The sequence below is a fragment of the Choloepus didactylus genome, chromosome 2, assembly GCF_015220235.1.
Source record: "Choloepus didactylus isolate mChoDid1 chromosome 2, mChoDid1.pri, whole genome shotgun sequence".
NCBI lineage: Eukaryota > Metazoa > Chordata > Mammalia > Pilosa > Megalonychidae > Choloepus > Choloepus didactylus.
In genome coordinates, this window is record NC_051308.1 from 35,311,172 (window position 1) to 35,455,350 (window position 144,179).

At 37.4% G+C, this 144,179-nt stretch overlaps 2 protein-coding genes and 2 pseudogenes across 7 annotated transcripts in view; 2 read left to right on the forward strand and 2 right to left on the reverse strand.

Moving 5' to 3' along the window:
* Positions 1-19,299: 19,299 nt before the first annotated feature.
* Positions 19,300-71,383, reverse strand: LOC119524361 (annotated as a pseudogene).
* On the forward strand, positions 28,438-29,340 carry LOC119511376 (annotated as a pseudogene).
* Positions 71,384-71,719: 336 nt separating the features above from the next.
* Positions 71,720-108,155, forward strand: WDR26 (WD repeat domain 26). Of its 3 annotated transcripts, none has more exons than XM_037822932.1 (14): positions 71,720-72,580; positions 74,411-74,510; positions 74,611-74,715; positions 80,214-80,350; positions 83,683-83,780; positions 84,820-84,976; positions 90,192-90,327; positions 95,086-95,226; positions 97,369-97,488; positions 99,235-99,380; positions 99,692-99,770; positions 100,002-100,131; positions 103,281-103,466; positions 106,111-108,155. In XM_037822932.1, the coding sequence occupies exons 1-14, from the start codon at positions 72,159-72,161 to the stop codon at positions 106,134-106,136; spliced, it is 1,983 nt and encodes a 660-aa protein (XP_037678860.1). In that variant the 5' UTR covers positions 71,720-72,158; the 3' UTR covers positions 106,137-108,155. The 3 variants fall into 3 exon arrangements, with proteins under 3 accessions (XP_037678860.1, XP_037678858.1, XP_037678863.1); XM_037822930.1 differs by having other exon boundaries at positions 71,725-72,580; positions 90,189-90,327; XM_037822935.1 differs by having other exon boundaries at positions 71,727-72,580; positions 74,611-74,667; positions 90,189-90,327.
* Positions 108,156-122,315: 14,160 nt separating this feature from the next.
* The window catches only part of CNIH4 (cornichon family AMPA receptor auxiliary protein 4), a 25,133-nt gene continuing 3,269 nt past the window's right edge, over positions 122,316-144,179 (reverse strand). Inside the window, exons 2-6 of one of the 4 annotated variants that reach the window (XM_037823020.1) lie at positions 144,147-144,179; positions 138,135-138,188; positions 137,011-137,123; positions 132,488-132,628; positions 126,380-126,572 (exon numbers count right to left, since the gene is read on the reverse strand). The exon at positions 144,147-144,179 is cut by the window's right edge and continues 36 nt beyond it. In XM_037823020.1, the coding sequence (XP_037678948.1) occupies positions 126,545-126,572; positions 132,488-132,628; positions 137,011-137,078 (237 nt within the window). In that variant the 5' untranslated portion in view covers positions 137,079-137,123; positions 138,135-138,188; positions 144,147-144,179 and the 3' untranslated portion in view covers positions 126,380-126,544. Of the gene's footprint in view, positions 123,842-126,379; positions 126,573-132,487; positions 132,629-137,010; positions 137,124-138,134; positions 138,820-144,146 lie in introns of those variants that run through there. The other 3 variants (XM_037823016.1, XM_037823012.1, XM_037823024.1) reach the window with 3 other exon arrangements.

Genomic DNA, 144,179 nt, shown 5'->3' on the forward strand with positions numbered 1-144,179 from the left:
GACAAAAATGTTGTGTGTAGTCTGCGTTTAAGCATCCTGGTTTATGAGATAGCTAAGCCAAATAGCCAAATAGACTCCCAGTCTGGCAGTTTTGCAAGCTCCATGGGCTAATGCCCTCAATCCAAGTTCCCTCTGGAAGGTCTGCTCAGCACCACTCTGTATGATTGAAATAAACACAAAGGAGCAAGAAAGAGTTTGAGAAAAACACATAAAACAAACATGACCTGTAGCCAGGACAATCATACCTGCCCATCACAATAAGCAAGATGCCCCATCTCCAGGATCCAGGTGAAATTCTAGCCCCCTCCACTCTCACTCTCCTAAAAATAGCTCTTCACTCCCCTGTCATTGAAACAGAAGCAGGGCTGGGAGTGGGTGCAGCCATCTGCCTTTATACCTAGGTCGCCTAAAACACCCTGATGGGGCCCGGAAAGGCCTCACACAGAAAGAGCAGGTCAGTGTCACCCCAGTGCTGCCTAGAAACAGATCATCTGGTAGGGATGATGTGATGACGGCAGAGGGTAGGAAAATGTGCTGCAAAGTTTGCAATCTGCCCCATCTGTTCAGTGCTGTTCTTCTGTCTGTGGCAGGTGCCAAACAGCTCATCAGCTCTCGCTGTGAGTTTCATGTTGGCCAGGCTGTCTGGAGAAATCTGTAGAGACAAGAAGGGCCAGTCCCGCCTTCTCACGTGTGCAGGGGGTTTTCACAGGCCCATCCCAAAATGCAGAATGTCCACAGCTCTATACATAAGAACTTCTGGTTCCAGGTCTAAGAACTTGCCATGTCTCTGGCACTGAGTGAGGCTTTGAAAATTCAAGGATGAACAAAGTGCCGTGGCTGACTTCTGAAGTTTGTGGTCTCGTGGAAAAATCACAGATGTGACCAAATGGTAGGGTCTGTGATTGAATATGAAGTTAGAAAGGTAAACCAAGGCTGGGACCATGAAGGGCTTTATATGACAAAGCCTAAGTGTCGGATTTTATCTCTACCTTCATAATCTCTAAATTTGTGGACTACAAAACATGATCCATAGGGTGTAGAAAGAAAATTTTTAATTTCCATATACTGAATTTTATATAAGTAAACACGAAGTAAATTAAGCTTTATTAATATTCACTATAAGCAATGACCTTAGTACCTTCACTTGGCCCATTCATCAACAATCACAAGTCAAGAGTCTTAATGGATGTCTGAGGGAAGAAAAGAAGTTTCACACCATGGAGGAGATGACAGTGATGATTTTACTTCTTGGTTCTCTTTTAGCTCAGTGTGACCTATTGAAGATGAGTCTGGTTAAGTGGAATTACAGATAGGATCTAATTTTTAACCAAACTATCCATCCCAAAAATGGACAAAAGGCTTAAATTTTTTTCTAAAAAGAAACTGTGAATTGAAGTAATAATGCAAAACAAAGTAAACAACAAGAAAAAGCACAACTGAAAAGTTCTTGGTCAGCCACATTACAAGGGATAAATAATGACAATATAATCAAAACTGACAAGTCAGTCAAAAATGTTTTAAAGTACCAAGGAGACTACTAAAGTACAACCTCACGTATTCTGTTGATAATGAGGAATGCAATCCTAAGTGTAAATTGTGCTTGAGATAGTGGCTGAAACCATCCCAAAGAATAAGACATTTAAAAATACTGTTTATATTTTCTTTACCATGCCTTTTTTGAATTCTAATTTTATGCATGTATTATAATAAGCATAATATACTGGTACTATAAAACATGTATGTAATTAAGAATAAATGAGTATACATATGCTGGGAGTGTATATTCAACACTTTACTGTCTGCAGTGAGCAATCAAAAATGTTTGGAAGCCACTTCTAAAGTAAAGAATTTTGCTGGCCTTTGTTCCCTGTTCCTGGGGAGTATATCTCTAAACCTTTGGAATTTCCTGAATGATTGGAGTGTTTTTGTTATTCGCAGTGGGCTCCTTGGGCCATACCAGATAGTTTATGCTAATGAGATGAATCCTGGTGCACCCCTAGATACTTCATGCTAAGGAGATGACTTAGGATGGGGGCTGGCCATGCCACAAAGACCAACCATGGGATTAGAAGGTTGGGGGCTTTGAGCCAAGTGATATAAGCTACACTTCTGGGTTGATGAGAGGGGCTAGAAATTGAGCCATTGGGCTCAATGGGCATTGATTCACTCAATCACACCTACATAAGGAAATCCCAATAAAAACTCTGGATACTGAAGCTCAGACAAGCTTCCCTGGCTGACAATACTCTTTGAATATTGTCACAATCCGTGTGCTGAGAGGATAATATCCTAATGGTGACAGAAGCTTCTTGTGTTTGGGATCCTCCCAGAACTCACCCTGTGCATCCCTATCTTTGGCTGGTTTTGATTTGTATCCTTTGGTATAATAAAACTGTAATCATAAGTACAGCATTTTCCTGAGTTCTATGAGCCTGTCTAGCCCCTGAATTTGTAACCATCTAGTCAGAAGTGAAGATGGCCCAGGGACCCCTGAATGTGCAGCCAGTGTCTTAAGGGAGGATAATCTTGTGGGGTCTATTCCCTCAGACTTTGTAGTTGGCTGCCAATTCTGGGTACCACTTCTCTAAACAGTGCAACTCATAGATAACCTAAGACCCCCAACTAGACTTTCCTACTTGTCCCAAGGACTTCTCGGCTTACAGCCTCAACAACAGTAGGAGAAACATTAAAAATGAGGCTGGTACTGCCTACTTCACAACTTTGGCAAAAGTCATCTGAAAGCATAAGATCTACTGGTTTAACCAAACTGCTTCTTCCTGGCCATGGCCATGTGCTGGAGTGGAACACACACAGAGCTAAATCTTAGCTCTGCAACTCATTGGCTGAGAGGTGTGGGGCAAGTCCGTGTCAATCTATGGCCTTGGTTCCTACACATGCAAAATAAAGGAGCTGTACTTAGAGGTAGGGGAATTTTCATTTTCATGTTAATTCTTTATCTCAAGATGTTTTTGAAAAATACTAATTTTCCATTTATGGTAGTGGTTTCCTTTTTAAATCAATTTACTTAAGTTTTTACAAGAGGGGATTTTTAAACATTAAGAAAATAAAATAATATACTAATAAGGGGGAACTTCTGGGGAAGATGGTTGAGTAGGGAGCTCCAGGACTCAGCCTTCCACCAAAATACCTATTAAACAGGCAGGAACTGTCTGATTCAACTGTTCTGGGGCTCCAGAGGCCAGAAGAACACTGTAGAGCAACGAAGAAGAGTGGGAGGAAGAGGCTAATAGACTGTGGTAAAGAACAGTGAATTGCTCCATGTTGCAGCTGCTGTTGCCCATCCCCCACTCTTGCAGCAGGCCACCTTGAGGTCCAGTCCCTGCCTAGCTCACTGAGGGACAAAAAAATCCTCTTCCACAAGAAAAGGGGTGGACACAGTGGATCACTGATCATGGAATTTGATTAGCAAGTTTGAGTTGGTGGATCCCAGTTCTGAGCTAGTGTTTCAACCTGCCCCAGATAAAGGCAACAGCAGCCATTGTTTCAATCCAACCCTGGAAAGGGGCAGAGTCAGTGAAGATTTAAAGATGTGGTGTTTCCTCAGGGCTCTAAGGGATGGTTAGCTGAAGGACTGCATTTGCTGGGCAGGCCAAGAAAATACAGATTTGGGGAGCCATCAAAGAGGCCTTTGATGCCCTTCTTGATCCCCTCCTCAAAGCACTTTGGAGCTGGTCTGTGCCACCTTTGTGGATCTCTAACCTTGTTTTGGCTGGGATATACTGACTTGGGAAAGTCCTCTCCAGTGTGACTCTCCTCCCAGAATTTGCTCTCTAGGCAAAAGCAGCTAGAGACAATGAAAGGAGTGTAAAATACTATAGAAGCAAACCAAAAACAAACAGAAAAGACCAAGATTCCTGGAGAAGGAACAGAGGAAAGGAAGCTTTCTCCTGGGGGTAAAACAACTGCACAAATAGCGCAATCTTAAAAATTATACTGCATATCCAGGGAAAGAACCAGATGAAGAAGAACAGAAAAAAAAAAATCTGATCAGTTAAATGCAGGCAATTCTAAAGGTCTAGAATAAGTTGAACCAAGTGTCAAAGAAGAGCCTTAACACAAAAGTGATCAACAATACAACAGTAGACAAGAAAGAGAAGCTGGACTTCAGAGTAAACTCATAAAGATAATCAGATGCCTAGACATCAGCAAAAAATATATAAATAAATAAATAACAAGCCATACTAAGAAACAGGAAGACATGGCCCAGTCAAGGGAACAAATTAAAACTTCAGAGAAGACACAGAGTTTTGAACAACTAATCAAAGATATGCAAACAATCTCCTAAATCAATTCAAGGAGATTACGAAAAATATGCATAAAGAGATAAAGGATATTAAGAATACACGAGCATAAAGAAGAATTTGAAAGTATAAAAAGAAACATAACAGTAATTATGAGGATCAAAGGCACAAGACAAGAGATTTAAAATACACTGGAGGCATATAACAGCAGATATGAACAGGCAGAAGAAAGAATCAGTGAACCAGAAGGTGGGACAAACAAAATCTTACAGACAGAAGAACTGATAAAGAAAAGAATGGGAAAAAAATGAACTGTGTCTCAGAGATTTGAATGACAGCATGAGTGCACAAACATATATGCATAATGGTATCCCAGAAGAAGAGAAGAGAAAGGGGTCAGAAAGAATATTTAAGGAAATAATGGCCAAAAATTTCCTCTCTTATAAAACACATAAAAATACTTGTGAAAGAAGTACAACATACTCCAAACAATAAATCCTAACAGACCTACTCTGAGACACATACTAATCAGATTATTAAAGGTCAAAGACAGAGAATTCTGAAAGCAGCAAGAGAAAAGTGATTTGGTATATACAAGGGATTCACAGTAAGACTAAATGCCGATTTCTCATCAGAAACCATGGAGAAGAGAAAGCAGTGGTATGATATGTTTAAGGTACTGAAAAAGAAAAACTGCCAGCCCCCAATTTTCTACCCAGAAAAACTGTCCTTCAAAAATGAGGGATGCTGCAAAGGAGAGGCTAGGCCTCCCTATGGTTGTGCCTAAGAGCCTCCTCCCGAATGCCTCTTTGTTGCTTAGATGTGGCCCTGTCTCTCTAGCTAAGCCAACTTGAAAGGTGAAATCACTGCCCTCCCCCCTACGTGGGATCAGACACCCAGGGGAGTGAATCTCCCTGGCAACATGGAATATGACTCCCGGGGAGGAATGTAGACCCGGCATCGTGGGACGGAGAACATCTTCTTGACCAAAAGGGGGATGTGAAAGGAAATGAAATAAGCTTCAGAGGCAGAGAGATTCCAAAAGGAGCCGAGAGGTCACTCTGGTGGGCACTCTTATGCACACTTTAGACAACCCTTTTTAGGTTCTAAAGAATTGGGGTAGCTGGTGGTGGATACCTGAAACTATCAAACTACAACCCAGAACCCATGAATCTCGAAGACAGTTGTATAAAAATGTAGCTTATGAGGGGTGACAGTGGGATTGGGAAAGCCATAAGGACCACACTCCACTTTGTCTAGTTTATGGATGGATGAGTAGAAAAATAGGGGAAGGTAACGAACAGACAAAGGTACCCAGTGTTCTTTTTTACTTCAATTGCTCTTTTTCACTCTAATTATTATTCTTGTTATTTTTGTGTGTGTGCTAATGAAGGTGTCAGGGATTGATTTGGGTGATGAATGTACCACTATGTAATGGTACTGTAAACAATCAAAAGTACGATTTGTTTTGTATGACTGCGTGGTATGTGAATATATCTCAATAAAATGAAGATTAAAAAAAAAAGTACTCCTGAAATACCTAGGTCCCTATCTGAGATTCTATAAAAGTTTCATGCACTAAGTTTACTTTTCAGAAACTTAAATCCTCCAGAGTGTTCCTGTACCATGTAAGTCCCAAAACCCAGAGGTAACAGCCTTCTCAAGAGCATCAACCAGATGCAGCCCTCTTCCCCATAAGTCGATATCTCTTTTCAATATGAACAAGTTAGGGTGGTCACTGCCTAGACATCCCTGAAGAGCAAGAAAGTGATTAAACAAGAGGAAGGGTAGCAATAGACAAGACAGATTTAACAAAGTATTATGAATACTGAATCTTTATATTTATTTTTTTTAGAATAGCTAGAAGGAAATAACTGAAATGGTGGCACTGTAATCCATAACATTCTTTGAAATTTGCTCTATAGCTACTTGTTAAATTGTACTTGGAAATTTATCACCTTTTTGTATATATATTTCACAATAAGAAAATACTGAAATTATGGAACTGTAACCCATAACATTCTTTGAAATTTGCTTTCTAACTACTTGTTAAATTGTACTTTGAAAGTTATCACTTTTCTGTATATATGCTATATTTCACAATAAAAACATTAAAAAAAATGAGGGAGAATTTAAAATATTCACAGATAAACAGAAGCAGAGAGAGTTTGTCAATAAAAGACCTGCCCTACAAGAAATATTAAAAGGAGTCCTGCAGGCTAAAAGGAAAAGACAGGAGACAGTGGCTTGTAGTAGTGTGAAGAAATGAAGATTATCAGTAAGGGTAACTAAAAGGTTAAAAAGAGAGAGAAAAAAAGATGACATATAAAAACCAAAGGATAATATGACTGAAGCAAGTACTGTCTTTATAGTAATAGCACTGAATGTTAATAGATTAAATTCCTCAATCAAAAGACACAGATTGGAAGAATGGATAAAAAAAACATGATCCAACTATATGTTGTTTACAAGAGACTCACCTTAGACCCAAAGACACAAATAGGTTGAAAACAAAAGGCTGGAAAAAGATATTTCAAGCAAATAGTAACCAAAAAAGAGCTGGAGAAGCTGTACTAATATCGGACAAAATAGACTTTAAATGCAAAAACATTAAAAGAGACAAAGAAGGGCACTATATATTAATAAAAGGGTCAATCCACCAAAAAGAAATAATCATAAATATCTATGAGTCTAATCATGGTGCCCCAAAATATATGTGGCAAACTCTGGCAAAAAGGGAGGAAGAAATAGACAGCTCTACAATTATAGTTGGAGACCTCAATATACAACTCTCATCAATAGATAAAACATCTAGACAGAGGATCAATAAGAAAACAGAGATCTTGAATAGTATGATAAATGAACTAGACCTAACAGACATATAGAGAATATTATACCCCAAAACATCAGGATATACATTCATTTTCTCAAGTGTGCATGGATCATTCTCCAGGATAGAGCACATATTGTGTCACAAAACAAGTCTCAATAAATTTAAAAAGATTGAAATCATACAAAGAACTTTCTCTGATCATAATGGAATGAAGCTGGAAATCAACAACAGGTGGAGAACTGGAAAATTCACAAATATATGGAAGTTAAACAACACACTCACAAACAATCAGTGGGTCAAAGAAGAGCTTTCAAGGGAAATAGTAAATATTTAGAGACAAATGAAAATGAGAACACAACATGTCAAAACTTACGAGATGCAGTGAAGGCAGTGCTGAGAGGAAAATTTATAGCCCTAAATACTTGCATTTAGAAAGAATAAAGAGCTAAAATCAAAGTGCACACCTGGAGGAACTACAAAAAGAATAGCAAACTAATCCCAAAGCAAGCAGAAGGAAAGAAATAGCAAAGACTAGAGCAGAAATAAATGAAATTGAAAATAAAAAGCAATAGAGAGAATTAAAAAAAACAAAAGTTAGTTCTCTGAGAAGATCAATAAAATTGGCAAACCCTTAGCGAGACTGACAACAAAAAAAGAGAGAAGACACAAATAAATAAAATCAGAAATGAGAAGGGGGGCATTACTACTGACTCAAAAATAAAAAGGATCATAAGAGGATCTTATGAACAACTGTATGGCAAAAAAATTAGACAACCTAGATGAAATGGACAAATTCCTAGAAATATGTGAACAACCTACATTGACTCAAGAAGAAACTGAACACCTCAACAGACCAGTTATAAGTAAAGAGATTGAATCAGTCATCAAAAACCTCTCAGCAAAGAAAAGCCCAGAACCAGATGGCTCACTGTTGAATTCTACCAATAATTCCAAGAAGAATTAGTACCAATCCTGCTCAAACTCTTCCAAAAAACTGAAGAGGAGGGAACACTACCCTAACTCATTCTATGAAGCCAACATCACCCTAATACCAAAGCCTAAAAAAGATACTACAAGAAAAGAAAATTACAGACCAATTTCTCTAATGAATATAAATGCAAAAATCCTCAACAAAACACTTGCAAATCCAATCCTACAGCACAATAAAAGAATTACACACCATGACCAAGTGGATTTTACCCCATGTGCGCAAGGGTGGTTCAACACAAGAAAATCAATTAATGTAATACATCCATTAACAAATCAAAGGGGAAAAATCACATGGTCATCTTGATTGACACAGAAAAGACATTTGACAAAATCCAGCATCCTCTCTTGATAAAAATATTTTGAAAGATAGGAATAGAAGGAAACTTCCTCAACATGATAAAGAGCATATAGGAAAAACCCATAGCTAACATTGTACTCAATGGTGAAAGACTGAAAGCTTTCCCTCTAAGATCAGGAACAAAACGGGGATGCCCACTGTCTAATTCAACATTGTACTGGACGTTCATACCAGAACAACTGGGCAATAAAAAGCAATCAAAGGCATCCAAATTGGAAAGAAAGAAGCAAAACTCTCCCTGTTTGCAGATGATGTGCTCCTATATAAAGGAAATCCTGAAAAAAATCCACAACAAAGCTCCTGGGGCTAATATATGAATGCAGCAAATGGTGGGGTATAAGATCAACACCCAAAAATCCATAGTGTTTTTATACTCAAGCAATGAACAATCAGAAGAAGAAATCAAGAAAAAAATCCTTTCACAATAGCAAATAAATGAATCAAATATCTAGAAATAAATCTAACCAAGGATGTAAAGAACTTGTGTACTGAAAAGTATAAAACAGTGTTAAAAGAAATCAAAGAAGAGCTAAATAAATGGAAGGACATTCTGTGTTCATGGATTGGAAGACTGAATATTGTTAAGATGTCAATACTATCCAAAGCAATTTATAGATTAAATGCAATCCCAATCAAGATTCCAACAGCTTTTTTTTCCAGAAATAGAAAAGCCAATAATCAAATTTATATGGAAGGGTAAGGGGCCATGACTAGCTAAAGCCATCTTTTCAAAGAATGAAGTTTGAGGACTTACACTTCTTGATCTTAAAACTTATTACAAAGCCAAGGTAATCAAAACAGCATGGTACTGGCACAAGGACAGACATATAGACCAATGGAATTGAATTGAGAGTTCAGAAATCAATCCTCACATTTATAGCTAACTGATAATTGGCAAGTGGCAAAGACCACTCAATTGGTAAGGAATAATCTCTTCAACAAATGGTGGTGGGAAAACTGTATCTCTATTTGCAAAAAAAAAAAAAAAGCTAAGTATAGAATTACCATATGACCAAGCAATCTCACTACTAGGACTGTACCCAAAACAACTGAAAGAATGAACTTAAAACAGATTTTGTACACCAATGTTCATAGCGGCACTGTTCACAATTGCCATAAGATGGAAGTAACCCAAGTGTCCATCAACCAATGAGTGGTTAAATAAAATGGATATATAAAAACAATGGAATATTATTCAGCTGTACAAAGGAATGAAGTCTTGATACATGTGACAACATGGATGAACCCTGATGATATCATGTTGAGTGAAATAAGCCAGTCACAAAAGGATAAATATTGTATGATCTCACTTCTATGAAATAATTAGAATAAGCAAATTCATAGAGTCAGAATCTAGAATTTAGGTTACCAGGGGATGGGGTGGGGATAGGGAATGGGAAGTCAAGGCTTAAAATGTACAGGATTCCTATTTGGAATTATTGAAATGTTTTGATAATGGATGGTGATGATGGTAGCACAATATTGTAAACATAATTAACAGCACTGCAATATATATCTGAATGTTTTTAAAAAGGAAAATGATAGGCTGTATATATGGTAACAGAACAAAAATTTTTTTTAAATCCACAGAACTGCACTTTTTGTGAACCCTAAGTTAAACCGTAGACTATAGTTAACAGTACAATTATAAAAATTCTTTCATCGATTTTAGCAGATGCTTTCACACCAATGCAAGGCATTAATAATAAGTCGGTATATGAGAATCATGTATTATTTGCATGATTATTCTGTAAACCCACAACTCCTCTAATAAAGAAAAAAACATAAAACACAACAAAAACAGTGTTTGCCAGAAGGCATACATTTAAAAAGAAGAAGAAAAGTAAAGATGGTATGCAGATTTGTGCATCACAATTGGGGAGGTAGAATACAAATAACTGCAGGTTAGCAAAGACTGGATTAAATGATCTTTATGGAGGTGACGTCTGGAACTATGATTCTTAGCTCATAGGCATATGAACCAATGTTGTAAAGTTCTTGCAGTAAATAACAGGACTCAGGCATGTTTGCATTCAGGTAAATCATTTTGCCCCATCTGGCTCCTGATCTAAGACAAATAAAAACAAATCAAAGGAAAAGGAATGAGGTGGCTCTTTGCGGTGACAGCTTCTCTCCTGTGGAGGACCAAGACCCTCATAGGTTCCTCCTGGGAATTTCTACAATCTCTAGGCAGCAGGGTGTCCGTTTGTTTGTTGGGGGTGGTGGCGACGGATGGAGGCTGTTTTGTTTGTTACTTTAATAAAGAACATTCCTTGCTGTGCCACTGTGAAAATTTAAAAAATACTGTAGAAAAAACTGAGCAAATCCTGGAAAAAAGACACGCGGCGAGCAAACTAATAACCACGTGTGAGCTTGAAGCACTGTCGCTCACGCAAGCGCCAGCTCCCAGCAGAATCGTGCGGGTTTAGCGCCCCCTGCTGTCCCTTTCCTACCTACGCGTGTTCTGTCAAACAGGAACAACCAGACCAAAGCGCCACGGAGGGTCCACTGCAAAATGAAACTTGTAACAGCTGGGTAAGGGTAGAATCTTACAAAAATGCACCTGAAACATCAACAATGTATAATTCATGAGTGAAGAAAATAAAGCCCAATGAAGTAGCTCTGTGTCTCCCCCCCGCCCCCCATACCACTACATTCAATTAATGTGCAATTTTTTTTTAGACAGCAGAACTGGGAGAGAAACTCAAAAGGCCACCTCTTATCACTGTTACTGTCCTCAGCTAGACAGCCCCCAGGGTTATTTCGGTGTACAGAGAACATAATTGGCTTTTGCACCAGACCTTATGTGCATCAAGATTGAGAGGCTGGGGAGCCAGGACTGGAATATTTCAATCATTTCTTCAAGAAAATGAATAAGCCTCTACTATGTGCAAAGCGCCAAGTGAGAGAGACTGTAAATAATACAAAGGGAATCACACTAGGGGCAGGGTACCTGCTCTCAAGGGGCTTACCATCTAAAAGAATAAATAAAAGCTTAAATAGCTGATAACATTAGTTACCACATGTTGAGCCAGCCACTTTGCCATTGTCTCTAATGTTAACATCACTGTGAGCTAATAATTGCCAGATTACAGATGAGGAAACCCAGGCTCAAAGAGGCCAAAGGACTCAGTCCAAAAGTGGGAGAGGCAGGACTCAAGCCCTGGCCTGCTTGATTCTGAATGCCACCATCTTTTCACTTGCATCACGCCACATCTTGGTTCTGTTTCTTACAGGGGGGACGAACAAAACCCACCACACACCTACCCAACATGTACAACACACACGAACGGGGAGGGCACATACCTCTGAGGATGGTCACCTCAAGGGTTAGAGGAAGGTGAGTGGGCCTGCAGGGTGGCAGGGTGGCGGTGGGGTGGGGTAAGGGTTGGGGGAACACACAAATGGTTTATTTATTTTATTTTAAAAACAAAAATATTTAAAGTTCACATGTAACATGTCATGTTAGGTAAAAGTTAACAAATGTTAGTGAAAATTGTTAATTGTAAAAAATGTTAATATTTGTTCATTCTAGCTGATGGCTACATGAGTGTTCATTATATTATTCTCTACACAAGTCCATATTTTTTAATTTTCCTAAACAAAATTTTTAAAGAAGAAAAGAAGCAAGAAAAGGGAAGGAAATAAGTATCCTCTAAGGATCTTAAAATGAAATAATAAAAACTAGCCTACCCACTTGGTGATCACATATGAGCTTGTCTACAAAACCACAGGTTCAATCCATGTGGAGAATCCTTGGCTATTTACACAGCAGTTTTCATCTGGGGACCTCTGAGCACTTCACAAACACAAATTAATTGCACCTCCTGTCACCTCTTCGGAGATGGAGGAGTATTCTACAGATTGTTAAATAGAGTCTGGGGAAAATGAAGTGTCTTGCCTAACATCACGCCATGAGTTACAGACTGAATTGGGAATAGTAATTCAGAAACTTGACAAGCAGCCCTCTGGTCTAACCACAACTGTGATGGTGTCAGTGGCAAAGATGAAACTTTTTTGGTATATTGTACTGCACCATGCCTTTAAGCAACAGCCTCCCTTCCCTCACACTGAGCCTTTACTGAAAATATCCTTCCATACCTAAATAGGGATCTTTTTCAGGCACAACCCAAACCACATCCTCTGACTTTTATTTTACATATCCAGCCAGGCTTTTTTAAGCACTGGGCCTATAGTGAAATGAAATGGCTCACCTTTTCCTTTCCCCTTTTCCCCTTCTCCCAGCAGCCAAGGCCAGGAAGAGGGAGGAGGTCTGTCAGCTTCAGGGGTCTCCACAGCCAGGTGAAGACTCAGTCCCTGCAGGGCCAATACAGAAACCACTTGCTCCAGAATCCCCTTTGGACTGTCAGTAAACTCCTGTTCTACAATCCTGGAGCCCGTCTCCTTTTACAGTAAAGTTCCTCTTACCTGCTTACCTGATACCATGGCATCAAGGTGAAGGGATTGGTCAGGATATAGTGATCGGATTCTGGTTCCCATCATCTCTCATCTCAATTCTTTGTCTCCTAACTGGCCCCTGTGACTCTTCGCTGCTGACAGCAATCTCTAAACACAAACTCTAAAACACAAATCTGACCTTGTTACACCCCCACTGAAAATTCTGTGCTTCCCCACTGTCTGAGGATGAATTCTAAACTTCTTTGCACAGGGTACGAGGCTTTCTGCAACCTGGCTCCTGCTGCCCCCTCCAACCTCTCCTTCTTCTGCTCCCCCTTCCAGAAGCAGAGCCCCTTGAGGGGGCAATTCTTAATGGGATATCCACAGACTTTCCAAGTCAGTCAATAGGGAGGAGTCCAGAGTTCAGTTACCAAGTTTAAATGAGGCAGGATAATAAGGGGAGGCAAACAGCAAAGCCAAGAGAGTTCCAAACTGCAAAGTGCCCACAGGAAGCAGGCTTAGAAAAGCAAGCCCTGAATCCCAGAATTTTGCTGCTGAATTGGCTTCTCTGGGCTCCCAAAGGCAGCCAGAAGCTGGAAAGCATTCAGGCGGAGACACACCCCTTCCCCCTTTCTCCATTCCCAGGGAGGTGGGCAGGGGCTGCCCGGGGCCTGCTGGTGGAAGGCACTGGCACAGTCCATTGAAGTTCTGAGGCTGGAAGGAGTTTTCAGGACTGGTCCGCGGACCCTGCTGCCGGCAGACCAAGCACAGGCACTGGATCATCACTCAGCGATCCTCAGGCGGGGGAAGACAGAGGCCCTCAGAGCCTGAGTGTGGACCGCATCATGACAGACCTGGCATCTCACACTGAAGAGTCTGGATTCATCGTGTGGTCAAGAAGAAGCCAAGGAGGATCTCCCATGGGGAATAATGCAATTGGATTGGTGTGTTCAGGAAGACCATTCTGGCTGCTGTCTGGAGGCAGAGAGACACCGCTGGAGCTATTACAAGAGTCCAGAAGAAAGACGGCAAGAGCTTGAACTGTAGCAGGGGAGGATGAGCCAGGGAGAAAGGTGTATGCAATCTGGTCCTGGGTCTCTGGTGAGGGTGATATGCCGGGAAATATGGAGCCAAAACAGATGGGAAAAGCCAAGAGGAATATTCAGTCAGTAAACACCCAGCAATCTTGGCTTTTACTTAACATGAGGCTGGCCCCAGAGTAGACAGTATGGACCACCCCCTCTATTAATACCTAACACTTTTCACCTCCAGTTTTTGCTCAAATTCCTAGCTCCACTATGAGACTGTAAGTTACTTCATAATAAAAATCTTATTTTATTTATCTTTGAGCCCCCAGGGTCTAACACTGTGCCTTACAAGTAACAGGAATTCAATAAATGTTTGTTAAATGAATGGATTGTATAAGGTCTTATCAACTAGAATATGATATATATATATATATATATATATATATATATGCATATGTATGTATATGTGGGTGTATAGGTGGGTAGATAGACAGATAGATAGATAGATAGATAGATAGATAGATAGATAGATAGATAGATAGAGTTCTGGTTTGCTAGTGCTACCATTGTGCAAAACACCAGAAATGGCTTAGCTTTTATAAAGGGGATTTATTAGGTTACAAAGTTATAGTTCTAAGGCGACAGAAGTGTCGAGACTAAGGCATCAACAAGATACCTTCACTGAAGAATGGCCAACGGTGTCCAGAACACCTCTGTCAGCTGGGAAGGCATGTGGCTAGCGTATGCTGGTCCTTTGCTCCCTGGTTGTGTTTCAAACTGGCTTTCTCCAAAATGTCTCTAGGCTTCTGTCTTTGCTCCTCTCTCTCAGCTCCTGTGTATCCTTGCTTCTGTCTCCCAGGGCATTTCTCTCTAAGCATCTGGGGGTCCTCTCTTAGCTTCTCTGGGGCAAACTCTGGGCTTTATCTCTTAGCTTAGCATCTCCAGACGTCCTTCTGTCTGCATCTCCAAGCATCAACAAGCATCTGTGTCAGCTCCTGAGCTCTCTTAAGTGGTCCAGTGAACTAATCAAGACCCACCCTGAATGGGTGGGGCCACACCTCCTTGGAAATAATCAAATCAGAGTTGTCACCCACAGTTGGGTGGGTCACATCTCCATGGAAACACTCAATCAAAATGTTCCACCACAAACATTGGGTTAAAAGATCCTGGCTCTTCTGGGGCCCATAATATATCCAAACTGACATAGATAAATGGATAGATAGAGAGAGAGATAGAGATAGAGATAGAGAGAGAGAGAGAGAGAGGATTATTGGGAGAATCTGGATGGTAGAGTTAAACCATATTTTGAAAGATGTTGAATTAAATGCTTATTTGTATACTTGATACTGCAAATAATGAGGAGTCATTGAAGTTTTATGAGAAAGAGTAATTTGATCAGAGCTATGCTTAGGAAAACTAAACTGGCCAAGATGTGCTAAGTGAACTAAAGCAGGGAGGAACTGGAAGTGAGATCAGTTAGAAAGCCATAGCAATATTTTTTCATACAGCGTTTCTGCATAGTGCAACTAATGGTCCATGGCCCCATTCTACAGAACACAAGATAAGTCACTGACCGTTAAAGTGCAAATCACATTTCAGGAATTCCGATTAAGACAGATACAAACACAGTATGAAATCCAACTGTGCTAGTTCAAATGTTTCTGTCTTTACTGGGAAAGCCTGCCCCTTCAAATGCCAAAAGCATTTACAACTTTCCAAAGCCTGAGCCTGTGCCATGTTGTAAGTTTAAAGAGGCCCACATCTGGCTTTAATGACCATTGTTTAAAAGGGAACATATTTGCAAAACTGGAAGGGAAAGAAAAGTTTGTGTTTGGGGGCAATGGAGGGAAGGATATGTTTTTATCTCAAACCATCTAGCTTCTATTTTACAACTCTCCATCACCAAATGAATTTCAGGCCCGGATTCTTGCCAAGATTACATGCAACAGAAAATAGAGGCCTGAAGTGGAAATGCCCCATCTGTTACCCTGGTGCAGATAAGGGTCCTCTGCTGACATTGATGGGAATGGGCTTTGCTTTCAGAGAGAAAAGCCTATAAAACACTGAGAAGTCGCCCAGGATATGAGAACAGCTACACCCCTCACCCACAGGCATCAAACATGTATATAGATTATAAACAGCATTCCTGAGCAAGAACCCTGTCTTGTTCATCTTCACATCACCAGCAGTGCCCTGCACACAGTGAATGCCTTTAAATGTGAATGTATATATAACCAGCTTAATGAGAAGTCTCAACTCTTGAGGTATAAATATAAATTGGTCCCTGCATTGGTAAGCCCATGGGGTTTCTGCAGTTCAGCAAGAATCTAACCAGGAAACAAGATGCCAAGTACCCCCTTCTCACAGACACCCTTAATAACAGACCAGGGGTGGGGGGAGGTTTAGACTGTGGTATACTTAAAGCTTTTGATTTAGCTGTGGGCCCTAGTTGACAACTCAGGCTTCAGCTTCTAATATCACAGGGATATATTTGACAAACATTTATATAGCACTTACTAAGTGCCAGGCACTGTTTTAACCACTTCAAAATATTAACTGATTTAATTTAATGCTCATAACAAATTCCAGAAGATAGGCCTATTATCATCCTCATTTATGAATGAGGAAACTGAGGCATAGAGAGGCTACTTAACTTGCCCCGGGTCACACTGCTATTAAGTGACAGAGTCTAGGTTTGAACTCAGTCTGTCTGCCTCCAGATTCTACATCTTAACAGCAACACCTGACCTCATACATATCTCTTTTCTGGGTTGCTACAGTTCTCTATGTGATTTATTCTGTCTGGAGTGATATACTATTGATATGTTTTAAGAATTGGTGTTCTCTGGTTTTATGAGTAAGAGTCTTCTTCTCATAGACATTGAGCTTATTGAGAATTAAAATGTGATCATTTTCTCCTTAGTGCAATGCTGGGCATAGTCTGAATGCTTAATACATGCAAAATTCCATTATAGAAAAGGGTCTAACATAAAAACAACTAATTCCGTTTTCCAAGGGTGGCTGCTAGACATGGAGCCTTGTAGGCTCTGCTTCAGATCTCACATTGTTACCCTAAAAGGGCTAAATCAGGTTTAACTTTGGGGGAAGGCCTTGGAAGTAGGGACAATGCAAGCTCCAAGCTCATCCATCCTACCCCCTTGCAAAGTCCCATGGAGTAACTCAGGGACTAAAACTCCGTCCTCAGACCCTTGTATTGTCTGCAGCAGATCCTCTGCCATTAATGGCTGGGATGAGGCTCTAACAGACCTGAGCCCTGATGCCTGGCAGAGCAAGGCCAAGCCTGAAAGCAGAAGGAGAAAAGACAATAAAGATGGAATGGCTGGCTTCATAATTTTGCCTGAGGTCTATTACATTCCACTGTTGTTGGACAAAGAGAAGGGACTGCGTATGGAGGAAATGCATCTGCGAGCAACGAAAGGGAAGGTGGCCACTGTCCTGGTGACTCACACCAACACCATTTCACCACTGACTCTTGGGTCACTTTTAACACCCAGAGGCCTTCGTTATAAAGGAATTTCATTCCCAAGAGATTCATTAGTCCCCAAAGATTCATTCCCAAAAGGTCATTAGAGTTTAAAAGTCTATAAACCGGGATTCCTCAAATAAAGAAACTGCCCATGGACCTTGGGCATCAAAATCTTTCCGACTGGGGGCGGGAGAGGGAGTGTACTTTCCAAGTGGCAAACAAGACTAAGCCAAAAGTTTCAAGACAAATAACCAAACTTTCAGTGCAAGAGGTCACAGAGCTCAGCGTGCTGCTTTCAAATAAAGCTCTGGCCTGTTATAAGTACTTTGCACATCCAGATTCTTTAGTAATCAGTCTGCAGTTTACCAATTTTATTGAACACCACAGGTACATATGGTGTCAGTATGAACCATAAATAAAATTAAAGTTTAGACTCTGCCTGCAAAGACAGTGATGGAAAGACATGAGCAATATAAATAAATCAAGACCTTGGAGTCAAACAGACCTGAGGTTGAATTCCAATCCTGGCAGCCGTGTAATCACGGTCAACTTATTCAATGTCTTTGAGCCCTAGTTTTCTCATTGGTAAAATGGGGATGGTTACACCTGCCCCCTGGGATTTGAATTTCTTATGCAAGTTAAATGAAATAATGTTTAAAATGCCCAGCACAAATGCCTTATACATAATATGTATTCAATAAATATGAGTTCTCTTCTCTATAAAAATGTAGAAAAGTAATATGGCATCATTGTGAAGTAGCATCATTCTGCAAATTTGCAGACTAGTTAACCAAAATGGGAAGAAAATGTATTCAAGATATTTATTAAGTATTCAATGCATGTACACTATGAGTCATGATATGGTGAGAAAACAGAAGATTTAACCTGCTTCTAAAGAGCTTACACTCAAGATAGGGAGGCAAAAATATTCATATGTAAACAAACAGCCAGCCACATAAAAATCATAATGAAACTCGACTGAGCACTTACAATGTACCAAGCATCATGCTGACCACTTCAGGAATACAGTCTCATCAGCTCCTCATAACCCAATGAGGTAGTTACCATTATTCTGCATTTTGCAACTTACCCGTGGCAACAGGGCTCACATGTGGGCTTTGAACTCTAATAGTCTGAATCTATAAACACTGGCATGGTAGGACTAGTTACTACTAAGTAGTGGGAGAACTCAGAGGAAGATCAAGGTGGAGTTGGATTGGTAACAAAAGATCTCTTGGAGAACTTGAGCTGGGTTGTAAAGGAAAAATGGGATTTGGACTGACAGAAAGGAGGGGAGAGGAAGCAGAGTGAGTGTCTCACCATAAGAGGAATCTCCTGCTGAAGCCTCCAAAGGACCACAGGAGGAAAGGGGGAACTTTCTCAGGGGGAAAGGAAATTGGAAGGGGCATTCCTTTACAAAATGTTGCTTCAACCAGTCTACATAATAATAATGTCTGTTCCGGTTTGCTAATGCTACCGTTATGCAAAATACCAGAAATGGATTGGCTTTTATAAAGGCTGTTTATTTGATTACAAAGTTACAGTCTTAAAGCTATTAAAGTATCCAAGCTAAGGCATCAGCAATAGGGTACCTTCACTGAAGAATGGCCATTGGTGTCTGGAACACCTCTATTGTCTGGGGAGGCATGTAGCTAGCGTCTTCTTCCTTTGCTCCCAGGTTGTTTCAAAATGGCGTTCTCCAAAATGTCAGTGTCAGCTTTCAACCGCCATCTTCAAAATTTCTCTCTAAGCTGCTCTGGGCCTGTGTGGCTCTTTTTAAAGTACTCAAGTAACCAATCAAGACCCATGCTGAATGGGTAGAGCTACACCTCCACGGAAATAATCCAATCAAAGATATTCACCACAGTTCGGTGGGTCACATCTCCATGGAAACAACCCAACCCAAAGATTCCAACTCAGTCAACAATAATACATCTGCCCACAGAAGATTGCATCAAAGAACATGGCATTTTGGGGGACATTATACAACCAAACCAGCACAATGTCCTACATTATTTTTTTTAGCAGATGAATTCTATTGCATTTTTAAAATCACAAATAGGTCTGGCATCTTGTTTCCATTGCTGCACAACTCTTAGATCTTATTCATCAGCCTGCTGAACTGTTCCTTTTTCAGAGACATAGATAGCATCCAAAAATTTTCTTATATCCTTGTTTTTAACTGTTTTTGCTGGCTGAATCAAAGCAGCTGAATTTGATACAAGTTCAATGTCATTTCTTTCAAGAATTAACTCATCTTTCTGGGCCTGAGATACTGAACAGGCAACACCTGGCCTCATCCGAACCCTGCAGATATATTTTTCACCCAAGAAATTTCGGATTTCAATCAGGGACCCACTCTCCTGAATAACAAAGTTGATAGGAAGTGAGCGTACACAGACCTTATCTTGTAAGGGAAGCCTAGTGTGACAACCTTGATCGTGTTCTGTGAATGACTACAGATAGTGTGAACTGTAGCCGGCTCTTTTCTGTTTACCCACCATTTGACCCGAAGCCTCTCCTTCTTTTTCCCAAGTAGACTGAGGTCGACATTGATGTGATTGAAGTCCCTCCACAGGGTTCCTTGGGGGCCCTTCAGCATGATGTTGACATTTTCTGGAATGTCGACAGTCTGGTTGCTGAGAATGGTCTTCATTCTCACAGTAGATGCGGTAAAGCTGTCCTACATTTTTAAAGAACACACTATAGTTTGCAAAATGCTTCCAAAAAATTGTCCCATTTGATAATGACAAAAAGTAACATAAACCAGACACTGCACTAAGCTCACTCCAGCATCAACATGTCCCTAAGAGGTAAATACTGTTATTATTCCTCTTAGATGAAAAAACAGAAGCCAAGGTAGGCTAATGTGGCAATAGCAGGGTTTGAACCCAGATTCTAACTAAAGGAGGCATCACATTTAACTGCATAATCCTCAAAATAAACTATTTAGTAAGCAGAGCAAGTACTATTTCTATTTTTCAGATGGAGAAACCGAGTCTAGAAGAGAGCAAGTAATTTAAATAAGTTCATACCACTCATAATTAAACCAGGTTTTGTGACATCTAGTCTTCAACCCCCCCACTACAACAGGCCACCTTGGTACTCTTCCCCCTTCTTGTAAAAGGGGACTCCTGCTGGATAAGAGAGTGCTTGTTTGCCTCCCCAGGACTGACAAGGGCTCCTGGGCTCCCTGTGCCCCACCCTCCTGGAGCTGGCAGCCACGGGAGGCCTTAGCGCCTAATGGTTGCTGTGGCGGCAGCCAGGGCCCAGGCAGGCGTGTTTGTGCCTGCTGGGCTGGGTCTTTATTTCAGAGTCATTGGCACTCCTGCGGGGCAGCCTCTGCCAGAGGGCGGAGCTGGGTTTTCCTGTCTATCTCCTCTGCAACAGCTGTGTTTTCAATAGGGGAGAGTCTCCTGCTCTCCTCTCCTTGTGGGAGGACCGCACTCCAACTCCCCTTATTAAATGCCATGCTCCCGTGTGCGGTTGTGTCAGGGTTGTGTGAGGATAAGATTAGGAGGGTGGACCCAGCCCTGTGCAGGGGTGGACACGGAGGAGCCTAGCCAGGGCCGCTAGGCTGTAAACAGCCGCTCAGCTGCTGCAGTCTTCCACACAGGCTTCCCCTGACAGCCCAGCATGTGCCCTTTTGGGAGCTGGGAGGTCCAGCCTCTAACCTCAGCATTAGGAGACCCTGTGGGGCTCCCAACCCAGCTGTGGGGCTCTGGGGCAGCTAAGCTTTGTCAGGGTTGGAGCCAGAGACTTTGGACGCCAAGTCCAAGCTGCCCTTTCTGTCAAAATGAAAGGAGGAAGGAAAGAAAAGGAGGGGAGAGAGACAAAGGGACTGCAGAAAGAAACAAAGGAGAAAATGACAAAGGAATTAAGAGCCAAAAGATAAACCAGGGAGAAAGAAGCTAAATGTGCTGTGATCCTGGCTTTCAAACAAGTCTGAGGTTTATTTCTCAGCCTCTGCTTAACAAATGTTAAAGTGTCTAGATTTTAGCAAAAAATAAAGGCCATCTTTTTTGCATCTTTCTCCCCAAAGTGTAGTGACTTCATCCTTGCAGAAGTCTCCCAGATTTCCTCCGCCCCAGAATCTGTCTCCCCAGGGGAGCTGTTTGCCTTAGAAAGATGTGTTTCTCCTGCTCTTCTAAGGTTGGCACCCAGCTGTTTCTTCCTCCTCACCCTTCATCCTCTGCAGTTCCTGTCCCATCATCTCATCCCTTGAGCTACCCCCTGTCAATTCACATACTTCCATCATCCATTTTATCTTTCCCTCCACTTTTTATGTCTCTGTGGCTCTGTTCCTCACCATTCATATGGTTTTTAAATCCACCCTTTCCTTTTAGTGGTTGGAGAAGGGATAAAAGCTTTCCCTTTAGGAATGCCAATGTTTAAATTGCTCCTGAAAACACCCAGCGGTAAAGACTCTGAAAAAGAGACAGTGTTTTTCAACTAATTGTTTATGTAGAACTTAGCAGGGAATATAAGCAAGGGGTTCCTCAGCAATTACTGGAAGCCATTCACCCAGCTCACGCCCGCCCCTCCCCTGACTATCTCCTTCCCGGAATTGGGCAGGGTAGGCTAGTACAAAATCACCTAGACCAGGAGAAAGCCTTTTCCTTCTGTCCACTCAAGCCAGGAGTCTCTGAAAGCAGGTAAAGTGGTATGTAGCTATGAAGAAATAGACAAGCCTCCAAGTAAGAGATTCCCAACTACTGCTGCAGTGCAGCTGCCTTTCAGGAGATCTGGACTTTCTGCTCCAAAGGCTGCCTTTCTTCACATAGAGCTTCCATGGGGAGAGACTCTCCATGGGTCAGCTACATTCTCATAGGTAATTTCTGGGTTCCAGTCTCACACCATTCATGTTATCTAGCAGAGGCTTGTTTGGGCCCCTAATTTCCATCTCCTCAGGCCGATAAAATGGCTTGATGCCCTCAGTTTCTGAGGGCTACAAGGAAGCAGGGGCCTCAGTGTCTGGCCACGAAGCGGCACCACTGGGTTCTACCTGAAAGTGGTATCTTGAAGGCTGAAGATCCTTCCTTGGCAAACTGTCCTGAACAAGTCCCAGAGGTTTCTCTGCTCAGCTGCCCTCCACCAGTTTCCTCCACACAACCCTCTGGTTTCTTTTAAATCCCCAAGCTCATGTGTGCCTCTCCCTTACCTTCCTCCAATCTTCCCTTCAGAGAGTCCACCTTTGCCAGGGACTCACCTTCCAGGAAAGTATCTCGTCACAAATTTCTGTATAAAGCACTGTAACCTAATGCTTAAGAACACGAACACTGGAGTAGCAAAAAACTAGGTTCAACCCCTATGCCACCATCTGCTATATGACCTGGAGCAATTCACCCATTTCCTCATTGTAAATTGGGAATGATTATAATAGTATCTATCTCATCATGTTGTTGCCAAGATTAAATGAATTAAATAAATTATGTGAAAAGAGTCTGTAAATGCCTTTCACACAGTAAACTTTCAGCAATGATATCTATTGTTATTAACTATGACCATTTACTCAACACTCTTAAGCCCCTACAATGAGCAAAGTATGAATTCCCCTTCCTCTAGGTCCTTGTGTTCAATGGAGGCATCACTTATAAACAATTAGATGTCATGTAAAGCAGACTTAATAAATGTAGTCACACAAGAGACAAAAGCAGTGTTCTCTGAGGAGTAGAAGAATGAAAGAAGCATCAGTCTCACTAGACCTAGAAAAGGCGTGGCAGTAGAGGTGGCACTTGAGCAAGGCTTTGAAACATCAGTCGGACTGTGATCAGTGGAAGCAGGTGGTATATTCCAGAAAGAAGCAGGAGGGAAGACCAAGATGTAAAGGTGTAGGTGGTGTGGAGTAAATAAATGCTGGATACTTCCTCATGTTCCAGCCCTCCTTCCTCCTTCCTGATACCCCAATGCCCATTTAGAAGATCCATACAGTTCTGGGGAACCCCTTTTGTAAGGGGGAAAAACCTTGCAGCAGGCAAACCAGTCAGTACATTCCATCCCACTGACCACAGGCATTGACTGATTCAGGGATAGACATCTGACATAAACACGTCTAATCAGATTGAAGGTCAGCTACAAATGCTGGGACAAAGATGTTCTCTCTTTCTTTGGAGACAGGAACAAAGAAAAACAAAGCCCAAGAGCTGCTGTCAACCATCTCAAGACCATGAGAATCAGACAGAAAGAAACTAGGTCATTAGGGTTGAGCTGCTGGATCAAGCCTTACCTGAAACACCCTGACACTTGACTTTTTTTTTTATCCAGGAGCTAATAAATCCCTATACTGTATAAGCCCATTTAAGCTAAGCTTTTCTATTTCTTGACATTCAAGAAATGACCCAAAGTCAGGTATAGCAGCAATTATGAGTACATGGAAGGTTGTAAAAGATGTTGAAACTGGAAAGGTAGCACAGGGTTAAGTCATGAAAGGTCTTCCATGCCCCATGCTAAGATGTTGGACTTGATGTAAGTAGTGGGGAGCCCCTGAAAATTGTTGAGGAAGGGAGGTGATATCATCAAATCTGTTTTAGGAATTTAACTCGACGGCAGAATGAAATGACAGACTCTAGAGGAAATAGATTAGAAGTAAAAACTCTATTTTGATTAGTAATGAGTCTGGGAAAAGAACATTTTATCAAACATCACCAGAAGTAGACATTTCCTAGAGTGCGGAAGAGTAAGCAAGCAAAGATACTCCTATGGCAACTCCTTCTTCTTATCAGTCCAAAGCCTTCCCTTCACCCTTAAGAGCTTACGGTAAATAGCAGAGAGAGTCCCAGTCCTAATATTGCAATACCTCAGAAGACTATCCTTCTTAGAAGTTTCAAAAACCAGGAAATTTTTAATTTGAACATTTAAGACAAAGTCATTTTTTAAAGCTAACAGCACTTTTAAAGGATAGGGAAAAGAATACACCTCAGAACAACAAGCTGTGACAAAGTGGCTCCACTCCCAAAAGTTTGTGAATCACTGATCTAAATCAGGGTGCTCCCATCACCCCTTCCTGGAGGGGACACGGGTCACAGCGTGGGTTCCCAGCCCCCTCAGCAGCTGGCAGTGTGCTCAAGCCTTCTAGCCTCTCTGGACTGTAAGGGAGCTCCAGAGCTCAGGCTGCTCCATCCCTTATAGCCACAAGAACATGTAAATCTGTCCTGGAGCAAAGCAAGCATCTTAATGCTCTCTGATTGTATCCAGAGAGAGCCTTTCTTCCCCTCTGCCCTTGCTGCTTGCTGTTCCTTAGTACCCTCTTAGGTGGAGAGAGCCAGGGTAGCGATGGCATCACACCCACCATGCCCCACCGCCTGTCTCCTACCTTCTTCCCCTGTGCAGTACCAGGGCCTCGTAACCTGGCTGCTCCTTTTCTGACTCATTCTCCAGTCTTTCCCACAGGCAGACTCCCACCTGCATTCCAAACGGACTGCTTAATTTGCATAATTCCAATTGCTCTCGTTGCCAGCTTCCTGTTTTTGTAAACTCCTGTACAATTTTTCAATTTCATAAGAAACAAGAGCCCTAGCTCACAATTCCCCTCGGCATGCAGCTAGCTCATCCCTCTGCATCCAAGAAGACCGAGAAGCTTGTCGAATGGTTTCACTTCTTGTTTTACAGATAAAAGCTCAAAAAACACTCATATAAGCTTTGACTTCACTGGTTACTGGTTCCTGTTCACAAAAAGGAGTTTCAGGCTGAGTCAGAGAGAGAACCAGGCCCAGCAGTGATTCATTAGTGTCCTGATGGCACCCCTGCTGCCATCAGCGCTGCTTCTGCTTGTGCTGCTGTGGCCTCCATTTTAACCTAATCCTGTGAGGGCAAGACACTGAAACCAGTTTCCTCATTTCCTCTTCCAGATGGTGTGGCAGGGGCAGCAGTGAGCACAGGCCAAGCAGCGCTGATCTTGGGATAAGGAGAAAAGCTGGGCCCGCACGGGGCTGGTTTCAGGGATGCCCAGGAAGGCGCCGCTGCTTCAAAATAACTTCTCCCCACCCTCCCTTTCCATGGGGTCCGAAGGTTCTGCCCTCTGGGCTGCTTTGGTCTTCTTTTAGGATACAAATACAGTTAAAAAGGGTCACTCCCCACCAACATGGTTAAGGTGATGAACTCCTTCTCTTCCCTGACAGGATGTGCAGCAGGAAAACAGGGATCACTTGGGAGGAGAGGCAGATGGAAGAGATACTGAAATTATAGCCCAAAAGACGACAGGCCAGAAAACGGAGGCAGGAAGGACATATTTCTGGGTTTTGCCCAGGACCAGGCTTGGCTCCAGGATCAGGTGGAGGGGAAATCCCTCAGCCTTTTGCCAGGACTGCGGGATCCTCCTGGAGGGCCTCAACAGACAGCAACATGCACAAAAGCTGCTTGGTAAAAGCACTGACAACCATATCATAACCATAATAATAGAAAAGCTTGTGTCTTCTTAGTTAGGTCTACCAATACATATTCTTAGTCAATCTTCACAGCAACCTAAGGAAACATAGCATCTCCAGATTCTAGAGATAGAGGGTAAACAGGACTCAGCAAATGCATATGACCCAGGTTTTCTGCCTCAAGGTAACTTATTACATCACAACATAATTGATTAATACCTGGAGTTGTTTTAAACTGTGATATAATTCACATAACACAAAATTCACCATTTAGAAGTAGTTTTTATTATATTCACTGTGTTGTACAACCATCACTACTAATTCCAGAACATTTCCAGCACCCCAAAACAGAAACCCCATACCTATTAGCACTCGGTCTCAATTCCTCCCTCCCCCATCCCCTGGCAACCACTAATCTACCTTCTCTGTATATAGATTTATCTAGTCCAGACATTTCATATAAATGGAATCATACATGTGGCCTTTTTATCTGGCTTCTTTCACAAGGTTCATCCACATTGTAGCATTTGCCAATACTTCGTTCCCTTTTTATTATTATTTTTATTAGAGCAGCTGTAGGTTTCCAGAAAAATCATGCAGCACATACTGAGTTCAAATGTCGGTCCTCACCTCATGTTGGGACCCAAGTCCCCCCCACCCCAATAGTGAAAGTGAGTTATTGTGCATAGCTGCCTACTTGACCAGGACTGACATTAAATGTCATCAGACCTCCTCACAGTGGGAAAGAATGTACCAATGGTATCCTAAACAAAGCATTGAAACTCCCCTCCCCTGATCACCGTTGATAAAAAATCTCCACACCCCTGCATCACAAGACCCTGCTGAAACTCTGTTCTCAAACCCTATGGAATGTCTTTGTCCTAAACTCTTATAAATCACCCCCTGGAACCCCCAGCTCTTTGCAGAGCATTAACATCCATCTTTCCCTGCCGGCTGCCACCATGGAACCAACTCTCCTGTCTGTAAGTCCCATTAAACTCTTGTCTAACTCCATGCTTGGTGTGTTCTTCAATCTTGGGGCTGAACCGAGTTGGAACACCTCATACACAGTTTTCCCTATTCTTAATGTTTTGCATTAGTGTGGTACATTTGTCACAATTAATGAACAAATATTACTATATTAACAGTAGTCCATAGTTTACATTAGGGTTCATTCTTTGTACTGTACAGTTTTATGGTTTTTTACATTTTTATTCTGGTAATATATATACAACCTAAAATTTCTCATTTTAACCACTTTCAAGAACAGTCATACCTCAGAGATACTGCAAGTTTGGTTCCAGACCCCTACAGTAAAGTGAATATTGCAATAAAGTGAGTCACACAAATATTTTAGTTTGTTTCCCAGTGCATATAAAAATTATCTTTACACTACAGTGCAGTCTATTAAGTGTGTAATAGCATTACGTTTAAAAAATAATGCACATACCTTAATTTAAAAATACTTTATTGCTAAAAAATGCTAACCATCATGTGAGCATTCAGTAAGTCATAATCTCTTTTCTGGTGGAGGGTCTTGCCTCCTTGTTGATGGCTGCTGACTGATCAGGGTGGTGGTTGCTGAAGGCAGGAATGGCTGTGGCAATTTCTTAAAATAAGTCAACAATGAAGTTGCCACATCGATTGACTCTTCCTTTCACAAAAAATTTCTTACCCACAGAACTTCTTTCAAAATTGGAGTCAACCCTCTCAAACCTTGCTGCTGCTTTATCAACTAAGTTCATGTAATATTCTAAATCCTTTGTTGTCATTTCAACAATGTTCATAGCCGCTTCACCAGGAGTACATTCTGTCTCAAGAAGCCACTTTCTTTGCTCATCCATAAAAAGCAACTCCTCATCCTTTCAAGTTTGATTGTCACATCTTCAGGCTCCACTTCCAATTCGGTCACATCTTCAGGCTCCACTTCTAATTCTAGTTCTCTTGCTATTTCTACCACATCCGAGGTTACTTTCTCCACTGAAATCTTGAATCCCTCAAAGATTCCAAGAAGATTGAAATCAACTTCTTCCAAACTCCTGTTAAGGTTGATATTTTGACCTCCTCCCATAAATCATGAATGTTTTTAATGGCATCTGGAATGGCGAATCTGTTCCAGAAGGCTCTCAATTTACTTTGCCAAGATCCATCAGAGGAATCATTATCTATGGCAGCAATAGCCTTACAAAATGTAGTCTTAAATAATAAGACTTGAAAGTCAAAATTACTCCTTGATCCACAGGCTGCAGAACGGATATTGTGTTAGCAGTATGAAAGAAACATTCCTCTAGTTATACATCTCCATCAAAGCTCTTGGGTGACCAGGTGCATTATCAATGAGCAATAGTAATTTGAATCTTTTTTTTCTGAGCAGTAGGTCTCAACAGTGGGCTTAAAATATTCAGTAAACTGGCTGGGATGTATACAGTCCTAACAGTAGTAGCTAATGGAGGAGGAAGAGGAGCCATGGGAGGGTGGGCTGCCACTAGGCCCGCACTCAGGCCACACCTCGCTATGTACAGAGTGGGTGCCTGGGAATGCAGCATCTGCGAGGGTGGCATGGCAGGAGGTGGCCTATTGGATCTGGGCCTCACAGCAACAGCCCCTGGCCCAGTGGGCCTCTCCACAGCAGCATCTGCCTGCCCCACATCCCTCAGCAGGCAGGAGAACAGAATACTCCCAACTTCCTGAGTTCTGCAGTTCCTGTTGCTTCTGACAATGGATGAGCAATCACAAGGAATGCAAGGGCCACCTGTTCCTCAGTTCCAACAACAGAAGGCCTTACAACTAGATATGGGCTATAAAACCTTAGCCAACTCTCAGATAGAAAAGAAAATTGGTTGTGGACAATTTAGTAAAGTTTATGGTGCAGCCCGTCTCTTGGATGGAATACCAGTAGCTTTGTAGAAAGTACAGATATTTGATTTAATGGATGCCAAAGAAAGTTCTGATTGCATCAAAGAAATAGAGCTCTTTAAGCAACTCAATCATTCCAAATGTAATTAAATATTGCGAGTCATTCATTGAAGATAATGAACTAAACAAATTTTTGGAACCAGCAGAAGCTGGTGATCTATCCTGAATGATAAAGCATTTTAAGAAACAAAAGAGGTTAATTCCTGAAAGAACAGTTTGGAAGTACTTTCTTCAGCCCTGCAGTGCACTGAAACATATGCATTCTCGATGAGTCGTGCACAGAGATACAAAACCAGCTAATGTGTTCATTATAGCCAGTGGGGTGGTAAAACTTGGAGATCTTGGACTAGGCCAGTTTTTCAGCTTCAGAACCACAGCTGAACATTCTTTAGTGGGTATATCTTAATACATGTCTCCAGAGAGAATACCTGAAAATGGATACAACTTCAAATCTGGCATCTGGTCTCTTGGCTGTCTACTGTATGTGATGGCTGCATTAGAGTCCTTTCTGTGATGATAAAATGAATTCATACTCTCTGGGTAAGAAGACAGAACAGTGTGACTACCACCTTTTCCTTCAGATCACTATTCAGAGAAACTACTGCTGTTAATACATGCATCAACCTGAATCCAGAGAAGTGACCAGACATCACCTATGTTTATGACGTAGCAAAGAGGATGCACGCGTGCACTGCAAGCAGGTAAACACATGGAAGATCATGAAGAACATAACCGATATAATTTAAAGTATTTTTGTGTAAATCATATTCTCATTTTTGTCTGGGTGTTAAAATTAATATTTCAGAGCTAATGTGCTTTGAATCCTTTACCAGTTTTCATATAAGCTTCATTTTGTACCAATTAAAGTCACCTTCTTGCAAACCACAAATGACTTTGGAAGAATCAAAGCATCTTAGGAGAGTAAATGAAACATGATGGTTTTTATGACTAAAGTTTTTTATGATTATTTGGATTTTGGGATAAAATGGTGTTCAGATAGACTCTCAGTGCCAAATGTGGAGCATTTGGCTTGGTACACAGCAGCAGAGTCTCACAACCTGAGGAAGAGTATCAGAACATGTGACTCATTTGCTTTTATATCATTAATGGACATTTGAGATGAACACTATTGTGACCTTTTGTGATTATTTTATTTTTTAAAGTTTGAAATATGTGATTTAGTTCTTAGCATTGTAGTTTTCAAATATAATAATTAAGATAAATGTAGACATAAACTATTTGAGAAACATTCAAAATTCTTAGCTTATACCTTCAAAGTGCAACTGTTAAATGTGAAAAAGTTTGGGGGCAAAATGTGAGTCAGACACCAAAGAGTTTTTGTTTTGTTTTGTTTTAATATTTCTGATATTCTCTTTGCATTAAAATGGTATAAATTAATCCATTTAAAAAGTGTTTAAAAATTTGTTTGACTGGTGTGACAGTAATTTTTAAAGTTACACAAATCCAAGCCTTTTTTGTGTGTTTTTATTATTATTTATACATTTGAAAAAATATTCTTTAAATAATTTTGCAGTACTACATTTTGATTTCTGTATAAACCTACATGTATTCTCACTCACAACTGTCCACTATAGTGTAAGCACATGTTTTTAATCATAGGTTTTATTGAAGTACTGATTGGTCTCCTTCAGAATTTTTTTTTATATTCTTCCAGTTGCTTTCTTATTTATTTTGTATGTGCATTTGATCCATTAATGTTTCAGATTTTCTGAGAATATAATACCCTTTTAAAAGATATCTGGAATACCAATACTTTTCCTGAATTGAAAAACTTTTTTTAAAACTTTTTAAAATTTGGGCCACCCTCTATGAGTGTATTTTGTCTTGTGATAGAGGAAGAAAGGATGTGTGTCATACTAAACCCGTGAATGTTGATCAGTTTCAATTCATTTGATGAGACTGTAAATTACGAATACGTTTAAAGAAATGAAAACTGGCCATTACTAGAGCCAGAATTTTGTGAAGTTAACATTTCTGTTAAGAAGATTTTAAGTGAGGTACTGTAATCGTGCACAAAGATAACAGAGACAAAGCTTTATTAAGTTCAAGGAATGGACCGAGTTTAGTAAATGCAGTTGTGGAGATGGGTTTTCCCTGAATGCCTTCATGTTTGTGATGATCAGTTCCTCACAGAATTGTGAAGCCAAAAGGCCGTGAGGTAGTCACTTGTAAAGGACTCCATGCCATCTTAAAACCTTGGGACCCATTATCCTGCCAACATGAGAACATCTTGTTCAGAGAACACCTACCCTTAGCTGATATAACTGCTGGGTTTGATTTTTCATACATACACAAAATGTCTTTCTTGCAATCATTTGAATACTTTTGAATGTAAACTTCAAAAATGTATAAAAGGCAAGCAGTGTCATCTTTCTTCCCCCAAAATTTAATCAGTTACGTATGGTTTCTGAATAACAAAATGTTATTCACATTAAACGTTTATTCTTTAAAATGAATGTATTGTGTTTAAAACCCACAAATGCGTTATTATCATATGCCTCATAATTGTATCTTGGGATAGGCAAAGTAAATCTAGTTGGTCATTTATTTGATGACTGAATGCTTTGTTTTTCCCATGGACAACCATAGATTTAACTCCAGAAGTATCAGTAGAAATTTTTTTGTTGACTATTAGTGTCATGGAGATTTAAATGTAATAAAATTGATTGAGATTAAATGTTCTGTACATGTAACAGATATTCTTTTTCTTGCAATCTTTAAAAATACATGAATCTACAGTATCTAAGGCCTAACCAACAGTAGTCCCAAAACACCGTATCTGAGATTCTATAAAAGTTTCACTCACTAAGTTTATCTCTCAGAAACTTAAATCCACAGAGTGTTCCCATGCCAGACAAGTCCTAAAACCCAGAGGCAACAACCTCTTTAAGAACAACAACCAGATGCAGCCCCTTCCCCATAATGTCGACACCCTTTTTCAACATGAACAAGTTAGGGCCGTCTCTGCCTAGACACCCCTGAAGATCGAGAAAGTGATTAAACAAGAGGAAGGTGCTGCAACAGACAAGGCAGGATTTAACAAAGGATTATGAATACTGAATCTTTATATAATCCTTTTTTTTTTTAGATACTAGGGTATTAGAATAGCTAGAAGGAAATAACTGAAATGGTGGAACTCTAACCCATAACATTCTTTGAAATTTACTCTGTAGCTACTCATTAAATTGTACTTTGAAAGTTATCACCTTTCTGTATATATATCTTATATTTCACAATAAGGAAATAACTGAAACTGTGGAACCGTAACCCATAACATTCTTTGAAATTTGCTCTCTAACTACTTCTTAAACCGTACTTTGAAAGTTATCACTGTTATGTATATAGGTTAAATATCACAACAAAAATGTATTTTAAAAAATACATGGATCTAAAATTCATTAGCTTAAGCCCTCACAGTGACTTTTAAGCAAAGATTTTAGCTTTTTGTCTTAGTGAATCTATCTGCTAGAAAGAAATAGCTGGGAAGAATTTAATGATCAGGGAAATCCCTGATCATTTTCTAAATGTGGAAACTTTGTTTTGGATGGTATATCATTTTTGCAGCGTAAGTGTTCACATTTCTTATGAAGAAATCACTATGTAAAAACCAAATTTTAATTTTGAATGGGATCATTTCAAAGAATTGTGAAAATGACTAAGTTCTAATTTTTATAATCATCTATAAAATGTTCTCTTTATTTTTCTGTTTATAAGTAAACTTTGTATTGATTCAGTTAAATATTTGAATTGATTTTAGGAATCTGATCTGATTTTGAATCTTATTTAGACATTGGCACCAGTTCCCGAAAGAAAAATGCTGGGTAACTTTGTTTCGTATGCTGAGCTCAGGAATGGTGGATGAAGAACTTCCTTACATAAATCAAGTGCTCAGTAGTGTGCAATGATTGTAAATTTAGCAAGATATTGCAGCCATTTCATGAATGCTTTAGCATTGTTCATAGTGTCTATTACAAAACACTTTCTTGTATCCATATACTTCAGGTGTTGCTCTTAACATTTACTGTGTTATTTATTTTAACTAAAATGTTATTTACATTAAATGTTTATTCTTTGAAATGAATGTATTATGTTTATAACCCACTAATGCAGTATCATATGCCTCCACATTTTAATAGTACTGTAATATGGAATTCCTTTGCGAAATACTTTTATTTTGTTATGCTTTAAATACACATACTAAAAAGTTTCTATTATTAGCATTGAAATTGTACATCATAATATAAACAAAATATAAAAATGAATACAGTAAAAAAAAAAGAAAATTCAGTAAACCGTATTGTAAAAAGATGTGCTGTCATCCAAGCTTTGTTGTTTTATTAGTAGAGCGCCAGCAGACTAAATTTAGCATAATTCTTAAGGGCCCTAGGATTTTCAGAATGGTTAATGAACATCAACTTCAGTTTAAAGTCACTAGGTGCTTTAGCCCCTAACACGAGAGTAAGCCTGTCCTTCAAAACTTTAAAGACAGACATTGACTTTTCCTCTCTAGCTATGAAAGTCCTATATAGTGCCTTCTTCCAATAGAAGGCTATCTCATCTACAGTGAAAATCTATTGTTTAGTGTGGCACTTGCATCAATAATCTTAGCTAGATCTTCTGGATAACTTGCTGCAGCTTCTACATCAGCACTTGATGCTTCATCTTGCACTTTTATGTTATGGAGATGGCTTTTATCCTTAAACCTCATGAACCAACTTCTACTAGCTTCAAATTTTTATTTTGCAGCTTCCTCACCTCTCTCTGCCTTCACAGAATTGAAGAAAGTTAGGGCCTTGCACTGGATTAGGCTGTGGCTGTTTTCATCTTCCCTCCAGACCACTAAAACTTTCTCCATATCAGCAATAAGGCTGTTACACTTTCTTATCATTCATGAGTTCACTAGGGTAGCACTTTTCATTTCTTTCAAGAACTTTTCCTTTGCATTCACAGCTTGGCTAACTGTCTGGCACAAGAGGCCTAGCTATTGGCCTGTTTCGGCTTTCAACACGCCTTCCTAACTAAGAATCATTTCTAGCTTTTGATTTAAACTGAGAGACGTGCAACTCTTCCTTTCACTTGAATACCTTGAAGACATTGCAGGGTCATTAGTTAGCCTCATTTCAATATTGTTTGTATCTCAGGGAATAGGGAGGCCCAATGAAGGGAGAGAACTGGGGAACAGCCAGTCAGAGCAGTCAGAACACATAATTATTTATCAATTATATTCTCCTCATCTTATATGGGCACAGTTCGTGGTGTCCCAAAACAATTACAATAGTAACATCAAAGATCACAGATGACCATAACAGATATAATAATGAAAAAGTTTGAAACATTACGAGAATTAACAAAATGTGAATTAGCAAAATGTGACAGAGACATGAAATGAGCACATACTGTTGGAAAAATGGCACTGATAGACTTGTTCGATGCAGGGTTGCCACAAACCTTCAATTTGTGGGAAAACAAACAAACAAAAAACACAATATCTGAGAAGTGCAATAAGATGAGGTACACCAGTATACAATTCAGTGGTGTTAAAAACATTCACAATGTTGTACTATCCATCACCACTATCTACTACCAAAACTCTTCCATCACCCCAAACAGAAACTCTGTACTCTTTCCCCACCCCCACCCCCGCCCAGGTAACCTGTATTCTAATTTCTGACTCTATAAATTTGCATATTCTAATGATTTCATGTAAGTGAGATCATACAATATTTGTCCTTTTGTATGTAGCTTATTTCACTCTACATGATATCACCAAAATTCATACATGTTGTAGCATTTATCAGTACTTCATTCCTTTTTATTGTCAAATAATATTCCATTGGATGGATATACCACATTTTTGTTTATCCGTTCATCAATCAACAGACATTTGGGTTGTTTCTACTCTTTGGCTACTATGACTAATGCTAATATGAACATTTATGTTCAAGTTTTTGTATGAACATATATTTTCAATTCTCTTGGAAATTCCTTGAGTTTTCTTATATTTGAGAAATAGCTAAGTCTAAAAGAAATGAGTGTCAGTTATGGTACTGTATTCCTTCTAATGTATTTATAGTCCATCTGTTCCCAGTAGAGGTTTGCGGTATTCTCTCCACCACTATGTCCTCCACCACCTTCACTGCAGCACCTGTCACACTGGGTTGTATGTTTCCACAATGGTAAGGAGAGCCCTTTGAGGCAAGAGACCTATCCATGTCCACTCTGATCAGTTCTTTAAATGTAAGTCACCATATGCTTGTGCCCCCCAGGTGAGAGGTGAATGGACTAGGGTTGAGCATCTGACCAAAGGATGACCAGCAGCATATGAAGTGGTCAGGCAAGAAAGTTCTTCTCTTTCCACAGGCTCAATAGTGGCCAAATGGACCAATCAGATCCTCCTTCTCAGGTAGATGGTAGTTGGTATAAGCCAAAACACAAAAGAGAGAAGGCAATAAGCAGAAGCCCTGAGGAAATAGAAGTTCTGATGTATCAAGAAAGCAAAGTAGTTTGCTGTCTTAGTTTGTCAGGGCTGCTATGACAAATACCACAGACCAGTTGACTTAACAACAGGAATTTTTTGTCTCATAGTTTTGGAAGCTGGAAGTCCCAAATAAAGGTATTGGTATCGGCAGGCCACACTTTCTCCAACATCTGTAGCTTTCTGGTGTCTCCTCCTTGGGCTTTTGCTTCCATGTCCAAATCTCATTTGCTTATAGAGACTCCAGTCATATAGGATTAAGGCCCACCCTGGTTCACTTTTACTTCATCTTAATAGGATCCTCAAAGATCCTATTTACAAATGAGTTTACATCCACAGGACCAGGGATATGGATTTCAACATGTCTTGTTGGAGGACATGATTCAATCCCCAAGACTCAATAATCATGGCAGCACAAAATCAGAGATCAACAAACTTCTGCAGCTGGGAGAAAAGTGGCTGAGTCTCCAGAATTACAAATCTCTAATAATTCTCACTTCCCAGATTATGTTCTACTCTACATGAAAAGAGCACATTTTAATGCCTAGTTGCCATCTCAACTTGACTAAATGCAAGCTAAAATTCTCCATGTTTCTCCCCCCAAATTTGCTCCCTTCTCCCTCCACCTTCCACTCCATCTTTGGACTCCAAACTGGCTTTCTTTCATTTCCTTTACTTCAGAGATTTTACACATGCTGCACTCCTCAACTGAAATGCTGCTCTCCTTACCCTTTCCCCCAGTCCCTACTGTCTCCTCTACACAAACACCATGCATCTAGGGAATACCCACTCCTGCTGAGACCGCAGCTCAGCAAAGCTTCTAAAGGAGGACCCCTTGGAGCATACTCTTTTATACTCTCATAGTTGCATCATGTACTGCTTCTTTGTAACACCACTGTTGTAGTAGTACACCTATAGGGTGGTTACTTCATTAATGTCTATATCCAGGTAGACTAAAACTCCATTAGGGCAGAGATCCTATCTATTTTGGCTCACCTTTGTATACCCAGCACCTAGCACAAAGCCTGACATCTAGCAGGGCAATAAATATTCAATGAACAAATGAATTTAGTTTTGATTAGGACAGAATCTCCTAATGGTTCACTAGGATAACGAAGCTACAAAAAGAACCACAAAGAACTGCAGGAGTTAAACTATAAAAACCAGTACTTAGTACCATCAAGCCAGTTATCACACTGCTTCAGCCACAAGTAACGGTGTGACAGGAATGTGGATAAAAGGATGTCAGGCAATGGGCTTGCTAAACCATGTACTAGTTTCGATCTATTCTCTCATCCTTCCCTCTCTGCTGTAGAGATGAATATTGGAGGAAGATCCAAATATTGTGGCATTAGCTACCATCAGACACTTCTACTCTCTCAGTCTAGTGGACTCAGAGCCTTAGAAGGAAGCAGGGATAAATTAGAAGGATCTGGAATGCTAAGTAAGATGTGAGCAGAATTAGTTAATTCTAATCACTTGGACTAGATAGCATTTTTGAGGGGCTCATAATTTTTGAAATCCTGTCTGAGAATGATACGAGATCTCATTTTCAAGGTTACTTCAATCAATTTTATCACTAAGGAATGTGATGTACAAATATTGCTGGTAAAACTCAGAAATTATATGATCATAGCCTTTTGACCTGACACCTGTGATAAGACATATTAAAAAACTGATTCTGGTGGCTTTTAAGACTAAAAGAAGGAGAGAAATAATTACTGATTTTGCAGTTAATCTGAAGAACCACATTGTCCTTTCTCATCTGATCAATGTGTTCAAAGTTTATTGTCTGTTAAAATGCTGCACTATTGCAGCAAACTTACATACCATATTGGTTTTGTGGCAGGGATAAGCATGAAGTAGTATTAATGAAGCAACACTGGCCCATCCTTTGCAGATTGGAGAGGAAATGACTGAGTCTCCTCCAGGCGGGCCAGAGGAGAAAAGAATTTCGTTCTCCTCACCTTCAATCTACACATATAGCTTTAGCCCAACTTTTGTTACCAGGCTCCAGAAAGCACATGGGAATGCCAGTGAATGACTGACCTGAAATGTCTCCAATGTGCAATATAAAAGGAAAGCATCGCCAAATTACAATATTCTTACTATAACTGAAACAGATTACTTATGATACACCTTGCAACTCACCTGGACATATTGGTTGATAAACTAAAAAGCTGACTGCTTTCCTGAAAAAAATGATACACTGATTTGCCAGCCCTTGTTTATACAGTACAGCTCCCTGCTAACAAAGGGGATAATCTGGCTTCATGTCAAACTCTTTTTTTGGTTCTATATTACTTAGCATAATAGCTATGTTCCTGCAAACCTGTGTGCATTTTGTTTTTAAAAACACCACTACATCTGAAAGGCACTAAGGGAGCTTCCTACTTCAAGGAAATTCCGCATTAAGCAAATATCGAAAGTGTGGTTACAAAGACTTGGTGGCAACATGAAAAACGCTTATGACTCAGTGTTGAGAGGAAAAAAAATCATAATTAAAATTGTATGTATATTTTAATTAAAATTTTAAATAACATAGATGTATGTAAGATAAAACTCTTAAAGAATATTTACCAAAAATTGTATTAGTTATATTAGAGGGATGCAAATGGGTGATTTTTTTTCTCATTCTGCTTTCCAAATTTTCTAGAATGATGTTATATTCTATAAATTAATTTTTAAAACTAAAAATATAAGTTAAAATAATTCTGTGATAAATCCTTTTTAAAATATTGAACAAGTAATCAGTTATGCTATAAATCTGGATCTTTGCACACTGAACTTCATTTAAGTTGGGGCAAACCTGTGTTTCAAAGGTTTTAAAACTATGATTATTTCCCTCATCTGAATGCAACTCCTGGAGCAGTGCTCCACACAGGACAGGCTAAAACAGGAATCTCTCACCTTTGTTCTTTGTTCTACATGGAAACCATTCACTCCTCTCTCCTCCTCCCAGATGTTTAGTTTTTAATATTTTTGTTAATAGCAATCACACACTTCCTTAAGCCCTTGGAGCAGACTGAAATCACATTCACAGAGGCATCTCAGTTCTCCCCACCCCACCCCAAAAATAAAATATGTACACACTCGCTTCTCTTTCTCTCTCTCTCCCCCCTCCCTCTCTCCCTCTCTCCCCCTCTCCCCATCCACCCACCCCCTCATTCCTTCTCCCTGCCTTTCTCTCTTTCTCTTTTTCTTCCTCCTCCCCTCACCCCTTCTCTCTCTCTGTCAAACCTTTCAGAGCCCCACATAGGTTTCCCTGATCTTTTGGGTTGCTAAGAACAACTTTAAAAGCCAAAAAATGAACTGCAAACTTGCTTTATGTTTGGCAAATACGAAATTTCCCCATGTCTATGACACAAATCAGTCACCCACTCAAGAACTTCTTTATCATCCACTGTATCAAGAGTACATGCAAAAACTAACAAAATAACTGTCAACAACTGATTCCTTAAAAACAAATAAAAAGAAGAAAGATTTTGTTTCTAGGCTTCAAATACCCATGTCAACTGGTAAGAAATAAGATACCATTTTATGGGATAAATTACAGGCTCCAGGGTCAATGCCCTCACAAGCTGGGGAACTCATTGACTAAATCCTTATAAATTGATTATGGCGGCTCACTCTTTTGCATTCTGATATTATTGGTTATTATGAAAAGTAGCCAAAGTCATTCAGTCTCGCCATCAACAGATAGTGTCTGCTTTTCCATTACACTTGTCTAAAAGCCCCTGTTATAAACTCAGATATAAAATTGAAACTTTTTGAAGAAACCTCAGAAAGAGACTCTATAAAAACTGGACCAGGTACTCTTAACTACTGACGTTGCAAAGAACAGATTCATGAGGGCAGGCTTCTCAGTAGAAGCTGATGTCATTTCCACAGACACCTGACAGCCTGTATCAAGGGACTTAGCCAGGATTTCCAGGATTCTTAGCACATGAACAGATGACTTCATCAAAGTAGACTGCTAAACCCAAGATCAGCAAAATTAATTTCCTAGGAGTAAATGAATAGATTTAATTGTGACTAATGTTCTATTTTTAATGGGTCGATGAGAAAAAATCCTTTTCTTTCTTCTTTATCTCTTACCCTCAAGTTGGCAGGACATATGTGTATAAACCAGAATGGAACGTTTTTTAAATGGTTTATTATGCCAACACACCTCTCAGAATTCAGGGGGGGAAACCTTTTGAAAATTCTTAAAATGTATTTTAAACTAGGAAATTGTCAGAAAAACTTAAAAATAACTATTTTATAGAATATACTGACAGACTTTATCTATAAACTATGCAAAACAATGGTAACAATATTAAATATTATCTGAAGTGCTTTTACTATGTACCTTCACTTTTCATGATCATAGTTACTACTTAGGCTCAATAAAAATTCATACCCCTTGCTACAAGATTGAACCGGATAAATCAAAATTTTAACAATATCTAAGACACAAATCTCATTTAATGACACATGACAAGCTACTATTCAGGAACAAAGACTATACCTCACAGGTCAGAGGATAAAATCCAGCAAACAGTAACATGTTGGTAAATGTTTAACAACCAGCTCCCTAAAGAAAAAAGAAGCACTGCTTTGTAGCATTTGCTGATTTCTGTGGTGTTAATACACCCTTCATGGCCAATTTCAACATGCTGAACATGAAGTTGGTAAGAGATGCACAATAGCACGCTATTATATAAGATTTCCACTAGATATTTACATCTAGGTAATAGATGTAAATAACCTCAAAAATATAAGTAAAAGTAAAGTGTTGTGCAATGATTAGGAAGTGATGGGTTTTGAGTATTCATTATCATTGTTTTTAATATAATTCCTTGTAAGATATGGAATTTACTTTCTAATAATGGTCAGCTCACGAAATTCCTGCAAATTTAACAACCAGTTCTTGCAAGACAACATGAGCCAGTTTCAGCACAATGCTGGCTCTATGATTCTATGGCTTATGGAATATCAGCTTTACAGGCAGTAAAGAATTTCCTGACAGGTCAGGAAATCGACAAATTTGGGGGTTTCAGACAAAGAGTCACAGTTACAATAACTCAGGCAAAACCCGATAGAAAGAATTTGAATGGTTCTTGTTTCTTAGCTCCATAGACAAGCCGATAAGGGCAATAAAATAATTTCAGTACATAAAAGGTTTTACAAGTTAACTCTTAAACCAGAAGGCTTTGGTTTTATTAATCAGTAACAAGGAGGTCTTTGTGAATTAACACCTCTTATACACTATGTAAATAAAACTGATTAAATAAAACACTAAATGAGTTATGCTGAATCAGAAAGTCACAAAACAACTTATGCAGGCAAATGTGCACACTCGAGGAGCACTTGACCATAAGGAGAGAATGTGAAAACAGAACTGGTACCCTGCAGAGCCATCATTATGGAACATATATGCCATACCATAATCAGGGGAAAAAACACTTTGCACCCAAAAATCAAACAAACAAATAAAAGCATAAAAACCAGGTCATTCTTTATAATTTTAGTCCCCAAAATAAGAATCCTTGAACATTTCCTGTAGGTCACTGACTCCCTAACAAAAACATCTCTGTCTCTAACTTTTGCAATACTGATGCCGATATGTCTCAAGCTTTGTAAATATTAAAATTATGTGAGAAAATTACTGTTTTTCCACCATAAACAGACTAAGTTCAGTGATTTGGCAATCTTTTCCCTTTTAAATATCCATATTTTTTATTTGATGAGCCTATCTTTCTAAAGCCTGGACGCCCTTGCAAATCTCTTTACAAGTGAACTTCTTATCTTTTCTAAATGTTTTTGTCTCTGAGTCTCTCTTTTACCATAACTTGCTTATTTGTTTCTATTTTTTTGGTTCCATATATCCATATATGTTCTGTGTTCATTCATGGCCAAATATTGAGCCAAACCTGTCGCAGACAGCAACTATAAACTCCATTAAAATATAAAAACAACTATCTGAAGACACTGGAGAGCAACAGGAAGCAGGCAAATACTAGAGGGGAATTGACTTTGAAAGAAGGGAAAGATGCTGGGTGAGTTTCACAATTTTTATAACTTTTATCCTAGGATCAAGTCTCAAATTGCACTGTTCAGGGCAGGTAAAAGTCAGAAAGAAAATTCAAGTCTTATTGGCTTGAAAAACCAGAGGACACACTTTGAAGCAAACACAGCTATTGAAAAGAAATGGCGGACATCCTGAAAAGGAAAAAGCCAGGAATGATGAACCCCAAATTGTGTGTATAAATTTTGCCCAAATCGCTGGTTGATCCCTGAAGAGTAAAACAACTGAGCAGAAATTTGAGCTACCACTCACCACAAGGAAGAAAAGGTTTACAGTTTGAATTCAGTCAAGTTAACCACCTTCTATTAAAAAATTAAAAATGCTCTTGAGAGGAATACAACAGAATCCAGTATCATTAAAATATATCATTCACAATGTCCAAGATAAAATCTAAAATTATTTAACATTCAAAGAAACAGGAAAACATTACCCATACTCAAGAAAAACAAAAACCAATGAAGACCAAATATGAGAGGCTTCACATGCTGCTGAAAGCAATACTGTGAAATGGGTTGGCTTTTAACAATGGGAATTAGTAGCTTACAAGCTGTGCTGGTTGGGATGTATTATGTCCCCCAAAACACCACGTTCTCTGAAGTAATCTTGTGGGGGCAGACATATTAGTGATGATTGGGTTGGAACCTACTGACTGTTTCCATGGAGATATGTTTCAATCAACTGTGGGCAAGACCTTTGATTGGATAATTTCCATGGATGTGTTACCTGAATGGGTGGGTCTTAATTAAATCACTGGAGCCATATAAAAGATCTGACAAACAGAAGGAACTCAGTGCAGCTGCAGCTTAGAGAGACATCTTGAAGACGGCCATTGAAAGCTGATGCAGACATTTTGGAGAACACCATTTTGAAACACCACCTGGGATCAAGCAGACGCCAGCCACGTGCCTTCCCAGTTTACAGAGGTTTTCCGGTTGCTGATGGCCGTTCTCCAGTGAAGGTACCCAATTACTGATGCCTTACCTTGGACATTTTATGGCCTTAAGACTGTAACTGTGTAACCAAATACACCCCCTTTATAAAAGCCAATTCATTTCTGTGGTTTTACAAAACAGCAGCATTAGCAAACTGGAACACAAGCTTACAGTTTTGAGGCTGAGAAAATGACCACATCAAGGCCTTCATCAAGACAATCCTTTCTTTCCTGAAGATTGGCTGCTGGTGATCCTGGAATCCTCTGTCACATGGCAAGGTACATGGCAGTGCCTGCTGGCCTCTCCGTTCTCTTCCGGATTTCAATGCTTTCAGTTTCTTGCTTCCATGGTGTGTGCTCTCTCCCTTGCTCTCACTCTCGCACTCTCTCTTCATCCCATTTATAAAGGACTCCAGTAAAAAGATTAAGACCCACCCTGGGCCATGTCTTAACTGAAGTAACCTCATGAAAACCTACTTACAACAGTTTACACTCACAGGAATGGATTAGCTTTAAGAACATATTTTTCTGAGGTACATAGTTTCAAATGACAAATGAGCAGAAAAAAATTTGAGGAAACAATGACTAAACATTTTTCAAAGTTGTTATGTCCCCATCCACATTGCAAGCTCAGTAAAGGCAGGGAATTCTGAGTTAGACCTCTTTTGTAGCCCACAGAGCATCTAACAAAGTTAGGCCACATAGTCAAGTCTCAACTAATATATATTTATTCGTTCATCATCAAAAATGTACATAAACTCTCCAGAATCTAGAGAGCATAAGATCAAAAGGACTCCATGTATTTGAGTGTTCATGTGTTGGTATGTGACAGACAGAGACAAAGAAAGGAAAAGAGAGGAAGGGACTCCTAACATTCCTTTTTCTGTGTGAACACTTGAAGTGCTCTCCTCAGCCTGCTAATCTGTGGTCCTGAGGACAAAGCTGTCCACAAATAAACTCAGCAAAACACTCCAAAAGAGATATACTTGTCTGATATGCTCATTTCAAGTATTTAAGGACATGGTTTTGGTTATAAGGCCCAAATCAAGATGCCTGGAACAATAAATTTAGTAAATCCCCTTGAAATGTGCTGCTGGGAATGTCTTCTTTCTGTTATAAAATAGAATTCACTCATAAAGATATAAGCAGAAATTAGATTTGGGTATATTTACAGGAGTCTCTGAGTCTGGGAAGAGGCATTTATGAATTTGGTTATGGATCTCTCACTGGCCTTTAAAATACTGATTTGGGCCAGTATTTTAGTCTCCCTGGTGCCTGCTTAGTCAGCCAAAAACTGGAGATGATACTCTTCTATTCATTTCACAGCAGAGCTGCATCTGTCATAATCACAATTGTTACCATTTATTGAGTTCCTAGTGTACATCAGGCACTGGGATAAGAACTCTACTTGCATTATTTCTAATTCAAACAATCATCCTGAAGGTGGGTATTATTCACTTTATAAATGATGATACTGATTCACAAAGAGGTTTAGCAAACTTTGAAACAGTCACACCATCTAGTAAGTGGTAGTGCCAGGATTCTATCAGGTGCTCTAACTATCTCATGCTAGTTTGCTTTTATTCATTAAGCATGGTTAATATATAAAGAACATTCTAGGTAAACATAGTACTCAAAGAAAAAAAAGAAAACTTTGGGACTGCATTCAAGAAGGGTAAACCTAGATGAGAAATGAGATATGGTCTAAAGCAACCAGAGATTATATGCAAACCAGAGTGAAACTATAGGCTGCACTTAAGGACTGTGCAGAAAACACAAATGAGAGAGTATTTGAGATGCTGTGGTACCCCTAGAAATCACTAGATAGTCTCAGTTTTCATACTGTATACATCCTTAACCTGGATAATAAACCATCTCAAAAGTAAAGGGTTTCCCCCACACCCTATGAGACAAAAGGGTTGTGCATCCCCTAACACATTATTTCAGATGTAACTTGAAAACAAGCCTCTAACATTTGCAAATCTTAGAAGCACTAGAAAAATGGTTTCACAAGTTTGATTGCTGACGGATACATGGGAGTCCTTTGTACCAGATGCTCTATTTTTGTGCATATTTGAAATTTTCCACAATTAAAAGTTTTTAAAGAAAGACATGGGGGGGGGGGAGAAAGTAAAAGAAAAATGGCAGTATACCTGGAATGGAGGAAGAGTGACGCCAGAAAACAAAGGAGAAATTCTGAGAAAATAAATGACATAGGGAGATTCTTTTCCCCTGGGGTCATTAGTGGTAGGGTTTAAGACGAGAAAACATAGGGAAGAAAGAGAAAGAGTCCCCATTAAAACCTGTTCTCACAGGGAGGGGTCCTGAATGACCAAGAAAAGCCAGCATCTCGGAACATGTACCAGCGTGACTCAATATGGAGGAACTAAGAGTGGCTATATAAGGAGCTCGTGAACAAAGTGGAGGTTGGTCACAAAGGACTGTTTCCAATAAACTTAACTGCATCCCAGGACTGAGCTCAAAAATATTAACAGGAATACAAAAATATCCAGCACTCAAGAGAGTGAAATAACAATGTCTGACATCCAATCAGGACTAAAAGGCAAACAAAGAAACAGGAAAACATGACCTAATGAGGAAAATTATCAGTCAAGATAAACTAAACCAGAACTGACCCAGATGTTAGAATTAACAAAGACATAAAAAATAGTTATTATAACTATATTATATATGTACAAAAAGTTAAGTAGACATATGAAAGATTTTTTTTAAAGACATCAAATTTCTAGAGAGGAAAACTACAATGCCTGAGAAAAATACACTGATGAGATTAATGGCAAAGTAGACACTGCAGAAGAAAAATTTAGTGAACCTGAAGACATAGCAATAGAAACTATCCAAAATGAAACACAGTACAAAGAATTTAAAGAAAAGAGCAACTTCAGTTCATAATAGCCACAAACAACATACAACCCAAATCTCCTTCATTGGGTAAATGGTTAAACAAACAGGGCACATCCATACCATGGAATCCCACTCAGCAATAAAGGGGAAGAAACCACTGATGTGTGCAACAGCTTGGATGGTCCTCTGGGAAATTATGCTGAGTGAAAAACAGCCAATATCAAAAGGCTGCATAATGTATGACACTATCTAAATGGTTCCATTTCTATAATTACTCTTGAAATAACAAAATCATAAAGATGGAGAACCAGAATGATGATTTCCAGGGGACAGGGATTGGGGAGGAAGGGGGTAAGTGTAGCTACAAAGGCACAAGGAAGCCTGGTGTGATAGAACAGTTCTGCATCTTGACTGTGGTTGTAACCACACAAACTACATATATGATAGACGTGCATAGAACTACACATAAACACACACATAAGTGCATGTATAACTGGTGAAATCCGAATAAATTCTGTGGATTGTTCCAATGCCAATTTCCTGGTTTTTATATTGTACTACAGTTATGCAAGATTTCAGCACTAGGGGAGGTGAGGTGAAGGTGCACAGGGCCTCCTTACAACTCTTTGCAACTTTCCTGGGAATCTATAATTATTTCAAAGTAAACATTTTTTAAAAAGAAAACAGACTGTTTAAACAAAAATAATAACAATATAGAGTGGGTTTTATAACAAATGTATAAATAAAATTTATGACAATAGCATAAAAGCCAGGAGGAAAGAAAAAGACGTATACTCCTGTAAGGATCTTATGCTACATGTGAAGAGCTATCATATAACTTGAAAATAATTTGTGATGTTAAAATGATACTATAAAACCCAAAGTAACCATTAATATAACAAAACATAGCTAATAATCCAACAAACAAGATAACATGGAAAAAAATATTCAGTTCAAAGGAAGGCAGAAAAAGAGGAAGGAAACAAAGAATAGATGAGATAAATAAATGATAAATGTAACTCCAATCATATCAATAATCACTATACCCAAGCAGAATACATATTCTTTTTAAGTGTACACAGAACACTCACTCACCAAAGTAGAACATGTTCTGGGCCATAAAGCATATCTCAATAAATTCAAAAGGATTTAAGTCATACAAAGTATGTTCTATGACCACAACGGAATTAAATCAGAAATCAGTAAGGGAAAAATGCCTAGAAAAATTCTCAAATATTTGGAAATTAAATAAAACACTATTAAATACCCAAAGAATAAATCAAAAGGGAAATCAGAAAGTATTTTTAACTAAGTGAAAATGAAAACACAACACATCAGAGTATGTGAGATGCTGCTAAAGCCATACTTAAGAATTTATAGCACTAATTGCCTATATTAGAAATGAGGAGAGGCCTCTTCCACCTTAAGAAGCTAGAAAAAGAAGAGGAAATGAAACCAAAGTAAGCTAAGCATAAGAAATGATAAAGATTAACGAGGAAATCAATGAAATAGAAAACAGAAAAACAATACAGAAAATCCATGAAGCCAAAGGGTGGTTCTTTTAGAACATCAATAAACACTGATAAACCTCTAGCCAGACTTCAGGAAAAAAAGACAGAAGATACAAATTACCAATATCAGGAATAGGGAAACACTACAGATTCTACAGATATTAAAGGGATAATAAGGGAATATTATGAACAACTTTTTGGCTGTACATTTGACAATAGATCAACCAATTCTTTGAAAGACACACTCCCAAAGCTCACTCAAGAAGAAATAAATAACCTGGATAGATCTTTATGTATTAAAGACATTAAATTTGTGGTTTAAAACCTTCTCACAAAGAAACCTAGCCCAGCTGACTTTACTGGTAAATTCTACCAACCATTTAAGGGAAAACTAATACCAATTCTACACAAAATCATTCAGAAAATTGAAGAGAAGGGAATATTTCCCACTCATTCTGTAAGGCCAGGCCTACTTTGATACCAAAACCAAACAAAAACATTACAAGAAATGAAACTACATGCCAATATCCATCACAAAATAGATGCAAAAATTGTAAACAAAATTTTAACAAATTGAATCCAACTATTATTAAAAGGATAAGTATTAAAAGGATACTACTAAAATGATATTATAAAATTATCCTTTCATTAAATTATTAAGAGGATAATATAGTATGGCCAAGTGTGCTTTATCCCAGGAGTGTGGGGTTGGTCTAACATCAATCAATGTAAATCATAATGTTAAAAAAAACTACAAAGAAAAAACATACGATTATCTCAATAGATGAAGAATAAGCATTTAACAAAAACCAATACCCTTTCATGATAAAAGCATTCAACAAACTAGGAATAGAAGGGAACTTCCTCAAACTGAAAAAATGACATTCATGAAAATCCTATAGCTAATATCATATTTAATAATGAAAGACTAAATACTAACCCTCTGTGATAAGGAACAAGACAAGGATGTTTGCTTTCATTACTTCTATTCAATAATGTACTAGAGATTCTAGCCAATGCAATCAGGCAAGAAAAAGAGGGCAGGGTAGACAACCAGATTGGAAAGGAAAAGGTGAAACTGTCTTTATTTGCAGACAATATGATCATCTAAGCAGAAAATCAGATAGGATTATTAAAAAACTATTACGGTTAATAAGTGAGTTATCAAATTTGCAGGATACAAACTCAATACAATAAATCAATGGTATTTCTATAGACCAGCAACACTCAAAAGTTGAAAGTTTTAAAAACAATACCATTTACAATAACATTAAAAAAATAAGAAACACTAGGACTAAATCTCACAAGAGATATGAAAGACATGTACAAGGAAAACTACAATACATTGCTGAAAGAAATTAAAGAAAGAGGATCTAAAGAAATGGTGAAATGTATGTTATTCTTGGGTCAAAAGACTCAATATTGCTAAGATGTCAATTCACCTCAAATTGTTCTATAGATTCAAAGCAATCCCAGTGAAAATCCTAGCAGAATTTTCTGTAGAAATTGACAAGGTGATTGATTTTAAAATTCATATGTAAATGCAAAGAATTTAGACTAGTCAAAACAACTTTGGAAAAGAACAACAAAGTTGGTGGGCTCACACTACTGACTTCAAGATTTATTTAAAAGCTACAGTAATAAAAACAGTGTGATTGGTGTAAACACACAAATAGATCAATGGAACAGAGTAGAGAACCCAGAAATACGCCCACACACATATGAACTACTAATTGTTTTTTACAAAGGTGACAAGACAATCCAGGGGAGAAAAAATAGTCTTTCAACAAGCAGTACTGGAACAACCGGATATCCACTTGCAAAAAATATTAACTTTGATCCATTCCTCACCCCACATATAAAAATTATCTCAAAACGGAGCCTAGACCTAAATGTAGCACCTAAAACCAAAAAACTTCTAGAAGAAAAAAAAAATTTAAGTTTTTTTGTGTAAACTTAGCACAGGTAAAGAGTACTTGCAAATGACACCAAAAGCAGAATCCATAAAAAATTGATAAATTGGACTTCATTAAAATTAAAAACTTCAGCTCTTCAAAAGATACTGCTAATAGAATGAAAGTCTAAAATCTGGGAGAAAATCTCTGCAAAGCATAGTTCTAATAAAGGACTCATATCCAGAATATATTTTTAAAACTCACAAAACTTATTTTAAAAATGAAAAAAAAAACACATTTTTTAAATAGGCAAAGGATTGGACAGACATTTCACCAAAGATATACAGACAGAAAATCAGCACACAAAAAGATGCATCAAGGAAATGCAGATTAAAATCATGAGTTCCCACTACATAACTATTAGAATGGCTAAATTTAAAAGACTGACCACCCCAAGCATTGGCAAGGATGTGGGGGAACTGGAACTTTCATACACTGTAGGTGGCAATGTAAAATGGTACAACCACTTTGTACAACAGTTTGGCAGTTGCTTAAAGAGTTAAGCATATCTCTAACATTTGATACAGCCATTCTACTCCTAGATATATACCCAAGAGAAAAGAAAGCCTATGTTCATGCAAAGACCTGTATTCGAATATTTGTAGCAGCTTTCTTTTAATAGCCAAAACCTGGAAAAGATCCAAATGTCCATCAACAGGTGAATGGATAAACAAATTGTGTACATCCATACACTGGAATAGTAAAAAGAAATAAACTTTTGATACATACAACAACATGGATGAATTGGAAAAAAAATATGCTGATGAAAGACAAAAATAAGAGTACATACAGTATGATTACATTTATATAAAACATTAGACAATTCAAACTACTCTATAGTGACATAAAGCAGTTCAGTGGTTGCCAAGGGAGGGTGGGGAAGGATTACAAAGGGTCCTGAGGAAACTTCTGGGGAATGGATATGTTCACTGTATTAACTGTGGTGATAGTTTCATGGCTGTACACCTATTTCAAAAGTTATCAAATTATCCACTTTAAATATGTACAGTTTATCACATGTCAATTATACCTCAATAAAGCTATTTTAAAAAAAAAAGATGACTGCAAGATCAAGAAAGATGAGTCCCATGACTTTGACAATGCCTCTTCTAGGGTGTGCACGGGAGCTGAACCAGGGCCTCACCCCTGCCAAGACCAGGACTTTGCACAAGCTCCAAGTGCGCCTATGACAGATACAATCAGACCAACCTGTCTCTCCCCTTCATATACTATAGCCTCTACCCACCATCCGTATTAAACAGAAGCCAAGAGACAATAAGTGTGCTTATGAAACCCCAGCTTTGCCCCCATCCCCTCCCTAGGAAAGACTTCAAATTCAAATTCAATAATTCTAAAAAGAAAGCACAAACAGATCTATTTTACTATGTGCACAGGGTCCTACCAGAAGGGATGCCTCACCAGAGATTCAAATTGTGTTATTTCTGTTCTTTATTAGGAGATAATTCCCTCTATGCCCTAGTATAGATGAGGAGAGGAAAACACCTGGACATTACCCAGGATCTCTGCATCTGTTACAATTAGGTATGACTATGTGAGAAAAGCCAGCCATGTGAAGGTTTAATGTCTCACTTTACTGAAGACCAGAAGTAAACAGTCAGGAACTGTTTGGGCAGCTCTGTGAATTCATCAGGGTCTCAGCCTTCTTTTGTCTCCTCTAGCACAGAGCTTCCATCCTCAAGGCCACATGATGTCTTCTGAAGCTCTCTGATCTGAGCAGAAGAGGAGGAAAGGGGAAAGGTGAAAGGAGGCATCTTGACTGACCTGGAAGATAAAAGCCACACTATCCAGAGATAGATCATCATAGGTAAGGTGTTTTGTGATTTGGAGTCAAAGAGATGGCGGACACTGGAACCAATCCTGGAATAGTACTCAAGCTGTCTTGGTCCCTAAAGGAATTGATCATTGGAGTTGAGACATGGCCTCTGAATATCAGGAGTACATTACTGAGTATGGGGTTAAGACTTTCCTTTCCCTGAAGAGCTGCAGTGAAAGAGCTCCACTTCTACCTTCTGATCCCAGCCTTCAGCAATGGCATCACAAGTGCAAGCAGGACTTCACGCCTGCAGACCAAACTTAGCACTCAAGAGAGTCCACTGATGCTCTGTCCCTGAATCCCTTGCATCTTCCTCTGAGAACAAACAGCTGCCTCATGTTTCTGGGCTACCAGTGGTGAGCCGGGTGAACAGGCAGGGTGGGACAAGGGGAGTGTTTGCTGTCCCTGAGCACATACTTGAAAAGTGGTAACTTTTCAACATATTCATAAAAGTGAGTATGTTTTTAGAAGTAGTGGGAAAGCAACTGGAGGTCTGTTCAATACTAGAATGAAAGGTTGGTTTCAGACAGTAAGAGACACAGAGACAGCAGTCAAAGAGTGGTTGCTTTCTTCAAAGCTGGCTCTCCTGCCAGCCAAGCACAGGCTGCACCTGCCCAGGCCCCGATGGCTGATGTTAGAACCCAGTTAGCATCTGCCTCATGCCCTGTGAGTGACCTCACCACGCCCTGAGAAAACTGACTCTGGCCAGCCTTGGCCTGGGAAGCATCAGGGGCTTGAAGGAGCTGTGGCCCTTCCAACTGGAGCACCGCCTTGGAGCACAACCATGGAAAGTGGACAGCCCAACCTTGAAGAGTCAATCCCTATACCCAGAAGATCTGAAAGCAGTGACATGAACAGACATTTGTACACTGATGTTCACAGCAGCATCGTTCACAATTGCCAAGAGATGGGAACAATCCAGGTGTCCTTCAACAGATGAGTGGATTAACAAAATGTGGGATACACATACAATAGAATACTATGCAGCAGTAAGAAGGGACAAGGTCCTGAAACATAGGGCAACATGGACAAACCTTGAAGATATAATGCTGAGTGAAATAAGTCAGACACAGAAGGAGAGATATTCTACGTTACTACTTCTATGAACTCCCTGAACAATGTAAAATCAACGTTTTACAATGTAGAATATTGGAGACCTACTGATAGAAGCTAGTAGTGGGGGAATGATAATATATCTTCAGATATGCTAATGATGGTGAATTCAAAGGTATGAGAATGGATGGGGATGACGATTGTTTGTTAATGGGATAAAAAAATATATATATTTTAAGGGAGGAAAAAAAAGTCAATCCCACTTCTGGGGCCATTAAGGGAGTCAGGAACTTTTTCCTGCTTTGAAGCTTTGACCATACACTAAGACCAGTTTCTACTCAGCTGCTGGGCTCCACCACCACAGTCTGTGAACAAGAGCAGAGTGAGGCCAGCTGTACCCCACCCCCCCAAGAAACTCAAGAGTACTAGAGGTCCCCAGACACACACCCAGAAGATAGAAGGCCCAGAGGGGATATCCTAGACTTCTGGGCCTCCTGCCCAACTGGGGTACCTTAGCTATAATTATAAAGTAATATATTCCTTTTGTTTTGAAAACATCCAGAGAGAACTAAAGGGTGTGAGGCAAAATAAGTCCTCCCCCTCCCCATGCATTACCACACTCCCTAGGGATCACAATATACAGTTTCTGGTATATCTTTCCAGAAAGTTTCTATCCAAGTGTATCCTGTTGAATGCATTTGCAAGAATTTTACTTACAAATAATTCAAGTAATAAATAGTCACTAATTTATGTAATTCATCTCAGTTACATAGAAATTAAGAGTGGGAAAACAAAAACCAAAACAACTAAAAATTGTAAAAGTGAACAGTCCTTCCAGAGTGCAATTTTTGAAAAGACCACCAGGTGTCAGAGTTATCAATAATATTCCCCAAATTACGACTGGAAAGTTACAAGAAGGGAAAAGTGGTGGAAATGAGATGGCGAGATTCCTCCTTAAAAAGGATTAGGCACTTTGGCCCTGTCTTTCATTTCCTTAAGGTTGGAGGTAAAGAGGGAGGGGAGCTGCCGAAAAAAATACAAAATTCTCAGATCAGAGCTTCCCATTCAGCTGGGTACTGTTTGATCTTTACAAAAACTGTATTAAATTGTACATGTGAAATGTAAAACATGGCTGGGCAGTCTGCCCTCCGACAGCTTTGAGGCTACCTGTGGAAGCCAGAGCCATCTCTCCTCTCCTCAGAAGTCCAGCAGGAGGGTGAACGTAAGAAGACTCGAACAAGAGGATGGTTCAGCTATTGCCACCCTGGTTTAAAAGGGGTAATTCCGGTTTTGCATACAGGAGCTCTTCGTATTTAACCTTTAACATCGCAGTCCATCGTTCACTTCCTATTTGACTCTCTCACGTCTACGTCCTTAATCAGGCCTGACCTGGCTGTTGTCAAAGCTTTTGACCTGGAAAACATTCGACCTCCATGCTTGAGAGCGGGAGGCGGGGCACCTCCTCACTCCACCCCCCAACTCTCAGGCCGCGGTCCGAGGTCCTTACACGGCTCCTCCTCCAGGGGCGCAGCGGCGGCCTTGTTGCTCCCACATGCGGGGCCACATCTAGCTGCGGCGGAGTCAGACGCACAGTGGACTCCAGGAGACTCCCAGGCAAGCCTCATCCTGTACCTTCCTGGATCACTAACATTCGTCCTGGCAGAAAGGGGGATGTGATGTTGACTCGGTTACAGCACAGCCCTGTGCAGTGGGGACTACGACCCTGGCTTCAGGAGGACCACACTTCTTCCCTGGGAAGGCACAGCTGCGGAGTGTCAGGAAGGAAGGAGAATCTTTACCACATGGCCCAGTTAGCACTTATCTGGGCTGTTCCCTGGACCACATCTCATAGGCCATAGGGCAAGGGCCGGGTTCAGACAGGGGTCAGACCCCCCCACAGACCAGGGCTTTTCCGGGATGGAACTTCACAATGTATAATGATGCCAAGCTTGTGGAAGGAAGTGAGTAGAGGGCAGTGTGAGGAAAAGGAAGTTAGGAAATAGTTCAACATTTCACGGACAATGTTGTTGATATTTAAATTCTACTTGCAACTTGTGATTTCCATGAATTCTGACAGGCAGATTAAAGCAACCTTTCTATGTGAGTTGAATGATCTCATCTGCTAAACTGGCACATCCTATATAGGCCACAGGAAGCAACAGTAATTATTTTAGTCACTATGCACCTTAAATGATATATGCATAATTAAAAATGATACACCTGTGGTGCCTACACACAATAAAAATGCCTGTTATTATTAAAACACAGGTAGTATTCATATTCTAATATACCATGTTTGATGTTTCACAGTGAGCTACATGCTGTACATACGAAATGCTTCCATTTTAAAAATGAAAAGGGGTAAAACCATATTTATATTGGGATCTACATTAATTTACCATGACTAGTGGAATAGCTGTTGCTTTGTTGTGGCTGACACAGTAATGGCAATTGAGACTTTTTTCCTCATTATCCTATTACATGTAAGAGGTACAGAACAGAAAGAATCTCTCATCATGCTAACCATACTAAACTGATCATTTCAAGAATGGTCTCCCTGAGGACGGTCAGACTAAACCAAAGGTAGGGATCATCCAGCACCACCAAAATCTGCTCTGGGTTTGTTTACCTCAAGGAGATGAGATTAATGATGGAACCCCCTGGAGAAGTTCAAGTCACTGTTGGGTGACTCCTGGGTAATCCTAGACCTTCCAGATTCCTGATAAATCAAAGAACAGTCTAAACCCCTGAAAAGCCTTGCTATCGGTCACAACTTCTACTTCATTAGGCCAATCAAACGACGAGGCTTTTAAGTGGCCTAGACAGACTTCACTGGTCAACTTTTATCTTGAGATCCTGGGGCTTTGGGGTCTTCTGAGAAAGGAGCAAAACAACAGGGTAGTTGGGATGGAAAGGCGGGAATTCAGCTCCCCAACTCACTGAATCAAACACCTGCTTCCCACCTGTCCCCTGCAGTTTAATCATGCTTTGGGTAGGTGAGTCAGAGAGGAGGTGGACAGTCATGTTTGGTTTTGCCATGTGTATGGTATCCAAATGATAATAAGTTCTCCCTCTATTTAATCCTCCTTCCACAAAAGACTCCACCTCCAAACCCTGCATTCAGTCAAGCAAAGGCCTGATTCAGAATCTCCAAAGTCCCTTCACCAGAATCAGAGGCTGCTTCCTTTTAATAAGGAATACATAAAAATAGGAGACTTCCTGAATCGGTCATGAGTTTGACTGCACAGTCAGGCCAAGCTAAAAGCTTGGTCACTGACCATAATTACCCCTCCCATAAAGGCAGCCTTCCTTACCTATGGCCAAGCAGCTTGAGGCAGTGACAAATAGTTGTGCCTGACGAAACTCCAGAGGAAACATTCCTCACCAGGTCTCTCAGCCCAAGCCTCAGTGATGAACACCAGAAAAGTGAACAGACTACTTCAGTTGAAACAAGAGAGAACTGGTTCTCCTACACTCCAGATGGTTCATGTCATTTTTTTTTTTTTTTTTAGAGCAGTTGTTGGTTTACAGAAAAATAAAGTAGAAAATACAGAGTTCTCATATATCCCCACACACCCCACACACATAGTTTGTCCTATTATTAACATTTTGCATTAGCGTGGTACATTTGTTACAATTGATGAACCAATATTATTATAATTATTTTATTAACTATTGTTCATAGTTTACATTAGGGTTCACTCTTTGTGTTGTTCAGTTCTATGGTTTTTTTGGTTTTTCATTTTAGCTAAACATACATAAAACACAAAATTTCCCATTTTAATCACTATCAAATATATAATTCAATGGTGTTAATTACATCCACAATGTGGTTCATGTCAATTTAATTATGTTCAATGCAATACAGCTGAATTATTTTTTTATCTTTACAGAGCCTCCTGGCTTCATAAAAGAAGTATTGGTTGGTAGAGTTTGAGGATAGCTAGATGCAGAGATAAAAATAAAATAAAAACCCTGACAAGTAGAAATGAGCCTGTAACTGGTATTAATCACAATGCTGGGCAGATGAAGCAGGGCACCTTTTATTCAAGGAACCATGAACAGGGTACATTTGAGGTATTGCTCATTTATAATTTATTTCTCAGAATAATATAGTGCATTTCTTTTAAGCAATTTCAGTATTATACCAGCAAATAGCAGAGGAACCTTCCGTTCTGACTTGTAGCTCTTCTACAGAAGTGCGGACCCGTTCTTTCAAGAGAAACCCACAATTACCAGCTCATACTAGAACATTTCAAGATAATCCTGCCTAAAGTCACATGAAGAGATTCTTAATGCACAATCTTCTAGAGAACTTGACTCAGTATCAAGACACACTGACCTCACTTTTAATAGCTCTGCTAAGGGGTGGGATGGGAAGAGCAGGGAGAGAAGGGTCCCACTTCCTCTTTTTTCTCACTTTTCTTTTCCCTTCCATGCATGAAAATCTCTTTTCAAACTTATCAAAGATAAAGGCAACCTCAGAGTAAAAAAATGTATCCAAAATTCTTCTGATTATGGTATTCGAACTTAGCACAAAAGTTGCAACCTCTAATGCCTACAGGTGCCAAATAGATTCGTTTCATAATATCATCTAATTCTTTAGGCCCTGAAACACTTCACTTTTTAAATATCCACTATCTTGAAATACAGCCCACTTTCGAGAAAGAGAAGGGCATGAGAAATAGTTCACTTTACTCTTAAGTCTACTACCAGAAACACAACAGTACAAGTTTGACCATAAATGGCAGCTGAGGGTCAACTTCAATGTGTGGGAGACAACTGGGAAGAGCGGAGACTATGGTGAATCAGAGAGCATGATACGTATAAAGGCAGAAGCCACTGTTAATGCCAATAGTTTGCCTTGCAGAAATGTGGACCCAATCTTTCACAAGAAACCAGAAATCCAGATTCTCATGAGTAATCTCCCAATTTTTAAAGATGGACAATCAGCTTTCAAAAATCTAATCATTAGACCACCTGCAAGTTGCCACTTTGCTCTCTCCATTTAAAGACTAGAGGCAGTAAAACTGGGAATAGAATTACCCTGGCAGTCAGGAACCCAAGACTGTAGACCTGCTTCTGACACTAACCCACTCTCTGTCCCTGGGCAAGACACCTAACTTGTCTGGGCCTCAGTTGCCTTGTATGGAAAGTTTAGAGGTCCAAAATTCCTTTCAGTCCCAAATTACCATACTGTATGGTTGAATCAACTTTCAAGGAAAAAAAAAAACTGGATCACTGTGCCATGGCAGGCTCTATTATGTTGTCTAGACATGGCTTTGGTTAGTCCAAGCCACACGGTTAATACAACCACAAGAATGTGAACACTCTTATCAGCCAGATCTCCTCTGTGATATCCAACAATCCACTGGGGAAAAGAAAAAGAGCACATCATGGAGAATACAAAATGACCGTGGCAGAGAGCGCCTCTCTATGCAACAGAACTCTCACGGATCTTTTGAACCCAAACCCAGGTTTTCAAGGCAACATTGTGAGTCGGAAAACAAAACTGACCAATAAGCTGACCTGAGCGTCAACACTCGTTCTGCAAGTCCATGCTCAGCCTTACTGTGATGAGATTTGCACTTGCTACATCATGGCCTCCTGCATGAGCCAGCTGTACTCGGAACAGCTCATTGCGTAACCTTTAGCCAGGACCAATGTGTGTACACAAGTACATGGCTTACCATGCACAAAAGTACGCAGAATTTCAGATACGGGGGGCACAGGAAGGGAATAAAACATATTAAACTATAAATATTAAAATAATGAGGAATGGGTAAAATGAGGGTTTTCTCCCACTGTAAAGATTAAAGTAGGTACATTTCAGAGCAAATAAAACTGTTCACATTCTTGTGTTTATCTTAACTGTGTGGCCTGGGCAAACTGAAGGCCCAAAGAAGAATAGAAACCCAAATGAATTATAACTTGGCAGCTTCTTCCCATAGGCCATCATAACAAAGATAGCTTGGCTCCAAGTGAAATGGGGAGTGAGTATTCGGCACCTACATTCCTAAGTGCTTTTGTGCACTGGTTGTGAACAGGGCCTTTTTATTTTGCTGAAAGCAGCTGCCAACAAGAATCTAGCATGTTTTAAATACTGGATTACCTTTGACTCCAAAACCAGCTATGATCTCTCTCTTCGGTTCTGTATCCCTTAGAGGCATTTTCTTCACTGTACACTGTTACTATCCTGGCTTTAGGTGACCAGGTTGTTTATTCTAAAAGTCAGCTCATTTTCACCCTAAGGCCTTTGAACTGTCTGTTCCCTCTACCTAGAATACTCTTTACCCTGATTTTCACAAGGATAGCTCTTAACAGATCTCAACCTAAAGGGTGCCCCTCAAGAGAATACATGTCTCACCTCAGTAGAACATAAGCTCCATGAAAATTTTGTGTCTTGTTCACTGCTGTATGAAAGTGCTTTGCATATAGCAAATGCTCAATAAATTTGGTTGAAAGACTGGATAGATAGTTGGATGGATGGAAGAATCCATTCAATAAATATCTATGATGTGCACATGGTGCACTGGGAATGTAACAATGAGTAAGATCTCCCTTCAAGGGACCCACCAGAGAAGACAGGGGTGCAATATGCATGTAGTGCAATATGGTGCAAGATACAGTCATAGAAGTGTACCAAGCATTCTACCCAAGAACAATCTCTAAGGAAAATTAAGAGCTAGCCAAAAGGACAAAGGTGAGGGAAAGCAGGGCAGAGAAGGCATTTTGAGAAACATCACAAGTGCACCAAGTCTGAAAGCAGACCATGGATTCCAGGGGCCCCAGGAGGTATGGTGAAGCTGGTGTCCATGCGAAGGAATGAGGGAGACAGGGCCTCAAAACAGAGACATGGGCCAGTTCTTAAGGACCCTCATAGACCAGTCCCTAGACATTATACCTTATCTAATGGGAACCACTGAAATAATTTTAACTAGAGAAGTGACAATATTGCTTTTATACTTTATAAAGATAATTTTGGTGGCAGCGACAGCAACTAATTAGAGAAGAAAACAAAGCACTGAGGAGGCAAGAGAAAGGACAGAGTTAAAGAAAATCCCAGTTTCTGATCCGTGTCAGTGGGAGAAATTGTGATGTTCTTCATCAAAATTAGTGGTTCTCCTGCTTTAGGCCTGTGAAGCCCTAAATTCATTCTGTTTGTGGTATGGCTGAATCAAAGTCTGCTTGCTTATATGAGCTCACGGACATTTGCCCAAGAGGCTATCTATGGTCCTAGCACAAGTGTTAATTTATCTGCTTAATAAGTACATTTGTCTATAAGTCTCTCTGATGTGTCTACCAAATCTAGATGCTTTATCTGTTCATAAAGATACACGTTATTATTTTAATGCACAGCCATTTTTGGAGGCACACACTGATCACTGCCACAGAAGCATGACTATTGGTCTAAATATAGATGTGCCTGTCACCTCAGAAAAAGAACAGACCAGAAGTCATGATTCTACTTAATCCAAGGAAATCTTAAGGTGATAAAATTGAAAAATAAATTAACGTAATGTTCCTTACATCTGTAAATCTGTTCTAAGCATCATATTATGACGCCTCACCTATGTTGTACTCTCTGTACCTCAACTGCTAGATTAGCCCCCGGTCCCTTTTGAAAGCAATCCCCTGCCTCAAGATATTTCTGACAGTCCTCAAGGCCTATCTCTTAGGTGGTGGAGAGCAAGTGCAGTCAGCCATTGGGCTAGACACCATGCAGGGATCCCCAGTTTATTTCTTTTCTCCTTCTCCAGCCCCCATCTTCTGCTGCTACCTGAGAAGCTACAGAATGTTAAGTGTATGAACTCTGGTGCCTGACAGCTTGGGTTTGAATCACAGCTTTGCCTTTACGAACTGTATGACCTGCAGCAAGTTGTTTGGCCTCTCTGCGCTCCATTCTGCCCTTGTAAAATGGGATAACATTATCTACCCTATCTCACAGGGTGGATGTGATGATTTAATGAGTTCATATTTACAAAATACTTATAATAGTACCTAGCACATAACAAGCACTCAATAAGTGTAAGCTAATATTCCCACTATCACAGCTCCTGCTGGCAATGGTGAACCCTCTGGCGGGTCCTGCCAAAGTACCAAAGCTACAGAAGTTCTGTTATAAAAGAGGGAACACTATCCTCCTTTTGTAATATGCTGTCCAAAGGGTAACAAAACAGTACAGCTTATGCCCAATGTTTTCTGAAATAACAAAGAAACAGTTCTTTCCATTTTTACTTATAGCCCTCCGTCTCACACTATCCTCCAAAGGACTGAGCTGTGAGTCCATGGGCACCCAGGCTAGAAAACAAATGAGTGACAGACACCATCCGGTCTCCCTCCCTCAGGGCTTTGTTACAGGGTCAAGTGGGTCCAGCCTGGCTCCCGCTCCCTTAGGATAAATTCTCCTCCAGAGAATCCTTGGTTCCTCATGTTACTAGACTTCTAGAGTTCCTCTCTTCCTGATTCTTCCAAAAGGAGCATTTAAGTCCAGTTCTTTTAAGATAATGAAACACCAGCTATATTCTTCAATTATGTGTAAGGGAAATGTAAATATAAACTGTAAAAAACATGCTAAATCCAAGACCAAAAAATAGTCCTGATATGAAATCTAACTTTTAATTATCTTTGATGATAAAGTACCAATCAAAAGTCTTAAGATTGGGAAGGGGGAGGAAAAGCAAATGAAGTTTTCTAAGTGATACTGTTCACATAAGTAAAAAACACCCAATCCTAGGAATAAATCTAATGAAAGACGTCTCGGACTATACAAAGAAAATCACAAAAAATTACAGAGAAATTAAAGGACACCTATATATAAGTGGAGGGATGTGCCATATTCCTAGATAGGAAGATTCAATATTATAAAAATGTCATTTGTCCCCAGATTGTTCTACAGATTTAATGCAATTCCACTAAACATCTAAGCAAATTTTTGTGGAAATTCAGAAAATTATTCCTTGCTATATATGAAATGCAAAAGGCCAAGAATAGCCAAGACATTCTTGAAGAAGACAAAGTTGAAGACTTACCCTAACAGATGGTAAAACTTATTACAAAACTACAGCAATTAAATCCGCGTGGTATCAGCAAAACTTTTACAAATTAAAGCACAAAGACACATAGACAGACCAATGGAACAGAGCAGAGAGTTTAGAAACAGACCCACACATGCACAGTCAACTAATTTATGATAAAGGTATCACCGCAGGGCACAGAGGGAAGGATGGTCTTTTCAGTAAGATGCTAGGTCAACAGGATAGCCACGTGAAAAAGAAATGGGCCTTGACCTTTACCTCATACCAGTGACAAAATTCAATGCCAGAAGGAATAAAGACACACATGGGAAAGGCAAAACAGTGAAACTTCCAGAGGGTGACGTAAAATATCTTCATGCCCTTGAGGATATGGAATGACTTTTAAAATGGGTCACAAAAAGCACAAGCCATAAAGGGAACAATTGAGGAACTGGATTTCATTAACATTAAGAACTTCTGCTCATCAAGACATCATTAAGAAAGTGAAAGTAAACCACAGAATGGGAGAAGAAATTTGCAGAACATATATCCAGTGAAGAACTTGTATCCAGAGTATAGAAAGAATGCCACATATAAATAAGGAAAAGGCAACACAATTTTTAAAGGGGGTAGGGCAGATAACATGAAAAGGCACTTTATAAAAAAAAGAGTACACCAATGGCCAAAAAATTTGAAACAAAAGCTCCACATTAGTCATCAGAGAAATGCAAATTAAAACTACAATAAGAAACTACCAGGGTCCTGGTAAGACTCTATTTCATGACCCAGGTAGCGGTTTTACAAGTGTGTTCACTTGAAACAATGCATTGAGTTGTCCACTTAGGATTTGTGCACTCCTCTCTCAATAGAAAATGTTTAGTTTAAAAACAAAGAGACATAAGATGAGTCTCCCTGGCGCCATGGGACATGGATTCCGAGAATGAATCTGACCCTGGCATCGGGGGGTTGAGAATGCCTTTTTTGACCAAAAGGGGGAAAAGAAAGGCAACAAAATAAGGTTTCAGTGGCTAAAGATATTTCAAATAGCGTCAAAAGGCTGTCCTGGAGGTTACTCCTACACAAGCTTCTGCTAGATATGCCAAATGGCCACAGTATGATAAGCCCAAGTCAACAGCAGTTCTGAAAACCCTAAAGAATACCCGGTTCCCTATCTGAGACTCTATAAAAGTTTCACTCACTAAGTTTATTCTTTAGAAACTTAAATACTCCAGAGAGCTCCTATGCCAGGTAAATCTGCAAACCCAGAGGCAAGAGCCTCTTCAAAAACATCAACCAGATGTGTCCCCTTTTCCTATGATGTCAACACCCCATTTCAACATGAACAAGTTTGGGTGATAACTGCCTAGATATCCCTGAAGATGGGGAAAATGATTTAAATAGAGGAAGGGGTAGCAACAGGCAAAATGGAATTTAACAAAGGATTATGAATACTGAATCTCTATATAATTTTCTTTTTCTGAGTTGCTATGGTATTAGAACAGCTAGCTCCATAGCTACTTTTTAACTTGTAACTTGAAAGTTATCACCTTTCTGTATTTGTTATATTTCGCAATAAGGAAAAACTGAAACTATGGTACTGTAACTCATAACATTTTGGAAATTTCCTATATAATTACTCGTTAAATCGTACTTTGAAAGTTATTACCTTTTTGTATATGTTATATTTCCCAAAAAGGAAATAACTGAAACTGTGGAACTGTAACCCATAACATTCTTTGAAATTTGCTCTCTAACTACTTGTTGAATTGCACATGGAAAGTTATCATTTCTATGTAAATATGTTTTATTCCACAATAAAAAATGATTTTTAAAAAAGTACAATGAAAAATATCATCCTGTTTCAAATTCTCACCACTCTATTTACAGGTAATTAAAAGTTTAATGTATATAAGTTCTAAGGTTTATGTTGGAGAGATTTTCAAAAACATCTTATCGGAAATTGTATTTTCAGATTTAAAGTGATCTCACCTAGAAACAATTCTGCTTAAAGCATTTTAAATACCTTTGAAGCAACTGAAGAGCCTACTGAGAAGACACAATTTTTCCAAGTACTACTCCTAAAAGCTTGAATCTTTATCTAAAAATATTAATATTTAAATGAAAAAAAAATTGCTTGAACTAAATAACTGTACTTAAGGTGGTTACATAAGTGAATATCTTTGTTCTAAAGAAATGTACATAGAAGTATTAAGTGTTTAAGGAGCATGAAGTATACAACCTACTCTCAAAAGGTTAGAAAACAGGTAGAGAGATGATGGATAGATGGATGGATAGAATGACATGGCAAGATGTGGCAAAATGTTAAAAGTTGGTGGATCAGAGGATCTGGGTGGAGGGTATGTTAGAGTTCTCTGTGTGAGTTTTGTATTATTTTTGCAACTGTCCTGTAAGTTTGAAATTATTTTCAAATTAAAAATTTTTTAAAAAGAGAGGTAAGAAAAAATTGTATACTTAAAAGCGGTTAAAATGAGAAATTTTATATTGTATATATATTATCACAATAAAATTTTTTAAAAAAAACCATAGAACTTTACAACACAAAGAGTGAACTCTAAAGTAAACTATGGGCTACAGTTAATAATAAAATAATATTGGTTCATCAACTATAGCAAATGTACCACACTAATGCAAAATGTTAATATTAGGGAAAACTGCGTATGGTGGGGGGGGGCAACGCAGGAACTCTGTACTTTCTGCATGATTTCTCTGTAAACTTAAAACCACTCTAAAAAATAAAGTAAAAGGGAAAAAATGCAATGTTGGATGTTGGTTGTATCCTCCTATAAAGTAACTGTCAAAAAAACATTTATGAGACAGGTGAAGAAATTTGGACACTAACTACATATTTTATAGTAATTAAGGGATTATTAAATTTTTAGGTGTCATGATGGTACTGTGGCAACACTTTCAAAAAGTTTTTTTTTTTATCTTTTAGAGCTACACACTGACGTATAAACATATTATAAATAAAATAATATCTGGGATTTGTTTCAAAATAATCAGAAGAGAGATGATAGATAAAACAAGAATAGATGGAAAAAAAAAAAAAAAGATGGTGTTATCAGTCAGGGCTCTCCAGAGAAAGAAAAACAACAGGATATAAACATATATACAGAGAGAGAAACAGAGAGAGATTGACTTATTATAAGGAATTGGCTCAGATGATTGTGGGGGCTGGCAAGGAGGAATTCATAGGGCAGTCAGAGGTTAGAAATTCCAATGAGAGAGATGTTGAATTCTTGAACCTGAATTCTTTAGGCTAGAAACTAAGGATGGAGTAACGAGTGAAGGGTGTAGTCTTCAGGCAGAATTCCTTCTCATCTCTGGAACCCTCAGTTCCTACTGCTAAAACCTCCAAATAAATGGCTGAGGCCCTCCCACATTATGGAGGGTAACATCCTTTATTTAAGGTCAACTGATTGTAGATGCTAATTCTATCTACAAACTACATCCACAGTAACAACTGGGCTATTGTTTGACCAAATAAGTGGACACCATGACCTAACCAAGTTGACACACAAAATTAACCATCACAGGTCAATTGATGGCTCTTATAGCTGGATGGTAGGCACATAGGAATCACTGCATCATTCTCTATTTGTGTAGGCTTAAAATTTTATATAATAAAACTTTTTAAAAAGATAAAGCAAATCTAAGGTTTGATGCTGTCTTATCAGCGATTTATGACACCTCATTTCTATCCCTTCCAATATTATCAAATAATATTATATAGTGACAATGGTAAACATAAATATTGAACCCTTAGGTTATCAGGACCTCTAGAAATCATCTTGGCCATCCCCCCATTTTAAGCAGTACCACACCACAGACTACCAGAAACATAGGAGAACAGGGGAATCCAAGCCATGCCTGCATACTAACCATTTTGGGAGGCCTAGTGTGCCTATTATCAGAAAAGCAATTTAAAAATATTTATTAAAGATCCAGATAAGGCAGAGCAATCATTTACCTATATTCCTTGAGGGTATATGCCAACGTAAAATCTCTAGGTGACCTAGTTGCCCTCCCCAAAACAGCAGTCTTAACAGAAGTTTCTATGACCTTCCTGAGCTGTCCCTTCCTGTCTTGTCCCTAGACATTCCGCTTATGCTATCTAGCCTCATCTCATTTAGATATCTGTGGCTTCTTTTGCCGGCTGACCTGGCTAGAGTTGCTAATAAGTAAAGTAATCAAGTATTAATTACCATATAGATTAAGTCTGCTTCATTGTTATTCTAGAATCCTAGACTATTACAGGCCTACACAATTTAGAAACCCTTGTTAGAGCAATGCAAGTGGTTAAAAAATAAAACTAGCCAGGGCTTCTGACTCACAATGTGTCTCCCAGGCATCCCTCCAGGTTGTGGACCATTCCTACCTCACAGGGAAAGAAAATCCCTAAATTCTTTCCCCACTGGCCATTTCAAGGTGAAGCCCTATAAATCAATAAACTTCCAGGATACACCAGCTTAGTGCAAAAAAAATTTTTTTCTAGGCAAAAATCTCTTCTAGGCAATCCCTTCTAACCCTTCAACAAGGAAATTCATTTCTCCAAGAGTTTTCGGGAAGCCCCTATGATAGCTTCCGACGGAAAACCTTCCTAAATCTTTTAGTGCCCCTCATGGCTCACTTATCTACTAATTAGGCTGATGAAAATAAGCAAACTTCAAAGATGAGGGACGAAGGTTTAGGGCAAAGGGCAGAAGTTAACTTACAGGACTTGCTCCATTTCTTCTTTTTCCCTTAAAGAATTTAATACGTTAAGTATTTTTCAGATTCTAACACCTTTCATCTCTGAAAAGCAGTATTGTATAAGGGTTGAGCACACAGGCTCAGAAGTTTGTGCAACCCAGCTCTCTGACACACCAGCCATGTGACCTCAAGTTTTCTATGCTTGTTTATCACCTGTAAAATGAGGGTAATAATAGTGCATACCTCACAAAGTTGACGGGAAATTTTTAGAAGTACAGAGCATGGAAAGCACTTAGAACAATGCCTGGTCCATGGTAGGTGTTGGCTATTAGTATTATTTTATTATTATGGAAGCCCTAATGTGGACATGTGCCATGACAGGAAAGAATGGATAAGAACGGAAAGAGCAGACTCCAGGAAACAAAATGAAATGGATACTGCTACTGACACTATTGCTAAACCTTAAGAACACATCTTTACCTATGCCACAATACTTGTCAATAATTTGAGGGTAGACGTGTAGCAGGAAGATGGACATCCCTATTTTTCAGAAATACATAGAGAAAGGCTGCTCCCATGTCTCAGGATACAAATTCCATTATTATTAAGGAAATCAGCAAGTCAAGCAATTCAGCCAAGCACCTCTCCACTGGCTACAAGAAGCTAAGAACTACTGTCTTACTTTTTTCCTGTCAATGACTGGCATTCATGGGCTCATTCGATAAGCTTTTTTTATTTAAGCTTAGGCTAGTACAATGTTTAATGTTTGCCTATATATTTAGATATATTTATTAAAGATCACAATTTTAAAATAAAAATAATTAACAGAAGAATTCCAGGCATGCTTTCAACAATTTTTTTTAAACTCTGTGAATAAATATCTACTACAGTCTTTAAAATTTTTCATATTTAGAGGTCTAGCCATTAAATTATTACCTCGATAAGGGATAAGGGTATGCATAGTCAGAAAACATATTTTCTCAAAATAACTAGCATTTGGTCATTGCTAACAAGAATAATTGTGCTTCACCATTGAATATTATTTATTATCATAATGCCAGAGAGATGAACAGCACATATCAAATGGAGAGTAAGGAAGACTGCCCAAAGGGCCTGCTGTCTAGAGTCTATGTGAGAACTCCCCGGGCTATTAATTATTTATCTACTTTTCAAAGTTAATAAATAGGAATGTATTTTTGCCCTTTATTCCCCAGATGAATCTAACAAAATGAGACATGAGGTGGGGGAGGGGACAGAGACAGCAGTCAGAGAGTATAGGAAGTGCAGCTGACGGAAAGGAGGAAATTTTTTTAAAAACATTTAATTTTAATGAAATATGCACAGCAAAGCTTTAGCTGGCATATTTTTACTATGGTTAAGATCTCATGAATATTTTTATGGTTTTTGAATATACTTTAAAAAACATGAGTGCTTTAAAAATATAAAATATATTAATACCAAAAAACAAAAGATAAAAATTATTCATAATTTCACAACCCAAATAACCTGTTGAGACTTAAAAAAGACATACATGCAAACAATGAAGAAATATACAGAATGAAAATAAGAGCCTCCCTCCTCACCACCCCAAAGGTAAACTACTCAAATGTAAAGTACCACTTATGCCTTTCTGTCCTACCAGAAAAAACAACATATTCATAAATATGCATTTATTTAACCAAAATGAATCACATTATGCACACTGTTTTGTAATGTGCATTTTTTATTTACTAACATATCTTGGGTGATATTTGTATATCAGCACATGGCAGTTACCACATTCTTTTTGCTCTTACAAACAACGCTTTAGTATCTTTACACACTTAGCATAGTTTACATGCTTTTTTATTGTTTTTTTTAATGTGACCCTATCACCAAAGTAGGTGTAGCAAGTAAAAGCTACACCAAGCAGCCTACCCCCAGTTTGTGGTGGGAAGAGCAATCTCGTTTCCTCGGCTCATTTCAGTTCCTTTAGAAAATTTCCTGAGACATTCTTATTTACCCCAAATAGATCTCTAGAACAGCATGAGAAAGCCATGAGAAAAGGACTTCTTTCAGCTAAGAAGAAGGTGAATTCTTCTACCTGTTTCCTTCTGAGTGTCGAGGTCCCTGTGGCAAAGCAGTAGTCTGTTCTTGCACTTGGATCCACCTGGGGTACAATCCCTACCTGCCCTATCAGGAGTGCACTGAAAGCTCCTGGCATGAAAGGAACATTTGTAAGAGGGCAATAAACATGCATTGGAGAGATGTGTGTGGAATGACAGGTGAAAATGCCAATTACTGTGCCCTTCACTCTGTTACAAAGGTACTAGAAACACCACTCATGGAAGAACAGTAAGCATGAGGTTACAATTGTCTGCCCAGAGGTATACAGGAACAAAGCTGAGTGTCAGAGTTGGGACAAAAAAGTGATTATAGAGTCCACAGCTCAGATATACTAATATAAGAGAAACATTTTATATGCCTCAAATCCTTTTTGAAATGAGGGAGGATTTAAATTTTATTTTGAACTCTTTCAACATAGTATTTTTTAAAACATTATTATTACTATTATATTATTAACTATAGTTTATAGTTTTTATTAGGGTTCATCCTTCTGTTGTATTGTTCTATTCTGGTAACATATACAACCTAAAATTTCCCATTTTAACCACTTTCAAGCATACAATTCAGTGGTGTTCAATACACTCACAATGTTGTGCTACATCACCATCATTAATTACCAAAACTTTTCCATTACTCCATACAGGATCAACAGAGTATTTTTCCAAATACTTTTTTATATTCATTATTTCACGTGATCCACATATCAACTCCATGAGGCAGGCAGGCAGTGTCATTATCCCCGTTTAAAAGATGACATAACTGGGGGGCAGCAAAGTTAAATGACTCACACAAGTAAGTGTTCTGACTCCATGAACTGTGTTCTCCCAAGCCCACTCAAGTCCAGCAAGTTCAGCTTGTTCAGCTTGTCAATTTTAGAACGCAAAACAAAGAATATCTAGGATTGAAGCTAGAGATGTACATATAATATACCCCTCCCCAGGGACACCTGAGATCCTGAAAAGTTTCTCTTCCTAATAGGAACTTAATAAATGAATGTAGGTGCAGCTAAATACCAGGTTGAGAAACCAAGCTCAAACCTTGGTAGAAGAATAATAGAGTCTCACAAAAAGACTTTTATGATAATTTCATTTTAATTTTATTAAAAGCACCCATATTATCTTAGATTTTTAAAAATCTAGTAGTTCTTAATTTTTACAGCTAAGACACTGCCTTTTCCAGAGTTAGAGATCTGTCATTCATATATCCAACACCTATTTCTTGAGTTGCCTTCTTATTAGTCAGGACTGGCTTAGATGATTGTTTTTCAAACTTCTTTGACCAACAGAAAAAATATTTTACACTGTAAAACACATACACGTTTCTGACATTGAAACAAAAGTTTCACAAAAAAATAATCATCCCAATTGTGGGTGATTCACTTGGATATTTTCTATGCTTTTATACTGTTCCACTTCATTTTTTAAAATGCTAATTATGGCCTACAAAATTGATTTCATGATTCACAAATGGGTCATGACCCACAATCTGAAAAACACTGGCTTACATGAACAATACACGGATCCTGCCCTCCAGTAATTTATACACTAGTTGGGAGTCTCATATGTACATAGTTTGCAGACATCTTACAGTTGAAAAGTCCTTAGAGGTCACTTAGTTCAACCATCTACTCTGTTATTCATTCTACAGCATCCCTGACAAAGGGTGATACACCTGAAAGCCTTTGCTTGGATATCTGTAGGACAAGAAGTCACTTACTACTTGGAGCCTAGTACAGGGTTGACCATACAAAGACTTGTTAAACAATACAAAAACAAATTGAAAATGAAACAAATTCCTAAATATATACTCAATTTCTTTTTCCTAAAAGGCAATTCGGACCTTTATTCCTCAAGCCATCTTAGTCTTTTCTAGGAGGAGGGTAAAAAGGGGAAGGTAAACTAGGGAGACAGGGGTCTAAAAAGGTTCTTCTCTAATGACTCGAAGAAGGGGTCTTAGCAAATTAAATAACACTACAAGCAGCCTTCAAGATTGAGGGCCTAATAAATGATACTCACATGGACGGTTAGGAAGTTCTAAGTCAAGAAAGGTTCCCCTGAGGACGGCCAACATAAACTAAGCCTTGAAAGAATGACTGGAATTAGACAGGTAGAGAGAAGGTGGGAGGTTGTGATCAAAGACCCAGAGGAAGAAATGAGCGCAGCACATTTGGGGGACAATAAGGAAGGTTTCATGAAAAGGAACAGTGAGAGAGAAAGCCAAAAAGAAGACTGAGATCAATCTGTGGAGAACAAGACAGAATTTGGATTTTATCCTGTAGGTGCTAAGGTGTTACTGAAGGTTTCTGAGTGCACACAGAGAGTATTTCAGAATTACTAATCTGCACTAAAAAGACCCAGAGTCCAGACAATAGGTTCTCCAGCTGTGTTCTAGTAAAAACAAAAATGTGTGTGCATGTGGACATCATACATTCAGAATTCTAATAAGAGCAGTTTTGCTAACATAAAAAAAAAAAGAGAGGCTGGGATATTCATATTGAGTTTACACAGCAACGGAATCCAATTTCTTTTTCCTTTCATCCTTTTACTTTTGTTAAAAAAGTGTAAGCCTTATCTATAGCTACCACTAAGTGATTGTTTCCATTATAAAAGCTATAGACTTTATTCACAAGCTTGCCTTCAATGCTGCTATGGGCCTAATAAATTATTAAAAACCATTTTGCAAAAATTAAATTTTGTATAAATAATAATAACACCCTTTTAATAATAAGGTTGTCTGAAGTTAACATACAAACAAGGATCTCCAAAGGTGTTAACTGTCTAGTAATTCAGGCTCTACTGGATACAGTGATGGTGCCCTATGAACCTTAGTTAGAACTCAGGTCTGTATCAGGTGAATAAAAAACACTGTATGTGAGTCACCTTGCAGTTACAGCCACCACCTGGAAACATATTTAAGAGATGAGAACTACAAAGCTAAATCTCTGTAAGATCTTGCATTGGTCTTCCTGTTCCTTCTTTCAGTCTGAGGATCCACAGAGCTCAGGATTCTTAACTAATTTCTCATAAACATCATTTCTTATATTTCTAAATGTAAAAAGAACTGTCTCCAAAGGCCTCAAAGTTACTTTGAGTTATTAATACTGTAAGCTTTAGAGATCTAGGATGTGTTAATTGCATTTGTGTTCTTTTCCACAGGGAAACTACTTTAGAGATTTTTTTTTTAATTTCTGAGAAAATGTTTGTACATATTAGGTGTGTACGCTATCCACTGCATACATTTTAATAATTAAGATTCATGAGCATTGTTTGAAATAAAGTAGACCATTAGCAATGATCAAGATTCAACTCAGTTTTTGTTCCTGTATTTCTACATCCATATGGATGGGCAAATCACAGTGACATGGAAGCTTCACATTTCATGGAAAAATTCCAAGCCCAGATCTGACATGGATCATGATTCCTCCTCAGGATGCATATTTTGGGGCTACTGCTTGGTCTGTTTTATTGCTCCCTGAACTGGCAGTGACTCAAGAGGCAGGTGGAAGGGAGAAGGCAGTCCTGGGCAAGTCCTAAAAAAACTTGAAGCCCTTTCAGCAAAATCCTTCCCCTTCTCTATACACCCACAGCCTTTTTTGCTACTGTCTGTCCCCATCAGATATGCCCTTATAGACTATTTCACCTTCCCAGGGTGGAGCACAAAGTCTCCTCTGTTCATCATCTCAAAGCTCCTGGGTAAAGCAACTATGCGTCGCACTTAGTTGTGGAAATTCAAGTTTTTCCACACTGAAGTCAGGAGATTGCTAATCCTGGTTTTAGTCCCGGTACCCATCAACTGGGTCGACAAGGCCTACCACACCCCATGCCTTTAAATTCGTGTTAACAAAATCTCGCCACCTGCTGGACCCCATCTTCAGCCAGTGACTAAGAATGTTCGGTCCCTCCGCACATATTCCATGTCTAAGTCACACTAGTGTACACACACACACACACACACAACCACTCGCATGCAAACTCTGCCATCCTGTGCACTCCCGGCCTCAGAGGGCAGTTACAAACTTACTCCTCGCTGAGCCAGCCCCGCCAGGGCCTGGGGGAGAGGCCCGCGCGGGGCCAGGCCCCAGCTCCGGCTCTAGGTCGGGGTCGGGGTCGGGGTCGCAGTCCGACCCGGGCGGCGCGCGGGCCTCCTCCCCTAACACCCGGGCCTGCCCCCAGCGCACGTGCCGAGTGACAGGCCCCCTATAGGTTCCATACCTGCCACCGGAAGTGAGTGAGGAGGGCAGTATAGGCATTTCCTGTGACGCGAGCGCCTGGACTCCATTAGGCAGCAGCTGGGGGAAGAATCAACACACCAGGGAGCAGAGCGGAGCGGACCCGAGAACAGAGGCGGCAGCTGCCTCCGCTGCCGCCCGCCGCCCGCCGCCGCCACCGCCGGGGCTCAGCCCAGCGGCGAGCCCCGTGCCCCCGCAACCGCCCCGCGGCGCCCCCCAGCGCGACCCCCGGGCCGCGCACCCCGAGCTGCCTCCGGGAGGGGGGGGGGAAAGGGCCCGGATCCTCCTTCTCCCCCTCCTCCTCTACCTTCTCCTCTTACCCCCACCCCCTACCCTGAGCCCCTCTCTGTCTCTCCGCACCCCCTTCACCCCGACCCTCTCCCCGGCCCCCGCCTCCCCTCCCTCGTCTCGCCCCACCGGCTTCCCACCACGGCCTCTCTCGGCGAGGAAACTCTGGCCTCCGCTTCCTCCTCCTCCGACTCGGACACCGGCGGAGCCTCCCCGCCCCCGCGGAAGAAACCCCGAGCCTCGGCGGCGGAGGGAGCAGGAGAGCCTGGGGCTTCGGCAGGCAGAGCAGGCCTCTCCCCTCCGTCCTCGTCGTCCTCGTCCTCGTCGTCGTCCTCGTCCTCCTCCTCCTCCTCCTCCGTGGTGGTAGTGGTGGGACTCCCCCCGGCTGCTGCCCCTTCCGCCGCCGCTGCCGTCTCCCACCGAAGTAGCGGCCACAGCCTGGTCAGCAGCAGCATCATGCAGGCCAACGGGGCAGGAGGAGGAGGAGGAGGTGGTGGCGGCGGCGGTGGAGGAGGAGGGGGCGGCGGGGGCCAGGGACAGACCCAGGAACTCGCCTGCCTGTCGGCCCAGAACGGGGAGTCGTCCCCTTCGTCGTCGTCGTCCGCGGGGGACCTAGCCCACGCCAATGGGCTTCTGCCTTCCGCCCCCTCCGCCGCCAGCAACAATAGCAACAGCCTGAATGTCAATAACGGGGTCCCTGGCGGGGCGGCCGCCGCAGCCTCCGCCACCGTCACAGCTGCCTCTGCCACCACCGCGGCCTCCTCTTCCTTGGCCACCCCAGAACTGGGCAGCAGCCTCAAGAAGAAGAAGCGGCTCTCCCAGTCAGATGAGGATGTGATTAGGCTAATAGGACAGCACTTGAATGGCTTAGGGCTCAAGTAAGTATCCCTTACAGGCAGCTGGTGATGAACAGACCGAGGGATGGAGGCTGCAGGGAAAGAAGGGGGGGGGGGGGCGGTGTGCGGCGGCGGCGAGGAAAAAGCTCAATCAAAGGGGGAATTACTGCTGGGCACGCAGGGCCCATTACATAGGAGAATGCAGCTCAAACAGGCCAACCAGGGAGGAGAAGCTGACCTGAAGGAAAATAAGGGAGAATCAGTCAATCTGACAAATTGTGAGACAAGACAGGCGGTTGGGGGTGGGGGGTATAGAAAGTAAAAAGATTACTCCTCCTAACACACCTTCAGAGCTTAATTGTCTGTCAATAAAGACAGATGCAGGAGAGTGTGTCTCTGTATGTGTTGGGGGAGGGGTGGATTAGAGCTGGTGGGAATAATGAACCTTGGAGGATTTGTTCTTCAAGTACATCTTTGAGGCATCTTTATGGGACGCTTCACTGCCCCCAACCAGGATAGACAACAACCCAAGCAAACAGCCAATCAGGAAAGATAATCACCCACAAGTGTTTATGGGAACTTGATGGGCTGGGATAATTTGGAAAGAGGTTGTTGAATAAATCTGTTGGGAATAATAAAGTAAGATACCATGTTTATGTCACATAAAGGCCCTATGTGTGTACAAGAGGCCTAGCACTAACAAGCTTAAATCTCAATATCAAGGAGATGATGGCCTGCAAAAAGTACATCTGGTCTGGTGAATGATTTGTTTTTAAGTACAATTGGGTGGCCTAAAATAGGGTGATGATAGACACCGATCTTGACCAAAAACCAAAAAACCATCATTTTGTATACACACAAAGAAAAGCTAAAGGGGTGGAAAGTAAGATTGATGGGAATGCCAAGGAGCCCAATGGAGGAGGTGGGTGAGGCAGAACCAGAATGAGACTATAGAAAACACATGCTACAGTCAGAGTTCCCTGGCTTCAAAGCTTAGATTAAAGTAAGCTCATAAGCTAGCCAATGTGTAGTTTTGAGTTTATAGATTTGTTTAGGGGCAAAATAGCACTTTTTAAAAGTGGCCTGAGTATTTTGATTTTCAGGCAGATCATTGCATTGCTTAACTGAAAAATAAAGAGCTGAATAAGAAAGCATTGGAAAATATATAAGACTGAAAAATGGGGATTCTTAGATATCAAAATATCTGAGGAAAGAAACAGCATTCGATGAACCTTTTAAGCTCTGAAGGAGGCATATAATCATAGGAAGATTTTATTCCCTAAGGAAATGGATTAGTATGAAAACATTTTGTAAATGCTAACAGAACCTATTACTGAGACAAGAAGCAAGCTGACAGCCGCAGGAGGAAATAACTCGTGACTGCTTGGAACCTACACCATAGTAAATTTGCTATTTTTAGTACAGAGAGAAAGGGAATGATTTTTTATGCTGGATATATTTTAATTTTAAAGATTGACCTGGTAGAACTTCTGTGCAACCATAAAGTCGAGGTGTAAGGCTCTTACCTAACACAGGTCAAATCTATCACCTTGTATGGAGCAAATGATTTTTCTCTTTTTCAATGTAGTAAAATGGTCAGTATGTAGATCCTGATTTTTCATTTGACCAACCAGTTGGTTACAACACATTTTTAGATATTTTATATTTCGCTAAACTGAGGCATTAAATGGCAAACTGGGAAGAATTGATTCTGTTTCTTGATCTGAGAAAGGTTTTTGACTTGACTAGATGTAACTGTAGGTGGCAGTTTAAAAAACAACCCATCGAGGGGTTTTCATAGACATTAGTTTATTTGGAAGAGTAAAACCCTAAAGTTGGTCAGGTCTTTTTTACACTGTATCTCTCCTGCAGCCAGACTGTTGATCTCCTCATGCAAGAGTCAGGATGTCGTTTAGAACATCCTTCTGCTACCAAATTCCGAAATCATGTCATGGAAGGAGACTGGGATAAGGTAAAGTAGGGCATATAGAGCTGAGTGACTGCTGCTAAAATTATATATTTGATGTACATTTTGTGACATTTCTGTTTTTCTTTTATACCAATTTTTGCAGGCAGAAAATGACCTGAATGAACTAAAGCCTTTAGTGCATTCTCCTCATGCTATTGTGGTAAGAGGCGCACTTGAAATCTCTCAAACGTTGTTGGGAATAATTGTGGTAAATACACTTTCATTCTTAGTTTCACATTTATGCTTGTTTTAGTAGGTTATTGATAACTCTAGGTTTCTGCCTCTTATAAAAGAATTTTATATACATAAATTTGTAAACAAGGATCAGTGTTTGTGTTTTAAAGTTTGAGCTTTGTGATTTTAAAGTCATACTGTGTATCATTTAAATCTAGTTTGTAAGTTAAGTTCCACAAAAATTATATTAAAAGATATTCAAACTTGATTTAATGGTTCTAATATTTATAGAGTCAAGGATAAATTATTATATTAGTTAAAATACTGAGTGTGCTGGTGAAGAGAAAATGTGTTTGGCATACGTATATACATACAGCCTTAAGTAGCTAATGCGTTATATTTTTTTAAATATCTGGCAATTACAGTTAATTCACACCAACTCCATTGGTGTGCTCACCATTTTCCATTCTTGCATTCCAGTTGTGTGAATTGAGTGTCAAAGTTTGTATATTGTGTGTCACTCTGGTGGAGGTTTTGTATGCAGATTTGACCATTGGGCTTTGCTTGCTGGCCTTATTTTCCAGACACGATCAATTTAGTAGTTTAACCTGTTAAGTCTGTTTCATAGATGTTAATGAATCTTTTCTACTGATGGACTTTAATTCTCTGGTAGATGTTGATGAGGGAGAAGAGGGGTTAAGTCTTTCCTAAGTTTTTTGTGATTGGAAACCATGAAGAATCAGCTGCTGGCTGCTGGCTTTTTAACTTCTAGCTGATTCATTTGTTGTCAAAAGCAGTTTCCTGTCTGGTGGGGGAGGGAGGAAGGCAAATAGGAAGTAAAGTAGGGAAAACAGCTGTTCGTTAAATATTAGTAAATGACTTATATTTTTTTTTTAATTGGGTCTCTTAATTAATCTCTTCTGCCTTTGTCTGTCAATCTAATAGCAACTTCGAGTTTGTTTGGCTTTTTGGAATCTTTTTACAAAAGAGTTTTCAAATTCTATATATAATTCTATACAAAACTATAATCCTAGAGAATGGCCTTCAGATGAGTTAAAGATGAACTTCATAAAGTTCATACTAGTATGAACAAACATGGATTCATTTAAATCGATAATATAGTATATTTTTACTCTTTTGAATAATTAAAATATTAAAATTTAAAATTTATTATTGAATCAGATGATTGATAATAAAGTAACTTATGGAATAATTAATTCCATGGTAAATTTTTAAAATGAAAACACAGAAGTTAAAGCAGCTAAATATCTATATTTGCAGGGATTGCAAGTTTTTTAGTCACTAAATTTTCCCCAATTGGTATGTCTGGGTTGGGGAGAAAAAAAAAAAAACTAAGTGCATTTAATTGGGCAGCTTTTCATAAATTGTTAGTGCTCTAACTGAATGGAAGTTGACCTGAAAATAAAGACAATTAAATGTCCAAAATGAGATTTAGTGTTCCTTTTCCTTTGGGCAAGTTAGCACTGCTTGTGTGATGATAGAGAACTTGCCTATGGACTATTTTTAAATGTGTGTGATTTAGAGAATTGTTTTCTTTTTTAAGCTTCACTCAAATTATATATGTAATTTGATAGTAAAACTTTTAATAGGCTCACTTCCTATTTTTTTCGTTTGTCTATAGTAATTTGAGACTTCTGTATTGAATTTAGATTTTGACTGTCTCATTAGAAACCTTCATTGGAGACAACATGTAAACTGAAGAAAGGTAGTTGTAGATAATAAGGAGGAATCCTTTCTTTATGCAGCCTGTTCTGTCTATAGAACATTCTAGGATCTAATAAAAGATGAAGATTAAATCTCTGGCTGAGCCTCACACCATCAAACTGTTTAGGTATTTATACAAAGAAAGGGGTTCCAACTTTATCTCACTTTAAGCATTGATGAATCAATTGCTTTTAAAGATTCAGTTCAGCATTTTTTGAAGTTGCCCTTCACCTTTCTGTGTTTAGAGTTACTCCTGTCTCCCATGTCATTCCCAGAAAAAAATAATCTAATGTAAACTTAAACTTATATTTTAGAAGATAATATTTGCATTTTTTAATTTAATTTTTTGTTTGCATACCCAGACACATTTGATGACTTAGTCTAGACTAAAATTGCATTTTATTTTTAAAATCTAAATGTTTTTATTGACCCATTTCACAACTTAACATCCCTTCTCATTTTTAATGGTCTCCTATCAAATGATACTACGAATAGCAGAATTTACTCGAGATTTTGGAAGCTAAACTCATGAATCAACATTTTTTAGTTTGGGTTCAAATATGAACTGGCCCTGTTGGGAATTTGTGTGGGTTTTAAGACCAATAATTTCGGAAACTTATATGTCTAAAAATGTTGATTATTTATTTTTTAATACAATAGAAATAAGCTTAACAAAAGTGTTCAGATATCAGAAATTAAAATATTTTAAAGTTAAATAAGGAGTTTTGAAGCCATGTTTTAAATATAATTAATTTCCCCTTTCCTCTAAGTCATGATCTAATTGATATAACTTTACTATAACTTTACTCCAGAATTAGTCAGAACCACCATTACTAAGTTAGCTAGGAGGCCTCCCTCGATAACCAGATTTCCTGTACGTAACTTCTGTATTTTTCTCTCACATTGCGTTCAGTCTTACAGTATGGAAGTAAAGAATAAAGCAATCCAAGTATTGGCGGGTGGGGGGCAGCAGCAGCATTAACAGTGTAAAACAGTCTTTCAAGTAATCTTTCTCACTTAGCAATTTCAAGTTTTTCTTGAATATTAGAACAGAGAAGGAAATATTGCTGGACCCAAAGATATTGTAAAAGCACCGGAGACCAGAAGTAATCCTTAGATAGGTCTAGTTAGGTATTGGGGAAGGATAAAGGAAAGTTTATTTCCTTAACCTGTTTCTTTCTTAATCATGATCTTTTTCAAGTTCATCATCTTTTAAAAAATAACCATCGGTAGAGCCCTGTCCCCACCTCAGCAACTTCAGTTTTGCCTGATGTTAAAATTTCTTCTGTAAATAATTAACATCACTTACGAATTTAAAGGTCTTTATTTTCTTGAAATGACATTTACATTTTTGTGCTTTAAATATTAGGGTATAAAATACAGTTTTAGTCCCTATCTTTATATGTCAAATACTTGAGTTGCTGAACTGATTTTTAGGAGAATAAACATTTTCTCTCTCAACCAAATCTCTAGCTGTACTTGACCAGCAGCGGGTTGTCAGGAATACCAGGATTTCATATTTGTTTGAGGATATTCTTTGTCTTAATCTGGATAAAGTGACTCAGAGATACTATTGTCCTGCTTTCATAGCATTCCCTGTATATACAGAAAAATGTGTTTATATTGGCTTTTCTCCTTCTACCTCTGCCCCATAGAAATACAGAAAATAAGGGGGAAGTAGCATTTGGGGCACCATACCTACACACATTGGAATGAGGGGAAGAGATCTAAAAAGGACTTAATGGTTGATACAAAAAAAAAAAAAAAAAAAAAGCCCTGAATTTTAAAAAATTCCCCCAAAATACCCAATTGCTAGAAAAATTTAGTCAAGAAATTGAATAGACATGCTGGCCTGTTCATATGGCATTTAAATTTAAAAGTTCTATAATAAATATTCTCAAACTTGAGTCAAAAATATAAAGGAAAACTTTAACAATATATTGATAAATAGAAATATATGAGCCCTCCATTTCACAAAGAATTGAAGTTTTTTTTTCCATAAGATAAAATGGTGAGACTATCCAGTATAATTTCAAATATGAAATCCTTTGATTTTAGATTTTTTTGTGTCTTTTTGGTTTTTTAGTTGTTGTCCCCCTTCCCATCAGATAGACATCAAATATTTTTTAATTGGCATATAAAGGTTAACTTCAGGCTACATATACAGTAATATACTTTTCAGGGCATCTGATAATTTATTTCTGAAACTTTCTTTAGTCAGTCTGACTTGATGTATAAAATTTGGTAAGTGTAATTTTTCTAGTTTATAGGAGCTTCTTTCATAGTTTTAAAGTTTTTCTGTTATTGGTCTTTAGCTGTAGATTTAAGATGAAATTATTACCAAAACATAAGCAATATATCTTATAAAGGACATTTAAGTATATGCCTAACTTTTATTAGAAGGCTTATTTTTATTTACTTTGTCTAGAAACCATTTTTATAAGCTCATAGTTTGTGTCTGTCTTCTAAATACTCCTTACTCAGAAAATCTTGTAGAGCAATTCATTAATTCAATAAATAGTAATTTCTCCACACCTTTTTGTGACAGCAATATTTTTTTTTAGTGTTTTTAAAGTAAGCATTTTGCTGTAGAAGAAAATGCTGTCATTTGCATTTTTATTTTAAATGAATTTGAGATCTTTACCACTGTATTCCTTGGAGTCTCTGAATGTGATTAAGATTTGCTACTTACTTTCAAAAAGTAGTTGAAAAAGCCACATCAGTTTGGTTGATCAAGCACCACAAGTAGCAAATATGATGAAAGGGTCCCTCCAAGCCGAGGTCATTAATTAGGTTTAAGGTTTAAAAGAAATTCAAACTTGATGGTCATAGACTGTTCTTATCCCATCTCTTCTCTCTAGCAAAAAGCTGCTATGATTATGATGATCACTTTCAAGTTAAAAGTAAAATAATAGAATAACATTAAAAAGTATTAAAACCAAACATTTCAGAAAAATAAACTAAATGTGAAAGTGCTTCACAATAAACAGGAAATGGTTTCTCCTTATGGGGAAAAAAAGCTGATGGTAATTGTGCTTCATAGTTAAATGCATCAGTGAACAGACTATTACAAATGAACAAATACTGCATCTTTCTAAAGATCTATAAGTTCAGCCTTCTAATGTAGGCATCCCTTTATAGCATCTTACAAGTGTGGGTCCATCAAAGCTTATTCTTTTCCACTTCAGTCATTGGGAACTCAGAACTTTGCAAATCAATCTCTAGTCCATTTGTTGGACAGTGCTTCTTACTTTTGATAAGCCAAAAACTGACACATTGTGACCTTTACCCAGTGACTCAAGTTCTGCTTTCTGGTCTACTTAGTCCCTCTTTTACACTGTGGCTTTTAAATAATCCCCCCCATCCCCCCATTAACTGGGTTTTCTTCCAACTTTTCAACCTTTGTTACATAATACCCCCCCATGCCCCATTATAAAACTCAGACTTTTGAAAAGCAAATTTAAAATACTTGAAATGGTTCTAAGTTTTCATACAACGAATAAAATTCAAAATGATTGTTTTGAGGTCACAATTTATTTTTTCCTGTTTATTCCTTGGTCACCTATGATGTTGTCTGATTTTAGATTATTTTTTCAAAGTAGAGTTTTATTAAGATGTGGAATTAAACAAAGTCATATTTAATCTACTATGACTATTAAACCAAAATATTTTGAGTCATCTTGAAGCTTATAAAAGTTATTTTCAAAGGGCATAGTAGAATGGTTTCTACTGTTCTGTTTAGGCACAAACATTTTCTGAAACTTCCATCAACTTTTTTCCCCTGACTGCTGCTTTCTGTCATGTCAGAGGATGAAGTTTTTGCTGCTGCAGCAGAAGTACCTGGAATACTTGGAGGATGGCAAGGTCCTGGAGGCCCTTCAGGTTCTACGCTGTGAATTGACGCCACTGAAATACAATACAGAGCGCATTCATGTTCTTAGCGGGTAAGAAAGCATATTTCTTAGACTCCAAGTTGGTAAGGGCTGCCATTTTTATAAAGGTTACCTTTCCAAAGTTATATTTCCTTAACATTGTTCCAAGATACAAATATTTAAATATTGCCAAATTCTTAGGTAGTCTTTGTCTAGGTAAATTCACTTATATATATATATATATAGACTATTTTTGTCATCCTCGGAAGCTTTTGTGGAAGGATAGAGATATTAAGTGGGTGAAAGAGAGAAGAAATGTGTGTAATGGGCATCTCAATTATTTTCGAAACAAAATTCTTGATTCCAGTTGTACCTCTACTCCCTCCCACCCCCATAGACCTGTTCCTTCTGTAGTTTTTCACATCTCAATAAATGGCAACACCTTAGACCCAGTTGCTCACACTTAAACTTCATCTTAGTTTTTTATCTTTTAACTTTGACATGTATTGGCCTAACTCAGAATCCCAAATTTGTCCATTTCTCTCTATCTCCACAATTTCCATTCTATTTAAGCCACAGACATCTCTTAGTATATTATAGTAGCCTCCTAGCTGTTCTCACTGACTTCATTCTTGCTCCCTCAACAATGCATATTTTGCACAGGAGCCAAAGAAGCACGTAATATAAAATCATAAATTAAATCATTTACTCTGTTGCTTAAAAAATTCCACTGGCTTTCCAGCATACTTAACATAAAATCCAAAATCTCTATGTGGGCCCACAAAGTACCTGATTCTTTTCTGCCATCTTTTGTTCCTTCTGTTCCTTAACTAGCCAAGCTTCAAGGCATTTGTACTACTGGTTGACTCTGTCTTAAGTGCTTTCCCCCATTTTTTTTTTCCTTGCATTTTTATTGAGATAGAGTCACATACCATACCATCATCCAGAATTACAATCAGTTGTTCACAGTATCATCATATAGTTGTGCGTTCATCACCACAGTCAATTTTTGAACATTTTCATTACTCCAGAAAGAAAAATAAGAAGGAAAAAGTAAAAATAAAAAGGAATACCCAAAACAACCCATCCCTCCCACCCCCATTATTCATTTACCACCTCCCCCTTTGCTTCTAATTGCTCAGGTCACAACCTTAAATACCCTCTCCTCAGACCACCCTGTGTAATTAGAGTTCTGCTGAGAAGTCTGTCACTTTACTCTGTTTTCAAATTCTGTTCTTTATTGCATTACATGATATGGCCCCAGCGTCTAGAACAGTATCTGACGCATAATGAATTTTCAGAATACAAAATAATTCATTTTGCAGATATGGAAACCGAACCTCAGAGAAATTAAGTGACCTGCCCAAGATTTAGCTAATAAATCAGAGCTGAGATTCAAATCTTCTTTGATTCCGAAGTCATTGGTCTTTACCCACCACAACATCCTCTGAAATAGTCAAAATTTTGCTGGATATTTTAATATTGTAGCTAACAAATTACCTTGTTCTGCTTACCTTTTTTATAAGGCGTCTGATTCTTTACCACTATCTTTCATGTGATGAAATATTTCCTCCTGCTGTTAACAGAAGGAAATATTCCCTTTTTATACACTCGATTTTTTTAGAGGACTTATGGGTTTATAGAAGAATTAATGCAGGAAGTACATAGTTCCTGTATACCCCATCCCACCATACACACACAGTTTTTCCTATTATTTACATTTAGCATTAGTGTGGTACATTTGTTGCAGTTGATGAACCAGTATTATTAGAATTATACTATTGACTGGAGTCCATGGTTTATATTAGGGCTCTGTGTTATATGGTTCTTTGGATTTTTTTGTTTTTATGGGAATAGCATAAACAAAATAAAATTTCTCATTTTAGCTACTTTAAAGTATACAATTCAGGGATATTAATTACATCCACAATGTTATACTGAACATATAATTTTTCATATAGTTTTTATTTTAAAATGAATTTCATCCCCTGAATTTTTCACATAAGGAAATGGGTGTGACCACAAGATGTACAGCTGGGATCAGAAGACAGGATTTTTTTACTCCAGTCCAGTTATACCATGTGACTTTCCATAAGCATTCACTCATTTGAAACCTTGGCTTAAGGTGTATTTTCAAAAGAGCCCAGAAGCTTTCATAACACTTTTTTGCAAAATTTTTAAAGTGAACATTTTTCTGTATAATTATTGATAATTTTATTCCCAAAAAGTTAATTTGGAAACCAAAAATTTTTACAATATCCAATTTTTTAAAAGTGTTTTAAGTCTAATTATTCATATTAAAAAAAGAAAAAAATTCTCATCAGCTCAGGCAATATTTATTTACTAAATAGCAAGAGAGTGAGAAGTTCTGCTGTTGGATTAAGAGGTTTTTAAATCATTTAGACTCCAAGTGAAGTAATGCTTTATTCAGTTAAAAAAAAAAAAGAGGGATGATACTCATGTTAGATGAGAGGTTTCTTAGATTATCACTTAATTGAGTTCTATTGTGTACTAGATAGCAAGCCAAGTATTTAACATACTTCATCTCATTTAATCCTTACTACCCTTTTTAATACCCTTTTTACAAGTGAGAAAAACTGATCTGTCTGATGAATTACCAGACAAAATAACAGGAGAGTTATTTATCAGGCCTCATCTCCATGCTTGAATAATGCCTTTACTTCTTTTACTTACAAATAGTAATAAAGCAGTTCCCAGATTTTATGCTCTGGGGTCTCAGTACCTTTCACAGAATGATAATTACGAGTATGATTATCCAATTATACTATTTCTTGACTGACATTTATGATAAATTCATGAAGGTATATTGTTTCTGTTTGATTAACTTTGTATAAATATCTTTGAAGGTTTTTTGAGGTATTTTGTTTGTTTTACTATTGAGAAGCAGTTTAGTTAGCATAGTGGTTAATAGCAGGTTCTAGAGCTAGAATGTCTGGGTTAATATCTCTATTTTGCCTCTTATTATATAACCCTAGGCAAGTTACTTAAGTGCCTGTGGTTTGGTCCTTATTTATAAAAATAGAATAATAACAGGGCTGATTCATACAGAATTGTTATGAAGATTAAATGAAGTAATACATTGAGTGCTAAGTCTGGCATGCAATAAAGTCTACAATATGTTTAATATAAACAGTAACATAAGAATATATCTTAACAGATAATATGACTAATACTATGTATATATGTTGGCCATTTTTTTATATTGAATTTTATTAATTATATCCAGGTGCCAGGTTGTATTAATGAATTGGGTCCATTGTAGAAGTTTCTTCTTGATATGTATTTCTTAAGAACTCAATACATAAAATATAATCAATATTTTCCAGTTATGTTTATTCCAAAGAAGAGTCTGATATTTGTTGCTTCCTTTGGGATATCTTTAGGTATCTGATGTGTAGCCATGCAGAGGACCTACGTGCAAAAGCAGAATGGGAAGGCAAAGGGACAGCTTCTCGATCCAAACTGTTGGACAAACTTCAGAGTAAGAATCTTTAATTTTTTATGTTTTCTGTGTTTTCTCTTAGATTAGAAATAGATATTATGAATCAGTTAGGAGGACTCCTATCTAAACATACTTTTATTGAGTTGTTATAGTGGGGATGGAGAGAGGAGTCCATTAAGAGGCCCTTTAAACCAAAGTTTTCAAACTGCCATGGAATCTTAAGCTAACCTTGGGAGTCGGTGAGCATGTACCGGTCCCAGAGCAGTTCTCCTTTTATTGGTTTTATTTAGTAGTCCTCCACCTAAGATTTGTTTGCAGGGAGAAATACTGTGGCTAGAGAGAAACATGAATAAACCACAGCTTTAAGTAAGAAGTGTTTTAAATATTTTGTTGATCTCAATAGTAAGGCACAGATATTTTTAGATAAATAGTTTCAGTCTCCCCCAAAATACATAACTTCCAAATTAGGGGTTTCATTTTTACCACATATTTATATTTTTAAAAGAAAAACCTTCCCCTCTTTGGTCAAATCATATTATTCTACAGTTTTCATGTTGAGGTGGAAGCGAAAATCCTAAGAATCAGAAAACCATGTGATTGGGGAAACATAAAGATTACATTGGTATTGATATCAAACAGTACTTATTCCCTGAGTTGCCAGTTTTCTTTGATTAGGAACGATTTGATGGAGCCTGGAACTTGACTTGTTCCAGCATTTTGGGCTTGCTCTTTGTTAAGTGGAGCTTTTAGTGGTGATCAGTCTCCTTCTGGTACATAGTCATCTTTAGATTTTTTTCTTCTTCTCTCTTTTTTTTTTCTTTTCTAGACATTCTACATACAAAATAAAGCTCTCCTATCTAAGTGTATCACATTCTAGTGCCAGTGTAGCTGTAGCTGATAACAAATATTTATAAAGATCACACATTTTATTACCTCATCCAAAACTTCTCTAAGGGACATAATATTGTTGGCATAGGGGCAAGCAGCAGCAGATGAGGAAAAGTCTTAAATAAAAGTTTACACTTTTTAAAGTTTTTTTTATTTCTATTTCTCTTTTTTCAAATATCTTCTATTAAAGCCTATTTACCACCATCAGTGATGCTTCCCCCACGGCGTTTACAGACTCTCCTGCGGCAGGCTGTGGAACTACAAAGGGATCGGTGCCTATATCACAATACGAAACTTGATAATAATCTAGATTCTGTGTCTCTACTTATAGATCATGTTTGCAGTAGGTAAGAGAAAAACTTTTTATTCTCTGAAATAGGCTAACATTTTATAGTCTCAATTAGGAACTTTATTAAATTTTTTCTATTTTATCCCAAAACTTTAAAATAATTTGTTTGATTTCAGCATATGTTCACAAGTAAACCTAGAACTGCTAAAGATGAAAATTAAAATAATTATATATGTTTACATAGTTAAACCACACCTTGAGAACTGAAGCTAGAAAGTCTGTTTTTCCTTTTCTTGTTTGTGAGTTTGGTTAGCCATTTGTGTAATGATTTTCTGAAGACTTGTAAAGTGATATTCTTTGGGAATGCCAGTGATCCAAGTGTTTACTGTCCTTGCATGCCAGAGATCACTTAATGATTCTTTGTACATTATGGCTGTTTTAATTATGGCCCAAATTATCTTCTGCCCATAAAGATCTTGGAAATACTTCTTCCATAATGAAAGTTCTGCTTTTTATTAGAAAACAGACTCTAAACTGGTTAGAATAATAGATACTACTTTTCTAGTTTGGGTTTTGTTATTATACCTGCCTGTATGCATCATCTAGCTTGCAAGAATTCAGATTTCTCTTTTGATTTTAGGAGTATTTTGAGTAAAAATGTCTATTTTAATAATCTACAAAATTAAAGCAAGGCTTTAATTTGTAAGATACTGAAAAAACAAATTGGGAAAACTCTCATACTCCAGGAAGGAAATGATATGGGTCTTGTGAACGAAACACAAAGGGGAACAGCTGCAGTGCACATGCTCAGTTTCTCTTGCCAAAGATCACTGAAGAATGAATGAAGTAGCATGAATAGGAAGGATAAAAGTATATATATGTGTGAAGGGTTTGGAAAAACGAGGAACTTCAGAGTAACCATAAAAATTATGTACATCTGCCCTGTGATTTAAAATAAGTTTTTTAGGTGTGCATAAACTGTTTTCATATGTACTTGGGTTTTCATCTCATTATCCCAAATTGCAAGAAAAAAATAATAATTATTTGGGCTTTGGGCCTTAACATACCTAAGTGTTATCTTAAAGTGCTGGGTTATTATTTTGTGCATGTCTTAAATATTCTAAAAGAAAGTGATTAGAGACTCTTTTCCCCATCCCTTTCCCAGTGTTTTTGCCTGACCTCTTGATCTTTCAGCCGCCTTACTCTTTAACGCTGTTCTGTGACTTGCTTAGGAGAATTTTTAATCTTTCCATTTAAATTGATTAGAGGTAAGAGGAGATGACAGATTAAAAGGCTATATATAGTTTCATATTTCATAGCTCCTTTAGGAAATTTTAGAATAATGTTAAAAATTAAGGCAATTGTGAACCCCAATCTGTTTTTTGGTTCATAAATTTATTGCTGGTGAAATACATTGGAAGGTAGGTATTACCTAGACATGGTTCAAGAGTTGTCAGTAGATAAAGAGCTTGCCTTCCTTCCCATTAGGAAACTGAAATCTATGGAAATATGACTTACATTTTTCCTAAGGGTTTTAACTTCTATACCAGCACCTTTGAAATAAAAATGATGGAAAATATTTAGTCTTAATTTCTTAACAGCCATCAGTAAGAGTACAGTCTCCTTAATGCCTGTGTAGGAAAGTATCCTGAAGTTTTACATAGGAGCAGACAATTCTTTTTCTTCAGAAATAACCATTGATTAGAAAGTCCTCTGTAATCTTTAAAAAACAGAACAAGAAACTGAACCCAATGGTCCTCCAAGTTACTGCTTTCTTCCCTTCTCTTCAGAACCAACTTCTTGAAATAACTGCCTGCTATATATTCATAATATCTACATTCTTACTTCCTCTTAACTCTTCAAATTTCTGTAGTATTAGGGCTCACGTAGCTAACACAACACCAAAATTGTTGCTAATGTTGGTGAGAAACAATTTCTTTATTGTTAAATCCAACCAACACTTTACAGCCTGTATCTTGACTTTTTTTATAGCATTTGACTACTCTGCCTTGAACTTTTCTTTTGACTTCTAATACATTCCAGACTCTTGGTTTTACTCCTGGCTCATCTTTGTCTGTCCCTTGTATGTGTGTCCAGAATTATGTTTCTTCTGTCATCTTTCTTTCCTCCTTAGGCTATACTCCGATGCTTCTGATTACTCCTAGATCTGTGCTAGAACTGCAAAATTTATCTCCCTAGCCTTAGGCCTTCATCCAACGTTTGGAGTTGCTCAAGTACCTTAATTCACCATGTCCAAAAGTAGATCTTCTCTTCCTCTCACTTATCCATGGAGAGTCTGCTTTCCTCTGGAATTCCGTGTATCATTGAAAGGCTACCATCTGCCCAGTTACCCCAAGCCAGAAAGTTAGGAGTCAACTTTGATTTTTCACCTTGGAGATACATTTTAAAGACACTGTGGGAGAGATGTCAGGCACCAAGTCAGAATAAACAGTCTGGAGAGTGAGTTGTTACGCCCTTCTTTGCTGAAGTGGGAAAATAGAACCTAAATTTGATTAATCCCTAATATTCACCATCATCTACAGGTCTTTAAAACAAAAGCTGATAATTTTTGGTTATCTGCTTCACTCCCTTTACGAAACTATTTTAGCATTGAAACTAGAAAAACTATACTTTCAGAAAGTAGAGCTTAGCATAAAATCTAAATACTAGCTTTTCTTTGGAGAATAGAGAATCGATTATGAATAAATGAACTGCGTATAACTTTTTAAAAAATCCTCATCAGAACTGAAGAACTTTCATTAGATTGTATACAATTTATATTTTTCACAGTTAGCATATAGATTTTTTTATTAAATTTGGGAAGAAACTGATTTTAAGTTAAAAAAAAGTTCTGTGGCATTTGTTTGCCAACAGCTAATGGAAGAAGTTTTCATAGGAAGCTTGATAAGTATTACTTTTTTTAGTAAAGGATTATTATAAAATCCTTCTAAAAACTTACATTTTAAAGATTGAGTTTGATAAAATACTATGTTATATTCAATTTTGTTTGGGAAGGTACCAATTTTCTTAATGCCATTTTAAATTTAAAAACAAAGACATATGGAAACTTACAGATATAATCTAAAATAGGCTTTTTATAAACTGGGGACTGTTACATTAGTCTTTAAAAAGATTACTTCTGATAAAAATGATGACAATTTATCACTTCAGTGATATTCAAATGCAGCTAACCATTGTCAGTAGACTATATGGTTTGTGCCTTATAATTTTGTTTATGATCAGTTCTTTAAGGATATTCTGCTACCCTAATTTTATACGTCTTTTGATTAACGATAAATTTTAGCCATTTGAATTAGTGTGTTTTTTATGCCTACATGTAAGGTATACCTCATTGAGTAAAGGACATCACTATTTCTGTTGAAAGTTTGAAGTTTGCTTTGAAAAATGCAATTACAACTGGCATTTGGAAAGAAAACTAGCCTTGGAGTCTGCCATAGGTTAAATCCTAGTTAAGTTACTTAATGGTTTTATGACATCTGATAAATTATTTACTCTCTTTGAGCCCCATTTTTCTTCATCACGAAAATGGGAATGAGAGTACTTCCCTTACAAGGAATTTTGAGAATTAGTGATGCTGTATGTAAAGCATTTAGCACAGTGCTTGGCACCTAGGAAGTACTTGATAAATGTCAGCTAGTATTGATTGTGTTTCAATTCCAGATGTAGAATAATAGTTTACTCTAAAGCAATTTATAGTTAAACCATCTTTTAAGTTTAAAGCAATCTCCAAATAACAAACTGGCAAGATAGGTTGCTATGTGTGCCAAATAAAGAACACTGATTTAATTATTTTGAATATATATTGCCTATCAGACTGGTAAATTGACAAAATGTATTTTTAAATTATACATTGGTTGAGGAAAAATACAGGGAAGTCCGTTTTTCAAGACAGGCTTTAAAGTTTATCCATTAATGTTTAACTAGCTTTTTTTTTTTCTTTTAGTAGAATTTATAATACAGCGCTTTATTGTCCAACACATTAGCCAGTACCATATGTTCACATTTGGCCATTTAAATTGAAATGTAAGGCAATTCAAATTAAATTAAAATTAAAAATCAAGTGATTTGGTCTCACTAGTCACATTTCATTAGCCACATGTGGTTAGTGCTACCATCTTGGACAGCACAGGTAGATAGCATTTCCATCATTACCAAGTTCTGTTGCATAACACTGATGTAGAGATTGGAAAAAGACAGATTGATTTTTTAAAATGAGTGCTTAGTGAGAGTAGTCATTCTTAAAATAACTATTTTTCCTCTTTAAATTGGTAAGGTTATAAATCATACAATGTAATAATTGCCATTTATGAAGTACTAGCTAGGTGTCAAATTCATTCTAAAAGTTCTACATTGATTATCTCAGCTCCTTATTTCATCCTTCTATAAGGAATTCTGTTACACAGAATTATGGGTGGAGAAATTGAGATTTATATAGATTAAATAACTTTTCCAGAATCACAGCTAGTAAATGGCTGAGCCAGGATTTGAACCTAAGTCTGTGAAACTCTACTGTGCCCCTATTTTTGAAGTTTTACACTTAACCATTGTAGCCCCTGCCATATAGTTCACTTCTCAAGTGCTCCCCCAGAATATTATTAGAAATCACCATTTGAGTGTCTATTTATATTACAGGAATTTTATATGTATTGCTAATCCTTACAAGAACCTTTTAGGTGGATATTAACCTCATATTATAGATTATGGAACTGAGGCTCAGAGGAGTTGAATGACTTGCCAAAGACATTAAAGCTTGTGACTGAGCAGGGATCCAAACTCATTGTCTGACTGCAATGCCCATTCTCTTTTTGTTTTACAAAGTTGCCATTTTAATAAAGAGAAGTGTAACTGGATTTTATGTAAATGAAAATGTTACATCATTCCTTCCAGAACAACCCGATGCCAGCCAATTTACACAGATAAACATGAAGCCCTGATAAATAATTTTTATTTTTGTGAATTGACTTAATCAGACCAAAGCTTCTGTGAATGAATATGTACTTTGCTTCTTTTTTAATCTTTGTGGGAAGAGGAATAAATTTTAAGTTGAAGCAGATTTTAGATAGTATCTAATATTATATTTTATTTTTCATCATATCAATATAAACTTGATTCTTGACATTTATAAAATGCATTTTATCTTATTTTTAGAGTTTATAATCTCCAAAGTAGTTTTATCAACTGTTTAAACTTTTTCATTATTATTACTGTCATCTTTTTTGGAAAGAATTATTTGTGGACTTTTGTTTTAGGAGGCAGTTCCCCTGTTATACGCAGCAGATACTTACGGAACATTGTAATGAAGTGTGGTTCTGTAAATTCTCTAACGATGGCACTAAACTAGCAACAGGATCAAAAGATACAACAGTTATCGTATGGCAAGTTGATCCGGTATGTACTGCATTATGAATAATTAGATTGAAAAATGAGGTAATTTTGAATCTAAATCATGAAATACATATTTTTGAAGTGTACGTATATAAATAGTATTCTTTTCCAAGAGCTTTTTTGCCGTCTTGGTCACTTCTTACCACCTCCTGTTATCTAGATGGCATAAGTAGATTAATATTATCTAAACTATGGAGTTAGTTTATGTGCTAGTATTTGTGCTAAATGTGTGTGTACTTTATCTCATTTTATCCTCTGAATAACCCTGTGAGATACTAACAATTCCTATTTTCAAATAAGGAAACCAAGATAGAAGATAAATGCCCAGGCTCTTATGGCTAGTAAATGGCAGAGTTAGAGCTTAAATCCAGGAATGTTTTGACTCCCAAGTCACTGCTCTTAATATTTCTGCCAATATATTTTTTTGTTAATACTTGATTTACACATTAGATCCAGTATCCATTCATTCTGTCATAACTTACAAAGGGCTCAATATTGTTTACCTCATCTTGTGTAATTTGTGGAATTTACATTGCAGGCCCCACCTCGGTTTTTTTTCCCTAACTATATACATGAAAAGTATTGCATTCTGAATTTAAAATTCTGACCTCTCTAAAATTAGATTTGTCTTTATTTATAACCAGATGAAGTTTTAAAAATACATATTCCATATCTTTCAGCAAATAGCCATTTATTGAGCAACCAAAAATATAGGAATCAAATAGGTTAAGGTTTGTTTGGTTTAGGAATCATTCACCTAAAATGATGACGTGAATAAACCTTATATTTAAATTTAAAATTAAAATATGTTATTAGCCCTGAATAAAGTTTTAGAAGACTCCCACTTTGAAAGAATAGGAAAAAAAGGAGCCATAAAAGGAAGTTAAAAAAAAAAAAAAAGATTCAAGTTTGAGGGCATACAGCCATTATTGTGTACTTGTAATGTGCTTATGAATGACTAAAGTTAAGACATTTCAGGCTAGCAGATGTTTTCATGCTTTTTTAGTCTTCCTGTGTTCTGTACGCTGACACCTCTTCTGAGTGACATGAAATATATATGGTGTTGTGAGTTTGTACAAATACTAAGAGTTACGAAGATATATAGTAAGATGCATTCTTTGCCTTAAAGATGCATTCTTTGCCTTAAAGCCTTTTTTTTTTTTTTTTTTTTTTTAAACCATGTGCCCCTTGGGCAATCTAGCAAAACTATGGACTCTGTAGAAGAATGTTTTTAAAGGCATATAACAAAACCAATAACAAAGCCAGTTATATTGAAACATAGCTATCAAAATAGTACAAAAACAGATATAATATGTTGCTTCTTTATTAATACATTAAATAACAAGTTATAGCAGATCTAACAACTACCAGAATTTTGAGGTAGTGATGATCGTAAAACGGTATTTAGAAGATAGCTGCAATAACTGTAATATGATGTGAAAATACTTGCGATTTGAAACAAAGATGTTCCTTTTTCCCATTTAAATTGATGGACCCCTGATTCTATCCATGGTCCCCTTCTTGCAGACTCCAGGTTAAATACCCCTGCTAAAGGAATGTATGGTTTAGAAACAGAATTAAAACATAATATTATAAGAATCGACAGTATATGTAAAATATAATGAAAAGCACAAAGGAGCTTCACAGTTAGGAGTACCTCATTGAAGAGGTAGTATTTGAGCCTTGCTGTGCATAAGACAAGTGGAGATAGATAGAGAAAGGGCTTTCTAGGAAGAGAGGGAGCTTCCTTGCCCTGTCCCTTCTCCCCCAGAATAAGAGAATACGATGAGTGGAAACTAATAAGAATAGAAAAAAGGGTTTAGGATCAAATCACGGCCTTTGACTATTATGCTAAGAAGTTCTAATTTCATTCAACAATAATTTGCAAGCCACTGAAGTATATGAAAAGGAAAGCAAAAACATCAAAACTATGTTATGATTGTGGTTTCTTTGGCAACAGTATGTAAGAGTTCCTTCATTAGCAAGTGTTTTTGAGCACCTGCTGTGTGCTAGTCCTTTTGCTAGGGAGAGACCTGCTGAGCACATGATAATACAACGTATTTGTGCTATGAAATGCTGCAGAAGCTCATAAGAGACCTAAGTAGAACTGGAGAGCTAGGAAAAGTAAGAAAAGTAAGTCTTTGGGGAAGAAAGGGATATATTTAGGCAAAACTACCTAGGAGTGGCCCTTCAATGAAAGAAAACATGACTTGCATTTGGGGAGGATTGGGAAAGAGTTTTAGGAGATGAGATTAAAGAAATAAATAGCCAGATGAAGGAAGATCTCATATACTTCACTAAGGAGTTTAAGCACGTTTCCCAGAGTGGTTTTGTCAGAATATGGGCATGTGGAATGTTAGTGTTATATAGAAAGGGCTTTTGAGGCCAGGTTAGCTTGGGAAATGTAGAGTTAATGCTTACATTCGAATCTGAGATAAGAGGGTTTTAGAAAGTATAATTTTTAGATTGCTGTACTACAGAAAGTTCTCCAGGATTCTCAGTTCTTTTGGCATGACGGTATTTGGTTATGTCAAATACTATTTGAAACAAGTATAAGAAAATTCAACTATGCTTTTTTTATAATGCAAATTTATTGAGATATATTCACACACCAAATAATCCATCTGAAGAATACAATCAGTGGCTCACAGTACCATCATATAGTTGTGCATTCATCACCACAATCAATTTTAGAACATTTTCATTACGCCAAGAAAAACATAAAAATAAAAAACATACCTCTTATCCTCATATTTATTTATTTTTTTGTATTCCTGATCTTGCCCACACACTAAAGAGATTGTCGGTCACAAGGTTTTCACAATCACACGGTCCCATGATAAGCTGTATGGTTATACAGTCATCAAGAATCCAGTCTACTGGATTACAGCTCAACAATTTCAGGTATTTCCTTCTACCTCTTCTAATACGCTAGAAACTTCAAAGAATATCTATATAATACATAAGAATAACATCCAGAATGACCTCTTGACTCTATTTGAAATCTCTTAGCCACTAAAACTTTATTTTGTTTCATTTCTTTTCCCCATTTTGGTCAAGAAGGCATTCTCAATCCCACGATGCCAGGGCCAGGCTTATCCCTGGGAATCATATCCCACATAGTGGGGAGGGTAGTGAGTTTATTTGTAGAATTGTAGCCGTGCTCTTTTTAAACATGTTTTGCAGGTATTTTTTAAATGGGTAGACAAAAGAAGACAGGAAGAACCTTAAGAACTGAGTTAATGTGATTCCAGTGCCTCCTTTAAGGTTTTCACTCCTTTGCCCAAAAAAAAGAAATTTTACCCATTCCACAAAAATCAAGTGAAGTCATGTATTTCATAAACTGATATAGCCACTTTAAATAGGTTAGTTAAGTTAGAGGCATTTTATGTCTGAAGATTTAGTATTAATATTCTCATTTCTTTTCAACTTTATCTTTTATTGGATTGTATCTTTTTATTGTGGATAACAAAATTAGTTTTTGAGTTAAATTCTTCTAAAGGAGTTTGTCATCAGTTCAGAAGGAAATCTCTGTTTAGAGCTGGAACACTGCTATGAATGGAAAGTTTATTCCTGGAAGATCTCGAGCAAGTCATAAAGACATCTTGACCTGCTTATTAAATTTTGCAAGCCACTTTGACCTAAGGAAACTACTGATATAAAACAAATACCCCATGCCTATTTCTCACCCTCTCCCAAAAGGAAATTCAGAAGTAGTAGCATTGTTAACTATTCAGTTTTGTCAAAACAGCAGAGATTTGGACTAGATAACTGGATAATATTGACTTAGGGCCCAGTAAAGAAACAAAATGCAGTAAACACAGTCCATTTCTTTGACATTTCTGGGAAGAAAAGAAAAAATCCCTGTCTAATTATTTGACACTAGTTCCAAACCCATTTCTAACTGGTTCTCTTCATTGGAATTTCTCACAGGCTCAACACTGTACTCAGACTTTAGATTTAAATATTCCCACCCCTAAAATTTTTACTTCCTCTAGCCCCTATACACGTCATCCACATCCCCCTAAGCCAGAAATCTGGAAGTTTTCTTTAAACATTTCTGTCATATTCTGTCTTTTCAGTTTTATCTTCCCAGTGGCTTTTAATGTGACGTCTTTCAGTCCTGTTCATCTTAGTTTAGAGCCTTGAAAAGATTAGGCTAAGTGAAATAAGCTAATCATGAAAGAAGATCACATATTCTGTGATTTCACTTATATGAAATGTCCAGAATAGGTAAATCCATAGAGACAGAAAGTAGATTCATGATCGCCAGGGACTGTGATATAAGGTTTCTTTTGGGGATGATTAAAATGTTCTAAAATTAAATAGTGAGGATGGTTGCATGATTGTGAATATACTAAAACCACTAACGGTACACTTAAAAGGATGAGATTTATGTTAGTAAATTGTAACTCAGTAAGCTGTTGAAAAAAAATAAAAGGTAGCTCTTGTTATACACATCTGTTTTCAGTTCCCTTGAAAATTTCCTTAGGGCAGATTCTGTGTCATCTTTATATTTCCGTGTAGCACAAAATGTGTATTATGTATTGTCTTGTGTATTATAGATGTGTAATAGATGTTGCAGTATGAATGACTTTATGAAGCAAGCTTTAGATCTTCAGTTGGAAAAAATTGATATGAAAACCTCCTCAGGTTAAATTATACTAACCAAGTATATCTTTGCAGCTATTTAAGTTCTTGTGCCAGGAAATAGTTACTTGAGGGATGGGAATTAACTGAGTTTTCTGTTTTCCCTCCTAGGATACACACCTGCTAAAACTACTTAAAACATTAGAAGGACATGCTTATGGTGTTTCTTACATTGCATGGAGTCCAGATGACAACTATCTTGTTGCTTGTGGCCCAGATGACTGCTCTGAGCTTTGGCTTTGGAATGTACAAGTGAGCAAGTTCCATTCTTGATTTAGTATTTAATTAGAGCATAGTCATAATGCATAAATTCATCGTAACTTTGTAATGGAACAGAACCATTGAACCCAGTTACTATAACGTATATCTTATACAAGATAATACAAGTGGAACCCAACCAAGTGTCCAGATTTATAAATTTAAATATTGTGCTGAACATAATAGAGTTTTTTGAAAGAATGATCAGTAAGTATTTTCAGGAATATTTTGCTTTGTTCTGTGGTATTTATACTATTTACTGTGGTACTTTTTACCTCAGAAAGGATTTTATACTTGTTTCATAGTTTGATGATTGTTTATGAAATTTGTCTTTCAAGTGTGAAATTATGGCATCAAATCAAATTTTACATTCTAATGTTGATTGCATTATCCCCTTACCTATATATGGCATTTTATTCCAATCTAGTTTAATGAAGCTCAATTATATTTTTAGTACTTATTAAAGGTTTTTAATGCTGTTTATTACTGTTCCTAAATGAAAATTTGAACTTTGTTCATGGTCCCATTTTAGAAAAATTCAGCATTAATTTCAGTACATTATTTTCAGGTCATGTTTTGAAAATCCTAAAATTTAAAAAAAAAATTAAGGTTTTTTTCTTAAAGCTTATGTAAGCTGACTGGTTAGGTGATGTTTCTTTGTGTGTTTTTAACCCCCAGGCAAAGAAATGGTCTGGGCTGTGGATTAGGTGTAAAAGTATAACTTTTGAGTCCAGGGACTTAAAAAAATAAGTTGAGTTTTACCAAAAGAGTCCAGATAAAGCTCAACAGAGATGACTTAAATAATAAGAAGGTATAGAAGACAGAATGAATACTAACATGTATCTGAAGAATGGTACACCATAATTCTAATTCTGCTGTTATAATATTAAGATTTTTTTTTACTACTCAGTCATTTCCTTATGTTTCAACCCTAGCTTTTTATTAAGAAAATTTTCAGATATTAAGTTGAAAGACTAGTACAGGGATGATCTGGATGCCTACCACCCTAGATTGAGCAGTTGATATTGAAGGCATTTCTGCCTACAGAACTTAGTTTAATATTTTTTTAAATAGAAAATGCCAAGATTCTAGCTGTTGCATGCATATTTGTGCTTCTAAATTTTTATTTTAACTTTGTATTTCAGGCATCCCAAAAAAGTAAATAGGTGAGAGCAGTTAACAATTTGGGGGAAGGGTTTAGATAGCTGAACCTTTTTTTTTTTCCTTCAGTGTAAGGAAGACATCTAGTTTTCTACTTGGCCCCATTTCCTAATCATGCCTCTTTTTTTTTCACTCTTTTATTTTTACTTTTGATTACCCATTTCTCACAGGAAAATTATGCCCATGTATTTTAATTATACCAAGGGCAGCTATTATCTCTCAGATCCTGTTTCTAATCCAAATGGAATCAAGACTAGATTAAATGGTATGTGTCTATCTTCTAAGTTGAATAACTTAGAAAACATAGCAGGAAGATATCTGAGGGTTATAACCACTAAATAGTATTGCTTAGTTGAGAATGCTTTAGAATGGCTCTACTATATAGTACAGAATGCCTTTTTTCTGTAACGTTTACTGAAATAGTTCCTTACAGGAAAAACAATTTTGAATTCTCTCTTTCCATTTTCCTTACTACATTTTGAGCATCTTGAACATGAAATTTAACATTACTTAGACTGTCTACACCCTTGGTTTCTACCCATTAATGTTTTTGAGAATTGCTATTGTATTACTGCATTTTTAGAATAAAATTTATAATGAACTGTGGACTGAGAAATGGAAGCTCAGAATAAATAGGTATGTGGCCTTGGGCTTTTCATGATTTTGCTTGGGAAAAATTACATGGTAATTTTAGATTATGAATGTAATAATAAGTTGTGAGTTTTGTTGGGGTTTGTCTCATATCTAATCTTTGGGTCACCTTTACCTGTCTCACTGTTCAACTCCTGGGTTTTTCTTAAAAGTCCTTAATTTCTTTTCTCTGTACTATTTTTTTTTTTTGTAAGTCCAGGTAAAACCATTCATTTCTCAATTAGGAATACAAACTAACCAGATATCCAGTTACTATTTTTATATTCTTTACACATTCCCTTTAGAGAAGTATCTAAAAGGTCTTTTCCACACTTTTATTCATAGACAGGGGAACTAAGGACTAAAATGAGCCAGTCTCATGAGGACAGTTTAACAAGTGTGGCTTGGAATCCAGACGGGAAACGCTTTGTAACTGGAGGTCAACGTGGGCAGTTCTATCAGTGTGTAAGTAATTAATGTGCCCTTCCAAAAATATCTGCTTGTTTAAAAGGAAATATAGTTTTGCTTAAATACAGAATCCACTTGATTAAGTATCTGTTATAAAATATACTATATGAAGACCTACTTTGCCATCTTCCTAGATAAGTACTATCAAATAGAACTTTCTGCGGTGATGGAAATTACTGTAGCTGAGCTGTTGCAGTACTGTAGCCACTAGCCACATGTGAACATTGAGCTGTTGAAATGTGACTAGTGTGACTAAGGAGCTGAATTTTTACTTCAAATTTAAATTTTTAAAAAATAAATAGCCACATGTGGCTAATGGCTACTGTATTAGATAATATATTCCTAAATCAACATTGTGTCAGAAAAGAAACTTAACATGCCCATGATACAAGATCAACAAAATTGGGCTAATTTTTTTTCTTTTAATCATTTTTTTTAACCTTTTGTAAAAAAAAAAATTGTACGGAGTATAGGCTTTGAATTTGCTAAAGCATAAAAAATTATTTTGCTAAACTTTTTCGTTCTAAACAAGTTTCTTATTCATAGGCATGAAAAGATTTAGCATTTAATTTCTTTTGACATTTTTAGCCCTTTGAATTTTTGTATCAAAAAAAAAAATTCGGAAGTTTCAGGAGTATAGTGTCTTAAATATCTGAGAAATAAAAATGGTGATAAGTGCAACCAGAGAACTCTTTAATCTTTATATTTGGTAACTTCTGATTATAACCTGCCATATTTATCTTGGATTGCTGAAATGATAAAAATGAGTAATTGGTAAAAGTCTTATGACAAACTAGATTATAATATAAATGCAGTGTCATTACTGTTCTGTCTAGCTTCTATGTTCTTATACCACTGACTGTCATGATTCAAGTAACATGGTTCAAGTAGGCACTCCCAGATTTATTTTTATGACTAAAATAAGATATTAAACCCCATGAAATTATTTATATGTAGCTAGAAATCACCTATCAAAAATTTTTTATGTAGCCATTACAAAGTTAACGATTTCTTTTATTAAGCTGGCCTTGAAACTCCTGGAATCTAGTGTCTCATCTTGTGATTATAGCCATTAGTTCTTCATTCCCTGGGTACAGAAAACCGTATATGTTTCTGCTGCCTTTGCTGTCCCATACAGTGTTTAGAGCCTTCAGGACACAGGACTTGGAAGTTCCCTCATCTGTAAAATGGGGCTGGTAATTCTCAGAGCTTTAAACATTCAATGAAATAATGACTGTGTAAGAGCTTTGACCTGTAAAGCATGTTACAAATTTGGTGTTTTTAAAAGTTTTTAAAAATGTCGTATTAGATTTCTAAGTCCTATTTAAAACTATAATTAACTTTTTAAGTAACCCTTTTCCATTTCACAACTTCTAAATATTAGAGAACAAATCGCAGTTTAGTGAACTTTAAAGGAATGTTTGAATTGTTTTCCATTAAAAGTGAGACCTTTTCTTGGACTTAGGGAGTCATTCTTCCTTTGAATTTATTTGATTTATTAATGCATGTCAGGTTATTGAAGGGGAGATAGATTTACAGAATTTCCTCCAGCCCTTCGATGTTGTGATAAGATTTGACTTAGACACAAAGCCTCATGATTAAAAGCACTGAACAGTTAGGTTGAGAATGAGTCTCAGGAAAAAACAAGCCCATTACTAAACTATATTGTAAGAGATTCTTTAGGTTCTCTGATTTCTGAGTACTATTTAAGAATGGAATTAATTGTCATTTTCTACTTATCAGGATTTAGATGGTAATCTCCTTGACTCCTGGGAAGGGGTGAGAGTGCAATGCCTATGGTGCTTGAGTGATGGGAAGACTGTCCTTGCATCAGATACACACCAGCGAATTCGGGGATATAACTTCGAGGATCTTACAGATAGAAACATGTAACTTTTTTGTTTCCATTAAACAATGATTATCTGATTTATATTACAATTTGTAGTGAGACTTGCATTTTCTGAAGAAGAGTTTTTATTATGTTTTCGGTTTTAGTTTGGTAGTTCTGATAGATGGATTGATGGTCAGGTGACACATGGTAATCGTTAATTCATTCTTTTTCTCCATTGACATGACAAGTACTGTATTAATAGTAATTGCAATCAAAATTGTGTTATCACTAGATACATTTTATATTTTAATAATTGGAATGTTTTGATTTTTACTACATTGCTTTTGATATATTATTTTCTGGTTACAGAGTACAAGAAGATCATCCTATTATGTCTTTTACTATTTCAAAAAATGGCCGATTAGCTTTGTTAAATGTAGCAACTCAGGTAAGTTTATTAATATAATTTTCAGAACAAATATTCTACTTATTCTTAAATTTTATTACATGTGTTCAGCCTTAAATGTATAGAATCAACCAAAAATATATCAGAACATTGGCATTTTGGATAAATGGAAAGTGAAAATGTTCTATCAGGCAAAGGAATTTTCACAGATTACTTTTTAAAATTCTTTTAAGTTGAGGCAGAATAAAGACCTATATTCTCTTTCACCTGCAGGGAGTTCATTTATGGGACTTGCAAGACAGAGTTTTAGTAAGAAAGTATCAAGGTGTTACACAAGGGTTTTATACAATTCATTCATGTTTTGGAGGCCATAATGAAGACTTCATCGCTAGTGGCAGTGAAGGTAAATGTTTGTGTTACTATCAGTCCACATAAACTGTTGAATTTAAAGTCCAGTACTTCACTGAATTACCGAAAGTAGTCATGTCTCAAAACAAATGCAAGATGTTAAATTAAAATTCTTATGAGTCATTTGTCCACTACACTGTTGATTTCCTTTTATTTTATTTTATTTTTGAATGACATAGGCCTTCCTTATTGTTGTGAATTAGTAGTGCCTATTCCCACATGGAGGTATGTTTGGTTCATGTATCAAATCAAGATTTAGTTAAATCATTATACTTTCGTATGTTGACTCATTTTTTATGGGACTTGTGGTTTTCAGAGGTCAGTAATGTCTTTTTAAAAAGTCAAAACTAATTAAGATGTTTTCCTTGAATTTGGACAGAATTGATTATAGTTAGAGCTTCAGTATTTCTTAAGTCACTATAGAGATTAATTCAGTTTGGTAATTCTCATAATTTCAGAAAAGCTGAAATTACCAGAATTGTCTCTATATCCTTCTAAATAAACTTATTTTCCAGTCTGAAAACATCAGTATGAATTGCTTAAAGTGTGCAGGTACAGATGAGACAATATTAAAATTTGGTATACTTTTTAAGGTGATAAGAGCATGAATATAGGCAAATTGTTGCAATTTTTCATTCAACACATTTTTTTTTGATATTGTTGTAGGTACTACAACAGCAAATTGTTTAAGTCACTCTTAAAAAATACTGACTCTAGCTTTATAAGATAAATCAAGGAATTGCATTGTGTTGATAAACACTTTTCGTCTTGTTCTCTTTTTTGTAAAACATGATATTATCCCTATCATGACAAAAACTGATCTCAGTAGATAAAAAGATCACGAAGTGACCTATGAATTTTTCCTTAGTGAATAAGGAATATTTAAGGATTAGGACAAAGAGAGACATATAGGGCTTTAGATTTTAACATAAAACAGATGAATTTATCTGTTCTTTCTTCACCCAAAAATCCTAGTGTCAGGCAAGTTTGTGAGGAGAGAAGTGTAGGGCTGCTTGGTTAAAAATTGTGAGCTCCCTACTTTACCTCAAAAATTATTTTTTACCTGTTCAATTATATCATGTCTTCTGTATACTCATAGCTTTCTAACTGACTTTTCCTATGGTTTAAATATGTTAAGCTTTCTATTTACTTTTTAGTTCCTCCTCCTCTTCCCCCACACTCTATGAAATCCTGCTTCCTGGTATTTTTTTGCCCTCAGGATTCCCCCTACTTCCTTCTGAAAATAACACGCCCTAGAGGTACTTAAAAATGTGTATGGCTACCATTATCACTAGTGATGGCAGTCTTTTTCATTTTTGTTTAAAGCTCAAACTAACTTAGAACTAAGCCTGATGAATAATATAATTCAGCTACATTATACTGTGTTTGGGGCTAAAAATAAGATATAACTATGAAGTGAAGCGATTAGTTTTATTACAACTCAGGCGGTTTAGAATGGTTCTAAAAATGTTTTGAATACTAATTGGATCTAGTGAATATATTATTTCCCATGATGTCTGCAGTAGTTTCTCATTTATTTTCAACCAAATCCCCAAATATATGAATGCCAATGTAAAATAAAACAGTTAGGAAACTTTCCCCAAATAAGTTGTGTTGTTACCTAACTTTTTTATTGTGCTGGCAATATATAGGAAAACTAGACTTATTTTTAACCTTCGAATAAACACTGGATTTCCCAGACTGATAGAGCAATCAGAGCTTGATCATAAATCGTGTCATTTTGACTTTGGCTAATTCAAATCATAATTTTTGCTGTCTCTTCAGAAAATACCTTCCTTGTATATGTGTTTACAAAAGAATTTTCCTCCAAATATAAGCAGATTCCTACAATATTTCCCCTTTGTGGACTACTTCAGTTCAAAAGGAAACATAGCTGAACTGCTCTGCTTTTGTTTTTGTTTTTGTTTTTTCCTAATTTCATTTTATGCAAGGACAAAAGTATTCAAATATCAAATAACCTTAAGAAAGATAAATTCAGCATCTTCTATTAGTGCCCTTGTCTTTCATTTCACAAAAATAAATGTTCAAATACATTCCTGGATTTTTATCTTTATGTCAGAAATTTTCAAACTAAGCCATAGTCTTACATCCCAAGATAATTATCTTTTCACCACTCTGAAGGCAGTGCACCCTTGAGAGTTTCCACATAGAGTGCATAGTTGACTGACAGATCATCAGGTTGAATACTTGTCAGTTTATCCTAGGATTCTGCCTTTATTTAGTTAACTGTCTCTTCATAGTATTTACTATGTGCTAGACTCTGTTCAGAACATATCCCCATTTTACAGATGAAGATTGGCAAAGAGTGAGTAACTTACCTAAAGTCAATGGGATCTTGAGTAGTTTCATGCCAGCACTCTTAACCACTACTGTGTTATTTTGTTTTTTTGTTTTTGTGTGTGGATGTGTGGAGGTTTTCTTGAACATTTGTTTATACAGAGAAACAACACTGTAGAGGTTTGGTTTTGTTGTTCACGTCAGAAGATTATAAATATTCTCCTACAAAGCCTTATTATGATGCAGGTATGGGACAGTTGTCTGGACTTACTGAAAAGCCAGGTTGCCTGGATTTGAATTCCAGCTTTGCTATTTATTAGCTGTTAACTGTGAGCAAGTCACTTAACCTCTCAGTGCTTTAATGAGGGTCCATACATGGGGTGGTGATGAGTTTAATATAGAAAAGTATTTAGTACCTAGTGTTTTGTAAGCACTCAGTAAAGGTTTAACTATCATCATGTTTGTTGATATTTTTTACTTTGGATACACTGCTCTTCTGTCATCTCAAGATACCATAGAATTGACAGATTACAAGTGACAACTATTTATTTATGCTGGATAGAACAAAGACCATATTACTCATATTTTAACAGAATTGATAGAATATTTTAGGTAGATTTTTTGGTGACTTCATGAGAACTGATCATCTTAAAAGATCAAATGTGTATTTTATTAAAATGGCTTTTTGTATGGTAATTTGTTAAATGATTCAAGTTATATTTGTTCTCCCTTTAAGTTATAGTTATCAAGAATCATATGTTGTATGTATAATGAGTGATAAATTTAAAAAGGGTTTTTTTGTTAATGTAAAACAACTAATTCTTCTTGAAATTACTATTTATTCAGATCACAAGGTTTACATCTGGCACAAACGTAGTGAACTGCCAATTGCAGAGCTGACAGGGCACACACGTACAGTCAACTGTGTGAGCTGGAACCCACAGATTCCATCCATGATGGCCAGCGCCTCAGATGATGGCACTGTTAGAATATGGGGACCAGCACCTTTTATAGACCACCAGAATATTGAAGGTAACAACGTTGTACAATGTTCTGTGTTTTCTCCAGATGAAAACATTGCCCTGTGTATTACAAATTTGCAGCAGTAATTTAAAGTGTGGTGTATGATTTATTTTCTCCCTCTTTTAGACATTATACCCTATTTCACCCTACAGGGGAGTTCATTTACTTTAAGATCTAGTAGGGTTTGTTTGGTTGGTTTTTTTGTTTGTTTGTTTTTGGTGTCGGTGACCGTGACAAGAATAAGGTGGGATATACCACCTTACTTACATCTAGTTAGCTATTTAGTACTGTCACTTTAAAAATCTTAATGAAAATCTTGCTTCATCATGCTACCTAAATGTAATATTGCACTGAAGCATTTTATACTTAGAGAAATAATTTATGGTACACATGAGAACTAGCCAGTATCCAATTTTGAACAACTTTAGAAGGTTTTAATGATACTGATTATGGAGAGGGAGAGAGGAGGGAACTACAATTTATTATGTACCTATGTGTAAGCAGCATGCTAGGTCCTTTATATGCATTATTTTGTGTAAAATCTTCCATAGCCCTATAAGAGAAGTATTTTTATAAATGAGGAAACTGAAGCGCGGCAAGGCTGTTTAACTTGTTGAGAGCTACCAGATTTTCAAATCTAGGTCTGAAAGTTTTTTCCCCACTATTTTTAGATACTTGGAGATGAAGAAGGCCCAAAGCATAAAGCAAATGTTTAAATTGAATGTATTAGTACTAGAGAGAAGAAATGAGAAATTTTAGGTAAATGACATCAATCATTTTTTTCAAGTACAGCAAGTAAAATGCTTAGTTTCCTTAGAAGGAAGTAACCTAGAAACAGATAAGCAGGTTGGTCCACCACCCTACCCCCATCCCCCACCTAAATGCTTTAGCAAGAAAGATGAATGACTGCTTTCAGTTAATTGATTCTCAGTGGAGGGGGTTTATCAGAGTAGCAAGTATGGTTTGAAAATGTGTATTCTCTATACTTTTTTTCTTTGTGATACAAATTGTAGAAGGCTTGACTGGATCTTACTGGCAGGTGAGGATATGCAGCCAGAGATGAGAATAAAAAGCATGAAGAGTACTTGGGTCTAAAAGTTTGAGAAATACTGTTTAGTTGCTCAGAACCTTGACAGGCCCTTTAGTATTTGTAGATTACTATGTGACGTTCTTCCATTCCTCTGGGAAATCAACTAAAACCAAAAAGGTTCCCCTTCTTTCATTGTCCTATTTAGGTTTCAGTCCTCTAAGGTAGATGCTTCATATATCTACAACTGTGCACTTTTCTAATTTGATTAGTCATTTGGAAGTTGTTTCTGCAAAGCATATTTGATTTGAAGAAATAGGAAACTGTTAGGTATATAGTAATAGATTTACTGAGTGGGTGGTACTTTTTTTGAGGTACCTTTGAGGATATGTTTGTATTTATGCTTCCACTGCATTGGAATGAGAGTTACACTACTATTTGCTAAATTTGATCCATGTGAATACTTATGATGGATGAATCAAACTTTGGCTCATTTATAATATCTGGATTCCATTCAGCAACTTGCCATTCAGATTTGGTGACATAGGTATAGCCCTGAAGAGATACTCATTTTCACATGAAATAGGGAAACAACTTCTATATAACCAGATATTTAGTTATATGTCTTTTATACAGGTATCTTCTGGAGTCCTTTTTCCCCCTTGAAAACTTTTTTTCTAATTAAAATAATACCTGTTTGAAATAAAAAATTTGGAAAATGTAGATGAACTAAACAAAATGGCATTCAAATATCATAAAACCCTAAGATACTATAAGTCACTTAAATAAGAATATTTCCAAAGAGAATTTTGCCGACTTTTTATTATAACAGTAGAGTTACATGTAATGCATGTGTGTTTGAGGGATATATAAAATGGATTCAGGTGAAGTACTGATAGATACTACAATGTTGATGAACCTCGAAAACATTAAGCTAAAATGAAAGAAGCTAATCACAAAAGGCCACATTGTATAATTCCATTTATATGAAATGATCCAGAATAGGCAAATCTAGAGAGACAAAAAGTAGATTAGTTGTCGCTTAAGGCTGTGACAGTGATTGCTAGTGATGAAAATGTTCTAAAATTGATTGTGGTGATGGTTGCACAATTCTGTGAATATACCGAAAATCACTGAATTGTACACTTTGAATGGGTGAATTGTGTGGTATAGAATTAAGTCTCGGTAAAGCTGTCAACACACACAGAGTAGAGTGATGTAGAATGTCAGACTGAGCAACTGAAAGGAGAAAAACAAATACATAGTTATACTGCAGAGTTCCACTTTAGACTGCCAGATCTTTCTTTCATCTTTTCTATTGTATACTGTCAGATTTTCCTATTCTGTATAAGTATTTCAAGGTTCGTTAAAAATGTGAGATTCCAAATAATTGTCCATTTTAATTCTCCATTATTTAATACGGCCTAAGACATGATACAGACACATTGTTTTAATGATTATGATGAAACTATCAATAATTTGCTTTGATGAGTTTTTTTTTTTTAATGTTTTCTTTATTTTGTTATGTTCTTGATGCTGATTTTAAAACTTTCTAACTGTTAACTTTTTCTCCCCCTCCCTTTTTTTCCCCTCCCCTCCCACACATTTCATCTTGTCTTCACTCAGAGGAATGCAGTAGCATGGATAGTTGATGGAGAATTTGGAGCAGACGACTTCTGTTTAACTTAAAATTAGTCGTATTTTAATGGCTTGGGATTTGGTGCAAACAAACATGATTGATAGCTGGACAGACATGCTCGTCATGAAAAAAGAACCATTTCTGAAGCCCGATTGGGGCCAAACATTTACACCTTGCTTCATAGTAACCAGTTGAGATGAAGCACGTCGTTAGAACGTTGTTGGACACCATGTTGAATTATCCCCCCATCGGTTGTGAAGAACTGTGCTACATTCAGGCTTACCCATTGAACTCAGTATATATATTTTTTTCCCCTCTCGCCTTTTGTCTGGCGGGATACCATTCTTGTTGCTCTTCTGTGTAATGAAGTTTAAATGCTTGTTTGGAAAACTTTATTTAACAGTTTAGAAGGCTCGATAGAAAGAGTGCATTAGTCTGAAGAGTATACATTGGATAGGAAAGAATTTCCTTTTTTTGTTTCTCCAAATCTTTCCGCCTTATTTAGCTTGAGATCTTTGCAGCTTGGTTCATGGATTCTAGCCTTGCCCGTTGCACAGTATATACTGATCCAGATGATAAACCAGTAAACTATGTCAAAAGCACTCTCAATATTACATTTGACAAAAAGTTTTGTACTTTTCACATAGCTTGTTGCCCCGTAAAAGGGTTAACAGCACAATTTTTTAAAAATAAATTAAGAAGTATTTATAGGATTAAAGTGACTTCATTTGTATACATTTGGAATCTAAACCAGCTTAAAAACAGTTTCCTCTATGACTTAGATACACAGTATAACTGATGCTCTTCTGGAGTACCACTATGAGACATGGTCAGAAACAGTGCTTGGAAGGACATTACACAGGAAATTAAGAGTAATACTTTGAAGGTTATTCCCCTTTTGTTTTATTCCTAAAGGAACATCAGTACCTAATCTTGAAAAAACTCAAGATTTAAAAAGAGAATTTTAATATACCAACATGAGAGATCAGTAGTCTGTTTAAGTATTCAACAAAGCTTGTTCCAAGTTGTTCTCTTCTTAGGAAATCATTTTGGTGTGACCTAGAGAGAGTAGAACTCAGCAGATATAACCACTTGAGAAGTTTATAGTACAAATGAGATTGTTAGAAGGATACAGCAGGTTACAAACATACTTAAACTGGGTTTAAAACCTCACAGTCATTCCCTTTCATTGCCCTATATATTTTGACATCTAGGAATACATAAATTCAAAGAATATTCTTTCTCAGTTTTTCAGATATTGCCATATTGAACCTCATTCTAAACTGGTGCTGTGGATAGGCTTTCCCTCTCCCCTCCCCTTTTAGTATAAAGAAAGGTTTCCTACATGGAAAAGCACTTTTAATTTTGAGAATTTCACATTTAAAATAAGCCAAAAGCCTGATGTTCACATTGTGCTTTTAAACCTCAACAGACAAATACGATGTATTTAGTCTCCCTTGAAATACACTCCCTTTTCAGTAGAAGATGAATGTGGTGACCACAGCTGTTTTGTTGGGAAGAGAAGTGGGGATACCCCAAAAATAAGATTGTGGTGAAAAAAAGTCTTAAAAGTTCCCCTTTAGACCCAGCCAAGTCTATATTTTATTGCCATGAGTAGAGTCCTTCAGGATCCACAAGGAAGAGAGAAGGCTTGGATGTCCGAAATTCTTCCATTGTTGGGGGTGGGGGGTGGGGGAGTAGGTGATGGCACCAGGGAGAAAGGGGAAAGTCAGGGAAAGGGAGAAGAAAGAAAAACACAATTGGCCTTAAAATAGCATGGATTCTCCCAAAAGCTCATAATAAGAGAAAAAGACAGATAATGGTTAGCAGATTATTTTATCAAATTGGTATGTAAAGATTTCTTTAAGCTCATTTTGCAGAGACCACCACTTAGAGAATCAAAGAATTCTTGTTTTGATAATTCTAAGTTAAAATAACTATGTTACAGTTTATCTGGTACTTCATTTTTCTTAACTAAAATTACTTTTTACTTTAAGCTTGAATAAAAATTTTCATTGGTAACTGTATATAATTAAGTGGCAACTTCTCTTTACCTCAGTATAGTTAAAACCATTCATATTTTAAGTGATTCATGTATACCCTGAAGCCATTAATATCCCAGTCTCTATAGTAACATCACTAACAAAATGTGGGTATAGAAACTCCACAGCTGTTTACAAATTTGGTTACAGTGTGCTGTGGTACATTTGTAACATTTGCTGAGAATTGTGCCCATTTAGGGGCGATTTGGCACTCAGATTCTGTCTGCTTCACCCAGCCACCCCTAGATCTGAGTTTTCAGAGTGCTTTTGAAGTACAGTTAAAAACACTTTAAAAAAGTGGAGTAAATGTGAGGCACATTTTACACAAGAACATAACTCCATTAAAATGGAGAAACAACTATGCAAAGGTTTCTACAGCAGCTAGGTGAGTGTTTTCTAGTCTGTCTTAAACTGGCAGCTTCCTATATACTGGTACTTTGCTGTGCCAATTTGCTGTAAACGTCTGTTTCATACATTTGCCATGCAGTGACTGCTAGAAAAAAAGTGAAATGTGAAGAAATCTGATGACAGGATTTTCTAAAACAAGGTTACTAACTGAAAACTTCTGATATTGCTATAGATTATAGTAGGTTTAAGAGAAAAAGCAAAGAGAGTACTGTCAAGCCAGCCACAAGATACTAACAAAGGTATAAATTGAAAAGTACCAATACTTTTTGCACATAGATCAAAATAGAGTGGAGACTTTGGCTCCAAAAAAATCAGGTTAGTAGGCTCATTTCCATGTGCTTAAAAATGTTTTTGTTGTTCATTAATTAAGGGCTAGACAAGTATGAAATTAAATGTCTTTTTCTTCCAAATAATTGGTTATTACTGGTTAAATATTGGATTTGGGGATTAAGATTGGTGTGTGGGTTGTGACAAAGAATTAGAGTCTGGAATTAGTTGGGAATGATGACAAGGCTTCAGTTCTGGTTTTTTATTTTATTACAGTCACACCAGCTACATTTCTGTTGCTCTTATTAGCCAGGTAAATGAGTTCTATTAAACCAGGTAAGTAGTTGAAACAGGAAGTTTTGTCCATGCCCTTACAAAGTGGCTTTTTTAGTGGGTGGGAGAACAAAAAGGGTTTCCCAAATTTTAAATATACGCTGTGTGATTAAAACAGCCTGCTAATAGAAAGGAAAAAAAATCCAGTTATGTCAGTATTTTCTTAATTTGAAATCACACAAGTGTAGTAAACAGTGATTTTTTTATTAGGAGTGTTCTGCCCCTGGTGGCATTCCATGACATTAATAGAAAATCCTTCTTTCCCACCCCTCCCCATCTTGAAATTTTCTTTTTTAGGATGTTGGTTCCTGCAAACAAGAACTGACCCTATCACCTCTGCCTCACAGTGGGTAAATATATCTTATATGTCTTGAAAGGGAAAATATCCTTGTCAATTTCTTTCACAGCAGAAGAATGGTTGCTTTTAAATGGGGAGGAAAGAAGACATTTTTCTTAATATCCTTTTTGTCCCATCTCTAAAATGTATAAGTATATTTAGTTTTACTGTAATTTCTTGTTTCGACTTGAGCAATGCTCCTTTTGGGTTGCTCTCCAAAACATTACTTCTATTTCAGAAACCATATCTGATTTAATATAAACTGCTAACTTTAAAAGAAAAGGTGAATTTGCATTTACACTTGGACACTTTCTAAAAACAGGGTGAACTTAATTGAAAATCTTCAATGTTGCTAAGCTATTGTTAAAGTAGCTCCTAATAGTTGCAGAAAGAAAAACTATAAAAACCCAATCCCCTATCTACTTAATCCAGGTAGGCTGGATTCAGTGAAGCTAATAGTATAAAGTGTGTGTGTATATGTGTGTGTGTGTGTGTATGTACGTACATACGTATGTATGGAAGAGAGGGAGTACGTAAGTCCTGGAAACAGCTTTCTAGGTTCTTGTCAGTTTTACTAAAATCTTTAAAAGTTTTGTGCACATGTGAAGAACCCTCTCTGAATTTAAGGATTGGTTAATACTGGTATATTTTTTTAAGATTGAAATTGTGATCCATCTTTAACTTAAAACATTTTCATGATCAGGGTCAATGTGCTAGAATTGAATTGTAACATTTTTAGGCAGATGGAAAAATGTTATTGGCTCCTGAAAAATGTGTGTGTGTGGCGAGGGGAATGGATCCACAAAAGCATGTATGTACTTAAAAACCAAGCTGTAGAGATCAAGAAAAGAATTTAAGCATTGATCTCAAAATTTCTAAATTGTCAAGACTTAACATGGAGTTGTGGTGGAACTAGTTAACATTAGAGCTTTTGGTATGTAATGACTTTGCTATGGACTGATTAAAATATTTCAAAGGATTGTGTTCTTAAATTTGAGGATTTTTGTTTTTTTTTTAACTTCCTCAGATTATATTTAGTAGTTTAAATTTCTTAGCTATATTCTTTCTTTAAAGCACAAAAACTTCAGGTCTCCGATATTTATTTTCACTTATTCTAGTTATTTACCAAACACCCTTTGTTAACTTTTATTTTACAAATGTGTATATTATACATCTAAAATTTTGTTAAATTTAAACCACATTAGCTTTGATTTGCTTTCCTGGGATTTTTTTTTTTTTTTTTTTTTTTTTAAATATACCTTTTCCATGTGGGTGCACAGCACTTAACCGTTTGTATTCCCTTTCTTTGAATCCAATAAACAGAATGAATAACTAATTATTGGTGTACTAAATGTGCTATTATCCACTAGGTGTTCAGGTAGTACAATTCTTGCCTAAAACAATTGATTTGATGAATTTGAGTTGCCTGTATTTTCCTAGAGTTTCCAAATGGTGTCTAAAAAAGCACCTCTCAGCTGTTAGAGTATCTTTTTAAAGGGCCATGGTGCAATAGTGGATAAATTTAGAAAAATCCAAAGAGCATGTATTTGCATTTTAAAGGAATCATGTGCCCCATTTTGTTGACAAATATTATTGTAAATAACCCTATGCATTTAGGCTTTGGGTATGGTAAATAGCAGAGAAAAAGTATATTTCCAGATTGAAATTAAAATTCATTTCTCAATGAATAGTTCTCTAAAGATTTGCTTGGAGAAAGCATTCACTGTATACAAAACTGCAGTACATTATTTCTGAAAAAAAAGGAAAAGAAAACCAATTGCCTAATCAGGGTGAATTATTATGGAAGTAGGCTTTACAATTTTTATTACTAAGTATAGAGTTCGGTACGGTAAAAGGAAGTTCAAATGTGAAAAATTAGTATCTGGCAGCCAATTAACGGTAAGTCAGCTGAGGGATGCAGATCCACTGATGTAACCATGAGAGGTAGGCTTCCATACTACCACTCCTTCCAAAGTCATGGTCTGCCGTTTCATTGGGTCAAGAGAAGGGAGAATGTTTTCTACTAAATTTATCCATACTTGGACTACAGATTCAGTTAATTTAGTCCAACTCTTCATGTACATCTAAAGTTTTATGCCAAATCATAAGGTATAGAAAATTTCCAACCTTAATAAATCTTAATAAAGATGGTACAGAGTTGTATTTTAAAACACAATCTAAGTCTCTTCCACTCAAGAAAAAGAAAAGTTGGTGATACTTAGTTACATCAGTTAATGGCTTCTACTTGAATTTTTTGGAAATCAAAATGATTCCATCATCTTGTCACTATTTCCAAGAATCTTGTCTATCATTGGTTTTTTGACAGTGGACTATTCTCCCTCAAACTTGCTTAGCCTACTTTATTATTAAAGTGAGCTTACTATATATGAATCAGTATTCTAATCATACAGTTAGAAAAATTAAAATCAGCATGTGATTACAGCTAATGTGAAAAACAGAAAAGGACAATAGCAAACTTCCAATTCTTTTAATTTCCCTTTCTGATAGGTTTTATGATAAAAGAACTTTCTAAAAGCCACCACCCCCCTTGTTAAAAAATGTTTATTGTGGCAACATATGAAACATATTTCCCATTTTCACCACTTTCAAATATACAACTCTGGTGTTACATACATTAATAGTGTTGTGCTTCTATCACCCCCTATTCAGGACCAAAACTTTTCTATCATCCCAAACAGAAACTGTACCAATATTTGTCTTTTTATGTCTAGCTTATTTCATTCAACATGTCTTCAAGTTTCATCCATTGTCTAGCATGTTTCAGAACTTCATTCCTTTTAACTGCTGAATATTCCATAGTATGCATATATCACATTGTGTTTATCCATTCATCAATGATGGACACTTGGATTGCTTCCAGTTTGGCAGTTTTGAATAATGCCCCTATAAACATTGGTGTGCAGACATCTGTTTGACTCCCTGCTTTCAATTCTTTTGGGTATACCTGGAAGTGAGATTGCTAGGTCATACAGTAATTCCATATTTAACTTCTGAGGAACCACCAAACTGTTTTCCACAGCAGCTGCACCATTTTACATTGTACCAACAGTGTTCAAGGATTCCTATTTCTCCACATTTTCGCCAACACTTGTTAATAGCCATTCTAGTGGGTGTGAAATGGTATCTCGTAGCTTTTATTTGCATATCCCTAATGGCTAATGATGTTGAACATCTTTTCAAGTGCTTATTGGCCATGTGTATATATTCTTTGGAGTAATGTCTATTCAAGATTTTTGCCCAGTTTTTAATTGGATTTTTGTCCTTTTGTTGTTGCATTATATAAGCTCTTTATATATTCTGAATATTAAACCGTTATCAGATGTATGGTTTTCAATTATTTTCTCCCATTGTGTAGACTGTCTTTTCACTTTCTTGATAATGTTCCTTGATGCACTAAAGTTTTACATTTTGATTAAGTTCAGTTTATCTATATTTTATTTTGTTGCTTGTGCTTTTGATGTAAAGCCTAAGAATCCATTGCCTGAGGTCCTGAAGATAATTCATCTGTTTTCTTCTAGGAGTTTTATTGTTTTATTTCTTATATTTAGGTCTTTGGTCCATTTGACTTAATTTTTGTTTGAGGTGTGAAGTAGTGGTCTACTTTCATTCTTTTGTATATGGATACCCAGTTCCCCAGCACTACTTTCCCCACAGCTTCACAGTAGTTGAAGAGACTATTCTTTCCGCATTGGGTGGACTTGAACCCTTGTCAACAAACAATTGTCTGTAGATCTGAGGGGTTGGTTTACAAGCCCTTTTAAGGGAACAGATTGAAATATTCTTTTCTAAGGTCAAGATGTAATTCTTTCTGATTGAAAACCAAACATCTTTTGGATCTTAGAACATATAGTTCAAAAATGAAAATAAACTCTACCTAAATATGCCTCATCCTCTCCCAAGTAGGTATATTTAAATGGGTTCTTTTGCTCCATTAATGCATTTACATAAAAAGACCTTTCAGTCAGTAGCTGCTAGGCACTATGCCATGCACTATATATATTATGTCATTTAAACATCTACCTCTGTGATCAAGTGTTAATACCCATTTTTTTTTTTTCAGTTAATAAACTCAAGCTTAAAGAAAGTATAACACAGTTAATAGATGGTAGAGATAGGATTCAAACCCCTGATTCCCAAAGCCTGTGTTTGTTTGTTTTTCTCTCTCTCTCTTTCCTCAGGAGGAAGATGTGCCTTGGAAACTAAATCATGATGATCTATACCTTAAATAATACTTCTGAAGCCACGGAGGCTACCAAAGCCTGTGCTTTTAACTCCTCAATCCAAGTGCTTGTGAGACTCGGGGCTTTTTTAAATTTCACTTTTCTAAGCCCCCTTTCAGAACTACAATCAAAGTGGAGACCTGGAATTTCTTTTATTAACACCCCAGAAAATTGTTGTCAGCCTGGCACCAATCTATTGGAGTTTGAGAATCATGGGAATGTGCTATATTACTTCAGCAGTGAGACCAAAAATTAAAAGCAGGAGCAAGAAAGGTATTGAGAGAGACTAACAACATTAATTACACACATACACCTATTTGATCATTAAATTAATGTATCAGTTACATTAATAAGTAACTGGTATTTGGGCCACTTACTAGCCAATATTGGTTCTTACTATACGCCAGTCACAATAGGTGAGCCACTTTATATGTATTCTCGTTTACTTCTCAGGATAGCTTTATAGAGTAGATATTCTGATTCCCATTTTACAAATGAGGTAAATAGGCTTAAATTCATTGGTCTAAAAGAGCTGGGATTCAAACAGATGCTTCTGAGCTCAGTGGTTATGTTTTTAACCACTCCATGGTACAGTTGGCCCTTGGATTATACAGGACACTTGGGATAAAAATTCACTGTTACATAAAAACTTGTCAAAGAGAGGTGAAAAGTTTAAGGGCCTACTTTACTGATTTTTTTTTTGTAATCATTTTTTTAATTGTAGAATATAACATATACATAGAAGTGATAATTTCCAAGAGCAGATTTCAAAGAATGTTATGGGTTACAGTTCTACAGTTTCAGTTATTTCCTTATTGTGAAATAACAACATATATGCAAAGAGGTAGTATCTTTCAAAGTATGATTTAACAAGTAGTTATATAGGAAATTTCCAAAATATGTTACAGTACCATGGTTTCAGTTTTTCCTTATTGTGAAATATATCTAGAAAAAAGTGATAACTTTCAAAATACAATTTAACAAGTAGCTATAGAACAAGTTTCAAAGGATGCTATGGGTTACACTTACAGCATTTCCATTCTTCTAGCTGTTCTAATACTCCAGCAACTAAGAAGAATATTATGTAGAGAGTCAGTATTCATAATCCTTTGTTAAATTCCATCTTGTCTCTTGGAACCCCTTACTCTTGTTTAATCACTTTCCCTAACTTGATCATGTTGAAAAGGGGTGTCAACATTATGGGAAAACGGGACACATCTGGTTGATGTTCACGAAGAGGCTATTGCCTCTGGGTTTGGGATCTCAGCTAGCATAGGAGCTCTCTAGAGGATTTAAATTTCTAAAGAATAAACTTAGTGAGTGAAACTTTTATAGAGTCTCAGATAGGGGATCTGGATATTCTTTAGGGTTTTAAGGAGTACCATTGACTTGGGCTTATCATACTGTGGCCATTTGGCATATCTAGCTGAAGATTGTATAGGAGTAACCTCCAGGACAGCCTCTTGACTCTATCTGAATTCTCTTAGCCACTGAAACCTTACTTTGTTGCCTTTCTTTTCCCCCTTTTGATCAAAAAGGCATGCTCAACCCCTCAATGCCAGGGTCAGGCTCATTCCCGGAATCTGTGTCCCACATCACCAGAGAGACTCATTCATCCAGGGGGCCCTGTCCCAATTGGAGGGGAGGGTGATGAATTTATTTGCCGAGTTAGGCTTAGAGAAAAGTCCACATTTGAGCAACAAAAGAGGTTCTCTGGCGGTGACTCCTAGGCATAATTATAGGTGGGCTTAGCCTCCCCTTTAAAACCCTAAGTTTCACCAGAGCAAGCCTCAAGATCAAGGCTTGATTTATAGAGGGTTCCTAAGTTCACATAGCATATGTTATGTCCATGATAATCCATCCATATCTCACATCATCACTTAGTTGTACAATCCTCATCAACAAAAACACCTCGTAAGTCTTTTCAGCCCTTAATTATTTGTCCCTATGATCTGTGTGGTACTGGTATGGTTTTCCTATTATAGTCCCTAGTATGCAACAGGTAGGTTTTCCCATATGCCATTCTGTTCTCAACTCTCTACTAGTGTCATACCTTAGAAGTATATCATGCAAGCACCTATCTCTATTTGTAGTGCTGATCTACATGCCTTTAAACAACCCCTTTGAATATTTGCCTTCAATACAGTGCTGATACTTACAATCCCATTAACAATCATCACCCCTATCCATTCCCATACTTTTGAATTCACCATCATTAACATATCTGAACATATTAGATTATCATTCCTCCTCACTAGCTTCTATCACTAGGTCCACAGTATTCTACATTATACAACATTCATTTCACATTGTTCAGGGAGTTCAAACAAGTGGTAACATACAAATATCTCCCCTTTTGTATTTCACTCAGCATTATATCTTCAGGTTTCATCCATGTTGCCATCTGTTCAGGACCTTGTTGCTTCTTACTGCTGCATAGTATTCCATCATATGTATATACCACATTTTGTTTATCCAATCATCTGTTGAAAGACACCTGGATTGTTTCCATCTCTTGGCAATTGTGAACAGTGCTGCTATGAACATCAGTGTACCGATGTCTGTTCATGTCACTGCTTTCAAATCTTCTGGGTGTATACTGAGAAGTGGAATTGCCAGATCGTAGGGTAATTCAATATTTAGTTTTCTAAGAAACCGCCAAACTGTCTCCCACAGTGGCTGTAAATTATACATTCCCTCCAGCAATGAATGAAAGTTCCAATTTCTCCACATCCTGTCCAGCATTTATTGTTTCGTGTTTGTTTAATGGCAGCCATTCTTCTTGGTGTGAGATAATATCTCACTGTGGTCTTGATTTGCATTTCCCTAATAGCTGGTGAAGGTGAACATTTTTTCATGTGTTTTTTAGCCATTTGTATTTCTTCCATGGAAAAATATCTTTTGCCCATTTTATAATTGGGCTGTTAGTACTACCATTGTTGAGTTGTAGGATTTCTTTATATATGCGATTATCAGTTATATGGTTTCCAAATATTTCCTACTGTTGAGTTGGCTGCCTCTTCACCTTTTTGACAAAAGTTTTTTGAGACACAGAAGCTTTTCATTTTGAGGAGTTCCCGTTTATTTTTTCTTTGGTTGCTTGTGCTTTGGGCATAAGGTCTAAGAAGCTACCTCCTATTTCTAAGTCCTGAAAATGTTTTTATCTTCTAAGAGTTTTATTGTGCTGTCATATTGAGGTCTTTGATCCACTTTGAGTTAATTTTTGTATAAGCTGTAACATAGGGGTCCACTTACATTGTTCTGGTTATGGATATCCAGTTCTCTCAGCCCCATTTGTTGAAGAGACAATTCTGTCCCAGTTCAGCACATTTGGGGGGCTTATCAAGAATCAGTCAACCATAGATCTGGGAGTTCCAAACTCTCAATTCGATTCCATTGATCAATATGTCTATCTTTGTGCAAATACCATGCAGTTTTGGTCACTGTGGCTTTATAGTAGGTTTCAAAGTCTGGAAGTGTTAAGTCCTCCTGTTTTGTTGTTCTTTTTTAGGATATTTTTGGCAATTTGAAGCCCCTTTCCCTTCCAAATAAATTTGATAACTCATTTTTCCAAGTCTGAAAAGTAGTTTGTTGGAATTTTGATTGGAATTGCGTTGAATCTGTAGATCGGTTTGCGTAGAATTGACATCTTAATGACGTTTAGTCCTCCCATCCATGAGCACGGAATACTTTTCCACCTAGTTAGGTCCTTTTTTATTTCTTTTAGTAAAGTTTTATAATATTCTCTGTAAAGATCTTGTATGTCCTTGGCTAAGTTTATTCCTAGGTACTTAATTTTTTTTAGTTGCTATTGTGAATGGAATTTTTTTCCTGATTGCCTCTTCAGTTAGGTCATTACTAGTATATAGGAACATTCCTGACTTGTGCAAAAATCTTATATCCTGCCACTCTGCTGAATTTTTTTTTATTAGCTCAGAGAGCTCTGTTGTCAAATTCTCAGGATTTTCAAAATACAAGATCATATCACCTGCAAATAATGACACTTTTACTTCTTCCTTTCCAATTTGGATACCTTTTATTTCTTTGTCTTGATGAATTGCTCTGGCTAGAACTTCTAGCACAACGTTGAATAATAGAGGTGACAGTGGGCATCCTTGTCTCATTCCCGATCTTAGGGGAAGGCTTTCAGCCTCTCACTGTTGAGTACTATGTTGGCTCTTGGTTTTCATATATGCTCTTTATCATATTGAGGAAGGTTCCCTCAATTCCTAACTTTGGATGTGTTTTTAATCAAAAAAGAATGTTGAATTTTGTCAAGTGCTTTTTCAGCATCTAGCAAGATCATTTGATTTTTCCTTTTCAATTTAATTTGTTGAATTACATTAATTGATTTTCTTATGTTGAACCACCATTGCATGCCAGGAATGAAGCCCACTTGTTCATGGTGTATAATTCTTTTAATGTGCCTTTGAATTTGATTTTTATGTATTTTGTTTAGGATTTTTGCATCTATATTCATTGGGGAGATTGGCCTATAGTTTTCCTTTTTTATAGTATCTTTATCTGGTTTTGGTATCAGTGATATTAGCTTCATAAAATGAGTTAGGTAGTGTTCCTTTTTCTTCAGTGTTTTGAAAGAGTTTAAGCAGGAATGGTGTCATTTCTTTCTGGAAAGTTTGTTTAGATTCCCCTGTGAAGTCATCTGGCCCTGGGCTTTTGTTTGGAGGTAGATTTTTGATGACTGATTGGATCTCTTTGCTTGTGATTGGTTTGTTGAGGTCTTCTGTTTTTTCTTGGGTCAGTCTAGGTTGTTCATGTGTTTCCAGGAAATTGTCCATTTCCTCTAAATTGGCTTGCTTGTTGGCATAGAGTTGTTCATAGTGTCATCTTATGATTTTTTTTTTTTTTTTTTTTTTTTTTTATTTCTTCAGGATCCATAGTAATTATCCCCTTCTCATTTCTGATTCTGTTGATTTGGGTCTTCTCTTTTTTTTATTTTGTCAGTCTAGCTAAGAGTCTGTCAATCTTGTTCATCTTTTCAAAGAACCAACTTTTGGTTTTATTCTCTTTATTGTTTATTTGTTCTCCAGCTCATTTATTTCTGCTTTAATGTTTATTATTTCTTCTGCTTGCTTTAGGGTTAGTTTGCTGATCATTCTCTAGCCTCTTCAGTTGCTCAGTTAGGTCTTTGGTTTTAGCTCTTTCTTGCTTTTTGATAATTGCATTTACAGCCATCAGTTTCCCTCTCAGCACCACCTTCGGTGCATCCCACAGGTTTTGATATGTTGTCTTTTCTTTTTCATTCATCTCTAGATAGTTACCTATTTCTCTTGCAATTTCTTCTTTGACCCATTGGTTGTTTAGGAGTGTATTGTTTAACATCCATATATTTGTGAAAAATCTGGTTTTTTGGTGGTTATTGATTTCTAGTTACATTACACTATGGTCAGAGAAGGTGGTTTGAATAATTTCAACCTTTTTAAATGTATTAAGACTTGTTTTGTGCCCCAGCATATGATCTATCCCAGAGAATGTTCCATGGGCACTAGAGAAGAATGTATATCTTGGTACTTCGGAATGTAATGATCTATATATATGTCTGTTAAGTCTAATTCATTTTTCATATTGTTTAAATTCTCAGCTTTCTTATTGATCCTCTGTCTAGTTGTTCTCTCTATAGAAAAGAGTGGTATATTGAAGTCTCCCAGCATTACTGTAGACATGTCTACTGCTCCCTTCAGTTTAGCCAGTGTTTGTCTCGTGTCTTAGAACTCCTTGATTGGGTGCATAAATATTTATGATTGTTATTTCTTCTTGGTGAATTTGCCCTTTTATTAATATAGAGTGTCCTTCTTTGTCTCTTACGACATCTTTGCATTTAAAGTCTATTTTGTCTGATACTAGTATAGCTACCCCAGCTTTCTTTTGGTTGCAGTTTGCATCAAATATTTTTTCCATACTTTCACTTTCAGCCTCTTTGTGTCACAGGGTCCAAGTAGGGTCTCCTGTAAACAGCATTAATCCATTCTTCCAGTCTGCATCTTTTAACTGGAGATCTTAATCCATTCACATTCAAAATTATTACTGTAAAGGGAATTCTTGAACCAGCTCTGTTATCCTTTGGTTTTTAGTTGTTTTATCTATTTTTTCCCTCTCTCTCTTTTTTTTTTCCTTTAAGTTACCCTTGCTAATACTCTTCAGTTCTGTGTTCTTCTCCAGATCTCTCTCTCCTTTCTTTCTCAGCTGGTAGAGCTTCCTTTAGTATTTCTGATAGGGCAGGTCTCATGTTAACAAATTCTCTCAGCATTTGTTTGTGGAAATTTTAAACCCTTCCCTCGATTTTGAAGGAGAGCTTTGCTGGATCAAGAATTCTTGGCTGGCAATTTTTCTGTTTCAGAATCTTAAATATGTCATACCACTGCCTTCTCTCCTCCGTGGTGCCAGTGAGTAGTCAGTCAGTCTTATGTTGCTCCCTTGGTATGTGGTGAATCGCTTTTCTCTTGCTGCTTTCAGAACTTTCTCCTCCTCTTCAGCATTTGACAAATAATCAGTATATGTCTCAGAGTGGGTTTATTTGGATATATTCTATTTGGAGTTCGTTAGGCATCTCTGATTTGCGTATTTATGACATTTAGAAGAGTTGGGAAGTTTCTCCAACAATGTCTTGAAAGACTCTTCCTAGCCCTTTACCCTTCTCTTCTCATTCTGGGACACCAGTGATTCTTATATTTGTTCACTTCATGTTGTCCATCATTTCTCTGAGCTCCATTACAAATTTTTCTATTTCTTCCACCATTTGTTCTTTTTGTGCATTTGCATTCAATGCCCTGTCTTCTCATTCACTTATTTTTTCTTCTTCCTCTTCAAGTCTGCTGTTGTGTGTCTCTAGTATATTTTTAATTTGATCGTCAGTGTCTTTTATTTTCATAAGATCTGCTGTTTTTTTATTTATGCTTTCATAATCTTTATGCTCTTCTAGAGTCTTCTTGATTTCCTTTATGTCTTTAGCCATCTCGCTGAAATTGTTCTGGAGATTTGTTTGTCCTTCTTTAATTGCTCTAAATTTTGTGTCTCTTCCAGCTTTTTAATTTGTTTGGTTGTCCGTATCTTCTAGATTCTTCAAGTGCTTTGTGATTTTTTGTTGGCTTCAGGGCATTTCTTGTCTTGATAAGGTTATTCTGGGAAACATTTATATATAACTTAGGAGCGCTACAGCTAGCTGGAGTGCAGTTTCCCTCTCCTTCCAGCAGGTGGTGCTCTCAAGTCAGTCTTCCTTGAATTTCTGTGCACTGGGCAGTGTCCAAACTGAGTGGGGAACCAATCAGTGTACCAGTTCTCCGTGAGCATTGGGGACTGCCTGTCCTGGGGCTGCCACATGGGCCCTGGGGAGTTAGGCAGGGAGTCCACTGAATGGCACCCTGCAGATCAAACATGTCCAGCTCCCTGCCTGCTGTGCACCCGCTAGTCTCTGGGCTGTGGGAGAGGCTCCTGACAAGCATAGATGGCACCCTCATCTTTTTCTCAGTCTTGTGAGTGCACCCCCCAGATTCCCATGGGGGAAGAACAAACACTGCCTTCCAGGTTCCCTCACAGGAGCTCCCAGCCGTCTGGTTATGGAAGATCGCCTCCCCAGCCAACTGCCAAGGTAGATGCATGGTAGTGGAGAGCCGCTGCTCACTCCTTTGCCTGGAGGTCATTTTGCTACTGCCACCCTCGGAGGCAGACCTGGCCCAACAAATGCACCACATCCCTCGAGCCACCATCTTTCATGTTTTTAGTCTGCATCCCCTCCACGTACCTTCTATGGCCAGTCACACCCCAAAACCACAATCCCAGGCATCCTCCAGCTCCTCTCTAGTTTCTGTCATGGAGAAGCCCATTCCACCTCTCTTACTCCACCATTTTCCTGGAAGTCCTTTACTGATTCTTAACTGTTTAGTTGGAACTTAAAAGATTAAAAGATTCCAGAAACATTAACCAAATGAAATGTACAGACCTTGTGTGGATCTTAACATCCTGATAAATCACCTGTGAAACTTTTGAGCCAGTGGGGGAAATTTGAGCACCAGCTGAATATTTGAGACCAAGGAATTAATAGTTTATACATGACCTTGGTACTGTGGTTACTGTGGTGGGGGGGGGGGGTGGGTGGAGGACAGGGTTTAAGAGCCCTTATTTTAAAGAGATACATATTAATGTGTTTACAAATGTAATGATGTCTGGGATTTGCCTCAAAAAGGGGTAGGGAAAGGAAATGTCTTATTTTCCAGATGCCATCACAAATACCATACAGTGCATTGACTTAAACAATGAGAATTTATTGGCTTACAGCTTTGTGGCTAGAAGTTCAAAATCAACGTGTTGGCAAGGCAATGCCTTTTCCCTGAAGACTGTGGTATTCCGGGGCAGAGGCTGCTGGCGATCCCTGGGACCTTGGATTTTCTGTCACACAGCAGTGCACACAACAGCGTCTTCTCCTTTCTCTTCCTGGTTCCATTGACTTCCAGCTTCCACTCTTTCCCCATGGCTTTTTCTCTCTAGACCTGAATTTCATTCTACTTATAAAGGACTGCAGTAATCCAAATTAAAGCCCAACCTGATTCAGTTAGCCACACCATATCTAAAAGCAACATCTTCAAAAGGTCCTATTTACAATGGGTTCACATTTGCAGGAATGGATTAAGAACATGTCTTTTGATTATTTTAGCTGGTAAATGTAAATAAAAATTGTCGAGTAATACATTAGTCCTGTCATTCTCTTCAAAAAACAGTTAGAATATTTATATAGAGTTACACCAAAAGATTAGCTTTGCCCTGCAGATCACTTTGTGATAGAGTAGATTTAGCGGCTGCCAAAGTTACTGCTTTTGATTATGCCATCAGACTCAATCCTCATGCAGTTTGCATACAATCTATGAAATAGGCTGCCTGATCAAGCTCTGGTAGAAAACTTGACTCCATGTTATATCTTCCTCTCCCTCATGGGTTATCAGTTTGAGTGAACTGAGCTTGGACAAAGGAAGGATGGAAGCTCCTAACTCGTTCAAGTTCTAGCCTTTTGCCCCAAGAGGATATAGCTCCTAGAATAGTCGGTATAAGGTGAAATCAAGTCCATTGGGTCAACAACAAAGTAGGGGTTATAAAAGCACAGGGCCCTTAGAGGCAAACTAGGAATAAGAGAGATGTCTGGAATCTTAGCATAGCTATTCAACATCAGACACACAGAGGTGGTCTATTAGAGAATAGGAATTTGTATTTGTTAAACTAACTCACATTTTGTCTAGGTTCTAATGTATAATGGGAATTGAAATAAATGAAGACTATTGCTCCACACCAGATATAGCAAACCAAATGTACAGCAAGAGGAAACCACAAACCTTTGAGCACTCATCAGCTGATTCTGACCACCCACCCCACTCACTTCTCCCCCACCCCCACTGAAAACAAAAGCAGCTTTTGCCAAGGAATTTACTCTCAAGAGCAACTTGAGCTCAGTACCAAGTTAGCTCAGTGAACAATGCCTTTAATTGACAATGATTACTGCAGTTCAGAATGATAACCCTAAGGCTTTGAATAATCCTCAGTCATTAGACTGTAGTCATTTAACCAAAGGGAAAAAATTGGCTACCAACTTGTAGATTTTCATGAAAAGCGTGGCTTAAAACAAAGAGGCTTTACTGGCAAATCCTCAGAAAGCCTAAGTAACTCATTCTTTGACTAGCCATGTCAATTGAAGTTTCACTATACCAATAATACTTCAATCTTTATCCTACATAACAAAATAGCATATTTAAAGTACATAAATTCAGATGATTTAGATCTAGATAATAAGCATAGCATTTCATACTTCTCTATCTTGCTATTTCTTATAAGAACAAGTTTTAGATTTTTAGGACAACCAATTACATCTAGTATATTGATACTTTTCGCAACTACTGACAAAATTTTACTTGTGAGGAAGCTGATTTCATAAGTCTCGAACCAAATATAGCAGTTTTCTTTACTAGCCTAGCAAGTCTAAGAACATTTCATGATGTGACTGCCTTGAAAACAGATAGTGGGGTTTGATTATGTTGCTCCATTGCTTCTTCAACTTCTCCTCTGACTTAGACATCAGCTAGACTTCTGGCTGAAAGAGCAATAGAACAACACAATCAGATTTATTTGTTTCTTCAACAATCATTTATTGTTTCTGTGTGCAAGGCACTGTGGTAGGTGCCAAGAGCAGCTGGAAAGAGACAAAAAAGAACAAGAGTGTACTCTGCCCTCCAGGAGAGTACAATCTAGTAGGCAGGATTAAATGCATAGAAGTAACTATAATACAAGATAGAAAGTGGTGAGAGGTACCATGGGAAGCTTTCTTAGCTCTCAACTTCAAAGTAAGACAAGGTTAGAGGTGTAGATTTGGACTCATTCCACTGTCATCTCTGTGGCAGGAAAGGGACCTGAGGGAGCCTGCTAGGCTTTGCTGTACTGAGCTGCATCTTAGATCTTGCTTCTTCAACTCTCTCAGCTGAAATCGCACTGCTTAGCAAGGGTACCTGCTACTACTGAAAGGATGGATGGAAAAGGGCAAGGAAAAATGATAACACATAAGACATAAAAACATGCATACAGGCACATCCCATGGGAGTCTGCACTGGCTGGGCCCTGGGACAGGGAAGTGGGAAGGGAGGAAGAACACCGGACTAAACATCAGGGTTCCAGATGCTCACAGTTAAGAGACCTCAGGCAGGCAGTCTAAGCTTCAATTCTCTATCTTTAAGATGAATTTAGACCAAATGATGTAAGTGCTCTGTAAGTCTCCACAATCTCTGAAAAGCACAGAAAATTAACCTTCAGCATCTTAATTATAGCTTTTAAAGTCAGTGCTTTCTTTCTCCCCTTTTTCATCAACTGCAGAAGAGCCTCTAAAATAAAAAAAAAAAACTAGAGTTATCCCCTTTCCTGACTTGGAAAAAGATAAGTAAAACAAGAAAGAGAGGTTGTTTTGTTTGTTTTTAACCAGTTAATATTTCAGAAATAAAGAATCCTGTCCTTTGTTATAAACAAGGCTCTTTTCTGATTTGCTCAGCTTCAGCAACTCATGCCTGACAACATGTGAACTGACAGCCCAGGGGCTCTCTCAACTGCATGAGTTTCTTTAAGCTTTTTTTACGTATCTCTCATTTGTAACGATTTAAGTTCTACAGCAGCTTCACTGCTATAAATTCTTAGGAAGAACATTAAGAGGCACTGGAAGTTAGAGGGAAAGGTAGCGTGAACGGACTGATTTTTAAAGAGGAAGTTGCCTCAAGGAGAAAAGATAAGGAAAAGAGATGCCAGCCAAGTAACTTTTATGTTACAGCTTTTTGGCCCTTCGCCTAGCAGAAATATATTAGCCCAAGGGGCAATCTCTGAGAATCCAGACAGGCCAACAGAACCAATTTAACTTTACCTACCATTTCACTGTTCCTTTCATCTGTTGCCAGGATGCTACATCTATCCTTGAAGCATGGGTCTATTTCTGAAGAGTTTAGCTTACTGGCTCCCTTGCTTCTGCCAAGGAGACCTAGTCCAGGGCTGAAAGGACATGCAACATTTGGTCTTTTGGTGACCACACACATTGTTTAGCTGCCCAGTCTGTCTTACCAGAGTGATTAATAATCCCTTTGGACTCTACCATAAAACAGTCATGTTTTGCCTAAATGCCAATGCCTAAGATAGCAACTTTAAAGAACAAACTAGGAATGAAGATCAACTGCCAGGTTCACTTTATGCTGTGACAGCTGACAAACAGCCAAAAATGTTAACTGCTTTCATCAACAGCCAGAGTTTACAAATACAGCACAAGGAACTGAGTTTTACTGAATACTGCTATATCCACCAAGTGGCTTATATTGGGATCCCCAATTCACAAAGTGGTAAGTACATAAGGACAGAAAGGTTACAAAGTCAATCTGAACTAACCAGAGCACTAACAGGTTCAACTTTGCAGAAATGAATGACTATTTCCTGCCCCTAATCTGATGAGCTGCTTCTCCAAATCACCTCTCCATACCCATTAAAAATATACCAGAGAGATATCAAATACTACTTAGAACAACACAAAACAAAATAACAAAACAAACAAAAAACAAGGCCTGACAAGAGCCAGTGGAATTGCAAGGGTTTAAAGGTGATTGTGGAGGCAGTGGCTTTTAAATGATAGCTCTTGATAAATCTTTGCTTTTTTGATTTATTTTTCCTTTCTGTTACAGGAATTAAATTGTACCTTGGCAAATGGCTTATAAGGTTTCACAGTTTCTGCAATAAAAAATTTTTTAAATGTTATTTTTCCATTAACATCTTTGTGAAAAGACTTTTAGCTGACAGCTCCATAAATCTTTAAAGCATTGTAAATAGATGAAGTAAAAAACGTAAGCAAAAAAAGAGGAGTGATTAACTTTCTTTTTTTCCTTTGACAGACTGACAGTGCTATTTTGTATTCTGACTTTTCATTACACTTGAAGAGCAGCTTTGCTAATCTATTTAAGTTTTTCCTTTAAGGTATGTCCTTTATTTCTTTGGCAATGTCCTGTTGCTACATACAAATAACCATCTTCAATATAGAGATGACAAAAAATCACTTCCACGTGTGGGTTTGGGCTAAAGTTGAGAACCAGAAATCTAAAAAAACTCAAATTCATATTTTTTAAATACTTTATATGGTAAAAATACAGCAAAAATAGTTTTTGTTCAAAGAGGAAAAATATACTGCTATGGTCACGGTTCTAAGGATGATTTAAGTAGTCTCTGGCTCCTCAACTGTGCACTGTAGTGTAGGTTGACTTCAACCGTGGCTTCTCCAGCTTCAGTCATTTATCAAAGCTAAAATCATACTGTGGAGAGAAGAAATTAATGTTACTAATGTTTTCCTAGGAGTGTTCCTACAGAGCTTGGTCCATTCAGGCTTGTATCCTTAAGGCCCAGCAAGAAACGCTAATCTGAGTAAAAGACAAACATCTATACCCAAAAGAAAGAATATATTGGGGCCTTTCAATTCCATGAAAAATATCTTCATTAAATAAAGCATAACAAGGGGGGTAGGGGTAAAGTGTACTAAAACCAATGTTGGGCTGTAGTTTAGAAAAAAATAAGCTATATCCAGAAAAACACTTTCATTCTCTAGCCAGATCTTTGCATATGCTGTCCCTATGCCTCGAATCCCTCCTCCCCATTCTACCCCCTTCAACCCAGTAAGTTCCTACTCAGGCTTCATGGTTTGGATCCAAGGCTCCTCTCCTCTTGGAAGCTGGCCTCTTAGCCCAGTGAAGTCACACCCTCTTTCCACAGCAAGCCACTCTCCTGCAGGCTTTGGTTTACATACTGGTCTCTACCATGGACTGTGAGCTCTGAGAAGTGAGCAGGATCCAAGCATCATAACTTCCATAACCCAGTATAATACTCCAAGAACTGCTATTACCAAGCCACCAGCTTTTACTGTAGGGATTTTGTGCTGCTCCCTGTGTCACCTACAGTGCCTCACAGTATCTGACACAGAGCAAGTCACTTATTTCCTTTTAAATACTGGGATCAGCCTTGCTTTACTGAGATCAAATAACTAAAATACACAGAAATGCCCTATATTACTAATGGTATAAATAATTAGTTGTCACAGTGTAACCAATAACAGCATAATACTGTGTGATGGTAGCACAATATTGTAAGTACACTGAACAAAGATATCTGTGAGTAAAGCTGAAAGAGGAGGGCTAGGGGCATGTATGACACCAGAAGGAAAGATAGACGATAAAGACTGAGACTGTAACTTAGTGAAAACTAGAGTGGTCAATGATTGTGACTAAATGTACAAATATAAAAATGTTTTTACATTTGGGAGAACAAATGAACGTCAACCTTGCAAAGTGTTGAAAAAGGGAGTCTGTAGTTAACAGTAACATCGTAATATGCTTCCATTAAACGTAACAAAGGCAATACACGAAAGCTAAATGTGTATAAGAGGAGGATATAAGGGAGGGTTATGGGATTCTTGGTAGTGGTGGTGTTGTCTGGCATTATTATTATATTGTATTGTATGGCATTTTATTTTTTTATCATCTTTTTAACTATTCTTTAAAAAAATTTTTTTTGTAGTAATGAATATGTTCAAGCACTGATTGTGGTGATAAACGGACAACTATATGATGATACTGTGAACAACTGGTTGTACACTGGATAATTGTATGCTATGTAAATATATCTTTATACAATTGTAAGGAAAAATACAAATAGGGATACAAGTGCTGGAGAAAACATGGAGAGAGAGATGTACCTATTTACTGTTAGTGGGGAAGTAGAATGGTGTAGCCTATCTGGAGGATGGTCTGGTGGTTCCACAAGAAGCTGAGCATGTGGGTGCCATAAGGTCCTGCAACTTCATTACTAGTATATTTGGAAGATCTGAAAGCAGGGACATGAATGGACATTTGCACACTGGTGTTTAAGGAGGCAGTATTCATGATTTGCACTGGGTGGAGGTGGCCTAAGGGTACATTGGCTGATGAACAGAATGGTGAACTGTGGTATATGCAGGCAATTGAATATTGAGCAACTGCAAGAAGGAGTGAAGTTGTAAGACATGCAACGAGGTGAACGGATCCTGTGGACAGCATTTTGAGTGAACTACGCCAGAAACGAAAAGACAACCATTATAATGCCTCACCAATATGGACTAACTACAATATGTAAACTCAGAATTGAATCTTAGAACACAGCTTATCAGGGGAATGCTTGCTGTAATGGTCCGTAGATTGTAAGCTCTTACAGCAGTCACATCTATTCCTGAATTGTAATGGCTATCTCCAAACTCTGAAATGCTGATCTCTTTGTGTATAACCTGGCAGTCTCTGGAACTTTGAGTTTCTGTGTGACACCTGAAACTCAGAGCTAGAGCTCAGCAGCAATGAATGTCAGTTTAAGCACATACAGCAACTATTAATAAAGCTGAAAAAAGAGTCCAGACTTCAGTTACAGATGTAAATGAAGCAGATCTGGTTAGGACTAAGGCAAATCAGGCCAAAGGGTAAAGGATGATATCGACTGTGTTTTAAAACTTCAACTTCTGTAAGAGACCAAGGGAAGAGATGTTTATTTGGTGCAGGATCTATATTTTCTGCAGCACACTAAATAAGTTAACCTGTGCAGTCAGTTTATTCAAACACCATAATTACATGGAACTTTGAATAGGAAGTGAGCTCTGGTAGGTTTGAACAGGTTAATGTGAAATAGTGATACATCCCAAAGTAATTTGGGCAGAGAATAAAAATATATTTGCAGGGTCCCCCTGAGGAGCTGGGAAAAAATGCAGAAATGTTGGACATTCCCACCTGGGTTACTACCGATATTCTCACAAACATTGAGGACTGACAATTGGGTATGCCGAGCCCTCAATATTGGGGCTTGCCCTTATGAAGCTTGTTACTGCAAAGGAGAGGCCAAGCCTACTTATAATTGTGCCTAAGAGTCTCATCCAGAGAACCACTGTTGCTCAGATGTGGCCCCCTCTCTGTAGCTAAGCCAACTTGGCAGGTGAATTCACTGACCTCCCTGCTACATGGGACTTGACTCCCAGGGGTGTAAATCTCCCTGGCAATGCAGGATATGACTCCCAGGGATGAGCCTGGATCCAGCATCATGGATTGAGAAAATCTTCTTGACCAAAAGGGGGAAGGAAAATGAAACAAAAGTTTCAGTGCCTGAGAGATTTCAAATGGAGTTGAGAGGTCACTCTGGAGGGCATTCTTATGCACTTTAGAGATATTCCTTTTTAGGTTTTAGTGTAGTGGAATAGCTAGAAGGAAATACCTGAAAGTGTCTCAAGATAACTGTGTAATTATGTAGCTTATGTGGTGTGATGGTGTGATTGTGAAAACCTTGTGGCTCACACTCCCTTTATCCAGCATATGGATGGATGAGTAGAAAAATGCAGACAAAAACTAAATGAAAAATAGGGTGGGATGGGAGGAATGGAATGATTTGGGTGTTCTTTTTCACTTTTATTTTTTATTCCTATTTTTATTCTTTTTGGTGTAAGGAAAATGTTCAAAAATGATTGGGGTGATGAATGCACAACTAACTATATGATGCTACTGTGAACAGGTGATTGTACACCATGGATGACTGTATGGTGTTTGAATATATCTCAATAAAACCAGAAAAAATATATAACCAATACTAAGTGTACTCTGTATACAGCACAGATTATTGGAGGTACCCAGTGCTTCTGAAAGAATTTTTGAGAGCTTACTATAGGAAACCAAATGATCTTACATACTTTATCTCATTTAGTCCACATCACTGTCTGACGAGATAGAGACAATTAATATCCCACTTTTAGATGAAGAAATTGAGGCACAGAGAGGTTAAGAAACTTGTCCAAGGTCACACAGTAAGTGGCAAAGGCCAGATTCCACTAGGATAGTACCCAACCAAAAAACCAAAAGCATAGATTCCACCATTCTCTAAAGAAGATGAGGATTTTTTTTTTTTTGGTTCTCTGTGATGTACAGTCCTATGTTGTTTTAATTTTTATTCTACTAACATATACAACCTAAAATTTCCCCTTTTAACCACATTCAAATATAGAATTCAGTGCTATTAATAACATGCAAATGTTGTACTGGCATCACCACGATTCATTACCAAAACCTTACAATTGCCCAAATAAAACACTGTACAGTTTAAGCATTAACTCCCCATTTCCTATCCCCATCCCATCCTCTGTATTCTAGATTCTAGATTCTCACTCTATGAGTTTGCTTATTCTAATTATTTCATACCAGTGAGTTCAAGATGAGCATTTTTCCTTTTTAATTCCATTTAACAAATGCTGAACATATGCTATGGGGAAGGTACCATGGAAGGTGTGGTGGGTAATACAGAGAGGAGCATCGTAAAATTCCTGCATTAAAAAGCTGATGATTTGATAATAAAACCACTTTTAAACAACAGCAACCAAAAGCCAAAAGTGTTCCAAAGACGTTTTCTGAGACTACTCTTTCATCCTGACCCCTCTAGCTATGCATAACATCCAGGGTAAAATAACAGCAATGTGGCTGTCAATGACAAGCTGAAAAGGGGAGGGGGAAAGGAAGATCAAGGGAAAAGAAAGAAAAGTAATGGATGCAGCCAGTAAGGAAGGCAGCTATTCAAGCAAAGTAGTTACAAAGGTTGCCTATCTTCAATTTAGTTGACCTGCACTCAAACTGCCTCCTGACTCCTCCAATCCCAAGACTGCCTTCAGTCCATCTTCCTCATTGCTTTAAATTGATTTAACAACTGATAGCTAAGAAACTCTTATGCTTTTTTAAATCCTAAGACTTCAACACACTGCTTAGAAAACTCATCATCAACACTGTCCCGGAAAACTCACCATCAAAACCCAGAGAACACCCCACTCTAATTAACTCTCCAACAGAGTGAAACCTGGAAGGTGGAGAGGATGAAGAAAGAATAACCTTGAACTAAGCTGATTCCAGCTTGTTCTTTCTCTCTTCAGAAAGAGATGAAAATAAAAGAACATATATGACAGTAAAAGAGACCTTCGTATAGTCTAAGACCTTTTTAAAAAAAAAGTAATAAAAATGAGATTATGTATGTTATATTCTTATTAAATTTTGCTCTTTATTCTTCACCTTTATACCTGGATTAATAAGCACATTAGTGCCAAGGTAGGGGGTGCGAACCAGAAACTGATACTAATGTGCTTTTTTGTCCTAGTTTTTAAAATACAGAAAAGCAAATAGATGAACGGTGAAAATGGACAACCATCTAACCTCTAATTTTAATCTAATCTATGCTGGTGGGTGGAATTAGCACAACAGAGGGTAAAAGGACTGACTTCTAAGCTATTCAGAAAAATAGCAAGTAAAAAAAAAAAAAAAAACTGCCCTGTCTGTACAATTTCTAATCATTAGGAATTTTCTGAGTGGTAGTTTTAGTTCAGTACAAGTTTTTCCTAATAGTCCTTATGCCTGTGTGAAAAAATAAAATTTACCTAGGAGAAAAAAAAGGAATGATTTAATTAAGCTTTAATACAAAGGTTAAACCTGATGCTAGCCTTTTAAAGGTTTAATCAAATCATAGCACTTATGACAATTTGTTTTATCCAGTGTTCTATTCTGGGCTCTATGATGGGTAAAGTATTGAAGTATAAGGAAATAGTAACCACATAAGGAATTAAATTTAAGTTTTAAACCAGACTACATAAGGTTCAATGCCCACAGCCAATCCTTCACACTAATTCTTACTTCCAATCTATTATAACTGGAAGACTGACGCAATTCTGCCAGAAAGAAACAGAGCACATTAGCAAGCGGAGAATGCGGCCACACCCAAATTCCTTATGCCAAGAAAAGTCAGCCCAACTTAGATATAAGTTGTAGAGAGTTGCTTCCAATGTTCTGATCACCTGGGGACCCATAAGTAGAAAGGTCTCTGGGGTTACATATATTAATGCTTGTAACAGGCAGTGAAACCTCACAGCTGTATATTAAGGCAGGAAAAGAATAGCAAAGACAGATTTAAGCATACTGATAGCTTCAACAGCTACGGAATAACTAAAATACCACAGAGTAATTCTATCGTAGCTGAGACAGAATGCTGACTCAAAGATATACATGAAAAATCTACACAGCTGCAAGAAATTCACATAATCCCAAAGACTGCAATGTCAATGCAAAATTCTATTGTACAGTAATTCTCATCAGAAGAAGACATGGCATCCAATAAAATGCTACGAGACCTTTAAACTCACCTATAAAGATACATGAAGAAACAGAGCAAGTGAAAACCAAGTTTGATCATGGCTTCTTTCATGTGTGACTTAAGTTGCCCTCGATTGTGTATTTCTGTTGGATCAAATACTCCCATGTTACCACTTGGCACCATAATGAACCTGGGAAATTATAGGATACAAACACATTAGAAGGAAAATCAAATCATCAGCATAATTATTAAAAAACATAAATAACCAATAATAATCAAACTTTAAAGGTGAACCAACCATAGCAGCCTTAAATTCAGACCAAATATGGACAGGGTAATATGGTGAAATCACAGGCGACCATTTAATTTTTCCTTTGGACGATACAATACTGTTAATTTTGGTGTAATTTTCTGCCCTCTGAAACAATACAGTAACACTCTAGAGAAGGATATTTTATGAATTGAGACCCCTTTCCCCTTTTCTGTAGAAAACTACTGAACAGTAATACCTAAGGCCTTTTCCATTAGACACAAGTGAAAAGAGGCTCCAAAACCAAACGAACTTGATCAGGTTCTTAGAAACTTTATCTAAAAATTCTGAATTAAATTAGTTCAATTTATTTGCTTCACTGTCACAATATCCTTATAAGAGTAGTGTCAAACATAATTATTCCCATTTCATAGGTGACAATTTTAAAAAGAGGGAGCGATTCTATGTCCAAAACAGACATGTTTAGTGCTCCTGCTGACAGATAGATACTAAGTTCTCAATCTTCAAGGTTTATAAATGGCACCTATTTTAAAATAGTAATTTAAAGAAGGCAGAATAGAAATTTAGAAGAGATGCTACAGTGATAAAATAAAACTCCATTTCAGTTGAGAAAGTCAATGGAAGGTTCAGACTTAAAGAACAAAGTCTAACTTTATGTAACTCTTAGAAAAAGTATAGACTAACTCCAAAATATTATTAAGTAGTTGGGACAAATAAGAAATGGACTTTTTTAAAGTGGTGAGGAATAAGAACGGTGTACAAATCAACACAGAGGATAAAGGGCACTGTAAGCATGCAACTAGTTCCAACTCCAGACCAATTCAATCCAGTGTTTCCAACTCAAAATAGGCGCAAACTTTTAAAATAATCTTGAGGATACCATGTTTAACATACTATGGAGTCTTTTGTGATCTTCAGATAGCCTGTAACATTTCTCATCCATTTACCTAATATTATTGTGTGTGTAACAGTAATACATGATAGTCTTTTCCTTCCCTAAATGATTCCTTTTACAAGTAAGGGTTCCTCTGAAAGCAGCAAAGAGTTTATGTGTCTGGGTTTCAATATCCAGACTGTGCCAATTGTGCAACATAGATCTCCTAACCTCCTCCATGGCCCAAGTGTCTAGTCCAACTCTGGGTTCCTCACTCTTGCCACACACTCAGTTTCTCAGTGATCACTTCTGTGAAACACAAATGCCTCTCTGATGATCTGTGATTGTGCAAATGCCACAAATCATCAATCTTAATGTCTCCCCCAAATCCTACCACCCATCTTAAAACTGAATAGAGGGTATTTTCCATGTGAATATCTGGATAACATCTCAATTCAAATAGTATCAAAGAGGCTTATCTTCTCTGATTTCTAGTTACTCAATAAGAGTATCACCATTTTCTTGGTAGTTCTTAAAAACTTTCTATTATTTGGTTGACTTCTCTTTCTCATCCTTCACAGCCAGTCCATCAAAACTTTGCCCATTCTTCCTTCCCATCGCCACTTATAAAGCTGTCTCTTTTCCATTCCCACTATCACAACTTTGTCCCAGCACTATATTATCTCATCCCCATCTCCTAGCTCTTTTCCATCGAATCAATACCATACAATGCTTCCAGAAAAATTTTCCCAAAGCACAATTTATTTCACGTCAACTTAGTTGATCAAAACCATATAAAACAAAGAAGATAAATGAATGGCTAATAAACCATTAAAAGATGTTCAACATCATTAGCCATTAGGGAGATGCAAATTGAAACTGAAACCCCAATGAGACCACTTTAGACCTATTAGGATGGCTATAAAAAAAAAGACAGACAATAGCAAGTAATAACGGGGAATGTGGAGACTTGGAACCCTCATACACAGTTGGTAGGAATGTAAATTAGTGCAGCCACTTTGGAAAAAGACTCAGGCATTTTTCAAAAAGTTAAACACAGAGTTACCATATGACCCAGCAATTCCACTCCTAGGTATCTACCCAAGAGAAATTAAAACATATGTCCACACAAGAACTTGCATATGAATGTTCACAGAAGCATTATTCGTAATATCCAAAAAGTGGAAACAGTCTAAATGTGCATCAACTAATGTATGGATAAATAAAATGTGGTAAATGCATAAAATGGAATATTATTCAGCCTTAAAAGGAATCAAGTTCTAACACATGCACCACATGGATGAACACTGAAAACATTATGCTAAGTGAAAGAAATCAGTCATAAGAGACTACATATTATATGATCCCTTTTATATGATATGTCTGTCCAGATTAGATAAATCTATAGAGACAGAAAGTAGATTGGTGGTTGCTTAGAGATGAGGGAGAGGAGGAGTAGAAGTAGGAGTGACTGCTAATATGTGCAGGTTTTCTTTTTGAAGTGATGAATATGTTCTAAAATTGATGTGATTATGGTTACATGTATGTGTGAATATATTAAAAATACATTGAATAGTACACTTTAAATGGGTGAACTTTATAGTATGTCATGATATCTCAATAAAGCTTTTTAAAAAAAAAACTATAAAGCTACGAGTATTCATATTTATATATAAATTCCTTGGACTAGCATTCAAGGCGCTCTCACCTATCCCAATCAACTTTTCAACTGATCCTTAAGTGTGCCTACGTTTCTGCTCAAGTCTCCTCTTCCACTCTTTCCCCTTATCCCTCCCATGCTAGAGAAGGCTCTCCCCACTCCTCTGTCAAACCTCATGCATTTTGTTCAGACAACATACCTCCTTGAAACTTTCCCAGTCCACAGTAATCCAACTCTCCTCCCAACCCATAAAATCCTTAGTATCCTCATACAGTAACTATCTTTTACTGCTTTAGAACACTCCTTATTTCACCAGTATATTTTGTTATTCAATTTTTTGCCTCTTTGTCCTGCGGGTAAGAGTCCATGTCATAATGTCTTTATCCTCAATAACATAAAATACAGTGGCTGGAAAAGAGGAAATGATCAAATCTGTTGACTTATTTAACCTTTTAAAATAGGAGGTAGACAGCAGATAGTCAACTTTTACTGCAGTTCTCAGGGCAATAAATAACACGTGATCTTTGTCTTCATTCTATAATAAGAGGAAAAAGCAATCTTTTGACTTGAGTACCCAAAAAAAACTTCACAGAGCCTTCTACCACACTCTGTACTACATATCTATATATAAAGAAGCCATGCCAAAGATCTCTCTTCCTCTAGCACATTTTCATTTCTAGCAGAGATGAGGGATGGTGTGGTCTGGGATATCATTACGATCCACAGTCTCAGTGGTTCTAGTCCCCATTCCCATACTTACTGGGACCAGAGGAATACACTGTTGTGTTAAAAGTCTACATGGGATTGCACCTCACCAAAAAATGCAAGGAGTCTGTGTTTCTAGTAGAGCTCAAGTTACGGTGTTGGTCTATTGGACTGATCATGGGAGAGCACTACGAAACCTAAAAAAAGAAAATTCTACCCCCAAGTACCCACCCTCTGAAAAAGGGGGAGAAGAGACGAAGAAAAATGTTCTTAGCTCAGATTCTAGTATCATGATCTTTATAAGATCATTCTCCCACATCTACTCATTCTGTCATCTCTACTACATTCCATTATCTTTTCCTGTGCTTCATTTATATCCTCCTCCGACCCTCTATTTTTTTCAACGTCCTTCTTATTCTAACTGCACTTTTTAAAAAAACACATACTTAAAATTCAGTTGATGAATGATTTTATCCAAAAATCATAGATATGAATAAAATTTAAAATAAAACCTACCTACTAGCAAAAAAATAATTCCAGGCTTGTCAAGATTATTCCACAGTTCTTCACATAAAAATACGCTATGTCCAACTGCCCAACTATAAAATTATATCCAACTAATGCTTCCATTGAGCTATGTTTGAACAAACTTCCTAAGTTTAGGTCAAAATTTTGATAATTTGCAGGTCTTAAAATGCAATTTGCTTTGGAGCAATCCAAGCACGTGCTAATTAAAAACTGCAGATATAAATCGTAAGGACTTTGTATTATATTCCCAGGCTTCTGATCACTGTTTAAGGAAAAAGATATTAAAAACCTAAAAAAAAAACTTTCAAGTTTTCAGAATCACAAAACAATTTTTTAAATTTACACAATTCATGTTTTTAATACAAGACTGCGACATGCAAATGGCCACTTGCCCAGTACACCAGAGTGAACAAAAATGTATGCTGATTTAATGAAGCATTTTGCTGACATTTATTGTATTATTGCCACATATTTTAGTGGAGAAGAGAAGGTTGTTTAAAAAATAATAACTGCCCTGACACAAACTGTACTTACCGATATATATTCCAAGTGGCAACAGGCAAGTTGAGAAGAAAGATAAACCAGTGCAATGAAATGAGCATTAATACAGTGACAATGGTGTGGCCAATCAACTCCGGAATTACCCACTGCAAGGGAAGAACACAGTATTACATCTCCACTGCTGTGTCCTTCCTGACTACACATTTCTGAAGCTAAATCAATGAATGTACAGAGAACTTACAAGCTACTGTTCCAAAATTATTTTTAGGGTTACATGTCCCAGATTTGCATACTGCTATACCTGCTTACCCCCATGCATTTACATCTGGGTACAACTTAAAAATAAAGCACTTAAATTTCAATTACATTTTATCCCAGGCAAAGGTTTAGACTCTTTCACTCATGACTGATGAATGAATGATGACTAGGGAAACAAAATATCATTTATTTTCTGTTTCAACACCTGTGCTTAAAGCCTTTTCTAATTTGGGATGGTGGATAGCCACACATGTGCTGCCTTCCAAGTCAGAATATCAACCTTAAACATTTCTAATTTCCAGAATCCTTAAGAGGAAAATGGCTAAACAAGCAGAAAAAATAGTAATAAAGGGTTTTAAAAGCTTAAATAACAGCTCAAAGTTGACCAAGTATGATAAGGAACTAGAATGCCAGAATCCCAGCATTGGCTTTAAGTGACTCATGTGTTTATCTACACTCCTTTCATTTACTGTGAAATTTTCTAGTTCTCATGAAGCAACAGCAATTGTTTCAGGATGCTCAAGTCACCAATAGTCTTCCTCTCCTACCTAGCACATAATTTTCTTTTAATGGAAATTAATAGCTTATATTTATTGAGCTGGAAACTTGCACTCCCCACTTTCAGAAATAAGGAAAATAAATCAGAGAGCTTAAGTAACTTGCCCAAGGTGACATATGCACTTAGTGGCAGAGCAATATAATGTAAACCAGGCAGACTGGTCCCAGATCTCTTGCATTTAGATTCCAAATACTTTTTTTATAAACAAAGAAGTAGTGATTTACTGGGCCTTAAACCTAATTTGCAGTCAGTCGGAACTTTCCAATAAGTAGTATGCATTTTATAAGTATAACTAATTGACTGTAATGCCTACAAGTGTAAGCAGCAAAGTCAAACAAACCTGGAATGGAGTCTTGCTGTGTCTCTATTACCTGTGCAATCTAAATTTTCTCATCTGTAAAATGGAAAAAATAATACCTACCTCACAAAGGTGTTGTAAAGAATTAGATGACATAACATACATAAGTCACATGCAGACTATGCAGCCTAAATTTTAGCCAGTGTTACTACTACTCTCCATGCTATCAGACCCCTATGGCAGTAGCTTCCAAGCTTTCGATTTTTAACTGTGGGTTGCAGTCATTTTTGTTTTACAAAGACACATACCTGAAACAACAGTTTCAGGAAGCAATACTCAACTGTACTATGCTTGGTTTACTGAATTTCAACCAAATCCTCATTTTCAGTCTTTTCCCTCCAAAGCCATGTTCCCTTCCCTTAACTTGTTCTCAGAACACTGGCACTAGGCACATATCCCCCAGGCAGGAGCTTGGAAAATTCTTCTCCAGAGTAACTTAGTGGCCAAGAGAAAACACCTACCAAAAAAAATGCCATTTCAGGTACTCCAATAAAAGCCCAGGTAGATACCAATTACCCTAAAGTAAAGTCACCACCTATTCAGAGCCTCCAAACGAGCATTTTAATGCTTCCCCTTTAGTATGAATAGACAGCCATGTATAGACATTTGAGGAAAGTCTCCAACATGAAAGGGGGGGTGGGGTGGCAAGAGGGAGAAAGGAACTTGGAAAAAACAGAGATGATATAGAAAAAAGAAAAATTCAATAATACTATAATCAGTATTCTCAGAGAGCTAAGAGAAGAGAGTCAAACATGAACAAAGAAGGGAAAAAAAAAAAGCCCTTAGAAATTTAAAATATAGTATAAATGATATATTTACCACAAAATTCAAAAAACAAAGCTGAGGAAATCTTAAAACAAAAAAGTTAGGAAAAAAACAAAGGAATGAAAATAAGTAAAAGAAGAATTGGCATATCAATCCAGTAGATCAATTATCCAGCCAATGGAAGCTGTAGAAAAAGAAGAGTGAAAACAGAGGGGGAAGACATTATTAAAGAAAGGATACAAGACTATCTCCCAGATTGAAAGAACCTATAAGATGTCCAAAACGATGAACGAAAAAGGCCTGAACCAAGGAACATCACTGCAAAATCCCAAAACTCCAAGGATTAAGGAAAGATTCTAAAACGTAATACAGAAGGCAGGGGGAAAAAAGAGTCATAAGACCATCAAACAATGTCTTTAAAATTCTGAAAGAAAAATCTTTAATTCTAGAATTCTGTACTCAGACAAACCATCCAACAAGGGTAAGACATTTCTCAATATGCAATGTCTAAAAATTTAATTCCCATGTACCTTACCTCAAAAGGCTACTCCAGCAAAATGAGGTAGTAAGCCGAGAAAAGGGAAAACAAGAGATCCTACAATCAGGGGCTCTACAACAGGAGCCCCAGGATGAAAGCTGTGAAACAGGCCTAGAAAGCAATCAGTCCATAGGACAGGAAGAAGATGGAGGTCTCTAGGAGAAATATCACCTGGGAAAAAAGTTAATTAAGAGATTATTTTAATATGTTTCATGAAGTAGAAAATAGTCTGAAAATACTTAGTAACAGGTAATTAGAAAAGTAAAGAAATATGGCAATTATTAACACTGGGAAAGACAAGGGTAACAAAGGAAGGGAAGGAAGGAAGGAAGGAAGGGAAGGAGGAAGGGAAGAAAGAAAGAAAATTATGATCACTGTTACTATGAGGCTCAAAAAATAAAAAATTTATATTATAATACTATATCATAATGGTGTAAACACTGAATATTAATTAAGCCAAAAAAGGAAAATAGAAAGATAGGAGAGAAGATGTTTATGAAGGGGGTACTAAGAATGAAATCCTACTCTACCACAATGATAAGTCAACAGATAATATTTAAAATTGTTAAATCAAGAAATAGTGCAAATTTTTAAGATATAAATACCCGAAAAAAATGAACAGCTCAAATGTTGAAATCAATTGACCCTAAAAAACAATACAGGTAAGGACTTAAAGGAGTCAAGAAGAGACTGCTGCTTTTCACTATAAGCTTTGTAGTAGCCTTCACTTCAGTTGTATGCAAGTATAACGTCCATAAAAATAAAAAAATTAGTTAACTTCAAATTCACAGAGTAACTTTTTCAATAGAAGAATCTAAATAATCCTTTCTTTGTATGTAGCTTTTCATTTTTATAAAAGAGAACCTACAAAGCACCTAAAATATTGAGTAAACAAGAAATATAAAGAGAAATACACTCCGATTAAAAAAAAAATTCTATCAGTCTCCTAAAAATTAAGAAAAATACAGTTTTCAGAAATTTTAACTTTCTAACTATAACTTTATTCCCCTCACAGACCAGAGAAACTTCAGTAGACTGAAGATGTGAAAAGAAGACGCACAGGAATTGTTTTTAGGTCAATCCAAAAACACTTCTCAGTACTGTATTTTTTTTTTTGAAGATTTTTTTTTTTTTCATTTTTATTGAGATTGTTCAGATACCATACAATTATCCAAAGATCCAAAGTGTACAATCACTTGCCCCTGGGTACCCTCATACAGCTGTGCATCCATCACACTTAATTTTTGTTCAATTTTTAGAAACTTTTCATTACTCCAGACAAGAAATAAAGTGAAAGATGAAAAAAGAAAAAAAGAAAAGGAAACTCTAAACCTCCCCTATCCCTAACCAACCCCCCTCAATTGTTGACTCCTAGTATTGATATAGTACGCTTGTTACTGTTTATGAAAAAATGTTGAAATACTACTAACTGTAGTATATAGTTTGTAATAGGTATATAGTTCTTCCCTATATGCCCCTCTATTATTAACTTCTAATTGTATTGTCATACATTTGTTCTGGTTCATGAAGTGATTTCTAGTATTTGTACAGTTGATCACGGACATTGCCCACCATAGGATTCAGTTTTATACATTTCCATCTTTTGACCAACTTTCCTTCTGGTGACATATATGACTCTGAGCTTCCCCTTTCCACCTCATTCACACACCATTTGGCGCTGTTAGTTATTCTCACATCTTGCTACCAACACCCCTGTTCATTTCCAAACATTTAAGTTCATCCTAATTGAACATTCTGCTCATACTAAGCAAGAGCATCTACATTTCTTCCACAAGGCAGGAGGGAGAGTCAAAGAAGGTAGAGAGGCAAAAGAAAGAGGAAACAAAAAAATGACAGCTAGGAAGCAGCAAAAGGAAAAATAACCTTAAATCAAAGTAGAATAAAGAATCAGACAATACCACCAATGTCAAGTGTCTAACATGCCTCCCCTATCCCCTCCTCTTATCTGCATTCACCTTGGTATATCACCTTTGTTACATTAAAGGAAGCATGATACAATGACTCTATTAGTTACAGTCTCTAGTTTATGCTGATTGCATCCCTCCCCCAATGCCTCCCCATTTTTAACACCTTGCAAGGTTGACATTTGCTTGTTCTCCCTCGTAAAAGAACATATTTGTACATTTTATCACAATTGTTGAATACTCTAGATTTCACCAAGTTACACAGTCCCAGTCATTATCTTTCCTCCTTTCTTGTGGTGTCTCACATGCTCCCCATCTTCCTCTCTCAACCGTATTCATAGTTACCTTTGTTCAGTGTACTTCCATTGTTGTGCTACCATCTCCCAAAATTGTGTTCCAAACCACACACTCCTGTCTTCTATCACCCTGTAGTGCTCCCTTTAGTATTTCCTGCAGGGCAGGTGTCTTGTTCACATAGTCTCTCATTGTCTGTTTGTCAGAAAATATTTTGAGCCCTCCCTCAAATTTGAAGAACAGCTTTGCTGGATACAGGATTCTTGGTTGGTGGTTTTTCTCTTTCAGTATCTTAAATATAACACAGCACTTCCTTCTTGCCTCCATGGTTTCTGCTGAGAGATCCGCACATAGTCTTATTAAGCTGCCTTTGTATGTAACAGATCGCTTTTCTCTTGCTGCTTTCAGGATTCTCTCTTTGTCTTTGACATTTGATAATCTGATTATTAAGTGTCTTGGCGTAGGCCTATTCATATCTCTTCTGTTTGGAGTACACTGCGCTTCTTGGATCTGTAATTTTATGTCTTTCACAAGAGACGGGAAATTTTCATTAATTATTTCCTCTATTATTGCTTCTGCCCCCTTTCCCTTCTCTTCTCCTTCTGGGACACCAATGATACGTACATTATTGTACTTTGTTTCATCTTTGAGTTCCCGGAGACGTTGCTCATATTTTTTCATTCTTTTTTCCATCTGCTCCTTTGCGTGTAGGCTTTCAGGTGTTTTGTTCTCCAGTTCCTGAGTGTTTTCTTCTGCCTCTTGAGATCTGCTGTTGTATGTTTCCATTGTGTCTTTCATCTCTTGTGTTGTGCCTTTCATTTCCATAGATTCTACTAGTAGGTTTTTTGAACTTTTGATTTCTGCCGTATACATGTCCAGTGCTTCCTTTACAGCCTCTATCTCTTTTGCAATATATTCTCTAAACTTTTTGAATTGATTTAGCATTAGTTGTTTAAATTCTTGTATCTCAGTTGAAGTGTACGTTTGTTCCTTTGACTGGGCCATAACTTTGTTTTTCTTAGTGTAGGTTGTAATTTTCTGTTGTCTAGGCATGGTTTCCTTGGTTATCCAAATCGGGTTTTCCCAGACCAGAACAGGCTCAGGTCCTAGAGGGAAGAAATATTCAGTATCTGGTTTCCCTGAGGGTGTGTCTTAGAAAATTGCTCCACCCTTTGATGCCTCGGGTCACTGTGCTTTTCTGCCCAGCAGGTGACGCCTGTTAGCCTATAATTCTTGACTGGTGTGAGGAGGTATGGCCGTGTTCCCACAGGCTCTGGGGTCTGGTTCTGAATGGAAAGGGCCCCACCCCTTTCCTCCTAGAGAAGACAGACCCCTCAGGTGGAGGTCATTAGCATTTCAATGGTCTCACTCTCTGCTTGTGGTGTCTCCACCCTTCGCAGAGTCACAGCCCTGGAAACTGAAAATGACTGGGGCTTTCTCCACTGAGCCAAAAAAGAAACAGATAGTCCCCTTCAGGCCGAGTCCAAGGCGACCCTCCGGCTCTCCAAGGTCAGTCGTCACCCAAAGCCTCTGTCTGTTTTTTGGGGCTGCGTACCTGTAGTGAGCAGTTCACACTCACTGCTTAAAACCCCAGTTGGAGCTCAGCTGAGCTGTATTCGCTTGCTGGGAGAGAGCTTCTCTCTGGCACCATGAGGCTTTGCAGCTCGGGCTATGGGGGAGGGGGTCTCCCGACCTGGTTCCGTAGGTTTTACTTACAGATTTTATGCTGTGTTCTCGGGCATTCCTCCCAATTCAGGTTGCTGTATGATGAATGGATGGTCTCGTTTGTCCCCCTGCAGTTATTCTGGGTTATTTACTAGTTGTTTCTGGTTTTTTGTAGTTGTTCCAGGGGGACTACTTAGCTTCCACTCCTCTCTATGCCGCCATCTTGCCCGAGTCCTCTCAGTACTGTATTTTTATATGCACTTTTTTCCAGAAAGTTTTTCTGTCTGCTCATCTCATAAAATGAATCAGGACTAACTGGTTCCCATGTATCTAGATAATCTCTGCAATTCAGAGTATTCTTGCCAATGAAAAATTCTGACTTTACTAAATATTAAATAGCCTTAAAATAAATTGACTAATTAATTCCATTTCTCAGCCAGCCGCACAGGGAAGGTCTTCTTTAATTCAACAAAAGACAGATTGAGGCTTTTTCCCATAAGTAAGGAGGCAGGGGTTTAGACACGAAAGACAAACACAATTACACTCATAATGAACCTTTGCCTACTCTGAGTAATAAAGTTGTCCCTTTGGACAAGAGGAGAAGGAAAAAACAGAGTAAAGAAAATTTCCAAGTCAGGTCTTCCTATAATTTAGATCCTATAATGCACAATAGCTCTACCAAAATTCCAGTAAGAGACAACATGCACTGTAGAATCAGGTATATATATATGTTATCTATAATAATCTCTAATACAGAAAATGAAGAACTAACTCCAATATCAGAAAATGAGCAAAGAAATGTCTTACCTTGTTTAATTTTGAGCAACATGATCTAGCATT

Excerpts from the sequence above, each read along its gene's own strand:
- WDR26 (XM_037822930.1), top strand. The coding sequence starts at position 72,159 with ATGCAGGCCAACGGGGCAGGAGGAGGAGGAGGAGGTGGTGGCGGCGGC. Across the intron at positions 72,581-74,410 it reads TTGAATGGCTTAGGGCTCAA|CCAGACTGTTGATCTCCTCA; the intron begins GTAAGTATCCCT and ends TCTCTCCTGCAG. Across the intron at positions 74,716-80,213 it reads CGTTGTTGGGAATAATTGTG|AGGATGAAGTTTTTGCTGCT; the intron begins GTAAATACACTT and ends CTGTCATGTCAG.